Source organism: Buteo buteo, chromosome 3, assembly GCF_964188355.1.
Source record: "Buteo buteo chromosome 3, bButBut1.hap1.1, whole genome shotgun sequence".
In the NCBI taxonomy this organism is placed as follows: Eukaryota; Metazoa; Chordata; class Aves; order Accipitriformes; family Accipitridae; genus Buteo; species Buteo buteo.
This window is the reverse complement of record NC_134173.1, coordinates 10,620,185-10,763,137: the sequence shown is the minus strand read 5'-3', so window position 1 is coordinate 10,763,137 and position 142,953 is coordinate 10,620,185. Positions and strand designations below refer to the sequence as shown.

At 43.7% G+C, this 142,953-nt stretch overlaps 3 protein-coding genes across 5 annotated transcripts; all 3 read left to right on the top strand.

Annotated features, from left to right (window-relative positions):
• The first annotated feature begins 25,261 nt into the window (after positions 1-25,261).
• Positions 25,262-93,015, top strand: PARD6G (par-6 family cell polarity regulator gamma). Its single transcript, XM_075022844.1, has 3 exons — positions 25,262-25,627; positions 38,982-39,204; positions 90,773-93,015. The coding sequence occupies exons 1-3, from the start codon at positions 25,556-25,558 to the stop codon at positions 91,630-91,632; spliced, it is 1,155 nt and encodes a 384-aa protein (XP_074878945.1). The 5' UTR covers positions 25,262-25,555; the 3' UTR covers positions 91,633-93,015.
• A 1,301-nt stretch (positions 93,016-94,316) lies between these two features.
• Positions 94,317-102,182, top strand: BLOC1S4 (biogenesis of lysosomal organelles complex 1 subunit 4). Its single transcript, XM_075022839.1, has 5 exons — positions 94,317-94,591; positions 94,983-95,054; positions 96,068-96,169; positions 96,943-97,077; positions 100,439-102,182. Exons 1-5 carry the CDS (start codon positions 94,373-94,375, stop codon positions 100,535-100,537), a joined length of 627 nt encoding a protein of 208 aa, XP_074878940.1. The 5' UTR covers positions 94,317-94,372; the 3' UTR covers positions 100,538-102,182.
• On the top strand, positions 100,540-140,727 carry GLIPR2 (GLI pathogenesis related 2). 3 transcript variants are annotated; one of them, XM_075022840.1, is made up of 6 exons: positions 100,540-100,692; positions 102,435-102,552; positions 125,796-125,904; positions 129,329-129,432; positions 138,014-138,091; positions 139,160-140,727. In XM_075022840.1, the coding sequence occupies exons 2-6, from the start codon at positions 102,498-102,500 to the stop codon at positions 139,318-139,320; spliced, it is 507 nt and encodes a 168-aa protein (XP_074878941.1). In that variant the 5' UTR covers positions 100,540-100,692; positions 102,435-102,497; the 3' UTR covers positions 139,321-140,727. The 3 variants fall into 3 exon arrangements, with proteins under 3 accessions (XP_074878941.1, XP_074878944.1, XP_074878943.1); XM_075022843.1 differs by lacking the exon at positions 100,540-100,692 and adding an exon at positions 112,259-112,400; XM_075022842.1 differs by lacking the exon at positions 100,540-100,692 and adding an exon at positions 112,028-112,400 and having other exon boundaries at positions 102,490-102,552.
• The last annotated feature ends 2,226 nt before the right edge of the window (positions 140,728-142,953 follow it).

The following is a 142,953-nucleotide window of genomic DNA, read 5'->3' as shown; positions in this document are numbered from 1 at the left end:
CAGTACTGTATGTAACCAAACCTCAGCAGCAGTAGAGGTATTTCAGAGGGGACAGACTAATTTTCTTATTCATGAGGCTGGATTCACTGCCTTTCACACTGGAGCTGCCCAAGGATCAGTAGAGCCAGAATCCGGCCTTGATCCATGGCGCGCACTTCAGCAACAGACCAGAGGAGAAGAGAGGATTTCAGGCATACGAAGTAATCAGTGCTCCACGTTATTCATGGTAATTACCCACGTGCATGCTTTTAGCCCAAGGTAATTTGAGTTAACCCTCAATGAGAGACGGTTAGCTGATCGACTCAAATCACTTGAAATTTGTCTTGAGCTTAGAGCATGCACAGGGACACTCATTATGGACAAGCATGATCCGTGGTCAGCTCTTAACATGTCTTGGCCTGCACTTCCCCACACCACCCCGTGGCTCAAATTCTGCTCTCAGTTACACGTGCCTATAAAAACAGACACATCATGGACTGAGATCAGAGGACAGTGGTTCATGTCCCAGTTTATGTCATGGCCACCAGGAACTGACCCAGTGAGACAGCAAGAATATCAGCCAGCGCTTTCAAATTTGGAGTCCTCGGTGCAGGCCCTGGGATCTATATTTAGCACCTTTTGACAAATGAAGGGACATTGTCTGTCCAGCACCTCTCAAGAGAAAGCAACTTACTTAGGTTTTTAAATATTCTAGGCATTCGAGTCAAAGAGGACAGCTGTTACTCTCTCCTCAGAGGTTGCCTATCAACAGTATGTCAAGCAAAGTCTTTCCTGGAATGAGCCTGTTGCTTTGCATTAGAGTTTGCCTTAAGCCTGTGCAGTTTGTTCACCGATGCCAGAAAGGTTGTTCCCAGAACAAAAACAAACATAAAAGTCCCCAAATCCTCACGGGGAACAATAACGCTCAGAATCTATTTCCTAAAAAAATATTACAAAGGCACGCAGTAGAAAATGCAACCTAGTCCAGAGATGGTCACCACCAGACACTTTACAGCGGACACAAGACACCAAGAATAAGCAAAGGAAGGGGCCCCGGGCCAGAGACGCTCAACCTGCTCATGCCACAGGCATAAGCAACCTCTGAATTAACATGGCTGCTGCCTTCTTGGCTAAGGCTCACTTTCACTGTCATGTTGGTGTGGCTCACTGGATGCTCCCTCAGAGCAGAGGTGATGCAAAGCCCAGATGTCCTCCTCAGCCAGCCTCCAGGTAGTTCTGGGTTATCCCCCCCAGTGATGCCTTCTTGGGGTTAGTGGCCTTGAGAAATACTGATCAAGTCAATTATACTCACTAAAGAGAAGGACAAGGCTGAAAGGAGAAAGTTTTAAAGGTGTGTGAGAGGTTTCTATAAACAGCAAGCTAATCTACAGGGGGCAGCTGCTCTGCACTCCCATTTAATTGTTTCTGAATAGACATGTTCCTCAGCAAAGTGTGATATCGATTCTCTTGAAGTTGCCCTTGGTACCTGCTCCCTTGCTTGCCACACACACCACCACCATTAGTCTTCTCTCATACACCTACAGCTTATCCATCATCTTTGACCTGCTACGCTCTCCCTTCACATCCTCAGAAGCTGACAGTGTCTAAATCATGCAGACTTTCTGCACAGCTTCTTACTCAGCTCGTACACATATCCAAATATTCAGCTTTCTCTAATCTCCTAGACAGCTGAAAGCTCTTCTCCAGGCTCATATTACTTTCTTTGCATCCCTACCATGGCTCCCACTTCTCAACAGCATCAAATACATGCATTTTCAAAGCCCTTTCATAAGTGAATTAAGGATCTGGTCTCCTTTTCTGGATATAGATAGTGATGGGCACAGCCGCTGAGAGAACTGTGGGTGTCCACCACTTGTAAATCAAAAACATAAAAGAGTAAAATGATAGTTACTAGCTGTACTAAAACGTACTAAAGCCAGCACTCGTCCTCATCACATAGCTCCACAAGGAGGTCCAGATATAACCACAGGGAGACTCTTCTGAGCAGCACAAGCTGCATATCTTCCCTCCCTCTTGTCTTTCCCCAAAGAGTGTAACTCATAAAAGAAGGAAAACGAGTGCAAGAAGGATGTCAGGATCTACCACAGCAGTTGCTAGTGCCCACTTGGTGGATCTCAGACCTGTGTCTCAAGAGCCATGCATTTGGCTTGAAACAACACGGACACACCACCACCAGCACAGCTGGAGGGATGAATGTTGTGCCGTCGCTGCATTACGAGATTCGTGCTATAGTGAAGCATCAGCCTGTGCTCCTGCAGAAGCCTAAAGTTAAGTGGGGAGAAGGGTTCCCCATGCGTCAGCTCCAGCTTCCCCTTTGTTATTCACAATTTGTTAGATGGGGCAGGTAGTTTACTGTAGAGCTCTGCTTTTCAAATCCGTTTAGTTACTGGAGGTGATGGTTACATTATTATGCCAGGTGCAGAGGGGTAAATAGGAGTACTTGGCTTTTTATCCACAAATAAACATTCTTCTGGCACATGTATTTGAAGTAGCCATCCCAGCATTCCAGTTTCCTTATGCTTAATTCTAGTATTATTCCTGTGGGTTGGTTTAGGACCACTGAAGAGAGAAGGTTCCTAATTTAGCAATTACTGTAACCTTTTCAGCAACAGAAATGAGGTGTGATCATTCATACATGCGTGCTTTTGAGGAACACAGGAAGACAAAAAAAATAAAGCATGTCATGGCATGGCATGGCACGAATAGAATAGAATAGAACAGAATAGAATAGAATAGAACAGAATAGAATAGAATAGAATAGAATAGAATAGAATAGAATAGAATAGAATAGAATAGAATAGAATAGAATAGAAGCGAAGCGAAGCGAAGCGAAGCAAAGCTCAGGTTTGAGACACCGAAGATTTTTCCACAATGGCCCACCTTTATCCACTATAAATGCAATCTTCCAGATGCATGCCCTGAGTCTGATACGCGTAAAACATAAATCTAAACCATATGCTGTGAACTGTTGAGCCTGACAGTCTAAAATATCCAAGAAACCACAGGATAGAAATCTCATTATGGCCTGATGGCTGTTGTGCAAATGCTTTAAGTTCATATTTTATTCTTACCCTAACAATTGCGGACGTTGGATGGAGAGCAGAATGCTAATGTTTCATTCACTTGGCAGGAGACGGCTGTATACCCCAGACCGTTCAGCGCTTACATGTTTTGCTGCTTGATTTGTGGCTGGCTCTCTTCTCCCACTGCATTGGCGCAAACACCAGTGAAACCCAGCGTTTCCAGCCGGCTGAGAGGATGAGGCCGCAGCTTATTAAAAGAGCAGGCCTTGGAAGCGGGAAGCGATTAACGCCTTTGGGAGGGCGATAAAAGGAATAACGGTGGTGGGGACGTGGAGGCTTCCCGAGGTTGCAGCAGGGCTTTCCCCTCCGAGGCTGGGCTCCGGGCACCTCTGCCCTGGCTCAGCGATGCACCACCCATCAATACTGTAAATAAGAGAGATGTGAAATTGTGGGGGCTTTAGGGTGCTACCGCAAATTATTATTTATTTTCCTTTATTTTGTGGTCTCACTAGCACGCTGCCTGTCTCATTTTACAGTTAAGAAATGTGGACCTCCATCACATGGTGCTTGTCACCTAACTCCGGACAAGCTCTGACACCTCTGCTTGTTATTTCTAGATTAATAAAACAGAAGAAACAGCTGGTGTATATGGAGGAATTACACACATCTTGTGATTTCAGAAGAGCTACATCTTCATCTGGTCTTTATGGAGAAGTTTTGCTGCTTCGGGAGTCCTTGGACTCCAGCTGAGGCTCAGTGGATCCAGGTGATATCCAGTGCCTCCCTGCACTTCTGTGCTGGGCTCTCTGTCTGCTCAGTAAGTTTTTCCAAGTGCAGGAACTCAGAAATTGTAATTTATGCTTACTCATGAGAACAAGCAGTGCCTGCAAAAAGAGCACCTCCTCCTAAGAAACTTTCCACTTTACAGTGTGATCAGTCCTGCCCAATCCTTCCTTCCTGCACTGTCCTACCTGATTTGGAGTTGCCCTGGAAAGCTTGGTTTAAAAGCTTGCACTGTGCTTGGTGACGGACCACCCCAAGCCCTTCAACACATCAGTACAAGTGCAGCCATAGGGAAAGGATTAAGGCTCGTGCTTCAGGTGTGCAATAATGTTCTACTCAGCGCAGGCTGTAAGTTCCAACAAAGTCAAGGAGAGACGTGCTAAAAGTTAGTTAGATGCTTCCATATGTTACAGAGCAAAATGCCAGTCTTCACCATCATGTAACGAAATGCAGCAAGCGCTTCATGGACATAACTTGGGGATTGGTGAGAACATGGATAGAAAGTACTGCAGTAGGCAAAACAGGGTAACGTCAGTCTTAGAGAACAAATCCTAAGGAAGAGGGAGTAGAACACTAGGTTGGTTTTTAAATTGTTATTTACCAGATAGGCCGCATGTCTGAAATTAACAGCAACATTGGTCACAAAATCTCCTTAAATGCACTGGAGTGAACAGAAAAGAGGGTCTGGCACTGAAATGTCTGCCAGGCCAGATTTCACGTCTGACTAGGAAGGTTGATTTGGGATTTAAAAGGATAGTCCATACCAAAACAGGGTAGCCCAAATGCCATGTTAAAACATAGAATTATTTTTTCCTCCCTGTTCCCACTCTTGCAAAGAATTGGTAGGTGGGGTAAATGGTGTATGGCTCTTTCCTCCCTTGGATGCCTCTGCTGCTGGCCGGAGACAGCGCAGCACTCCTCGGAGCTGGTAAAGGCAGGAGGAATTCCTTTCGTAACATCTGCCTACGTGAGGGTCCTGGAATTTGCATCTTCCCCGAGCCTGCTTTAGCTCACCTCCCTGCCTTCTTGGCATTCCCCTCTTGTACAGCAGATAAGAGCACATTTCCAGAACCAGTTTTGCAATTACCCATCTTCTCAGCTTTCTTTCCTGACCTTTAAAGGGGATGCACCGAATAAATGCCTTTGTAAGAGAGCCGGGTTTTCTGCTGGGTCGCTATTTCAAAGGAGCTAATATGATCTTTTCATAAATACCATGTCAGGCCCATGTAACTTGCAACTTATTTATAACAGCCCTAATGCACACCGTGGAAGCCAGGGCTAGTGTTGCACAAGAACATTCATCTAAAGCATTTCAGAACTGCGAAGCAAGGTAGATGGCTAAATTTTTGAGCAAGCTGCTTAACAGTTGTTGAGTTTAGCTTTTACTTGAGTTTCATGAAACATTTAAAACTATTCATAGTTCAGAAGAAAATGATAAAAATATTGCAGCCTGTGAAATATTTGTTAAGCACCTGGTGTTGGCTTTCAAAACCTAAACTGGTCACCTAGGTACGAGGACAGAAAACTCTTCTGTGATATTGAGTGTATCATTTGTCCCTATTGACCAAATATTTAAAGCCTCCTTCAAAGCCTTTTGGGGTTCACACATTCCCACAGCGCTCACCTGAACTGGACGGAAAACAGCTTTAATGAAAAGCTTCCCCAGCTTTCCCATACTTTGCTGGCCATCATGATATCCTCAGGAGGAAAAAATGGCCCCTTTCCTTTCTTTGGTGTGTATCGGCTCCGCGCTTGTATCACCAAACCTGGGCAGTGGGAGGCCAAAAAAAGCCCCTTGTTTTACCGAGCAGCTCGGCATGGACCTGTGGTGCCCTCACCTAGGTGGCAGGCAACAAGGAGTATTTGTTGGGAAGCATGGCAGGGTCACAAGCATCATCACTTCGGTTAACCCCTCCATTTCCCAAATACAGCAGTATATGGGAGGATTTTGCCCAGTGTGGGAGAGCCATGAATTCAGAGCATCATGCCCTGTAGCTGGCTTCCCAGCTATACACATGTAGCATAAACAGTTAAATGTTCCTCCACTGGTGTATCTCCTTCTGGTGTGCAAATGTGTGGTAGATGGTGAACCTTGAGGAGGTGGTGGGTCCCTGTGCTTCAATGAAGTTGTGTTCAATGCTTTTGCTCACAGTTTCTGCAACAAAAACTTAGTGTGTAGCTCTAACAGATTAGGGCCAAACATTATATACTTGGTAGAAGCAAAGAAACCAGCTCAGCTTTTTTTTAGACCCACTGAGTGTCCCTTGGCATTTTTACGGGGCTGGATGCTTCTTAAAAATGTGGCCGTAAGACCTTTGGTGGAAGCAATAGAGATTCCTGCTATTTGTCCTTAAGATGCGAATATGATCAAGGTCCCTTCTGTCTGCTGTCATCCCACACAAAATCGATAGCACTTGCTACATCCTGAGACAAAGGCTGGCATACCAATACTAAATGCATGAGGAAAAAATAGTTAATGAGCAAACCGCATAGCACTTGCTTCTCTCTGTGCTTTATGGATAAATGCACACAGAGAGATCTTAGTCTAGAAAGCTCTGATATAGCATCCACCGCTGCTGAGGCTGAAAACACTTGCGTGCTCTTCATCTCACACGGCCTGACTTTGTTTATTGAGACACAGTAGGTGCTGGCACTTGATGCTTAGCTTTCACCTTTAAATCTGACTTTCATAACTAGTGGCCAGGCTCCCTCCATTATTTTGCTTTGATTTAAACATCAATTCTTCTTGGTGGTGGAAGTGTTTTAAAAGCAGCAACTCCTCCAAGAGGCTTCAGGGGGCTAGAGAGCCAGCTTGCTTGAGAGCAAGTATAATAAAATTGCAAATAACCTCTTTTTTCCTGCAATTTTCAGAAGGGCAGAATCAATCAGAACCACAAAAGGGATGTTATAGAGTCAGCAGAGATGAAGCCATTTAGAGTTTAGCCTTCACTGAGCTGTTCCTTCTTTTCTCTTGCAAGACAAAGTATTTTGTGGCTCTATATCCACCCTCCCACAAATAATCCAGAAAGTTGTATTATCTGCTGAGCCTGGGGGTAACTTCATTAGTGCTCACCACATCTTATTTGAATTACACATACAGTTGGGTGTTTAAATTACAGGAAGACTTTGTGTTTAAGGGTTTCCGCATCATGCTGAGGCTTGGGAAAAAAAGTCAGGTTTGACACATAATAGGGATTGATGTGCTACTTCAAATGCTGGTGTTACTGGAAAGGAAGGAACTTCCACAGGAAGAGCAAGGGAAATTATACAGGAATCAATAAAGGATGCTAAAAATAGTGTTTGACTTATCTTCTATGTGAGTCAAAATACCCCACTTAAGGGATGTACACGCTATGTCTTGGCTGGTATATTCAGACTGCTCTTACTGGTGTACAGGCTGTCAGGATTTCCTCATAAGTCAATGGAGAGAGGCAAGCGTCTCTAGAGGACAGTTCATCCCACCTACCTAAGGAATTGCCAGCAAAAAAAGAGAATGCTGTAGAGCCTGCCCTTTTCCTAATTGCCATGAGCTTCACATGCTTAAAGTCAAGCATGTGCTTAATTACTTTCCCAGAGAGAGCTTGGAGAGCTGAGCACCTGGCAGGACTGAACTGCTAGCTTGGAGGAAAAGAAAGAAATTAGCAAATATTCTGGACGAACCTGATGAACAAAATTGGGAAACGAGGAGAGCTTGCCTGCAAGGATGACTAAGTTGCAGGCTCGGAAGCGTAATATGTCCCAGGAGAGAGAATATGATTAGTCAGGTAATTTACAGGTAATATGCTTTCATCATTTTCTACTTAGGATTAATTTTCTAAGACATCAGGCGGGAGCTTGCTCAGAGGGGAGGAGAGAGGCAGTGGCAGGGGCCAGGGCTGGGGTGGTGTGGCCCTGGGGGCTGCCATGCCTTGCCATGCCATGCCATGCCATGCCATGCCATGCCATGCCATGCCGTGCGGGGCAGGGAGCAGAGCTGTGCTCCCTGAGCCCCACCGCCCCCAGCCTCGTGCTGGCTGTGATTTTGCTTAGAAAGAAGCTCTCTGAGCTGCCCCCCTCTTCCCATCCACGAGGCCCCTCTGTCCACACCAGCGCAGGGTGGTCACGCTCGTGACTTTTGTGATTAGGGAAAGGGGAACCAGCACAGCCACAGACATTTGCCCACATGTTGGAAAAGACCCGATCCTTTGGGATTTGAAGCAGGAGCTTCAGCTCAGAAGTTCACGGGGATTTTGGATGAGCAAAACACAAGTAAAACTGAGCAACACGAGTTTGGAGCATGTGGCAGGGAAAATGACGGACCTATGGCTAATTCTGGGGGGAAGGAAGGGTGTCACTCAGCTTTCTTCACATTTGGGATGTTCTTAACGTGTCTACGCTGCAGTTGCTGTTATATCTGACTTGTCTACTGATCAGATCTATTAATTAGATCTGGTTTAAGCCCATATTTACATGAGCACTCTTAAAGAACAAAAGATTATATGATTGCAAAATACATTAGTACCCAAGGTCCTTCTGCAGAATGTGAGAAAAGATGGTTTGGGCACAATTAAGAAGGAGATTTTTGTTTCTTAGGCACTGTTAAAGCCTATTACACAAACTCCTCAGGGCTTTCTATGCCCCTTAATGGGGATTGTGTGACTAGGTTGAGAGCAGTACAAGGCCCTAAATTTGGAGATTATAGCCTGTAACAAGTCACAGAAAGTTTTTAACATTGTCCCTGTTAATCAGCACCAGGCAAACATGTGCAAGAAATAACCCCCTCCCTGCATGCCCCCCATCTCCAACCTCCCCATCTTGCAAACAAAAAACTGCAAGAGCCAACAGATCTGTTCTGGCTTGTTTTATTTCACTTTGTGTTTATTAAAACGCTGTGTTTGCAGTTTGTATTTCTTGGCACACTGTTATTTCAACGACATTTAAACAAGAACAGCATAAGCAACAGGCAGACTGAAAGAGTAGCTTGTTTCATTCTGCATTTTGGAAGGATCCTATGTAGTCTTATAATCATCAGTTATGTTATCTGTGCTATTTATTTGCTTGTGATTTACTTACTTTGGAGGGTGAACACAAGCTCAGCTGTTTCCCTTTGTTTTCTACTCGTTTCCGCTTTCAGTTTCTCAAGTACCAGCACGACAAATAGGGCAACAACCAAGTTAATCTACCAGAAGCAAATGTTTACAACCCGAAAGAATTGTCTGCGTGGATGTTTTAACTCAACAGCAAAAAAAAAAAAAAAATAATCTTTATTAAAAACAGGGTTTGTAATGTGTAATTTCACTCCCTTCTCCACAAAGCCAGCACTTGGTATCCAAACTCCCTGCCATGGAGCGAGTACCACTTCGGTGGCTGGCCGTCCCCCGGCTGCTAGCTGCTCTCTTATTCATGTGAGTTTTTGACAGGGCAGCAAGAAAGATTGCCTGCAGCCCTTCATGGCTTGGTATCATCCAGAGCATCGCTGCAGGCATTTATTTTGGCTTGGTAAAGCCCCTTTTTAAAAACATTGCTGGTTCCCATATAGGTTGTTCGGGAGCACTCAAATCAAGCTCTGCCACCTTCTCCTCTGTACAAGCTATAGTTATGTCTGTGCAAGTAAATTCATTGTGCCCAGCCCCACTCCCTGGCACTAAGTGCCCCATGACCGTCTATTTAACCTCCCCTACCCACCAAAGAGTGTGCCTATACCCAAGCTGCCTTCTGGGAACGGTCCCTGGGCCAGGAGCTCTTTGGAAGCTGCTCTTTAGCAGGAGCTATGCTAACGATTTAACAATACTTTGTAATTGTTCAGCAATTTGAACAAAATTGTTTAACAACAGACCAAGCAAGTTCTGTCTCCTAGGAACGGTCCCTGGCACTGTTGGTGGTGGTGTGCCTAGGCTCGAAAGCCAATGTCCATGTGTGACTCCTTTTCCTGCTGCTTGCTGAAGCTCAGCTTGCAAGTCCCACCTCAAATCCCAGCCCCATGCTCTTTGCTCACAGAGTTGGATGTTTGTAGCGAGGCAGCACAAATGTAGTGTCATCCACAAACTGCAAAAACTTCCCCCCCCTTGCTCTGTCTTTCAATCAGTCAGCCCATCATGGCACTCTTACTTTGAACGTCCTTAATAAATGAGCCCTTTTCATGAAGCACCAAGCATACGAACCAAAGTTCAGTTGACTTCAATGGTACACAGCTACCATCACAGCTCTGTGGATGCTCTGCTTCTCTGGATACACGGGTGCCTTCATATGGTCAGGATTCAGGCTCCAGTTGGAAAATGTCAGTTTTAAGATAAGCAAATTCATCTACTGTGAGCTGTGCAAGGCAGCTCTAGCTCTGCCTATCTGCTGAAACCAAGCTGAGATGAGAAGGCAAAATGCTTCCTTTCCCATAGCCCAGCAATGATAACATTTTTCATATCAGGTTCTTTTAGGAAAAATACACTATGCCTGTGTATTTTATTTGGATGGGAAACAAGTTTTGCTGACTACTTCATCTCCATAATTTCTTCCCTCCCTTGTCAGCTTCTTTTTTTTCCATAAGCTCTGAGAAATGAGGATTTCTTCCCTCTTTGCCACTGGAAATAAACAGCCATTCCGCATGAGCTTGTGCTTCAGGAAGCAAAGCTGACTCTACTATTCCCCTACATGCTGAATATTGAATGTTGGGCCTCTTGGGTGTAAGGGTGCTTCCTCTGCCTTGTCAAGGGTGGAATCGATGGTGAAATGTCTGACAAAGGTCAGTGAAAATTTTAATCCTGTTATATATAAAACCTGGCAGAATTCCAGAGCAGGCTTCACTGCCTACAAAGAGCTCCCTCATCCTCACGGGGAGCCCTGCATGACTTTCCTGTTCTCCACTGGGAAATACAGGCTAGCCATCTTCTGTTAGGGAAGCTGGAGTGAGAGTTAATCCTTAGGTGGACCTAATGTAGGTTAGTGTAGAAGTGCTAAAATAAGGCAACACGTTAACTGCGGGAGAGCTCTGCCTTCCTCTTAAAAACAGAACTGGGAATGCTTTATACCAGATTGCCCAGATAGGTAGGGAAATGGGAATAACAGTCAGAAATTATTAGGACTTGGTGAAATGAACACAGGGCATTTGGACAGTAAGTAGTCTATGGCATGAAGGAAAGAAAACCTTGTATCAGGCAAAGGCAAGATGATGCATAAATGCAGATGGAGACGGGATGATGAAGTTTGGGGTAGTACGGTCTTAAAGGCCAGAGGAAAATCTTATCATGGCATGGGGCCTGATATCAAAGGCTTAGTCTGAAATCTGAATGCAATCTGAAATCTGAATTCTGAGGTGAATACTGTCCAGTCTGATGTCCTACTGCTGATGCTGAGGAAGACATGAAAGAGCTGAACAACAGGTTGCAGTCATGAATAAAATACCAGCACAGACGTGCTACTAATAACAGAAAAGCTCAGTCCTAAGCTGGCAGTCAGATGCCATTAATCCAACAGTTGCGAACACACATTGTCAGTGAAAAGTGGAAAAAAAAAAATTACTATGGCTTTTTTTTCTTGGAGGAAGCATACTCATATCACAAAGACACTGGGTTATCCCCAGCTGGGGAAAAAAGGAGGTGAATTGAAATTGCCCAGGCTGCCATGCAGAGAACGACTGTGGGGAATGCCAAGGTAAAAGCAAGGAGCTGCGCCGTGCTGTGTCACACCATGCCCAGTCGTGGCAGTCACTTCAGTGGACAGCAGAGGAGGCAGAATGTGGGGCATCTGAAAGGTGCAGTTGTCTAAAGCTATCCATTTCCATTGGCAACAAATTTTAGGTCCTTTATTCAAGGGTGGGATGATGCTGGATGAAACCTGAAGGCGTCAGACAGCAGCGTACTAAGCAGCTTCAGACAAATTCCTACAGGAAGAAATAAACAAATGAGAAGGACTCCTGGCCCAGATTTGATGTTCTTTCATTCATACAGGTTCCTTAGCAGCCAAAATTGTCCTGCAGGCAGTGCAGGCTCTTCTTCCTCACACTGCTTTTTTCAGCTTCTCTGACAGGAGATAATGACTTGCCAATTGTCTTAGGCTCATTAGCAGCATAATTTCACACGTTTTAACTTTACTACACTATGTCTGAGGCCCAAACCCTGGCTTTCCAGTCCCTATGAACTAACTCTTCCTGTTGTAAGAAAACCCTTGGCAGTGTATTAAAGGGAAAAGATACCTTTGGAGATTTTTTTCTCTTTTTTTATTCCAGGAACATTCTTCACTCATCCACCTTGAAGCTGATTTAAGCTGGGAGACCTGCTCCTGCAATCTGGCGTCTGGCTTAAAAACTAACAGGTCGTAAGGTACTGCTTATCTTCTCAGGAGTATTCAAATCATGCATGACAAGCTCAGTGACACAGGGTTCCCTATTCTTGTTTTATATTTATGCCTGCCATCTACTCCATCACTTAATCTATTTCCAAAACACCTACAACTGGTAGCACATTTTCCAAAAATAATTTAAAATAGCAGAACTAGACATTTCCCGCGAGAAACACCAGGAAGAAAAATGTAGGTTTTATCAGTATTAATTCTTAGCTGGCACTTCTTCCCAAGAATTATTGTTCCCCTAAGAAGTGGGTTTAAGGCAACTTTACAACATAACTTAAAACATGCTGCACATTACTCCAATCTCATACTTTTTATGAAAAGAGAAGACTAGCATCCAGCCAAAGCATACTTTGTACTTGTCTTGCTTATGGCTATTTTATAGACTGTAACCTTTCTAAGGAAGCACAATCCACCAAACCTAGCTGGAAAGGACTAGTGTTCCAAGCAGTTATTTGTAGTTGAAAACGAACAGTAAAAATTGAACCCTGATGTAGCTCTGCTGGTGCTGTGTCAATGAACTTCCAGCCCAGAGAACTTTGTCTCAGCCACGTTGCTTTCCCAGTTGCCTCAAATGATAGATGGTCCACTTCCACAGTTGTTGCAGTGTAAGTAGAAGAACAACCATATGTGTAACGCCACTCAGCCTGTAGTTTCTGAAAAAGGTTAGGAATGAACACAAAAGGAACGAAACAAAAAAAAAAATCAAGGTCTAGGACCAGCATACAGTGCTGCTCCTCCTGGTGTGCTCTTCTGGCTTCTATCAGCACAGAGGTTTCTAGAGTCAAAGGATGTATCTGCAGCTCTGTGTTTATTAGCCCTGATAGTCTTTCTTGCATGACCCTAAAAGTGCTTTTGAACTAATTTAATCTTTCAGTCTTCACAGCATCCTACGGCATCCCACTGTTTAATGATGTGCTATGGGAGAGAAATACTTTCTCTTCTCTGCTTTAAACCTGCTATCTGATAACTCCATCTGAAGCTTCCTAATTGTTGTTTTATGATAAAGTGTTAATAATTACTCCTTATTCACCTTCTTCATTCACTTAATGATTTTATAACTTCTCCAGTTTCTCCTCTCAGTCCTCTTTTTTTCCAGACCGTGGAGTTTTAGTTCATCTTCTGTAGCAGAGAAGCTGGAGCACACCTCCAGCCAGCTTGTTGGCCCTTTCTGCACCTTTTCAAATTCTGCTCTGCCTTCTCTTTGAGAGATGGGACTAGAACCACCTACCAGGTATTCGAGAGAGATGCTCACTATGGGTTTATATAATGGCATTGCTGAAGCTTTGCCCTTCCCCTCCTAATAAACCCAGGAGTCGATTTGTCTTTTCAATTACTACTGAATCAATGTCCCAGGAGATTGTTGTTTTAGAAACTGGGTAGTAAATCTCTGCACAGTGATTATCCAAATGGCCTCACATAGTCGTATGCTTCACATACTTCATACTGCTTTGCATTAAAAAAAAAAAAAAGTCGCTGGAGCTGCTTTTCAGGTGCAAGCTTGCCAGCAGGAATTCGTAATAGAGACTATCTGCCGTATGCAGCCAACGCACCCAAAATGGGCTGTCGAGTGTCCAAGCCAGCTGTGTCGGGCACGACGGGCAGCCTGCCTTGGGTTCAGGTTGCCTGGCGTTTTCTGGCACGAGATCCTGCCTTCGCTTTCTTACGGCACCGCCAAAAGTGAGCAAGTTGAAATCTTCCCCGGGTGCCTACCCCAGGCTAGCTTAGTCTTGTTGGGAGTTGATTTCAGTTTGGGATTTTTGTGGTTTGGAGGGGGTTGTTTGGGATTATTTTGTATTGTTTCTATCAGGCAAAGCAGCTCCACCATTGCCAAGGAAAAGGCTAGGGAATGTACCTCTTATCCACGTTTGAAAGAAATAAATTGTGTGATCTTGGAAATCACTGTTAGGAGGATTTGAGAAAAAGATTGTCTTCACGCAGAAGATATTTGCGCAGCATTTTGTTGGGTAAGAAACTTCCAGCATCGCCACCAACATGCATCTAATTTTTTTCAAACCCTTAGCCTGTGAGGAGTCCTAGTTTGTACGACCTTCGGAGACCTGAATGGTTGAATTTGCAGAAAAACCCTCCCCAGGTTAGTCATGCTTAGCTCCTGCAGGTCACGCTGGGCCTGGACACCCAAAAGGGGGTAGGTAGGAGGCTCGTCACTCCTCTGAACAGCAGGAACCCCAGGCTTGGTGGGAGAGAGCTCCAGGCTGCACCAGGAGGAGCAAGCGTCAGGCTGAGGAGGAGGAATGCAGTGAAGCAAAGGAGGCAGAGGAACTTCAGGGAAGCAGCACGGGAAGAGCAGGAGAACCAGGATTCACCTTGATGCAAATCCCCGGCCTGATTTGGAGACGAAAGAGAGTAATGAGGGAAGTTGTTAGTTATAGGATCCTGTTTTATTTCTGTCCTCCAGCCTGACTCCAGTCCAGCGAGCTTCCAGCCCTTACCTAGAGTACCCGACTGTGGCTCCCTCCTGTCCGTGTGTGTCACCACCTCCAGCACCTCAAATGCCGACAAGCTGGATCCCTGCTCTGCAGGCAGGCATTTTCCTGACAAGTTACAAGTTTCCAACATGGAGCAGGACAAAACCAAATACCATCGCTCCCCCCCCGACAGACAAAAAAGCAACCAGGGCCCGTCAGCGTTTTGCTGACTCCTCCTGATCGCCCACTCCCCAGGGACTGCTTTCTCCTGGCACCCAGGAGGATAACGTCAGATCCCAGCCAGCCACAATGGCGCCAGTGCAAAGGGAACAAAAGCCAAGGCAGTTGTGGGAAAAAGGCCATTGTTCCAAAAAATTTAAATGATGTCACTCTACTCCTTCACGGCATCAATAAAACATCCTTTCCAATGGTAAGTGCCTCTCTCCGCAGTTGCCTCCAGTGAGGTAGAAGGCATGGAACGGATTAGTGTGCTTTTTAGAGGCTAGATGTTTGTCATAAAACACCATGTTTCGGCATAGATTCCCTTTCCCCCTGGACATGGAGCTGAGCGGCACCCGGGTGTAGGGCAGCCATGACTTGAGCGTGCCCGTTCTCAGAGAACGAAGAGCCGCGCGAGCTCCTCGTTACTGCACTCCCGCTTACTACTCGTCGCCATTTGCGTTGTGACATCTGCTAGAAATCTTAATCACGGGTTGCGGCCCCGGCGGAGTAGGCCTGAACAGATGTAAGCGTTACGTTTCTAATTATCTTAACACCTTTCCGGCAGGGTGTCATAAACACAAGTTAATTAAGCCTCGTGCTAAGCCTGTGACGCAGAGATACAGCTATATTGTTCATTGTGATTTACCAATTAAGAAGCTGAGGGACCAGCTTATACAGGGTATTCGGTCCCAAAGCCCAAGCCCTCCCTTGGCCTCTCCCCCTTAGCCACTAGCTGCCATCCCACCTGCCAGAAGATCGACACATTTTGACCTGTTGCTGATCAAATTAACAGGCCACGTCCTGTGCCCCTGCAAAATCCTGAGAAAGGTTTCTTACGAAGATGAAAATCACGAGGAGTTTCAACGTTCGTTACTTCTCCCTACCTTGGTGCCCTGGAAGCGCCTCCGGGCCAGGCTGCCCCCTTTCAAAAACCCGAGGACCAGCCATGGTCCTCACCATGGAAGCACTCACGAAGGCACCCGTACCCATATGAGCCATTAGTCAGGCAAGGGTTGACTCTTAATCATCCGTGGGTTGCATCTCTCTGTCCTTGCCCAGCACGTGGCCCTCGTGACGCTTGCGGCTATGGATAAACCCAAGGAGCGAAAGTCAGACCCGTCTCCTTTGCACCCTACAGGCCACCCACGCTGAACTGCCTGCATCGTGGTAGATCCCAGCCAGCATGAAAATCCAGGCAATGGAGGACACCTGTAATGCCTACGCCTTGTGAGAAACACCCTGGGAGATCAGGATGGTGATGCCCTCCAGTGAGGCATCCCAGAGCTATGTGTATGGGAGGGCGACAGGATCCTGCCCTCCCTCCAACCCTTCACAGGAAAGGAGAAAACATCATCAGCGCCTGTCTTGGAAGACATCTCCTTTCCACCCTCCTGCCACTACCCATGAGCTGGGTCCTTTCAGAGCCACACAAATATTCCCCGGCTCCTCTAGCCACAGCGAAGGGGATGGAAACAGGGAGGCTGGGGCAAACCGGGCTTGGTGGGCTTCGTTCCTTGCCCTCAGGCAAAGCAGGCGCACCGGCAAGGCTGACTTCCCAGCCGAACAATGATTTTTTTCCATGGGCAAACATCCCTGAAATTGCATTTTATTTTTTCAGATCAGTTTCTGAAAGGAAAAGCACAAGCAGAGCTTTCAGGGGAATCTCAAACAGTCAGATAGTGAGATCATTAAAAGTACTTTAAGGTGACTCAAAGCAGACACTTAGAAATTGAGATATGCAGAATTAAGCAACCATAGAACCCTCACCTAGAGTTTCCAGCAGTCCTTCATTGTACTTGCTAAGCAAAACTTGCTGATGTTCATGGTGATGATAAAAATCCCAGGCACCAGCCCTCAGTTGGAGGAATCTCATAAATTAAATCCTCTCTCTTTTATTTCATAATCTTTTTATTGCAGAATCACTCTGGTAAACTGGCCTAAACCTAGAGTGTTGCATTCAAGCACCCCTTGTTCAAAACTCTTCAAGCTGTCAGGGGAAAAAATAAGGAAGTCTATTTCAGCCCAATTTTAATCCATCAGTTTTGAGGTTAATGTTTTTATTATTTATTCATGCATTGCGGATTTAGAGGAATTGGCAAAACTGATCTCAGAGAAGGCTTAATTTAGGAGTGATTGCTGTAGCACTATACTACTCTGAAGTGGCCTTACCAGTCCAAACAGTATTTAAGAAAATACACCTTGACAAACGTGCAAACTATTATGAAGCCCTTTTTACTGGTGTCTTATATTTTGAAGAAAACCTGATCACTGAAAACTGAGGCTCCTTTGTTGAAGTGCTTATGCTGGTGAGCTACAGGCAGAACCGTACTTAGTGGGAATGCTGTCGAACAGATGGGATCCCTGTTTTGCACATGATTCTGGAATGCAATAAAATTGTTTGGTTCTGGGAAACAGTTTTGCCTCCCATGACACTATCAAAATGGCCAAAAGGCCTAACTCTGAAATCCATACTCCCACGAGTAATCCTCATTCATGCTTCAGGAAGACGCAAATTATGAAGGAAAAAAAAAAAGTACAGGAATATCACCCTTGCATAGAAGTATTCTCATTTCCTGATCCTAAGAGGGTGCAAAAGGGAACTTGCTTTGGGAGGAAACAGATATAAAGAACCTGCGTATGTTGCTAGCAGCAGAAACACAGAAAGGAAAATATGTAAATGCACCACAACCAAAAACCTGTGATGACTTCAGCAAACTGGCTTGGAGAAGCAGTGTCAGGAATATTCTGAGAGTTTTCTCTTTTCAGCACCTTGAGCCAGCAATCCTGAGCGCTCCCCATCCCTTCACACCTCCTGGAGGATGTCGGTGCGGGATGAAGGTTAGACCAGAGATTACAAAACCAGCCCCTTCAGCAGCAGAGGTCGGGAGAAGTCACTTGGCTGAAACGCTTAAGGCCAGATTCTTGGCTGGTATAAATCATCGTGGCCCCAAAAAAAGTCACACTGAGGCTCTGCCGCTTTACACCCACTGAACATCTGGCCCTCAGCCTGTGGGAAGAGGATATAATGTGCCTCATGCTTCATGCATTTCTAAACAGCTGCTTTGAAGGACTCCTTCAAGCCTTACACGAGACTGTTTGCCCTCGCTGAAAGCTCTGGAAAGGAGTGATTGTGCGCAAACCATTTAAAATTTCAGTGTTTGCTGGGTAAAAAGGCATGCCGAAAGACATCTCTAATGTAGTAAGCCGCTTCTTGGCAAATCTCTCTGCAAATCAGATGGGCGAGGAAGAGATTATGTCCAGTCCCAGACAATTAAGAGCTTCACAGTGCCTTTCCGTACAGGCGTTTGCTTCAGTAGTTCTGACAGGATCAGGTGATTTCAGCCTGGTACAGCTATGTGCAGGGGTTTGGCAAACATCGAGTGGATTTTGCTATGGGAATATATACGACCTTTCCCTCTAACCTTTTTTATTATTATTATTATTATTATTAATCAGGAACTACGTCTTTGAATCTATCTTTTTCTTAACACTGCCACTGGCCTAGCAGGTTTGCCAAAAAAATCTTGCAAAGAGCAGACTTAAAAAGTCACCTGACTTTTTTTTTTTTTTTACTAAGAAGCTTTCAGCTGCAGTGTGTTACATCTTTTAGGGATTCAAGTTAGTAAGTGAACAGTCAAGATTTGTGTGTTGTATGACGCACATCACTAGGACAGTTTCTTATTATTTTCCCGTATTAGCAGGTGAGACCACTAACCACCACTTCTGAGGGGGCTTGACTTAATAGCTAGACCTAGTACCTTACAAATTGCTTACAGCTGAAATTCAGGAATATTGGGGCCATTTATTTAAAGTGACCTTTAGTCACCTCCCAAACGGCAGTTCTCAATAAATTACATTTTCATTAAGATTCTGGTTGCCCCTTCCAGTTAATTGCATCCGTGCCAGGCTAAAAACCTCTATGTGTTTTTGATGAGAGACTCTGTTAGTCTGGGCAAAAGTCATATTCCCCTGCCTTGTTACCAAACCCCACGCTTCAGCTGCCAGGACTAACAAAGATGGTAGATGGCATTCATATGAGTTAAATGGTTACCCAAAAGAGATTAAACCCAGTTTGTGATTGAGAAGAATTGCAGAGGGGTACCACAGGCAAGGTTTCTCTGTTCACTAAGCAAGTTGGATAAGCAGTTAGACCATAAGCAGAAGGAAGGCATGATTACATCTTCATGATAGCAGCTGTCTTGTATAGACATTAACTTTGAAAATTAACAGTATTACTTTTCTTTCTTATTTTTTTATTAAGGAAGATCTCGTCAGCTTAACTCCATTAGAAAATTTGGTAACTACTGCAGTGTCATAGTTTGTGTTTTGATAGCCCTCTCAGTTTCACACAGAAAAAGGTGCTTGGGAAGATAAAGATGATGCCAACTGCATAAATTATTTGATAGCACTGGACTAATTAGAAGTTGTATCCTGCATTTGCCAACTTACAATTATGCTTCAATTTACTGTAGAAATAGGACCAACAATAAAGGGACAAAGTGAAGCACACTTTTCTCTTGGGGAAAGAGAACCAGGCAGATGCTCCCACACCCCAGGCCTGTGATCAGCAGCGCTGCCTTTAAATCAATTATATTTTAAAAGTATTTGCAGTTGTCATTCTAACATTGTAAGTAGCTGCTATCTGCTCAGCAGCTTTCATCTAGAGACTTAAAGAGCTTTCTAAAAATTAACTTGGTGTTTCTTGAACAGCCATCAAATGTCCCAAACCCATACCACCAACCAGTAAAACCATCTTTGCTAGAACCTCTGGTTTCTCCCTTTTTCTTCTCCCTACTTCTTTTTTAATTAACCTCTGTTACACTTACTATCAAGCCATAAAAGCATGCAGTGGACATGGAAACCTTGCTGTGCTCCGTAAGGTGTATGAGGTACCTTGTGTAAAGTTTGTGTTGATTCCAGTGCTCCATGGCAAGAAATCACATTGTAAACAACATTTTTACCTCACGTGGAAGTAGAATGACCTACTTCTGGACAACTGGTGGAGGATGAGATCTATTTTTCTGCTGAAATGAATGATATCCGGGAAATGTTAATGCTTTTTCATGTTTTCCTCCTCAGTTAAGACTGGAAAACCAAGAATCAAAGCAATTGAAAGGGAGAAAAAAAAGTCATGAAATTCAGCAAATACATGTGCAGAACAAATACAATTTGAATATTTCTCTATTTTGTGGGCAATGTCTTACTCTGGCAATTCATATAGCCAGAGCATATTTTGGGGGCAGAATAAGGAGCACAATCCTCTCCTCCCTCCTCCCCCCCCCCCAAACTCACTTCTGCAAATCAAACTCACCTTTGCCATCCTTGTAAAGCACTGTTGGTTTTAACCCCAGTTTAGGTGTAATTTGGAAAGAGGACAATCGGTCTGATAACCTACCCTACTCCCTATCTGGTGATGCTCAGAGTTTGGCTGCTGGGACTGTAGTATCCCATCAGCTTTGGTTCCCGAATTGTTTGCATGCCGATACATGCCAATATGTAACCAGTTATAGAATATCCACCAGTTAAGCCAAAGATGCAAATTTTTGTTGAGAAAACAAGAGCGCGTTGATCCGATCCACCGAAGCCAGGGCACCTGCGTGCAGACAGACCCCCGGCACGTCGGCAGCACTCACGCTGCTCCCTTCCCGACGTTGTTTCAAAACAGAGGAAAATCGAGCTCTATACTACAGTGCTCCTGGCATCCTCTCATGGCCAAGTTCCACCCCTTAATGCTTCACCTGGCCTTTTTGAGGATGCACGCCTGTTCGGAGGGGGAAGGTGAGCGTAGCTTTTCCCCCTGGATTTGGGCAGAGCTGCCACGTGCATCATCCTGAGACCTCTCGGGGCACGGCCAGCCACCAAGCAGTGACGGCAAAGCCCAGTGGTGGGGTGGGGAGTAGAATTCTGGAGAAACAAAAAAGGGAAAGCATGTCGGTAGTGGGGAGCAGTTCTCTGGAGAAATCCTGGGAGCTGCAATAGCCAAACGCCCATCTCCGTTCTTGCTTGTGAGCTCTGCAGTGCAGCTCAGCTGGTGCTGCTCCCTCAGCTACAGCTCTGGCCTCTCTTCTTGGAGTACTTTCTAGTAAAGTCATGCAAGAGGTTTCCACGATGCTTCATCATGCTGGTAGAAAAGAAGCATCGGGTTTCCCCACCCCTCGAGAACAAACACAAGTCTCTCTTTACTCTTTTTCCTATTGAATGCACATACATCTCTTGAGGGCCTGAAGGCGAAAGCTCTTAAAAGGAAAGGAAAAGAAGACGTTTCACCACCACGAGGGATGGGACAATGGAAAACCACTGAAGCGGCTGGTCTCCTGTGCTGGAGCATCCATTACTGCCGTGACTGGTGGCATTATTCTTCCTGCTCCCCTCTAGGTAGGCTCCTGCACTGGGGCAATTGATGTTCCCTGGTATTGTCCTCTGCGCTTGATGAAGTAGAAACGGTCCTTGCTGTGGCAGGAACACTGCTCGCTACAAGCAAAACAATAGTTGTCATCCCCCCTCTTCTCTCCCTCGCGCTATGTTTCATTTTGGTTTACATTTAAAGAAACCAAAACCAGCCTGACATTGCAGCAGCTCCCCCAAGCCCTTAGGACCTGCTATTTGTAACTCTTGCAAATTCAACATGGGGAGGGGGAGAGAAAAATTAATCCTTGGAGGTGAGTCTGGGGTATTTTTTCACCTCTCAGAGCATGTAGACGACTTGTTAATACTAATGAGGCATGCTGCTAGTCGGAGGGAAGCCCCTTGCATGCTAAAAACAAGCAGGAGTGCAAGTCACACACACGTTGCAGCACCTTTCATTGGTCGGGTAAATAAAAAGCTTTGAAAACAGGAATGTCTGAATATTTTTTAAATGGTCTGTTAGGATCCCCGGGCTGTGGCATCCCTGCCTGGTTTAGGGTGAGAAACGAGGGTATTTGGTGCAGTGCTGCATGCAAGAAGGGGCAAGAGCAAACGTGCCCCCACGCTCCAGATGCATTTAGGGACGAGGCTGCAAGGAAGGGCTGAGAGACGGGCACCCAGGAAGAAATGGTGATTTAAAAGCTCTGCAGGTCAGAAACAGGGTAAACTAACTACGGATTACTAAACCAGATGAAGATTTATAGAAATTGTCAAAGGAATGCGGTGCCCTTGGCAAGCGACGAGAAAAAAGAACCCTGAAAGGTGCCTGAGCAAAAGCAGTTAAATTAAAACCATCTTTGCGACTGGGTTTGAGGAGGAAAACAGCTGGTAGGGGCTGCAGCGCCCAGTGCAACCGGGGGCCTCGGCAGCCTGGGAGAACACACGGTGTTTTGGTTCCTGCTGGTATGTGGAGCTGAAGTTACTGCTCATTACAGCACAGCGCGGGCATGGGAAGGGGAGGCAAGAGAAGAAGGAGTTTTCTCAAGCTGTCTTAATCATGCCTCAGCTCTGCTCTGGGGGAAAGGGATTAAACCTGGAAGTAATTTGGAAATGGAAAAAAAAAAAAGTGTATCTTAGCAAATTTACAAAAATGGACTGAACTGGATTTCAGTGAAGCTTCATTGAGAAGCATTCACTTTTAATAAATTCTTGTATGATATGAATAAATAATTATATTATTGTATTTTTCTGCTAATTAAAGTATACAGCCAGTTTTTCATACTGTGACCCTCTACCCATGCATGCGCCTATTTTAGCCTAATCAATGAGCTATCCAGAAACTGATCATTCCCCGGATCAAAGTGGGTAAAAATTGTTTATATTAATTTACAAAAGAATGGATATTTAACTAACATTGGATTTCTTTTAAGTAAAACACTTGTATTTTAAAAGATTGTTCACCATTACATTTGAAATTATGGCAACATATATTAAAACCTGAACAAAAATGATTGAAATTAAAATATCATTTTCAGGTTCACCAATGGAATTTTTTAGAGGCAGACAGGTCAACTGAGAAAAAGCAGCAGAAACCAGATTTTGTTGAAGTAGTTTGAAAAGAATCTTTGCTAGCAATAGCCTCTTTGGAGGTATAAAGAGCATATTTCCTCATATTAGTGTTTTCACCTTGTTTACTGTGATAAGAGCTTAATGCAAGGTCAAAAAAGTGGCGAGGCAGTGATCTAGCACTTGTAAATCCTTGTAGGATAGCAGAAATAGAAACAACATTAGCTCCACTCCCCAAATACAGTAATTTCTGTCCTTAATACACCTGTTAGCTTCAAAGACAGGGTAGATGAGAAGAAGAGGTTTGCGTATTCATGTGGTGGTGGAAATATGAACAGGATCTTCAAGGGCTGCCGCTGACAGGGAAGGGAGAGTAGAAGTCCCCTTAGCCCTGCTGGTAAATCAACCCCTGCCTTACGCTTTGAAAAATGTATCTTTATGAATGCAGCATGGCTTACCAGCTTTTATCTCACCCAGAAATATACATCTGTTTTGTTCATTTTCATTGAATTCCCATTCTGGTTACACACAGCTTTGTAGGCATTATTAGTTTGAGGAGTCTTTATTAATATAAAAGAGATGGTAATGAAGCATATACACTCCCTGAAGGAAGCATAAAATAAAAAAAAAAAGACAAATTAATTTAATCTGTACTTCTCAAATGAATATCACAAATACAAGAAGTACCAAATTTAAAGTTAAGACTGAAATTAAATTGCTTATTGATTGCCAACTCTTGAGAACTTACTTTTTCTTAGACGAAAATACACAAACTAAAAATTTGAAACAAAAATGAATACAGATCTTTTCTTCTCTGTGGTTGCGATTCTGAATTGAACCACACCACCGCATGCCTGAAATGTGTAGGAGCAGTCCCGGGGCTCTTTCCTGACCCAGGAGGTAATGCAAACAGCAGGGTCCCTTTCCGAGGGTCAGCTGGAGGACAGGTGGGCTGGAAGAACATCCCACCTGAAGTCCCCGCTAATGCTCCCAGCGATGCGAGTTACTACCAGTATTTGCCCCGTTGGAGGTTACATGGCTAGACCGGTCCTTCAGCTACCGATTAACTTCACTCCAGTGAACTGGCCTTGTTGCTCCAGATGTTGAACCACTAAACCATACGGATCCAGCTGTTGGATTTCGAAGTCCATCTTTAAATGGAAACATCCCAAAAGGGATGCTCAGCCCCTGAGCACCCCGGGGATGCTGTATCTCCACAGCTCGGCCTTAGCCATCACAGCAGGAAAGCGAAGCTGCTGCATGGCTCACGCTAAGATAAAAAGAGGGAAAGATCAAGTTCATACAAACATTTCCTTCCTCAGCTCTCTAGACTTTATTTTTCCAGTTTAACTTACAGCAAGTCTTCCAAATACAGTGCAAGCCCAGAACACGTGGCAAATGTTCATTTCAGATCCATTTTCCAATAAGCTGGAGCTGGTTTGTAGCTGGGGCATATGCTTTGATCCTCCCACTCGGAGTCACATGAAAAGTCAACTCAGTTCTTTGTTTTTGTCCCTAAATTCTCGGGTATTCCCCGTCGCTGCCATTGACACCTGCCCAGCGGGCCTGGAGAAGGGGAGGTGGGTGCTTTGTCACGTCTGCTGGGACTTCACGCTCCTTCCTCAGATGGGGCAGACGATCCTAGGAGATGTCGAGCAGCAGGAAACTGGTTGCACGGGTCTGTGCCTTGTCCTCAGCTTCTTTACATCACGACTGATGTTTTGGGCAGGACCGTGTAGGAAAACATACCACTGGCAAAGGCTCTCAGTGACTAAAAGAAATTGACTGAAGGGACAAGGTCTGCTAGAATTATAAAGGTCCTTGGCAGAAGATGGAAGGAATTAAGTGCCTTCGAGATCCCCAAATTAATAACCTACCTAATTAATGAGGGCTGCTAGCAGAGGGAGGCAGCCCACTGATTTATTTCAAGGAGGGAGTGGTGCAAACTCTCCTCCCCAACCTGATGATCCGTGGGCTCAAATGACTGACTTGCAGCACTTTCCAGATCCCAACACCCTTATGAATAATCAGCGCTGTCTGGGCAGTTCGTGGGGGTCTCCGTGGCGCACAACGGGCACCTCCCAGCACCCCCGCTCTTGGGGGCACCCGGCTCCTCACGGTCCGGCGACCACTTTGGGCGAACTTTCTGCTTCGTGAGTGATTTCGGCAGCGGGACCGCTCGCCGCCCGTGAAACCGGGCAGGTGCACCGGGGCCTAACACCGCCCGGGAACAAAACCATTTTATTCGGGACCCGCACCCCTGCCGGCCTTTCGGGGCGATGGTTGAAAGCGGTGCCCCGGCAGCCCCTCCAGCTATCGCCCGTCCTCGGGGGGGGGGCGCGCACGGCAGGCCGATCCCTGCCTGCCCGCATTCGGTTTAAGCGCACCGGGGAGGCGGGGAGGGGTGGGGGCAATTCCCGCTGTAATATCTACGGCACGGCGTGTCCCCCGCCTCCGCGAACACGCGTGGGGCCGGAGCCCCTCGGCGGCCGAAGCCCCTCGGCGGCCGAGGGGCGGGGCGCCGCCGGGGGTGGGTGGGTGGGGTGTGGGGGAGTGGGCGTGGCCGTGGGCGTGGCCTGCCGGCCTAGGCGCCCGCCCGCGGGCTCGCGGCGGTCGGGAGCCGGGAGCGGCGCGGCCGGGCGGGAGCGGCGCGTTCCCATTGGCAGCGCCGGGACAAAAAGTGGCCGTGAGCGGGGGAGCGCGAGGCTGGGGCGCCGCGTGCCGCCGGGCCGCGCGGCGGGGCGGATCGGCTCAGCTCGGCTCGGCTCGGCTCGGCGGGGGCGTCCCGAGGGCGCGCGGCCCGCGGCGGGCGGGAGGCGGCGGCGGCGGCGGGGGGGAGAGAAGAGAAGAGAAGGCAGCGGGGCCGGGAAGATGAACCGGAGTTTCAACAAATCTCAGACTCTGCGGTATCTGGAGTGCAGCGCGGTGGAAGTGAAGAGTAAGGTGAGGAGAGGGCGGCGCGGCCTCGACCGGCGGGCGGGCGGGTGCGCCCCTGCCCGCCCCGCTCCCGGTGGTTCTCCCGAAAATGAATGGACCCCCCCCCTTCCCCACACACACACACACCTCCACCGCCTCCCCGCCCGGTCCGCAGCCCGGAGCAGCGGTGACGGGGCTGGCGGCAGTTGGCGGAGAAGCGGGTTCGCCGCTCCGGGCGCAGTTCCCGCCCTCGCCCCCCCCCCCCCCCCCGGCGAGCCGACCCTGCCCGGTGTGAGGCGGCGGCGGCGGCGGCGGCGGGGCGGGCGGGCGCCGGGGGCCCCGCGCCTGCCGCTCCCGCTCGATCTTTTGTTTCGCCGCGGGGACTTCGGCGCTAACTTTGTGGGGCAGCTCGGAAAGCGCCCGTCGCCTCGCCCGCCGGGAAAGGCTGGGGCTCGCACCGGGGGCGCCGGTGGGGGAGCGCGGAGGCGGTGCCGGCCCCGGGGTGCTCCTGCCCACCCACCCCACAGCCGCACGGGTGGGTGGCGTCCCCCGGTACGGTTTGGCCAGAGGACGGGGAGGGAGAAGGGCCGGGTCCCGTCCCCCCCCCCCCGCCCCCCCCAGCCCCGCACCGGTGCTGGCAGCGCCGAAATCTTCCCGTAGATGCGAATCGGAGAAGCCGGAGCGAGGCCTGCGGGGAGCTTCACCCTCCTGCGGCGGCTCGACCAGGTGTTGTTACCTGGGGGGGGCCGGCACCCGCCGTAAGGCAGCCAGCTCTTTATGGTCGGGGAAGGAATTGGGATGTGCGGGGCTGTCATGGGCAGAAACGGCTCTCTGCCGGAGCTCCGCTTCTCAAAACGATGGCACCGGTTGCCTGCGTCTGTGGTCGGTCTTGCTGGGCTCTCTTTGAGAGGCTCTGGTTGCTGGTGGTTGAACCAGCATATCAGAATCTTGCCTGCCACCTCAGTCTGCAAAAACGAGCAGCCTTTAAGCAAAACCGAGAAATCTCCCTGGAAGCCTGTGTTGTATACGCTTGTAACAGAAACGGTCTAGGCAATGCATAAGTTGGAAAGCGCACAGGGTAACTTTAGCACGTCCTGGAATTGTGCACAGCCCCGATCACCTGCTGAGATGGTACTGGAGGCGATGTCTTTGGGACTTTGTGCTCCGTGCTCCCCGCTTTTTGTCCCTTGCTGCTGTTAATATTTGCATTCAGATCAAACAGCCTTGAGCAACACATAGACCTGATGATGGTGGGATGGCTTCAGTGGGAGAACTACCTTATGTCTGAGGGACTCTCCAACCGTTTCTAAACGTGGCACCTAAAATGTAGGTTGAGGCCCTTATTTCCTAACCTCCTGTTGCCACTTGAAGGGGCTCAGCTGGCCTGGAAAGTTCCATCCTGCTTCCATTGCTGGAAAGTTTGTACTAGTTCTAAGATATGACCCACCCACAACATTCATTGTGGCCCCCAAATGCTGAGTTATATCCCATGCACTATATGAGCTTCAAACTAAAATCTTGACCACAGATAAGAATTTTTTTTAAGTTCATCCTCTCTCTTCTACCTTAATATTGCCATAGCTTGAGTTTGTTCTGTTAACAATTAAAAAGCAACCTTATAATGAACACCTCGTAGCCTTCGTTACAGCTGCAGGAATCCTCTAAGTGAATCCTACATAGCTGTATGGACACAGAGATTTAGGGAGACTGTAACTGTACAAATGACTGCAGATTTCTGGAGAGAAGGAAAATATGCTTGTGTGGGTGGGAGGGGTTTACGGGAGGTCTTCTGTAGCTCAGGATTGCCACTGCTGATGGCCCAGAAGTTACTTTAGAGAACTGTACTGCATTGGAAGGAAATTTAAAATAGAGGCTAAATTCAAAATATCCTGCTGAGGGCCTACACCCACTGATGAGCCATTAATGTGCAGCGTGGGTCAGTGGAGGCTGTGCTGTTGAATTTTCTGGTGCTGGTGGGGTTATGCTCTTAGCATGGCTTGTGTGCAATAACATCTACACTGTTTATGTAGCAGGCTGTTGCAGGTTGTTGGCAAACAGGTTGGTACTGACATTGCTTGCAAGGTGATTTTCATTTGTCTGTAAAGCTCGTAGGTTCCCTCTCACAGAGTTACTCTTCAATGGTTGGATGTAGATCCAGAGAAAAGCTCTGGCCAGTTGTACCAGGCAAGGTACTGTATATATACAGTATATATACCTCTTGTTAAAACATGGTAATCTTGTAGGGTTGGTTATGATGCTGTCTTGTCCCTGTGGATCACTGGGTTGTCCTCCTGCGATCACCTAGAAATATGAGTTGTTTGGTTTTTTTTTTTGATTGGGTGGACTTTCTAAGGCTGGGGAAACAAAAAGATTCAATAGTGCTGCTTTTGGTAGCCGTATGTAGGCAGCCTTTTAAACATTTAGTTGCCTGTGTTTTGTAAGTAAGAGGCCTGTCCAGACTTGCCTGAGAACTCGAAAGTTGAGTCTGAGAACTCATGATTTCGCAGCTATCGCCTGAGAGCGCAGGCTGCCAGGTGAGCGGAGGTGGGTGCAGCTCAGCCTCTGCGCCGGGGCATGCTGCTGGCCAGGGATCAAGGGATTCTCAGGTGGCTTTTCAAAGGCTGGGGAAGTGGCGGGCCGTGGGCAGGTGGAATCCCTTTTAGCAGAGGAGCCGGGTGTGAGAGAGCGCTGCTTTTACACAACGGCATGAAATAGCTTTTCTCCTTCTCTGAAGATCAGGTTGGACGTGGAAGAGCTCTGGAAAAAAATAGCTGTGGGGAAGTTGGATGGGCGATAGTCTGCAAACGTTGGGGTTTTGTTATCCCTGCCTCTGTTATGATAACCAGGTGGTTCCTTCCTTAAGGATAAACCACCATCCAGCTGGTGTGTTGCATTAGTCACGATTCAGAAATGGCTCCTGTGAAAACTGACCAAGATTTTCCTGGGTTTCCTGAGTTTCTTCCCTTTTCTCTAAAAGAAAGTTCTTGAAAGTTGTTTGTGCCCTTGATGATTGGAAGGGGAGAGTTTGTCAGATTCTTAGTACCATACAGGGTAAGACACTTCTCTGGCAGTCCCCAAGTATCCTTAAAAATTGAAGATTCCTGATGTGTGTCAGAGGATTACTTAAAAAAAAAAAAGTGGGGGTGGGGTGGGGGGAGAAGGAGGGAGGGAGCATCTTGGTGGCTGAAGTCAATCCAGTTTTTCAACATCCATTTTATGCTGAAGGGCCAAAAACGGTAGGTGGTATTCCTTTCCTTGTCCAGTAGACGTGTGAGCTTTGTGGATGATCGGATTTCAGCTGGTGTAAACCAGCCTGCACCTTCCCTGGACCTAGCCTGACCCATCACCCCCGCTGGGAACGTGACCCAGAAGCATGCTTCAGCTCCCAACGCTCGTGTGCGTGGATATTTTAATGCCTAGTGAATACCCGGTGGGAACATTTGCACTGATATGTTCTTGGCTACGTTGTCTTTGCAGAAGGATGAGCTTTGTGGTGCTGCGTAATACCTTTTGGCCTACGTCGGATCGGTTTTCCTGTGGGTGACTGTAAGGTGCTGCAGAAGCCTCTCGAATCACTGTGTTGCAGCAAATACTGAAGGGGAAAACAGAGCATCAGCCATCTGTGCGCACACCTCTGTTTTCAGACATGGCAGTGATGGGAATTGCTGTAGTCTTCTGCTTTAAGAAGTCTTCTTCCTTTGGACTCAGCGCTTCCTCCCTTCCTCAGTCTCCTCCCCTGAGAGCTGGCCTTATAATCAAAACACTTAAAAGCTTATTGCTAGATAGGAAAGCGGAAGGATAAAGAGAAACCTGCTTAGAAATTGGCACATGTTGTAGGAAAATATTAATTGAATTGTAATTACACCTTATCCCTCTTCTCCTGTCTTTCATGACAGAATACATTAGAAGCTCAGTTCTTACCTAGGTGTTGTCTGTGTAGTTCAGGATTAACGTTTCAGCCCTTTTAGACAGGATCTGAAAACACATTATCTTGCTGGCGTAAAACAACTGTGTATTCTCATGTGTCTAGTACTCACTGGCTCCTTTCCCTTGTCGGGTGACAAGTGAAGTATCTGTTCCCTCTGAATAAATTGCCTCTAATCTCTGAAAAAGGTTTCCAGATGACCCTTTCTCTCTCTCTTCTCCGTTATACCAAGAGCTCCAGCGCATGCGATGTGTGGGGCTTTTTTTTGTTTGTTTTGTTAAGAATCCTGCCTGTGGCCATGAGGTCCCAAACCTATTTTTCATTTTCTCTCCTTAGCTTTAAAGAGAGGTTGCAGGCCTCTTTCCCCATGAGAGTAGTCTACAGAAGAACAAATACATTTAAAATAGGAATTCCTACATTAATGGTGAGAATTCTCTTTAATTATAGCTCCATGTAGCCGGTCTCTCTTCCTGCTCTGAGTGAAAAGAGATTTTTTTTTTTTTTCTTGAATTGTATATACAGCTTTTCAAATAGGAGGGTAGCTATCAGCGCAAGTGTCTATTTCTTTTCCAGTCAGTTGGATATTCTGGAATAGTAGAGGTATAATATTGCCTCGGGCCTTTAAATGGTAGCCCTTTGAATTGTTTGTGAAAGTGTGGGGGTTTTGCATTTTGAAACTGACAATTTTATGGTTTTGGCTTAAAAGCAGCAGAAAAGTCTTTCTCTTACTATTACTATATTTCCTGCAAGCTGTATGTACGAGTAAGAATTCCTTTTAGTGTTTTCAAAAGTGGGTAAAAGCACTCGTTCCCTGAAAAATAGTCCTTTGGAAAAAAACCTTTTTGTTGCTGAACAATAGGAACTTTTGATGATGGCTGAGGATTATAAAAGCACAGCTACCTGACTCAAGTGCTGACTGTGACATTTCTGCCTTATTAATAGTGTCACGTTTTCTTGCATTACAAACTGATTTACAAATTAACAGTAATGTGACTAACACACTACTACTATAAACAAACCCATTAAGATAAATATATCCAGTTAACTATAACCATATTTTTTTTCCTCTTCTACCATCCTGTTTTGAGTTTGTTCCAGTAAATGTTGGTATTCAGATGGATGTCGCAAATGGATTTTAAAATAAATTTTCAATCATATTTTGATGTATTCAGAGTATAGACATGATACTGTTCTGGACCTTGAAGACTGAGAACGTGTTTGGGATCAGCTGTGCTCTTATGAAGCCTCTAGCAGATAAAATTATGTGTTTTGGTCTTGGGCAAGCGTAGAAGTCAGTGCTTCAGCAAGCCTGCCCAACTGCTAGATTGATGTAACATCCAAACAGCTTGTGGGTGGTTTGTCCTGCTCATGTGTCATCTCCTCTTCTTAGGAGGAGTGTACCTGTGCTTGTTACATTAAGATAGCTGTTTTAAACCTTTCATATCCTCCTCTCCTCACCCCCCGCAAAAAAAAGTTGCTGATACTGCTCAGACACCTTAGCAGTATTGCATGTCCACATGACCGTATAGCTATTACAGTATATATACACACATTGTGTATTTGAAATGTATAAAATATAACATCAAGCAGTGTTGTAACTGTAGCAATAGAGCAAACTTGCTTTTATCAGTCCCCTGTAAAGAGATTTTAAAGGTCTGGTTCTTCTCTGGTGTTAACTGAGAGAGGTCTACAAATTGTGTTTTCCAGCCTTTTGTACTTTGATTTCACTCTCACCCTGAAGCCTTACAGGCCTTCTGAAGTTTTAAGAAATGTTTTCCATCTGTAGCGTATTTCAAAATTGATCAAAAAAGCATCCCTCTTTTTAAACCTACAGAATGTTAAAACAGTCTTTAAGTCTGCTTTAAGTTTTTAAGCAGTACTTCAGATTTTTCCAAGTTAAGGTCATACTTGTCATACCTAGAATAAAATAAGTGCAGTGAAAAGCCCTGTAACCAGCTGATTTAACTTCTGGTTTTGAGCTTCAAAACATATTTGATTATATGCAAACCAAATGTGGCACGGACTCAGAAAACCGCAATGCTTCCCCCTCTCAAATGAAGACAGTATGGCACAGTAATAGCAACTTGAGATGGTCTGGATTGTTGCAAAATGTGTCAAGAGAAAGAGACTGTAAATGTTAATCTCTTAAGAAATCTTGTCTCCTTTCCCTCCCAGTTTGCTGACCTTCTGACAGCAGGTATTGTATTTATTCTGATGTGCTAAATAGCATATACTAAACTCCCAGTTCCTCTGTTACTAGAAATCTTTGTTTTTCATAGTAGGATGACTTTCTGAAGTGGCCATACATAGTAAACTTAGGTCTGTCTTTAAATGGTTAGGTGACTTGAGAGAAAGGGACCACGGTTTAAGAAGTTACCGTGCAGCAGCTGAGCCACAACAGCTGGTCCTGTGCGCGCTTGCTGCCCCTCACAGATCCAAACTTTTCAGCTGCAAAGGTGTTGCATAGACAAGTCATTTTGTGATAGTTCTGTTCACGTGACAGCTGCAATAAGCACCAGCACAGTGTAACTATTTTCTTTGACCTATGCTTTGGCACTATGTGAGCAGTAGTACCTGTAGGAGATGCAGGGAAGGCTGGGACACGTGCTTTGAGCTACCTGGCTTCACAGAGCATGGGATGGAGGAGGATATGCTCTGGTGTTAGGGTTATAGTCTCAGGTCCTGCATAACAAGAAAAAGTGAAAATCTGGTTACTGAAAGATAGTAGTTCCTCTGACAACGTTCCTGAGGTTAGTAATCTGTTACAGGCTTGGGTGCTAGCTGTGCTAACCGGGTGGTTATCAATGTCCCTGTGATGCATTGACCAGAAGGCTAGGGCTGCTACCTTGTATTTCAGCATCTCCTGTACTCTCCTATTCTTGATCCTGCCTCCAGGTTCTCACCTTTGCTTTTAATTGTAATAATTTTTAGCCTAGTAACTTGGGAATTTCTGATCTGCTTAAAACTTCGTCTAGCCAGTCCGTCTTATGTGAGTAGTCTTCTGAATTTTAGTCTCGCCACACTGAAAGAGTCCTAAAGGACACACTGAACAGTGGACCTTTAATTTGTCAAGGTGCTCTTTAAAGTTGAAAAGTTGTTTACAGCCAAGTCGGAAAGGAATGTCTCCCATGTGAGGTTAAAATACCTGTGGAGGCTCTGTCTGGCAGGCTGCAGGGCTAGCCACCTCCAAGGAGTTCTTTAGGGGTGCAATTAATAGTGCTTTCCTTAGTAGTCCCTTATCATTCCCTTTGTAAGAGACTTTGCGTGCACTTAATCTAAGCTTTTAGTAACCAAGAAACGCTCTTCCAAGGATTGATTGCTTGCCCCTAATTACCTTTACAACGCAGGCCAGAAGTTAAAGATGAACTGTATCTTTGGAGACATTCCCTCCCTCTAAGTGAAGGCAAAGTCTCCCAGTACAGAGGTAGTCCGTGCCCATTGGAAATTCCTGAAGTTAATTGAGACAGAAATGTCTGGGGCAGGGTGTGGTGCACCAGCCCCAGGGCCACCCGGCCTGGGGCCATCCCTCCTGCTCCTGCCCTGCACAGCGGTTCCCAGTCCCCCATCAGGTCTGGCTAGGTGTGTGCATCAAATTACTTCTCTGTAGCTGTTGTTGGCCCTGAGATCATGGGGAAACCTGTGACGAGAACTAACAGGGTCTTAAATAAGTTTGCAACAAGCCAGAGCCCTTACCGGTTACAGGTGTTTTGTAACCATGCAGATGTCTCTCTTAGTAAATGTTCAGAAAGTGGTTTGCTCTTGCTAGATACCTGCACTAATGCAGGGCTGCCTTTCTGCAGAAAGCGAGGCTCATGGGTTTGTTTCTCTGCTCTTGGCAGGGTTGACTAGACCTCCTGATTCAGTGGTCCTTTGTCCCTTTGGGTGGCAGGGTGCCAAATGTTCCTTTCCCCCTTGTGCTGATGGTGACATGCCATTGATGTATGCATCCTGTGCTGTATTTGTGCTAAAGCTGTGTGGTGAGATGGTGTGTGCGGTGCTCTGTGTTCTCTTGAAAATACAGGACCGGCTTGGTCTACATCCTTTGCAAACAGACTTTGGTTTTGTTCCCAGAGATTTAGCGGACGGGAAGAAAAAAGGAAGAGATTTGCTTTTGGAAAGGTAGACCAACCACTTAAGGTGAAGATTTATTTTGAAGGCTTTGCTGCGTACGACTGTTTCTTGAAGGAGAACAGCTCTGTGGGTTTAAATATCAAGAGGTGAGGCAGTGAGGAAGGCTGGCACTGTGTGCTGCTTGGAGGCAGTACTGACTGAGAGGGATGGTAGGGAGAAAGCAGCTACACGAGTGACCTGATAGGAGAGGAGCTGCTGGAGCAGGGGTGGCAAAGAAAGGGATGATGAGTTCAGAAGAACTGTCTGGGAAAATAGCTTCTGTGGGTAGCTGTTTTCACAAACTGCCACCAACTAATAGTTGGGTGGTGGTGAGGCAAAATAGTGTTTAGGAAGGCTAGGGAAAAGTACAGAGCAGCGGTCGAGGCTAAATCCAGCTGTGCAGATGAGTAGCTGAATGGTGTCCATGGATTTAAGATACTGGGCAGAAAAGATCTGGGTAATTAACATGTAGATATATGCAACTGCCTGGATGAAGGGTGGTACTGGGGTTACAGGTGCTGGGGAAGACTGTGTAATGGTCTTGTGCCCAATAATCATGAAAGAAGGTAGGTGAAGCAGGGAAAGGGGTAAGCTTAGCTTTAAGTTGCCCTTGAGCTGGCAGCTGAGCATCTGTGAAGAGATCAGTAAGAGATTATCAGTAAGAGATTGCATGGGATGTGCGTCTCATGAACCAAAGTTGATCTGAGAGTGATGGGGACAGAGGAAGAAACTGAATTTGTCTTCTGAGTAGATGCAGAAGAGAGAAGTGTTGTCACGATCTGAATATCACAGACTGCTGGAGAGGGTTGGAGGGGTTGCAAAGGCTGTTCTTCAAATGAAAAGCAGAGACGTGAAGCATTGTGTCCAACAAGCATGAAAAAGAAGGAGAACCACTGGGTTTCTTTGGGGAGAGAAACTAATCTAAGAATTGAGGATAGCAAAGCATGGCTGTATTTTTGGGGGGGAGTGAAAGGGGCGAATACAAGGGAGAAGGGTAGGAGTATGGCACGATGCCAAACAGGAAAAAAGTTTTGGGGAGAAGTTCGTGAAATTGTTTTTGTGATGGGGTTCCTGTGGAGTGCAAATAGAAGAGAGGTTGTGTTGCTCTTGTGACTGTCTGTTGGAAAAAAATAGCAAGAGGTGAGGAGGGGACTCAGCAGAACATGAAATCTCACATTTCCCACCAGCTTGATCATTGGGATGGAGCAGAGCTGCTTTGGGGCAAGTGGTTGAAAGGGAGAAGAGAGAACTTGTTGCAGAGAATATCTGCTTGGTTGGTGACTAGCGACAACTGCTATGAGACTGGGAGCAGAGCCAAGAGAGTGCTGGGTGAGCTGGGAAAGACGTCGCTGGGGGAGAAAGAGGGAGCAGAGAAACACCGACATGAACGTGACAGTGGACCTGTGAAGTCCCAGATGAGGTCAGCCAGCACAAAACCATCTACATTCAGTCTTCCCTCCTCCTCTTTCTTGCCCTCTGTTCCTTCTCGCTGATAAAGCAGCCCTGATCAGGTCTTCCCCATTTTGGAATTCTCGCAGGTAAGCAGAAAATACAGTCTATGCAAGGATGAGGGTGTTTGTTTTTCTTTCTGTTCCTGATTTTTGCTTCATGGGAGAAGTAGATGGCTAACGTAATTCATCTTTATTGCTAAATGTTGCTCTTTGATGTTTTCTTATTACAATAGCTTGAAGTCAGAGCCAGCAATAAACTAGAGGGATGGCACCTCATAAACATAGGGCTTCATTTTTGACCCTGTAAATTTTTTGAAACTTAAAATTTAAAGAGAAAAAAGTTGGTCTCTTTTGCTTGCAAGTAACTCTTCAATTTCATTTCACAAAATAACAGCCCTCCAAGTAAACAAACCTCAAAACCCTGCTCCCTCCTCTCCTCTGACCTCTTGTCCCCCCTGGCCAGGGAAAAAAAAAAAAGTGGTTGGTTGCTCTTGGTCAGCCTGTGTAAGTTTTGGTCAGCTAGCTGTGACTTTCTTCTTCTTTAACACAGCTTTTATCAGAACACTGCTGTTTGGGGTTTTTTTTCTGATTTTTCTTGGTGTCTGTTTTTGCTCAGGGCTCCTGCCTGATGTATAGTATTTTTTTGGGTGCTTTTTGTCATCTAGCTGCAGACAGCAACTATGGTGGCTGGCTGACACTTCAGAGGATCTTGGGATGGAGCTTATTCTTTGTGAAACAAAACATACAGTTCTTTCTAGGATTTTTTTCAGTCATAATTAGCTCTGTCAGACTAAATTCTTTTAAGTTCCCTTGGACCCTCCTGTCCTCTGCTTTCTGCAATAGTAGATGCAGCATTTGTGTTAGATAAATAGGTCAGAATCATTTACTTCATTATGGAAAACTAATCTGCTTGTTAAAACTGTTAGTTTATCAAACAGTGTAATACAGTATTGTTCTGGCAGAGACTCTGCTGGCAGACACCAGTCCTCATGTCTCTTTCTGTGGAGGGCTGTACTAAAGATGGATTTTGTGTGTAGTTTAGAAAAGCAGATAGTAATCTTGGCTATCTATGCAAAGCCCTCAGAATTTGTAGTTTCTGGAAGATACGTGGTGCATGTTATCTTGAAATCCTGGCTGAATACAATGCAGAGCACCCAGTCTCCAAGCTGTGCAGTACTGCAAAACCTATTATTACTGTGGTACTCTCTATCAGCCTCATTAGGGATGATGAATGAATGGTCACTGCTGAAGCATTTTTTTTTTCCCCTCTTCTGAAAAGACCTGCTGACAGTGGTTGCTGCCTGTGTATATGCACACGGTGAATTAATCAGCTAACCCACCACTACAGTGATACTAACCTTTAAAGAAAAAAACCATCATCCTCACTATCTGCTTAAATCTTTTTTGAAGAGACTCTTCCCTCCTCTTCCTCCACTCTGCAGAATCACCTTCTAGCTCCCTTGCCTTAAAGGGCTGCGTCATGCAAAAAGCACAGGTGAAATCGCTTGCATTTGTTTATCGTTGTCCTGTTCCGAGGCGAAGGATATTGTCTCTTGGGCTTTCCCGAGGCTGAACGCGTGAACGAGTTAATTTGACTCTACAGCAGCGTTTGCATCAGACCTCAGCGCCCTGAGTCCGCAATTGCATCCCTGTGGGTGGACTGTTACCCGCACGTCACCCTCCACCGATACAATCGTGCCTGGCTAGCGTGCCCATGGGGCTTAGGCTGGGACGCCTGGCCTTTTCACCAGCTGCCCTCCTCTCGTGCGGCAGCTTAAGCCGAACTTTGGGTCGTACCGATGCGTCAATAACCATCCTCGCTGCTTTCCCGTGTCGCTTTCCTGCCGAGCGCGAAGCCCCAGCACGGGGCAGGGGTCCGGCTGGTGGTGTGGGATGGGTGTTGTGCTGGCTGGGCTGAGACTGCACGGCATCCGCTTCCTTGCAAGTACCGTGCACGCTAATGGTCCTCAACAAGTTGTCTGTCCGGTAAAGAAGTGGTTACTGGGATTGGCATCCCAATACCCCCGCCCGGTGCTTTTTTGGCTAAAGGAATCCTGTGTTCCTCTTCAGGTGCGCGGAGCAGGAGGTGCAACGCTAAACAAAGCCTACAAAGATCTTGTTCCTGTCCCTTAAGTTTACCATGTAGATGTTAAACTTGTCACTTGAAGATGGTTGCTTCTTGTTTGAATCTAGGAAAAAGAAAACTTTAAGATACTTTTCAAATAAAAAGACTTAGGCTTTTTTTTTCAGTTTGAAATGTGCCAGCAGAAGTAAGTTGCCACTTGGATTTTTCTGGAAGGGAGCAGGGTGTGGAGGACAAAGGAAGGCTGGTTTTGCTCCATTGGAACCAGTTGTGGTTTGTTCGGCTTTTGTGCATTTGGATGGGCACTCGGAATTGAAATCCAAACTGGAACTAGCAGTTAATATTACAAACAAGCGGCATAATTTGACTAAACAAGCTTTCAGATGATCCCAACTAGGCTTTGATGCTGAAGAGTGGGATTTTCATAACTGCGGAAGTAATTTGAGAACATGCTTGCACCCAAAGCCAGTTGGGTTGTTTCTTTTTTACTTTTTTTTTCCTTGAGGATGATTATGGTGATGATTCATACTTTTGTTAGTCTCAGCAAAAGAGTGGCTTGCATGTATAGTTGATTTAGCATCTGAGAACCTCTAAGCAAGTCATTCTCCATTTTGAGGAAGAATTGATCTACAGAAAATTCTCCTTTTTTTTTTTTTCTTCTTTGCTTCTTAGTGTTTTTGTCTTTTGGTTTCTTGCTCTGGTATTGACTGACTTTGCAAATGAGAACCTCCATGAGATCCTAGTCACGGCCTTCCTTGTTCTTGGATTTGTGGATGTGGTTCCATGCTTTCAGGAGTGAGTTAGCATGGTTTTAGAGGTTCAGTTGATGAACAGTCAGTAGTTTACTAGTACTATACAATCTGAGTTATGAAATTAAATGTACCAGAAAGATGATTTAAGCTACTTAGTTTAACTAGATGTCTGTTTTCATTCCCTTCATTTCCTTGATTAGAGAATCTAATTTTTTTCCTCCTGTTCATAATAGCTTGTTTGGTTTCTAATGTCAGAACTAAGGTCCATTGAAATCTTTTCCTCAATCACTTCCTGACTTATTTAAAATAACTTCATGGATTTAAGACATTTTCAATTGTTTTGTGCCAAATCACCCCCCCCCGCCCCTTTTTTGTTGTTTTTTAAACAACCACTTACTCCTCTGTAAAGCTTCGAAAATAAAAACCAGTGGAGTGACAGAAAAATTAAACCATGAAAACTAGCTTAGAATAAGAACTTTCCTCCTCCTGAATGGCTTACCAGGAAATTCAAGGGACATGTAGAGTGAGTGTATTTCCTAATAACTAGCTGTGTGCTCGCATACCACACTTCTATAAAAGTCTTGTGGTTGGGATCCCAGTGGTATTGATGGGAAGCGTGCAAAGAATTTATATAAGGTGGTTTAAATAGCTGAGTAACTTCTTCTGAAAGCAGTAGAGTGAACACTTCTGCTTTGGAGAAGAATGGTTCTGTGGATGCCTGAGATGATGATAATGTATGATGGAGCTTCAAAGTTAAATCCTACAAATGCAATTATCCTATAGAGGACTTAATGAAAACTTAATATTTAAAAAAATAAACTTTCTTTTAACGTGCCACACTTGAGCATATCTATTGTCAAGCAGGGTGGTGTCTTGCTAGCCATGGTTATGTTCTAATGTGAGGACCTAAAAGGCCATTTGTAGACTTGAAAGCACCAATATGTGACTGTATTCATCATAAAAGAGCGAGGTGATGTACACCATGTTCAAATACCAAGCTAGAGCATTGGGTTGTGGTGACGTTTGACAGCAGATGCTCTCTGTTTGTTTTCTCTTGCAGTTTGGGGCAGAGTTCAGAAGGTTCTCCCTGGATCGCTACAAGCCAGGAAAGTTTGAAGACTTCTACAAACTGATTCTTCACATTCATCACATAGCCAACCTGGAAGTGATGATCGGATATGCTGATGTGCATGGAGACCTTCTCCCTATTAATAACGATGACAACTTCTTCAAGGCTGTTTCAAGTGCTCATCCACTGCTCAGGGTTTTTATACAAAGACAAGGTAAGATGCGGTTTCATTTCAGTGCCTTGAAATGTGCTGGGGCAAGGTGACGAGTGGATTTGTGGCCCCCATTTAAAGGCTGAAATGATGTAAGAGGGACCTAGGAGCCCTCTTACTCTTCCTCTCAGGCCCTTCATTACAGTTTGCAGGAATGGCATGAGTTCAGGGCAGGTAGAGGGACTGCATTGCTGCCTGTAAGGTGTTTGAAGGATAATGTGCTGAGAATCACCATGAGCCCCTTTTCCAAGGGGAGCATATCTTGGGCTGCTGGTACTGTGTCATCACTTGAGCACGCCAACTGTACCACTCTGCTTCTTTGAGGAAGCTGTGAGGAGGGAGGGGATCCTAGTACTACTACTTTACATTTAAAAATCTTATCTATCCATCTTGATAGTCAGTGTCATACCCAAATGATTCATGCCTGTATAGTGTATGAATGCACACAGATATGTAGCTACTAAAAAAAAAATAATTCTGTCACAAATGAGGTCTTGCTTGATTATGTTGACCTGGCAGACAGACAAATGATGATTGTCCCCTCTGTCCTTACGCTAAGGAGTGTTGAATCTTCCCATTTTGAATCATCAAGCAAACCTTGGGCAGAATTGCCCAAATGTCAAGATGACATCAGATTTAAGTGTTTGTGTGTTGTTCTTGTCACTCTTTTATTGCAGATATCTGAAACTTCTCCTTAAAGACCATGTTTGGCAGTTGCTTCAGATGAGGATTGGTTTTTATAACAAGGTGTCTTCCCCACAGAGCTCCTTAAATCCCAGGGGGACCTAACACTGTGTTAACACTACCTCCACAGTTTTTTCAGTCATGTAGTGATTTATAGCACAGGGCTTTTGGAATTAAAATCTTGTCAGTAGCAGAGTCAGAAATGAAGACTTGATCTGAGACTTCGAGCAGTCATGTAGCTTTTTTGGCCTGGACTCCCTGCTGTGTGGGCGTTTGTACTGATAAGGATTTAGCAGAAGGCTCCAGTCTGCTCATTGGTATGAACTGGTATATAGCATGTGGTTTGATTCGGTGTTGTCAGACATCCAGGACTGTGTGGCCCTGCCCATTCAGAGCATGTTGTTTGCCACCTTCTTTTAGATGGGAATAAGTGCTCAAGGAGGCAATGGAGGAGAGGGCCTAGAGCAGTTTGGTCTGTTTGTGTGTCTGTCAGATGAGTGGAAATGTCTGTGGGAGAGGACTTGTGTTGCTAGCTCTCCCTTCTTGTGCAGAAAATGCGAAGGTGGATGACAAGCCCTATTAAGTCTCCTTCCTGCAATGCATGTTAGGGCTTGTGAATGTTCATGGTGGGTCAGATCATGAGAAATCACTTGCATGACTTTGTCATGCCTGCATCAGTTCGAGTTTATTCATGTCTCTGGATCAATCCTGTTCAAAATGCAGCTGTCCTTGCTCTGCCTGGGCAGACTGCTGAACCCACCGAGTATCCCTAACTCTGCATTGGGAGGGGGGTTGCCACCGAAATGCTGGTTGCAGAAGTAGGCAAATGAGAGAAAACTGTTGACTACATGTGGAAAAAATGCTCACTCCTCTTCTCCGGTGGGAGAAGTGTGCTAGTTGGGGAGGTTTATAACTTGTAACCTTAATGGAAAAGTGCAGTATTTCCTTTTTTAAAAAGCTTTTCTTTTACCTGTTGCTCAGTGGAAAGAATCACGCTGACAAGTAAGGAAGCTCATACAGGAGGGAAGACAGGCCCATGCCTCCTCATGTGTGGCAAAGCCTGGAAGCTTTCCCAACACACATTCTTCCATGCTCCCTCTATAAAGCTGAAGGGAACAGTAAATTCTGGCTCGTCCCTTTGATTAATGGCACCTTTAATAAAGGACTCCTGAGGTTAACATTTGAGATTCATACTTGTGGATGCTCCAAAACAATCATGTCCATTTCCTTTTCTGAGAAAAAGCCTTTAGAAATTGTTCCCTTCAACAATAACAGGAGTTACTGAAATCTTGTTTGTCTCTTCTTCCTTTGCTCACCCGCTGTTTTCCCTGTCTTCAGACTGGGGTGATGGAGCAGTGCTGGTCCTTCTGTTGGAGACGTGCACTAAAGAACAAGGTGACTAGCACCAAGAAATCATTGTGCCATCCAGGAGAACGTGGTGTGCCTGCAGTGCTTCAGCTCACACCCTAAACTCTGACTTCAGAGGCAGGAAATTAAGCTGACAGGGATGCTAGTAAAGTATGAGGGCAGTCCTCCTCTGTGACTTTGAAGAAGACTGCAGAGTATGGGCTCTCTAGCCTGTTGGATCAGGGATCACTGCTCTTCAGTGGGAGAAGTCCTGGGAGGTGGCTGCCAAAGGTTGTTCTCGCAGTGTTGTAGAGTAGGGAGGGTTTGAGAGAACTGGGTTGGAAGTATGCAGGCATGGAAGGACTTAATAGTTGAAGTTCAGGTCTTTTTCTAGCAGAGCAAACTGTTTATCAACTGCATGATTAGTCATCTTGTCTGTTTTCCCAGTTTATAGCTGGGTTATCCTTTCTCTTGTCAAGTGAATTATACAGTCATGTTAAAACAGCTTAACTCTTTGTTCCCACAGTGGCAAAATAGGTAACTTACTCTTTGCACAATAATCAAGCAACAATTTGCTATTTTGATTTTTGTTTGTCTAGTTGTTTTTCATTTGAGCTTAGTCTTGCACTTTTTCAATTCAAAAGCACTTCCCTCACTTGTCCCCAGAGGCAAGCCATGTGCACGCTGCTTGGACTCTTACATGCCAGGTTGATGTCCAGGTATGGGATGGCTGGTTTACTGTTTTACTCCACTTCCTCCTTTTTGTTCAAGTCTCCTGAGCCCCAAATTTTTCAGGATCAGAGTAGCTGTTCCCTCCGCAGGCAGGGGATGTCAGGGCTTATTAGCCAGCCTTTTTACTAAGGACCTGAATTGCCATTCCCAGTGTGCTTGCAACAATCACTGTTCATAGTTTTGTGGGTCTTGAAGGCTCTGGGACGTTTGCAGGTTATATTTGAGTAAACTCAGCTATGGCAAGTTTTTATAGCTCATAGCGATCTATCTGCTGAAAGTACAAGGTTCTCTTTTCTTCTGTTTTTTTTCTTCCTCCAGTAGCAAATTATGGTGCAGGCAAAAATCCTAATTGAGAACCAGGCCATAAAAAGAAAAGGCAGTTTTCCTTTGACTTGCTTTCCCAGGCTGCAAGCATGGGTCACGTCCTGTGTTGTAAACTGATGTGACTCTTTTGACTTCATTAGCACAGTAGTGTTTTATATCAGCTGATACTTTGAGCCCAACAATTTATTCACTTGGCTGTAACTGATATTGGACGTATCCAGAACTCTTTATGGGAGGTGCCTGCCGCTGGGAAAGGGACGGATGTCCCAAAGGCCTTAGAACAATGCAAGGAATTATGGATGTGTTTGACTTGCTCCATAATAACTGAACTCTTGTACTCTAGCCAAGACCTGCATGAAGGAAGAGCTTATCCAATGATGCAGTTGGTCATCATTTTTTCAAGACTTTGTTCTGTGTCTGATTTAAACGACAGCACTTGAGACAGTCTCTTTAATACTGCAAAAATATTTGAGTGTGAGCTATGAGTTCAAGCAGAAACAAAGAACAGGAAAACTGAAAGGAGTTAGTATTGCATACTGTGAATGCATTACGTTTTTCCTTGTATGATTAAATGGAATGATATTATTATCAAATCTTGCTTTAATGCCTGTCTCCCAGAGGCAGAGTATGTGTCAAACTAGGCTGTGCTCGAGACTCTTAAATAGAATGGAGTAAACAGCAGAATTATAATGACTGCTTTACTGTAAACCTGCTGAAATGACTCCTTGAACTTTGCGAGTGGGATATAAGGATGTAAGTGGACGTCTACCAGGTAACAGAGATTTCAATATTTCTCCTCTTTTGCTTGGATTACCTACTATGCTGTGTTTAACCTAGGAAGTCCAGAAACTCAGGGCAGTGTTGCAAAATGAACATGCTGATCACACTGTAAGTACCCTGTGCAGCACTTTTTTTTCCAAGGAAAAGAGGTAGATCAGGACCAAGATGCTGAAGTACAGCAAGCATACTGAATGGAGTGATATTTGGCTCTAATTCTAACTGAGCACACCACTGTAAATTCAGACTAATGATTCTGATTCTGGGAGAATTGGTGGAGGCTGCTGCTGACCAGACCCTCAGTTCCTACGGCTCTTCAGGGTTTATAGAGTTTGCATGGGCAGTAACAGAAAATCTGCTGTAGCTCAAGTAGCAAAGGAGATGAGAGAGGTGGTGAGCAGCCTGTCAGGCCTCATCTTGATCTGAGGTCAAATGAACGCTTCTTCTGAGAAGCCTTTTTATTTTGTCCCCATCGCAACTGGAGGTGTGTCCTGATGGTGATTTGAGGTTTTGGACCTCTGCTTGCTTGGCCTGAGTTTCAGCAAGTGGCTTTGTTCCTATACATCTGTAGTGTTGCTGAAAACATATCCCTCAGCAGAAGAATTCTCAAGGAAAACTTGAAGGAGTTAGGGTTTAGAGAAATAACAAACTTACTTAAATATTCAGGCAGTCTTGACAAGACATAGAGTGTCAGTAGAGACTGTGATGGTGCATGTGGCTATTGTTTGAGTACAGCTGCTGTTGCTGTGAATCAGCAGGTATATTACTATTGCTCTTCCATATTGCAACTTCCATAAAAATAACAGTGAATTAATGAATGTGGGGGCACTTTGTCAATCCTAAAGCAGATTCTAGATCAAATTCACAATCTTTCCATCAATAAAATTAATTTTAAAGCTTTCTAAAGGTTTAAGTGGTAAGCATCCTACAAGTAGGAGATGGATGAAGTGATGGAGTGTCAGATGCTGGATCTGTATTTTGGTGTATCTTTGTCAAATATCACACTTCTTGCAGGAACATAAAAGGCAAAAAAACCTGAAGAAGCTGAACAGCATTCTAACAGCAAATAACCCTAAAACACTCTCTACAGCTGACTGGAGCAGGGCTTTACATAATAATTTAGTAAATGCCACAAATGAGCTGAGGTGGCCTGAAGTTGGAGAAGGCTGATGTCTTCTGACATGTGTATTGTCTTGCATTTTGCAGTCTGGAAAACTGATAGTGTGTAAAAAGCCATTAAGTACCATCTTCAGAAACTTGCTGTAAGTGTCTTTCCTTTTGTAGTTATATTTTAAAGGTCCATTAGTGTAACAGTAAACCAGTACCGAACACCAGTCGTTGCTTTTCTCCTTGAGTGGTTAGAGTTGCTCTCTACCATCAGTTCTCACTTAAAGCTTGATCCAAAATCAGCAGGGGAAAAATGTGCTTTTACCTGGTTGGGTTTTGGATTTGACTTGTTTTAATTTACGTTAAAGTAAAGATTGGAAGATGCTGGCTTTCTTCAACTGCATGCAGTGACTAACGTATTTAAACTGCTGTGCCATGGAACATATTTCTGTATGTTCAGAAGCAGTTCATAACTCTGCAATTTGTTATTTACCTGGCAAAGTTCTGATCTGCTTGAAGTACCAACATCTGCACTTAGCTTTCTTGTATTATAAAATCAGAGCAATCACATTCAGTTTTAAAATAAAAATGTGCTAATGGGAATCATGCCCAGGTCTGACTGAAAAACTGATGGTGGGTTGTTTTATTGTCTTTCATACTCTAAGCAGATAATCCCCAGGAATGGTGGTTGGCTGTCTAACCACATATGTTAAACACAAAAACTGGCTTTGAGGCAGCAACTGGAACGAAACCTATTTCCAGCTACCTAAAACATTTAACTCTCTGCTTGGCCGTCTAGAGTGGGTACAGTTGGAAAAGTTTGAGTTGAAGTCTTTCACGTCATCTTCTTGGTTCTTAAGTGATCTTCCTGTTTTACAGCACATTGACTTCACCTTCTCAAAATGTTGTATTTCTGAATAAGAACAATGTGATTTTACTGCTCTTGTTAAAGGCATCTGATATATTAAATAATAAAGCAGGTTGCAGCATGCGTTGAGGGAAAATACTGAACTGCTGCTGGTCTTGCTCTTGGTTGAGCTGTGCAGATTTTCACGGTAGTCTTACGTGAGTCTGAGGGAATGAAATAAGGTTAAGGGTGCAGAGAAGGTGACTTGAGGTCCTCAGTTTATCTGCTCCTGTATAAGAGGAGGCAGGGAGCAGGGAGAAGAAACTCTTCTGACACTCGGTGTAGCTCTTTGGCACGCTGGAGGATGCGTGTTGGTCAGACTGTCCCAGGGCTGCTACCCTGTCTCCTCTGCCCTGGCACGGGTGTGACCCAGTGGCTAAGCTCTCTGAGCCAGCTCTTTAGCAGAAAACCAGTTGTTTGAGTGAGGAGCTAGCATGGGGTGGGCAGGACCACAGAAGATTTAAAGCACCTTAACAGTGCCATGAAGCCTCTGCTTCCTGGGAGGAAGAACTTGTGTGCTTGTAGCCTTTGGAAATGTGCAACACCTCTGTATTTGGGAAGGAGGGAAAGCATCTTGTCTTAGCTTTGACAAGATTAGAGGTTGGTGGTGGATTTCGTGCTAGTATAATAGGAATTGCTGCTAGGCTTAAATTAAATCCTTTCATGACTTTTCTGAGAAACATCTCTGGTTTTGAGCTGGAAGGGTCTTTGAATACTTGACAAGCTAAGTAATCTTTGTCCCACTCAAGTCCTTTGATATCTGAAGATAAGTAAAATGCAGCTGTTTGTTCCAGTGAAGTCTGGCAACAAATTACTGTAACTTCTTGGCTCCGCCTTTCATGTGCAAATGATGAGACTGGGTAATCATTATCTTTCAACTACTTTATTAAGCATCTTTAAAAACATTATGTTTTATCTGGCTTGTCAGACACAAACACAAAACAGCCTTGGATTTTGTTGCTGGTGTGATTACTGATACCTGGTGGCTGAGCAGAGCCAGCATGAGGCTGCTTCTCTCCTTCTCCTTGAAAACTCCATTTTTAGAATATGAGGATATTTTATCTTCATCACCAGTCACCAGCTGTTCTGGTTGCAATGAAAGTAAGCCAAAATTTTCAGTGAAAGGAGGGGAAAGCGTGTGGAAATAGCATAGCCTACAGATAGGCTTTGTAGAGTCGGTTGATAACTGATAGTGGGAACTGTTGCAGAAATATGTGCTGCATAAATATTAGTAGTTGCAGTGTACAGTAAACATGGAACAGAAGCCTGGCAAAAATACTGCTGCTGTTCTGTCACTGGCAGCAAATGTTTGTTGCATTTCTGTTAAAGCTACATGGAATTTGGTTTCAGTTTCACAGTTTAATAACTTAGTAATAAATACACATAACCAAATATATTAATAATAAAAATAGACTTTCACAGTTGATGCTTCTCAAAAATTGCATCAATCTGGTAGCAGCACCACACCTTCTTCTGAATTTAGACTGAAGAAACTTTTTTACAGTGGGAACTCATGCAGCCTTTAACAGGAACCTCTACTCAACTCCATGCTTAGCTTTAGCTGGTAACCCACATAAGAACAAGCAAATAAACACTCTTCTCTGTCCCTCCAAACTCCTGTTTGTTGTCTTACAGTTGCAGATTGCTGCTCTGACAGTACTTAAAGCAAAATAGAAGAACCCCTCAATTATGTCTACTCAAAGACACTCTAAAGTGAAACTGTTTTCTTCCTTGGTCTGACCCTTTTTATTTAAGATTGTGAAGCTGCTCTAACAGGTGGCTTGACTGTATAAAAACAGTGGAGAGGAAGACCTGTCAAATGATCCACCTCTGTTAAAGGTCCCTGTGAGGGGAATTTTCCACTATTTATCTTTCCTTACCTTAGTAGTCAAAACAAGAGATTCTGTTTCCTGCTCATGGCTCAGGTTTTTTCCTGTTGTGCCTAGTTGTCATTTCCCTTCTGTAAGTGATGGAAACAAGTACAATGTGCAGATAATAATGAAATGCACTTGACAGTCTCTTCTTTGACACCGGATTTTACCTGAAGAGACCTCACAAATTTAAAGTAGCTTTCAGGTAGTGAGGAAGAGTACAATGCAAATACAAACATTAACTCAAAAGTCAGGCTTTCAGGAATAGGCTTTCTGCTAAATTTCTGAAGTACGCTAAACTTCTTAAGTGCACTAAAGGGCTTATGATAACTTAATTGGTACACTCTTGCACTGAAAGCAAGCATGCAGTGAGGGATGTTTCTGATAGGTGTTTGTAGCAGGCATTGAAAAATTAACTCAAAACATTTTTTTTAAAGTGACTGAAAGCTCCTCTTTTGTCTTCAGACTGCCTGTGTTGTTGGGATTGCACACTCCGAATTTAAATGTGAGTGTCAGCGTTAATACTGTGTAAGGACTCTGGATATTTTTCAACTTCAAGAGAGAAAGCGGTTTGGGGGAGGTTGAAAGAACTCTTTCTTGAACCTGCCCCTGATGATGATCTACTCGAATCTTATTTTTTCCTCCGTGCTATGTTTAGAGTAGCAAAGAATCCTGTGGGAATATTAAGGAAACTATTAACCTAGAAAACTTCACTGTTGTTCTTGCTCTTCAGTCCCCTGCCGTATGCTGACATTAAGTAACCTCTAAAAACTTCCTTATGAACAGCTTCTACACCACTCGTCCTTCCCCCCCCTCAATTTTCTTGTTCAGCTTCTTCCTCCCATTTATTGCTTTTTCTTCTTTCAGCTCTCAGCTTTCTAGTCCTTGTCTTAGCTTTTTAATTGCTCTCCAAGGCTGTCGCTCACCAGGCAGGAGAGCGTGTGTTGGGTAAAAGCGTGCAGGTGCTGGTGCCTGTTTTACTCCAAGTGCTAGCAGAAGGCTTGGAGAACACTGGCATCAGTGGGGTGGAGCGGCAGTGGCAGAGCAGGTATGGAAATAGCAATTAGTGAGGAAAAACTACCTGTTACCATGGGTCTTAGACCAAGTCGTTTCCTTCTCTGATTATCCCTTTGCATTAGAAATAGTAGAGGAGATGAATTTTAAAAAAAATAAACATTGTGAAATTCTGAAGGAGAACTTTTATTTAATTTGAATTTGTGTATGAATAAGAAATTGTCATGCCTGGTGTCCATGGAAGTTGGAGAGCTGCAATCCAGCAGACTTGGTGGAAAGCACTCTCTTTGCACAGCGAGGGCACTGCAAGGCTACCCAGCCACTGGTAGCAGCGAGTTCCGAGACGGCGTTTCTGCCTCTTCAGCCACAGTAGGTGAACACTACTGTTTCCTTTAAAGCTGAGGTACTAGCTGAGGATTTGAAAAGGCCTAAAGCTGTTTTCCTCATCCCTGAATGCCACTGAGGTGTGATAAGAGAAGATCTGCCAGTTACAACCTCAGGTTGGACAGCGATGGCAACTGGTTTGTCCGCTTTATTAGCCTGCTTTATTGCTGCTTCGTTTTCATTCTGCCAAGCAATTTGGTAGTTTTAGTAATTTTGTTTACAAAATAATGTAATCTTTACATTTTCTCTTTTGTGTACTTACTAAGGTCTAGTTTTAAATGCAGCTGGCATGAGTAAAGGGAAGGAAAAAACACATTGTGTTAACCTGAAAACCATGAAGTTTCAGAGAGAATTCCCCCCAAACTGCAAGAATCTGAATGAATGAATGCTTTGTAATAAAGCCCATAAATCAGTCCAGGGGTAGTGTCTTTGTGGCTAGCAACAAGAAAAAATGAGTTCCCTAAGCTTGCATTCCTTGAAGCTGCATAATTCTACCATGCCTTATCCTTTGTAGAGGGGGAAAAATAAAAGTATAGCACACTTGGAGTACAGTATGCAACGAGACATTTTAAAATTTTTGTTTTAGACCAATTCTTAGCTGAGACAGAGAGTATCAATAGCAGGAGGAGTGACAATATCTGCTGTGCCTGCATTACTCCTCAGTCACTTAAAAGTGCACTGGGCACTTGTGCAACGTACTTGTTGCTTTTAAAACTTCTACCTGAGTAGTATTAGAGAGAGGTGAGGGTAGCATACAGGGAGCAACTTAACATTGAAGCATCAAGCCCTGGTACAGGATCTCTCCTTAAGCCTGAATTGTCTTTAAAGCTACAGCTGACCTCTTCATGGTGGGTTTTATCTGTAGCTTTCACAGAATGCGAGATCCTTGTTTCCAGTGTTAAACTGAACTTGGGTCCTACAGTGCTATGGTTGCAAAGTCGCTTCTTCATCCGTTAGGTTCTTTCATGGGGGAGTTACTTTTCCATATGGGTTACCACATGATGTCTCCATTTATCAGCTTCTTGTACCTGAAAGGTTGTATCCGAAGGGTTTCCCCTGGACAGACAATAATTGAGTCCAAACAGTTCTGCTGCTCATTTGCTAGTGAGCTTAACATTTGCAAGGGTGACTGAAAATGCTAATTCTGGTCATGATTTTCACTAGATCTGGCTAACACCTCTTCTTGTGTAAATAAGCCAAGCCCAGAGGCACATCACATTCTTTTTTGTTTTAGTTGATTTCAGTAATTGTGTGGCTGGTGCCTTTCTGACCTCTTCAAGGTATCTGTGCTTGCACTGGGCCGTGACTAGGATAACGATGAAAAACAGGAAACTTTTTTGTTTAACTTCAGTCTTCTGCTCAGGTCTCTTGCCTTTTGCTTGTGGATGCAAAGGTGCTGGTGAGAGTATTGCGGAATTTCCCCTTCCCTGTTTTTTGGCTGACCTCAGAGACCGTGTGACAGCATTACCTGGCAGCTCTTGTCACAGTGTAGAGTTTGGTGCATTAACATTTCTTGCATTGAAAGAGAGGAATTGAATACCTGTCTGTAGGCTGCCCTGAGGGTCCCAGCCTGACCCTAGAAGAACACTGGCCTGTGCTGTATTTCACTTTAAGCGGGATTTAATTTCTCTTTCCTTGCTCTGTTCGGCTACCATACCATAGCACACCTCCCCCTGCCACAACGCACAGTTTCCCAGTCACCTTACAGGGGGCGTACAGTGGAATGAAGAAGTATGGTACCTGTGGGTTGTCATCCAGCTTGTGTTAGAGGTGGTTCGTTGCTGTACACCGATTTCTGCTGGACAAGCACTGCATGGAACTCTGGGGTAAGGGGACGTATTTAAGCTCATCTCAGACACTCCATGTCATCCAGAGGGGATGGACAGGAGAGGGGGAGCTCTGGGAGAAGCTGCGAACTGGATATCCATTGTGATTTAACATGTGCTGCTGTGGGCAAAGTGGCTTGGCAGTACCTCAAAACCCATCTTCCCTCCCTGAAACATTCCCAGAAGCAGCTGGCCGCAGGAGCCAGCTGATGGGTTGCAGATCACAGGAAACAGCTTGCCACAACAAACTTGGCTTCCTCTGCTCAGATGACCCTCAGCAAGGGTACGTGTCATCTGCATCAGCTCTGGGAAAGTGCATAGTGGTGGCAAACAAGAGGAAGGGTGTTGTTGGAGATATGCACAAAGCCCTGTCTTACAGTGGGCTTTACCAGTGTGGAACCCCAGACCATGTGGAGAGCATCTCTGTAACTAACTTGTCCTGCCTCTGGATGCCTGGACAAAGGCTAGACAACAGCAGTATTTCCCTCAGTGTTTTTCCTTTTTTTCAGCACTGTACCTCAGCTGGTCCCAGTTCAGTTGGTAAGTGGTGGCTATGTCCCACACCCTTCCTCTCACCAGTTGCATCCTGAGTTCCCAGAGCCATATTGCATCACGAGGAAGAACTGGAGCTGCACAGTGTGGTGCGGGTGCCTTTCTACCCTGACGGGTGTCATGCAGCGTGTGGGTAGTATGCTCTTGAGTCTTGATGGTCTGGTTTATGGGTGTGTTGTGCTTAACTTGGAAAATCGGAGTCACCAGCTCCATTTGTTGTCAGAAATGTTATTGCCTCTGTCTCAGAGTGGTTCCATGTGGATGTCCCAGGAGAGCTGAAAGAGAGAAGTGTGAAGAAGATACTTCTGTATGTGCATCAGCAGCAGCCATGAGAGGAAATTGTTTCCCTGCTAGTATAAACCTGGTGAGCTAGGTTGATTGCTAGCGCTTGCTGAATGGTACACTTCCATGGTGACTCTCTTGCCACTGGCATGGACAGAGCAATTCCAGCAAACCACGTCTCCCTACCTTAAAGACCTCCTGGCACTACAAGGCATGTCAGTGTCGGCAATATGTATTGCTGGATAGCTGCTTGCACATAGAAATAACAAGAAGTTGCATCCCTGCTGAGGAGGGATCACTGTGGAGGGAATGCTGCTAGATGTATTTTTGGGGTTGTGCTGAGGTCTGAAGGTTTGTAAAGGCAGCTTGCTACAGTCCCGTGTCTGTAAGGTGCACAAAGGCTTTGGCATAGCCTCGCACCCCTCTTCCATGATGGGGCTGTGTCAGCTCACGTGAACCGGTCTGGCTTACAGAGCAGAGCATGTTCACGCTGTGTGCCATGCAGTTGTGGGGTCTGTTACTCAGGTTTGGTTCCTGCTGTCTTGCTGAGACATGGTTCCTGGCTGTTAGTGTTTGTACTGTTTCAAGGAAAACATAAGATTTGCTTGTTTTTAGCTTTCCTGCAGCCTAAAATAAATCAGGAGTGCTTGTTATTCGATGCAGTGAATGAATCCCTCTCCTCTTGAATGTGGTGGTTGGCTACAGTGCATGCAGTTGGGCTTTGCGAGATGATCCAATGCATGAATACCAGAAGCGATGTCTTTGGTGCAGAGCACTCAGGCAGAGTTCAGGATCGAAGGGGAAGCCTTGTCCCTGTGCAGATGCAGTCTGGGTCTCTTTGGGCTCACGTTGCACATAACTTGCAGCTGTGCACTTGGCTGCTTTGTTAGCTTGCAGGAGGGGGTCTACTGGTTTTGAGATTGCAGTCTTCAGATCACTGAGGTTTCTTCCAGCATCTACCTACCCACAAACAGTAGGTTTTAGTACAATTCAAAAAGCAGAGGAAGAGAGAATGCCCAGAAAGTTATAAATTTCTATGGGAAAGATGGGGAAAGAACTGCAAAAAATGGCAAAATCTCACTGGTTTTGAAAAGGAACCCAGTAAGGACTTCGGTTACTCAGTCTGCAAAACCTCGCTTCCTAGATCTTTTGCCTCAAGACTTTTTTTATGTAGTTAAAACTTAAATCATTTTTAAAACAAATCATCAGCTTAACTATTTCTTTCTAGCACTTAGTGTTTGCAACCAGCTGGCTTGAAGATGCATGAGCAGAAACAGTAGCTGTTCTGCACACCAGTTTGAGAGGCCTAAGGAGCTGGTATCTCACTATTTGGCTAGAATGGCTTTTGGAGACACCTTACCAGGGAGAACATCACAAGGAGGCTGGATGTTGAATTCAGGTAGTAAAGTACAGAATATGGTTCAAGCTTTTTATATGTGTCAATGGCACTGAGAACATTGGCACTTGGAAGAAACAGAGTGGTTGCATGTAATATTTGTCTATACTTGATACGTTTATCTAAATCTCAACATCAGTTCTTGGCAGCTTGGATGTCAGTAAAATAAAACAAGTTCTGCTGTAAGGTGTGGAAGAAGAGAGCTACTGAAATACAGCCCCTGAATTTGCTTCAATTGTAGTGTTTCTATGGGGAGCTTTTCTTTTCACTGTTCAGAATGGTGTTTCTTTTGAAAACCGTTCAAAAGGGTGGGAGGCTGATGATTACCAAGCTGCTAGTTCACACAAGTGGTGTGTCTGCCAGGGTGGTGGCACAGTCACTGCCACTAACTACTCCTGAATAATGTAATCATTTCCATGATAAAACGTGAGCTTTTGCAACTTCCAGAATTCTCCTTTCCCAACAGCCAAAGGTGGTTAAGCTTTCATTTTTTCTTTTTTTTTTTTCTTTTGTGATGGGCAAGTCATATGCCTAACTTTTTACCATCCCACTAAGAGCTGTGTGAACAGCTTTTGCACTGGCCTAATAAGCTTTTCTTGATTGGAAAAAAAAAAATCATCAAGTGTTTTTAATTGGATCCCATGCCACTTAGATATTTTTAAGGATAAAATGAGGAAAAAAACCTGAAGAGTTCGGATGTGTTGTCTAGTGCACCTTCAACTGGGAATCTACATCAGCTGGGAAACAGTTGCCAGCTAATGGCTTTAAAATAGTTATGATGACTAATCTGCTCAGAACACATGTATACATTTCTGAGTGGTTTACTTTGATTAAAAAAACCTGTCAAATGCACAGTTCCACCATTTTTTTTAGAAGTTGTTTCCTGTCTGTCATTTTCTCTCTCTGTCTCTCCATGTACCAGCATGGTACAGCTGCTACACTCTGCTGCTTATTATTTCTACTCTGATTCCTAGCCCTGCCAAGGGGGCAACGACCAGTAACAGTCTGAATAGGCAACAGCCAAAAACCTTTGGAGGAGGATGAGATTCAAAGCCTAAGCTGCCAGGTTCAGTTCAAACCCTACAAAGACCCCAAGGAGCAGAATTGTTCCTCCAAATTGGTTTAGAAGATTCTGAGTCCTCGTACGTGAAGGCGGTTGTGTCTGACAGCTCAGAGGATCTGACATGACCATTGCAAGACAAAAATCCTCATGTCTGTGGTAGGTCACTTGCCCAATGGATGTGTAAATTGGGAGCTGGTAAATATCTTCCCTTCAGACATAGTGTGCTTGTCTGTTTTCAGAGCAAAAGAAGGTGTTTAAAAGGAAGTCTGTGAGCATGGCCATCTTCCTTGTGGTTATCTCTGTGTGCATCCCTCTGGAAATGCTAAATACGGTACCTTGTGCCTAAAGTTCAAGCACAAATTTATAGGAAGGGGGTTTATTTGGGGTGTTTTGAAACTGTGTGGCTTACAACCATTTTTTTATTGAGATATATTTACAAGAAGTCTAGGGCATATATTACTCCCTGCTGCTCTCTGTGTCGCAAAAACTGGAGAGAAATGTCACCTTGTGTAGCCATTCTGTAACTTTTTCAGCCAGGCCCTCTTTGAGATGAAGAATTTTGATTTTACATTATCTTCATTTATTTAACACCCCCGCCCCCCAACCTAACAAAACTAACAGCTTTTTTTGTACATTCACTAGCTTCTGCAACTGCTGGGAGGTGTTATATGTCCAGCTTTATTCTCTCAGCAGAAGTTGGGTAAACAACTCCTGTGCTAGCGTGACACATTTAAAACAGCCAAAGAAAAGCTGCTTCAGAGCATATCACTTCTGTAGGTTGAAAGAGGAGCTATGTTCTGGGTGTGTTGTCTCGTGCACCTCTATTATCTTTGTGAGGCAGGTGAGATACCGGCTCCTTAAATAACAACTCTGGTCTTAAGCAAGCATTTCATAACGAAGTTACTTGACTCATCAGCTGCTGGGAATGGCAGCCCAGGTCCATTTTGCTTGTGGAGAAAGGGCTCCCTGGGAGAGGCTTTGTGAAGGCTTAGCACAATGCTCTGTCTGCAACTGTATTAGTCTGTATTTTCTCTTGTGGTCGGGATGCAGCGTGGTGGTAAATTGGTTAAGCTTGGGGAATGAGGTCCTCTCCTGGGCTGCTCTGTGCAGCTTTGTGGTCCTTTAGCAGAAAAAGGAGAAAGAGACCTTATTTTGGAGTGTTGCCACCGTGTCTGCTGAATCATGACCATGAAAACTGCTGAAGGGGGTCTGTGCTAAATAACAAGTGTCGTATGCCAATGGTTATTTTTGGTGGTTTCAATTACAATCCTCCTTTCTCCAAGAACCGCACTGGTGTTTGTGCAAATGGATGCCAAATCGCAACAGCAAAGCCACTGAGTACCTAAGCCAAATCCAAAGAAGAGTGGACACGTTTGCTGCAATGTGCCTGCTCTTTGCAGCTGTTCCAGCCCATGACCCTCAGCCTCTTCCTTGTATAAACATGGATGGAAGCAGTCAGGGACATTTTTATTTAGGAGCAATATCAGGAGGCTTAACTGGGAAGAGGCAGCACAGAGGATGGAGCAGTGGTTAGGCTTTTCAGGCTTTGTCTCAGTGGGAAAGTATGAATGCATTTAATACTGTATTTGCACTCTTGGCTGGCTGGGACCCAGCCCTGACCACAGCGCCTGCTGATGCTGCAGGGATTGCTTTGGCTTTTAGCACATGGATGAAGGGAAAGCACTTTTGGGAGCTTATTACTAGGTTGAGAAGAGCAACCTTCTTTACCTCCTTTCACTTTTCTCTTTTTTTCTTATTCTTTAGCAAGACTCACTGTTTAGACATCTTGTGAATGAATGGCGGAAAGTCTTTGACTTCTGTTTTGAGGGGAAGCCAGGAGTGACTAACATTCCTTAATCTGATTTTATTGCACATTCTTGTCTTGGATATGTTTTCTCTTTTTTCCCCAACCAGAAGAAGAAAACAATCCCTGATGCAAGTGGCTTCTAAGCTCTGTCTTCCTGTAGCTCCACATGTAGTGCTCTGTGTCCGTTTGGGAACTGTCTTTGTGTATTGTTTTTTTTTTCATGCAAAAGATCTGTCTGCAAACTGTGACTTGAATAAAAGCAGGAGGGAGTTCAGATGCTGAGAGTCCCTGGTGTCAGCTGAGGCAGGCAGCAGATAATCCCTGCTCTGTTCTGTACATTCATTAGCATTCTAGAAATACCTGACCTGTCTGTTTCCTGATTAGGAGATCTCTAGTCAAATGCTCATTTTCTCACAGGAAACAAAGTATTCAGAACTTCTCTGGAAAAATTTAGGAATGCCTTTCCGGGTACATAACTGTGGCTTTTTTTCATTTGCACGTGTTGCTGGCCCCTGTTTGTTAGGGACCTCTCTGCATCCTGGTAAAGCTTTTGGCAGGGAAACAAAGCACACTAGCTCCCTCCCTGCACCCCCATTAATTCCAATTTCTTCTTCTTCCTTTAATTGGCAGATGTGGGAGATGGGCTTGACAGGAGCTGAGAGAGTTGAAAATGGTTTGAAGAGGAGGGTAGTTTAAAGAAATGTGATCAAAGCCAGCTATTATCACTGAAATATGAGTGTTGCTATTGATGCTTGTTTATAGCTTGTTAAGTCTTATGTGTCTGTACAGTTTCATTTTATAGGCAGATGGCTTTTAAGTAAAATAACGACTTCTCAGTATGCACTGCTAAAGTGAACCACTGCTTCCTTCCTTTCCCCTGCCCCCCCAAAGTAAAGTTTAAAGTCTACAGCTACCAGGAGTACTCCATTCTACCAAAGACAAAATGTATCCTGTTTGTTTAATAAATAATCAGCTGGCTTTGATTTTTGGCTTAATTTAGTCCAAGTGCTTGGGGGTGGATAGATGGGAATGCAGTGTTGGGGGTGGAGACTTTCAAGGAAAAACTCAAGGAGTAGAAAATTAAAATAGCAGAGGATATATCCTTCATCCAGGCTGGGGAGGCAGCACTGCAGTGCATGGTGCTGCTCATAGCTTCAAAGAATGAAACAGTGATTCCCGAGAAAGTATGTTATAGTAACATACTCCTAGTTAGGTAAACTTCAGCTGCTTTATTTAGCTCTGGCAATGCTGGGTGTTTTTGTTTGCAAAGCCCTTGCTTCTAGAGCCTGTGGTTGACTTCTGAGGCGCTTCTGCAAGTCATCTAGTTTTCCTAGTTACCAAGGAAAAAAACTTCCACCTGAAAACACAAGCAGAACAAGTATCTAAGGGCCTAGTTGCACAGACAGTGGTACAGACAGTTGCATTTTGGCTGCTTCTGTGCTCTTGGCTGGACATGAACTGGTTTTGCTCCAGAAGCCACATAGCTGGGTTAGCGTGGTGCCAAGCTCGGATTCCTGTGCCTGGTGTCCAGAGCGGGCTGGGAGAGCAGCTCTGCCGTGGACGGGAGAGCAGTGCCCTCGGCCTTGGTGCTCCAGGGGTAAACTAACAGAACTACGTGTGTGTGTGTGTGTGTATGTGTGTGTGTATATATATATATCCCCCGTGCTATGCCCTCTTTTTTGGGTGAGGAAGTGGAAGAGGGGAATTACAATGTATGGCCAGCACCAGGTATTCACTATACTATAAAGAGGTATTTGCTCTACTACACGACAGTTATTCTAGCATATGTGGTGCGAACAGTTCTTTACCAGTGTTAATACAAGTATCTATGCACCAAAAAGGGTCTCTGTGTGACGGTGAACAAATGCATGCCCTCCAGGGTCAGATTTTTCTTTAAAACTTCATATGGGCTCTATCACGGAGCATTACAGGAAGGAAGAAAATTGGTGGTTTCCAGAGGCTAACCTCAGACCTTCGATGATGACTCACAGCCATGGGGACTAAAAGGAAAGGTGGCCTCATTGAAAACTGAGTGGCTCTGTGAGGAGTGGGACTGAAGGAGGCTGCTGTTTGAGGGCAGAGAGGCAAACCCTGCTGAAAGCACAGGGGTCTGGCTTTGTTATGCTGTTTTCCTAGCTTGATTTCAATCCCCCTTTGCATGCACCGAGTTACCCTGGTCATTGCTTCCTAAACCAGCTGGGGAGAATGATGCAGGCAATTGCTGTCAGCCTTGAGAGCATCAGTGACTGGGGTGCTGGAGGGAGGAAATGAAATGCCAGTGTGTTGAGGTAAAACTCCTTCTGAAGAGGAGAACTTATTTACTGAAGTTTTTCCACTTATACCCAGTTTTCTGCAGTCCAGCAGTTCTTTGCTTGGCGATGTCTTTCATATTGCTATTGCACTGAGGCTCATACGGCTTTGAATTATAGTATGCATGCTAACAAGAATTTATTGTTTTTTGCCCTTGAAATGAACAAAAACACTCCCACTCAGTATCTTCAGTCTGGAGAAAAGCACACTGTTCCCCTTGTGTCTTCCTTTCCCCTTTCCCAAGCACTCTTTCGTGCTGTGAGGAGTTGCTGCAGATCTGCTGTGTAGTTTGTGCAGCCTGTTCCCCCTGCTGCCAGAAATGTAACCTGTGCCTGTTTTCATGCTGGCAAAGGTGGATCTTTGGAAAACTGAGGAGGACATGCATGTGGGAGAGGAAAAAGTATATGGTCCTGTATTAAGCTGAGACAGCAACTGAAAGTGTTGGGAGTGTTTTGACTATTGCTTGAAGCTCTTAGAGGCATATAAAGGGGGGGGAGGAGGAATTTACATTCTCTGCCAAAGCTTCCCACAAGTTACAATCTCTTTTTAAAAGGGAGTTTATTATATAGGGCCAAATTGTCCTTTCAGACTCTGCAGCCTAGCAAAGGATCCAGCTTTTCTTGTCCTATGGCCCTGCACAGCAATGTCCCAGAAGCCTGGGGCAAGCTGCTAGTAATGCCCATTTTTGGGGGGAGGTTCCTCAGGTGGGAAGCTCTTGAGTTAGCAGAGTGGCTGCTGCCACCGCCTCTCCTGCTCCACCAGTAAGTGGTCTCAGCTGGACCCTCTGTGCCAGCATCCTTGCCATGGCTGCTGCTTCCCAGCTCCCTCCCTGCTCCAGCAGCAGCCCAGCACCTAGCTCGTGTGATGGATGTCTCTGTGCAGCATCTTTCTCCTCCCATACCACTCTCAGGCTTGAGCCACTTTGTAAGCAATGCTGCAAGTGGGGCAGGCCACTTCAAAAGTAGCTGTAAAAGCTGCTCTTCAAGTCAATAGTTTAATCCAGCGTTGTCAATGGCAGAGAACACCACAGAGAAACATGGAGGGATGCATTCATCAATAAAACTAGCATACTGGCTTCTGAGAGGCAATTTGGCGCAGGGGGAGCGTCTATTTAATGTGCTGTGTCCTGTTTTCGCTGCTAACCCTTCATCTCGGGAAAGAAGGGTCCAGAGGTGAGCAGCGAGAAGGCAAAGAGGCTTAGGAAGCTTTTCCTTCTGTTTTTACCCAAATTAAGCAGATGAATTGAAGGAGGAGAAAATACCACTGGTGTGGGTAAAGGCATTGGAAGATAGGTATGCCTGCCTTTTATGTTTTGATTTGGATCAGGAGGGCACTTCTGAAGTAAACCTCTTGATTTCCCCCCCTCCCTGCCCTATGTGCTGGCTGGCATTGCAGAGCAGCATCAGGGTGTGCAAGGTGGGTTCCTCTTACCTAAAACAAAACCAGAGGCTGCATTCCCAAAGCCCACCCAGCTCACCTCATGTGCTGGGTGTTTGGTCTGTGGCAGAAGACCTGGTGTGAAGTAAAAGCCATGTAAGCCTTTAATCTACGTGTTGGGACCTTCTATATCATTGTTTTATAGATTGCTTCAAGTGGGCCAAACTACTTGGTCATGCAGAGCTAGCTCTAGTGTGGTGGTAAGGACAGACTGCCCAGATGGAAGGCTAGAAATGGTCAATCTCAGCCTTCTGTGGCTGCAGACCCCCATGTGCCAGTGGAGATGTGGCAGACTTTTACACTCCCTTTCAGTGGGTTTGGTTTTTTCTGTTTGTGTTGGTTTTTTTTCATAGCTACCTTTCACACAGTTACTGAAAGTTGCCAGGAGCCCTTTTTTCATCTCGATGCTCTCCATTCCTAAGAGATAATTGATTTTTGCCTTACTGTAGAGAACTGCACTAATGGTCTCTTGAAGTGCTTTCTCAGCCCCTGCGTATCAAACTTCTGTACAAGTCATACAGGGTAGGAGTTTTCTTTGGCTGCTGTGTGCTTCCGCAGAACTATTTAGAAATGCATATGTACCTTTCACCACAAGTGTATGCTTTTGTTGCAGTCTTAGAGTATTTTGCCTGGATTTAAATGGTTACGAAGGTAAGAGAAAATCAAGCATAAAGTGGGGGAAGAAGAGGCATGCTTTTCACTAGCACAGGATAAGAAAAGGTAGCATGAGAAAGGTTGGACTCACTAGAAGTGACGTACTAGCTTTCCTCGTGGGCACTGCTTATTGGAATTGGTGCTGTATGTCCTGTGTGTGCTAGAATTTGCCTGCCAGCCAGTGTCTGGTTGATCAAATTTCTTACCTGTGTGTGAGCAGGTAGTGCAAATAACAAGTCAGTTTCTCCTTTGTCTCCTCAATCCAACTGGTAGTTTTTGTTCCAAAAGACCATAGTTCAGATATACGCTAGAGATCCCATGGTGCAGTCTGCTGTAATCTTGGAGATGGATCTCCTCACCCTTTGCCCTCTATGTGTCTGGATGACTTCGTTTTCAAATGCGCTTCATCTAAAGAGGCATGTTATTCCGACCCTCTGAAGGCCAAGCCTACTACTTGCCTCATGTAATGAACAACTGGCAGATCGGAAAATGCAAGTAAACTTGTGCAATGCTGTTGTCCTTGGATTCTGATCTCACTGCTGCAATTCCCAACGCCATCTGTGTAACTGCTTGCGTACTGTTAAAACTGAAACCCCAAAGCTGCAAGTAGGTTTTTTAGGAGAATGGAGGAAAGAAGAGCATATTGCTTCCTCTTTCCTCTCCCCCCCAACCCCCAACATTTGAAATTGCTTAAGATGGGAGAGGAGGGAGCATTATTGATTGATGTGCAGAGTCAAGAAATAAAAACTAATATGAATTAAGGATGCTGTGTCCTAAATGGCACATGCCTCACATAAACTCATCATGCTGTATGTTTGTCTTTGGCCAGCTTGGGAAGCAATTCTGACCATTAACCAGCCATTAATTGCTCTATGTCTGTGTGGTTGGGATGCATTCCTGACACAGAAGACAGCGATGCATTAAAGGCTCACGAGTCCTCTTGTTTTGAAGCTCCAAGGCAGACATGTGTCAGTGTTCCTTAAACCCTCGGGTGTTGGTGGCATGATGTATTTGCACAACTCAGTGTCTCAGTCTTTTGCAGGGCTCTCCATTACTGAATTTGTAGCTTGCACTCTTTGTCTTGCCTCTTCTTGGGGAGCTTGCTGCTTGCAGTGGTTGTTGGCCATGCTCTGCTCTTTTCAGGTACACCAGATGTTTGCTGTGAAGTAGCTGAGTGTGAGAAAAGCCTCCATCTTTGGTGGCTAGACTGGTTTTTGCACTAATGATGACTTCATCTTTTGACTATGCAATGTGTCTGAGTCTAGGTCTGCTGGAGACACACCTGAGTAACTTCACTTGTGGAGATTATTAAAGAAAAATGCTCCCCCTCTAGTTACAATAAAACTTCTGCCATCCATTTCCTGAGTCTCAGCATAAAGGTAGTCTCTGAGTGAACTATTATGTTACTTTTTTTTTTCCTAATTTCTTTCTTGTTCGACCAGCACTCAGTGCCAACACTGCTGGATCAAGTTAAGTTCAGAAGACCTAGTTTTGCTGCCTTTATTTGAGGGAAGGAAATAGTATGCTACTCTGTCCTAGAAAAGGAAATCCTTTCTGGATTGAGGCATAAAAACTTGATTCCATTTAAACATGGCATGTTATAGCAGGAAAGGGCTGGAGTGCCTTGAACCTGCTTGGGTTTAGACTTTTTGTTGTTCAGCCCAGTTTCTGTTAATTCCTTAAAATGTTCTCTGCTGGAGTTCACTTATATTGGAAGCTGCTGTTCACCTCCTTGATCTTCATATCGAAGTCGGCGATTTTAAGGGGTAAGGAATTCACAGCAGACCCTTGACTGCTTAGTCTCTTCTACTTAGTAAGCAGAAGAGACCTCAACAACATACTATCTCTGGGTTTAGGATTAATTCAATATGAAATTAAGGTTGCTTTGCATTACAGCTTTGTGGCCACCTGCACTGGGTTCTACCTAATTTATAGTGTATGGTTCTACCCCCACTTTTAAAGAAGCATTTCCTTGCTGTCGCATCCATCTCAGTGCCTGTGGGATCTGGCATCAGACATTGATTGTGTCCATTTATGGGGATAGAAAGGAAAGGTGTGGAGCTCATCCTGCTTAACGGCATCTCTTTTTCTGCTCCTGAGCCAGATGCTTTTGCATGTGGCCTTGGGTGCAAAATCGTGTTTCAGCAGGTTGAATGGAAGGATTAGTAAGAGCTAGCTGTTGGCAGGAAGGCATCTTACTGTCAGTGTCATGGCGTGAAATCGATTGGATAAGTACAGTTCTTGTGTCTTACCGGGGAACCTTTTTTTTAACCACGTTAATCACTGTGGGAAATCTGGAAGCAAATACTTTAACTTTTTTTTTTTCCCCCCTAAATGGACACTAAAATCCTGGGGATTCTTGTTTTTTTCTTTTTTAATGACTGCTGTACAGGATAAATAAGGACCCTGCCTTTAAAAATGCAGTGGGCTTCTGTCCTGGTGTGTCTTGACTGGGGCTGCCCAAAATTTCCTCATTCAAACTCTGAAATAAAATTGCAATCTTGCTGCATAAAAATCAAGCACCTCATGGACAGTAAGATTTTCAGGAATCTGAGATGTCCCCAGGGAACTGCTTATGGTTAGAAAATTCATCCTCCTTGTTCACTCACTTAGTATACGCCAGTTTTCACTGCAAGTGTTGTGGGGTGACTGCTGGGACATGTGAGGAGTTCTGCATTTCTCATGCCTGATAAAATCGTACAGTAACATGTTGCAGAATTCTTGACCTTAGCTAGCAGGCAACATGACTACAATTCATTTGGTACTGGCAAGTTTTCTCAAGATAAAAGGTTAAAGGGCTTTAAGATGGCTCTTCAGATGCCATTTCAGTAGAGTTGGCAATGGTTGTTTGTCGTGGTGTTTTTAGACTATAAATCTGGCAGCATGCTTTCCAGGGTAACTTGTTCTTAGTCTGTGTATGCTCTGTAAGGCAAATATTTTTATGTTCTCCATAGGAGTAAAATGAGCTCAAATAGGCTGAATACTAAGCTATGACTATGGTAGAGGCAGTGACTAAGGTGGAAAAGGAACGGGTCATTAACGTGTGGGCTCTCTTTAAATGAGTGTATTGTTTTTCAGAGTTCTTCCATTGTGCACATTGGGGTGTTTATCTTGGTTTGCAGTCATCAGTGATTTTCTCCTTAGATAAGTGACCAGTAACTGAGCTGTCGGGCAAATGATTTCATGCCTGCACAGCCTGGGCTGGGCACCTAAAAGAGAACCAAAACCAAAAACCCAGGGCTGCGTATTTATTGTGTGGCTGCTGCATTTCATAACTGCTGTAAAACAATCACAGTGGGGCTTTTCCTTTCCAAAATGTCAAGACAATGGAAACATTTCTTCTGAAGAAAGAACAAATGGAGGAGGAAGGCTCTAATTGCCCTTTAAAAACAAAATCCCTATCTTGCTGTGCTGCTTCTGGTCTAAAATTAAAATGTTAGATTAATCTTTGAAGCAATGCAAGAATCTCCAAGTGGTTTTCCTCTCTCCACCCAGCACGTGCCTGGGTTTCCCACTTGCTTTAGGAGCAAACCTCTCTTAGGGATGAGCTGAATTTTGTTTGTTGTTGCCAGAAGCAATGAGATGGATTCAAAATTGGGGAGGCAAGGGGAGCAGCACAGTGATCTCCCTTCTCCTCCTCCAAAACAAATAAGGGTTGGATTTTTATTAAAACCACGACTAAGTTTTGTTTCGTAAATGAAAACACACGCTTTATTGACTTTTTAAATCAGGTCTAGCCCTTCCAGTCATGTTCTGTTATTAAGTGTGCCCTACTCCCAGTCTCCCTGAAATCACTTGCAAGTGGAGTTTAATAAAGAGTATGTTTTTATAGTAAAGAGGGAGGAGATCAGGCTCTAGTCGCTCTGCTAATGAGACTTTTCGAGGAAATCTATCCCCAGTGTTCATCTCTGTTCAGTTACTTCTACGATGGCTCACCTTCCCCTGTGCCTTGGCAGAAGGGCAGCTGCTTTGCCAGCAGGCAGGGGATGAGATGCTGAAGCTGTTCCCATGTTTGTGTTGCTGATTTTGGCAATACTGCTCCTTCCACTCCAGACAGCCCTCTGCCCTCCTTCAGCAGCTGCCTCTGCTGAACAAGGAAAGCAGCTTTCGCCTGTCCTGCTATGTATAAGAAGGGGAGAATTCACTGGCTTCACTGAAAATGCCTTTGCTGTCTGGTGGAGTCCAAAACGAATGGTTTCCTATCCTTGCTGTAGGACTTGGTTAAATCTTGTATATGCCTTTGAAAAGCTGTTGACTGGAACCTCGCTCGCTTGTAGGTCTGAGTTAGAGCAGCAGGTGTTAACCACTGGGTTCCCTCTGATGCTAATGCCACTTTGGTTTGCTGGTTTTGGCTGCTGTTTCTGCTTGCCAGCATTACGTAGGTCTCCTCAGCACACTGAGCCAAGCTGTGACTTCCACAGATGTGTAGGTGGCCATGCAGTGGGTTTCTCAAGCTGCTTTAATTTCTTCACAAATGTGTCTGTGCTGGCAAGATGCAAGCTGACTGTTGGAGTGGTCTCATGGGACCACAACTCTACGGGAGAGCTGACTTCTTGTCCCCTCAATCCTGTGAAGTAAGGGGCTTTCTGCTGACTAGAAAGGCTGTAATTGCTGGAGTCTGGAGGAGGCCAGTGGTGGATGTTGCAAAATGTCTTCTCCACACTACCTGTCGCAGAAGAAACATTGGGTTCTGCTGATATGAAGCCGTGACTTGTTTTTTTTGTTTGTTTGTTTTTTGTCTTATGCCTGGAGTCTCAGCAGACCATCCTTGCTGGGGATCCACAGGAGAGCGAGTAGCTTGAGGTGTCTCACTACCTTATGAAAACATGTCGGTTGTGTGAGCTCTACTCTTTTCAGCAGGTGGTGCTTATACAATGAATAGCTTTACCTGGGGTGTGGGAGGGCAGACTGGGTGAGGGGTGGTAGTGCTGATTTGACATACTTGAAAATGCTCGAGCAATTTGTTGGAGTCTTTCATGATCAGGTCTAGTCTGCCAAGGAATATCAGGGGAGCCGAGGGGAAAGAAACAGATGCCAAAGCCTGGATTTCCCCCCCCCCCCCCCCCAAGAAAAGGGCAATATAAGCAAATGCAATGAACAAAAGACTTAATTATCTGCTCTTAACTCCTGTGAAAGTGAAGGGTGAAGTTTCAAATATAGCCAGAAAAAATGAATGTTTTCTCAATAAGTTTCTGGTAAAAATCAGAGAACTGTACATTATTTTTTAACTTGCCATTGCCCTCCACTCACATTTTCAAGCCCCAACTTGTCAAAAGAAACATGCCCATTCTTATTCTGTTCCTATAAACTTCTGACTTTGTCATTCGTGAAATAATGGAACAGCAGCTCTGAAATGCATCTTCTTGCAGTCCAGGCCCTTGCAGGCAGATACCCTGAAGTCATCCAGAGACTGAAAGATAGAAACTGGGAGCTCGTTAGGTGGCAGAGGCCTGGCTGTACCTGTCCAAAGGTGACTGCTCCTGGTGAGAGAATCATGTAAAGAGGAGTTCTGCAGATGTCAACATGAGAAGCACTGACAGGTGAGGCTGTGGAAGGGGAAGGAGATGAAGAAGCTGAAGACTTGTTTTAGCATGAGAATAAATGCCTATGAACTGACCAGAAGTACACATGTGCTATAGCTCAGGTGGTCTCTAATCAATGGAGCATCAATGCTTTCACTGAGCGTCCCGGGATGCAAAGTTGGAAGAAGGTATCTAACTGGCTTCAGGAGACCTTCCTATGATATTGGGTGTGGTAGTAGGGGATTGGACACATGTACTCAGTGAAATTCCTTCTGAACCTCAAATCTTACAAATACATTACTCTGCCCTTCTAGTGCTGCTGCTTGAGTTGAGGAGGAGCTGTGTGAGAGAGGCTTGCGCTGCCTCTGGATGAGCTGTGCTTGTCTGGAGAGTTCTTGGAGAAATATATATATGCAAACAGGAATGAACTATAACAAGCACTAAATCAGTTTAGCACCTTGTCTGCTTTTTTCACTTCCTGCAGCGCTGAATACTGACGTACAGCTATAGCTACATCTTTACAGACATGTTCTATGCCATAGTGTTGGAGTTATAACACATGGGAAATCCTGCTTTGGTGAGGATAGAGCAGTTTTGCCAGAAATAAGAGCTGGAGTAATCGCAGGGTAATGTGGCCAGGCTTGGGCAGACAATCACTGCAGGGGGTGGGTCAGTCTGGTGGTGCTGACTCAGGAAAGGCTTGTTGGAGATCTTAAGTCATGACCATATTTATCATGTGACAAAGCTTTATACACTGAGTGACTTTTATAGTGAATGCTTTCAGCCCCTGGCTACAAGGACAGTGGGAGAGGAGTGAAATGGCTGATTAATGCTAAGCAACCAGCTGTTAATGAAGTATATTCTCAGTTTTTCAAATTATGCAGAAGAATTTTTAAGTGGGTTGAATCCAGTATCCAGACTTGAATGGGCATGTTCTGAGGCTAAGTGTTGGGTACAGTTGTACTGGAATACCTTATAGCAAAGGTAGGGTGGAAGATCTTTTGTCTTAATTACCTAAACAAGCTTAGGCTGGAATGTTTTCGCAAGGCGGTGTCGTTTTTTGCAGGATTAAGTCTGTAACTTAGTGTTAGCTGGCTTGCTTTTTCCCCTAGGAAGTAAGTTGACCACCTCTTCTGGATTGCTAGAGTTGTGGACAAAGCAGATCCAAACGTGCATAGTAAACTAACTAATGGTGGTAGTTCAGCATCTAATTCTCATTCTCCTGTTCCACAGAATGGCTCTGGGAATTACTCTCTTTTGACTGAGTTGCATGACTTGCAAGTCAACTGAAGACTCAGTGCATCCTTCCTTCAGCAGCTGCTTGTTTCATAGGTTGTAGCTTAGCAGTCACCACTCCTGAAGTAGAAAGGATGCTTTGGGAAAGTCTGTAAGTGGGAATATGAAGGGAGTCAGCATGTGGTGCTGGTTATTCAAAGGAATGGAAGATAAAAGAATAATTCCAGGCAGTGTATGGCATATGGGCATTGTGTATGTCTCGGCTTTTCCCAACCATAGTGTTTGCACTTCTTCCTATGCTGTCCCCTCTGCCCATATCTGCTCTCCTCTTTCTGTCTGTTGAGAGCCTGTTAGAGTCATCCTTTGATTCCTGTCTTTTAAATCAATTTCTTCAGGAGTTCAGTAAAGCGCACACACACACACAGTGATTGATAAGCCTTTAGTTGCAGAACTGCTTTTACTACCGCTGCACCCAAGAGACTGCAGTGTGGTTTGGGGCCAGCCCTGTTCTTGTTCAGACATCTCTTAACATGTCTGTCAGGTGTGCTTTCTTTCTTCTCCCTCCCTCCTGTTTTTCTTGATAGCTGTGTGAGATCATCTTTTACCAACACCCCCACCACCCTTATCCCTCCTCCCAACACCTAACATTACTGTGCAGACTTAGAGATTTTTCTCTGTTGTCTCGTCTTTGCAGGGAGCAAGAATTTTCTGCTGGGTGCAGTGCAGCTGCTAGCCCAACCTCTTGCCTCCTCTGCCTTCCGTGCTGTTTTTATGGTCTGCTGTAGAAGTGGAGCAGTACAACTCAGTGGCTTAAGTGGCTGAGAGGAGCAGCATGGGGAATAGGCATGAAATGGCTTTAGGGTAGGATCAAAGTTTATTTTGCGTAATGTGTTGCTGGGTTGGAGATGCCATGTCTTTTCCTGGTTTTAAGCAATGCTCCTGTCTTTCAGCAGCACCAAAGTGGGATGGTGTACCTCCTGGCCACTTGTAAGTTGTGCTTAATCTTCATAGAGAAGTCACCCAGACATGATGTGATAGATCTATCCCTGTAGGACTTACAAAGTGTTATTCCTTGAACAACTCTGCAGACTTTGGGCCATGCAATCCACCTGTCTGCATGTTGCCAGGAGTAAATCTTCATTGTGGGGACTGCTGCCTAGCTGATGCTGGGGATTGTTCAGAGAGGACATCTCAGCACTTGCTTCTGCAAAGGGTAGAAAGGGTAAAACACTGTAAGGTTGCAAGGGGTGGTTGGTGCCAAATTCTGAACAATTGAGGTGGGTGCCACCTTTGAAGGCTTCCAGATTGGCCAGAAGCAGCAGCATTGTGGTGCCCTGACTTACTTTGCTGAAAGATGAGAAGAAGAAAGGTGTCTTGAGCAGGAAGCGTTTTTGGGCCATCCTTGTTATCTCACACAACCCATCTTCATGGAGTGGGGAAGCCTGAAATAACTGCTATGTGGAAGTAATTGTCTCTACTGTTCAGGAAGCTGATGACTCCTGAGAGGTAGAAGAGATTGTGAAGTCCAGTGAGCTTCATGACGTTGTGGAGTTCCACCACATAATGTCTAACAAGTAGAATTTCATGATCAATCCAAGTGCTGTATTTCAAACCTGGCTTAGTGAAAGGCCTGCAACTCCCCTGATGCATGCTGAGAGACAAAGCAGGAAGAAAATCACAAAAGATTAGGCCCAGACCTTGAAGACTTGACCAAAAACAAAAGCCAGGATCCACTGTCTTGATAGAAAATAGCTAAATCTCTGAAAGATAGGTAATACTTTTTTCTGTAACTTGACAGCACATCACACTGCGATGTTTAAACTGAAGCTCATGAGGCAGATCCAGCTGCAGCTCGACTGGCTTCAGTGGAGTGATGATGGTATATGACAGCTGATGATGTGGCCCTGTAAATCTAGTCACAGCAGATGGATGCCTTACAAACTAGAGTTCTTAATGTATCATTTGAAGATAAAAGCTGAAGCTTTCTTTCTAGGGGAGAAAATAAAAGCTTTTGGTGTCAGGTTGGAATAGGGTTCTCTGCCTGAATATTGTCTTCAGTGGAAAGAGAGGAGGGTACAAATAAATTAGCAATTTATGTCTAGATGGTGTGAATTCTGAACTTTTTCTTCATCTACTTCCTGGAATCTGCATTAAGGAAAGCATATCTCAGACTGAAGTGAGATGACTGAGGAAATGTAGCTCTATTTACAGAGGTCCTCTCAGTCTTTAACAATGGTTTCTGTTCCTTCCATCTCCCAAATAATGAATTTCAGCTTTCCTCAGTGCTGCCCACAGTGCTCTTTCAACCTCATAATCTGAAGCCTGACCTTCTTGTGTTCTTATCTTCTTCCCCTGTGGCCAGCCTTCTAGGACTATACAGGCTTTGACTCTTCTAAATACTCTTAGTGCTTCTTTTTGTTAGTCAGTGCTCCTTGTAATGTAGTCATCAGCTCAGCACTACTTCTTCCCCCCCCCCCTTTTTTTTCCTCCCTCCTCTTTTCCTGCTCATTTTGATTCTTCCTCTTTTCCCCCTTTGTACTGCTTTAAAATATCTCTGTGACTGAGTGTCCATGACAGCCTTTGGCTCTCTGTGTGTACACTGGACTACTGCCTTGTATGCCTCTGCTGTGAAATCCAGATTCTTTGAGTAGATGTCTATAAGCTTGACAGTCTGAAGAACAAGCTGTTCTTGCTTCTGTTTTTCTGGAAGATTTTCTTTTACTTAACTAGCCATGGTTGTAGTGAGGTCAGCAGATGCTCAGATGCTTTCTGCTCCCTCCACAGTAGCACTTAACACTGCTTTCATCTGCTGGCACATCACCATGGCTCTGCTGGTCTCTGTCAGTGACGCTGGCCAGAACATAAGCATTGCTTTAAGCTCCTCTCAGAACCTTCTAGGACAAACAACACTGTCTTTTATCTGATCTTATTCCAGATCTCACTTGATGGCAGATGCAAACCTTTCCTTACTTTAGAAGATACCACTTCAAAATTTGACCAGATTGTGAAAGTGAGCTGTGGCACTGTCCCCTCTCCAGGTCCTTCTGCTCATACTGAAGTAACTTGCTGTCAGTTCTCTGCAGATTGGACTGGGAGAGTCATTTAGAGCAGAATCTGGGTTATAGCCCTGTATTTGGGGACTTGGGAGTTACATCCATAAGTGGTAAATCCACAGGCTGGCTTCCCTTTAACGGTAGAAGGCTATGAGCAGCCATACAGACAGCAGCCACCCTTTTGGAACAAGTTGCTGGCCAGTAATGGTAGGAGCAGTGCTTGTCATGCAGTCAGCAATCTTACTTTAAAGGCCTTTTTCTACGCAGATATATTCACACAGAGTTTACCGCTCCTCTGATGTTAGCCACATGGCCTAGCTTCAGGGAGTACTCTGCAGAGCTTTTCATTATCTGTCCCCCAGCGTGTGTGTGTACACGTACGTTTCTGTTCCCAGGAGGAGCTTGATGAGGGCAGAGGTTCTTCACTATCCTTCTGATCTGGAGCTCCTCAAGGACTGGTAGAGAAGTTTCAAAGATATATTCTGAAGCCAGGACAGATGGGCAGCCAATTACTAGCTCACTATCATTGGGATTTTTGTTAATGATCCTTCAAGTGTTATTCCTTAAGTCCCTTACCTCCAAAGCAAAAGTAATGACTTTATTTCTTCCCTGCTTTCCTCAGTAGCTCCTTTAGAGGTGGTGTCTGTATAGTCAGGTGATAATATCCGTAAGATTGCTGGTTACTGTAAAGGCATACAGAAATGGTTGATGCAGAGCTATCGTACGTATTTGACTTTATTTAACAGGCCTCTCTTGACTTGAAAAGAAACCTTTCCAAAGCAAAGTCTGCAAAATCAGACTTGGAGCAGGCTGGGCTTGGGCTTTTGAGCTAAGACAACATAGGAGAGAAATATTTACCTCTAAGGACCAATGTTTTCAACCTGCCCTATAACTTGTTGGTCCTGAAAAGGTAGCCTTCTGCTATAAACTTGCACATAAACTGCATGAAATAATCCTGTACTCCTGGAATATTTATGAGATTTTTTTTTTTAATTTTTTTTTTTTTTGGTCATCCCAGGAACTTCTCAGGAAGGGAGCAGGAGAACAATGAAGTGGGGACTTGATAATTATGGTAGTGATTTTTGAGAGAGGGCTGGCTGAATTGACATGGCCTGGAAACTTCTTGTTTAGCTAGAACTGAAAAAAAGAACCAGTTAATACATTTGATATCCCACAGTCAAGAAAAGGTTAAGGTGAAAATAATTTTTTTAATATTGGTCTGTGGAACTGCTGGCAGCATTACTGCTATTTCATTAACCTGATGAATCCCAATCTAGACTCCCACAGGGAGAGGCTAAAAGCCATAGTCAGTGACCTGCAGGGACCAGCAGTGACTTCCTCCTAATTGCTCAGAGGCTGTCAAGGAGTAAGCACTTTTATCTGGCCACAACAAAACACTGTCCTAACTGGAGAAAGATACAGCAGTGGGTTTGGCTTGCTGTAGCAATCCTGAGATGAAGCTAGGGTCGTGCTGTGGTGCAGCCTATGGCAGCCTGAGAAGATAGAATTAGCCACAAAAGGTAGATGGAAATGTGGACAAGAAGTCTGCCCAAATTCAAGCTTGGGTACAGCAGGTGTGTAAAGTTTTCAGTCTGAGACCTGAACTTGTAGCGTGAGGCTTGGAGATGCATGCTGGAATTGCTCATGGATAGAATCTGTCCTTCCAGCAAAACTATCAACAGGCTGGATGTGGTCCTCATAACTCATGTGTCTGTTTTTAGACCTTCTTCAGAACTGAACAGTGCTGCCTTTCAAGTTTTGTTTTCCATACTGCTTTTCTACCCTTGGTGGTGGATACGGAGCAAAGTATTTACACTGAAAGTCTCTGCGGCTAGTGTGGAATGTAAAGCTGAGGTGGGCCTTTCCTCCTCTTAGGTTGCCTCTTCGCAAGCAGAATCACCAATAAAGTTCAGTTGAGGCAAAGTTGCTTTTTGAATTAAATCCAGGTTGTCTTTAGGACTGTTCTGTCTAGATCTGGAAACTATGAAATGTTCAGTGCAGTGTGGCTGTCTTCCAGACAGCAGTGAGCCAAAGCAAATGAAAAGGTGTGACTGAAAATTGTGAAATGCATGTTCATATGTATGAACATGAAAATATGTATATTTCATATATATATGAAAAATATTGCATTCTTTTTACAGGAAAATTTTTCAGATTGTTTACAAACAAGTGCTTTCCTTGCAAGCATTCTCTCTTCCACAAGCTTGAACAATCTCTGTGTTGTGTTAGAATTTGAAGACGCTATGTACCAAAAAATGTGGATGCAGTCCCTGCCCCGAAGATATCTGTCGACAGAGACTAGGCAGAAAGGGTTGCTGCATGAGCAGAGTGAATCAGGCCAATAGCTGGCAAGTTATTTGCTTCTCCAGGTGGTTCACCTATCAATGGACCTGGTTTTTATTGGTGTGTTGTTTTTTTTTTTTTTTTCTTCTCAACCTTTTTGTGTGGTGTGGAGCCAGCTGCTGAAGTGCTGCTTGTATTAATACAATCAGCAGTAATCAAAAGGAGTTTGCTTATCAGCCCGGAGCATCCTGGACAGCCTAGTCGCTTGTCAGGATGAAAGAGCAGAGGGTGCTTAGTTAGCAAAGATCAGGTATGTCCATGGGAAGCTGGCAGCATTGGAGGGTTCAAACTGGGCCTGTTGGGTGGGTTTGGCAGAGGTGTGGTATCAGTACAAATTAGCCATCAGTGAATAACCAGAATTGAAATCTGTTCTGTGTGTATTACAGCTCTTTAATGAGCCAATTACTGTTCTGAGGGTCTCACTGCCCTTGCTCATGAGAGGTGTGATAACAGTCTGAGCAAGAGTGTTCATCTTTCCCAACACTGGGTAGGAATCTGGCTTTTGTTTGGGTGTAGGAGTGCTTGTGAGAAGACCCACAGTGTGTCTAATTCCCCTCTCCTCATTCTGCAGTCATTAATTAGCTGAGAGTGGGACAGAGCTGTGGTCAGCCCTGGCTGGAGCATGTGGCAGCCACTCGTGCAATGCTGCGGGATGTTAGGTATGTTCTCACGGTGGCGGTCCCAGCTTTGCCAACATTATTTGACTCTCGGACTTGAAAACTGTAGTGACTCTGCCTACATTTGTATATGGTCAGGTTTGAGTTGCAAGTCTGAGGTACCTCTTAGTGAGCCAACATCCAGCTAACAGCTCATGATTCACCTGGAAGGACAGGGGACCTGTAAGAGTAATATAGCATGTCTAAAACTAGAACATCACAAAATCAAGTGTCCTAAAATAAAATGACAGCTCATAGCTTTGGTAAGCTGAAGTCTCTGCATTCCTGGCAGCTCAGTATCAGAATCTGTATAGCAGTTTGAGCCCTGACAGTGACATTGGGGAGTGCAATGGTGTGACATAGCATACACGTTTCTGCACAGGTGTCCTCTGAGAGGACAGGACCACGTCTCTCCTCTGGTATCACTTCCTACCCTGAACAAGCATTAAGCAATGTTTTCCTGCATGTCCCATTCCTCTCACATTAGTTGCTGCTCACCTTCTGCAGTGATTCTTCATCAACAAACTTTAGGTTGGTCTTCTAGATAAACATATGGGTTAATGACACACAGATTAGTGTAGTATTTCATGTGTTAGCTTTTAATTGGAAGTCCCCTCCCAAGTAAGTTTTCGAGTCGAACCGTAAACAGGAATTCCTCCTTTTTCTGCACCCCACTGACAGCATGACTTCCTCTGATGGAAGTTGATTAAAGGATGAGATCCGGCATATTTTTTACATTAGAGGTGCTGACAGGTTATAACACAGTTTGTAAATTTTAAAGCTAGAATCTCTTGGCTGTGTTGCTGGCAGAGAGTGACAGTGGATGGGACAGAGCAACAGCTTTCATGCTCCATTAGACATGTGAAGAGGGGAAAATAAAAATGTTGGAGGAGGGAAGAAGCCTTGATACAGTCTTCTTTCTTCTTTTTTTTAAGTGGCCTTCCCTCTGTAGCAATTGAGAGAAATTATCACTATTGATCTTGTGTAAATTCATAGAAACAAAAGAACTTCTCCCTCATTCTGAATCATTGTGCTCCACAGTGCAAGAAGTCTAAACTTTTCTTACCGTACTTGTCTGCCTTACCTTGCCCCTAGACTGTGAGGCTTGATGCAGAAGTTGTATTTGGAAGTGGTTTGTCAGGTGGTGGTGGCTGCTGCTGAGCTGGTGAAAACTGGCAGTAGGCAGCAGAGCTGGCAAAGCCCCCTGCAAGAGGAATTGTGGTTCAAAGTTTCAGCCCGTTTCAGTGGCAGCTTACTCATCTAAAGAGAACTTGCTGTGCAAACGTTCTGCCTACACCAAGTTCTCAAACTTTACAAGTTACTCCTATTGTAAATGCTTTAGCAAGATGGTCACTTATATCCATTTATCTCCATTCTAATGCGAGTGATTTCTTAAAATGGGTACTGTGAGAACGCTATTGTACAAGGGCAGGCTTTTTTTGAAGAGTCTGCAAATAATTGCTGTTGGTGATATGAGTGTGCTGACAGCTGTAATATCTGCATGAGCAACTAATACAATCTGCAGTAACTGCAAATGCCAGTTAGGGACACTTTCTGTGTGCTGCCCTATGCACTGATACCTCAAAAATGGAAATCTTAAAGCAAATTTCAGAAAGCTGTTTCTTCACGAGAAGAAATGAACACCGGTCTTGTAATGATGCCCTGTGTTTGCAGAGACACAGTTTCTGTCTGCTTAGAAGATAAAGACGTTTAAAGTGCCCTCCTGAGCGGACAGCAGAGACCTAGTATTTTATTAAAAGAAAATAAGGTTCTTACAAGGCTTTTATCTTGTGTTTTTGGGGTTGCGGTGTTAAAAATGTACGCCACCTTTGTTTCTGCCTGTTAACCATTGGCAGCTGATAGAGCATTGACTGTACACAGTGAAGGAGATAAAACCTGAGGATTGAAGCATCTTAGTCGAACTGTTGTACCTTTTTTTAATGCTTACTTAAGGTATCTAAAAATTCCAGAGAAGAGGGGAGAGTCTGTGCTCACAGTTACTTTCTTCCATTTGAGGCCTTAAGGAAAGCATCCTAGAGACTTGCAATAATACACACAAATAAAAAGGCTAGAAAGAAAGGATGTTTATGTAGTCTGTTGTGAGTTTTAAAACTTCTTAGGATGGGGAGAAGGTGACAAGGCATTTCTCCTGCTTTCTGAATCAATGTAGTAACTTTCTGAATCAATGTAGTAGAAGGGGATTGCATCCTCATTTTTTGCAAATCACTTTAAAAATGTGCAGTTGTTGCATGTGATCCTTGCTGATACAAGTGTCCAGCTTTTACCATTTATAAAGTGTTTCTGGTAATGAAAGCAGTTGGCATGCTCTGGAAATAATAAATCCTCTGAGGATAACAGATCTGTTAGAAGTAGACAGAGGAAAACCAGCTTAAGGACCTTGCTCAATTAATACACTGTCTCTCGAGTGACTGCTTGGTGGTATTCTCATGGCTTCTTAGCTTTTGGTCTGGCATTCGTCCTAACTCTGCCATGCCGTAAGCCTGGCTCTGTGCTGGTCCCCTCACTGCTTCAAAAGTGAATTTGATGCATCTCCGTTAGTGCTTCTTGAAAGTAAACTTTTAGCTGAAAATGTAAGCCACATAAGGAGTTTATTTGGAGTGAAGTGAGGAAGACTTCCTCAAGTGCACTGCCATGTGCCTTCAGCATTGCTCATCAGGCAGGTAGCAAAGGTGTAAATTGCTAGAGGTTATGTGGTACACAGATGTGTTGAGAGCCCTTAATTCCTCAGTTTATTCTTAGCTTTAGCTAGTGAATAGTTGTACATCTTGTACAGTATAAAGCATGTCATTTGACACGTAAGCAGTCATCTTAATTATTCAGTGTCTCATTTATTGATACCTCCCTCAAAACTTAGTTTGACCAGTACAGAATGAGTTTGGGTGGTTTTATTCTTCAGGTTTGTTTTGTTTGGGGTTTTTTTCCCTTCTAACTAGCTTGCTCGTATGTAGCAAATTCTTGACTAACCTTCCTCAGGCTGTCAGAGTCGCTCAGGCTGGCAGCTCCACACCCTGTTCCTGTCTTTGCTGAGCTGCTCTGGTTACTGTCCCCATGGGTGCCCTGTGCCACCACGCCTGGATCCCGTTTGTGAAGGCTTTCTTTGGCTGGCTCTTCTCCATGTTTCTCCTGCTGCCCAGGGAGAGGGCAAGGTGGCAGCTGGTCTGGCATCACGCCGAATGCATCTTCAGCGTCTGAAACTCCCACTCTGCTGAACACCTTGCAGAGATCAGGCAAGGGCAATACAGGTATTCAAAAGAACACACTTGGTGTGATCCTAATAGTTAGTATTTTTCTTCAGCGATTGGGATTAACTTTTAAAGATCTCTAATTTTCAGGCATATTACGTTGAAAATTACTTCTGAATTGAAAGTTTTAATGACTTGTGAATTGGCAATTCGCTGTTAGCCATACTTAACTGGAAGTACAGAGACACAAACTTGTTTAAGCTGGTAAACATAGCTGCTGCCTCACCAATTGGTGACATTATTTCCTTCTGGATATTCCCTGTTGGCTTGCAAATCACTGCCAAGGTATATAGAGTGACTCACTTCTTGTAGCGCTTCCAAGATGGAAATTCTTAAGTCTAAGCTTGGAGGTGACAACAGTAATATTTTTTACTTACTTGTTAGGTTAGGGGTTGGGGTGAACCCAAAGGTGACACGTCCATATCCAGTAACTTGCCAGCTAGCAACTGCCTTTTGTTTATCAAGTGGATTTTTGTGGGGCTGGCTCTCTGGGAAATTTGCTCAGATGGTCCTGTAGTTTTAGGGAGGATTTTAGGTTGCGCTTCTGCAGAAAGCTCCCATTGTGAAGGAGCTCGGGCTGACTCTGCATAATGTGACGAGTCTCCTACACAGCATCCTCCCACAGCCTGTCAAACCGACAGCGCAATGCTGGCTCTGTGCGTAGCAGCAGTGAGAGCGCTGGGAGCTATTGACTAACATGAATATAAAGCTAGGAATCTCCTCCTCGCTTCCTGTGGGCCGTGTAACACAAGAGCAAGACTTTTTAATTAACACAACAATCTGAAGCGAGCAAAAGAGCAGAGCTCAGCTAAAACAGTTTCCCCAGCTGTTTGGGCAAGCAGGTGATGTGAAATCTGGCATGTTAACTTTACATTGGCCTTTGACTGATCTGACACAAGAGGCATAAAACCAAACAGGATGGTGGTGCTTTCCCAGGAGAAATATGTGTTACAAATGAGATTCTCCCTTCCATTGACTGGCTTTTTGGTATCTATCAAGTCTAGCTAGTCTTGAATGCCTCGCCACTCTTTCAGTACGCTTCAGGTACTCTTAGGATCAAGATTTTCCAGATTTCTTTCTTTCCCAGACAAGGAGTTGATTCATAGCCACAGCCTTTTTCTTTTTCCCCATTTTCTTTCTTAAACTTTCCGTACTGTATCTGTGTATTAGAAGTTGGAGACTAAGGGTTTGAGGTGTTTCCTTTCAACTAACCTATCGTGTGACTTGCCATGGCCATAGGCCTGACTGGTGTGAAGTGAACTGATACAAAGGCAAGATGAGCTATCTTGTGTAGAGTTTTAGCACGGTGATCTGGATATTAAATTGCATCCACCCTGGAGGAAAAACTGGAGCTGAGCAGATAAATACAATCTGGATGGGTAAAGGGAAAAGAAGCCTGGAAAAAAATTTCCCACCTTTCCCCCCCCCCCCAGGTTTGCAGCTCCCTGGATTACTGTGGTGGTAGCTGCTAAGCCAAGGGCAGGTGTTGTTAACTTCGAAACCTGTTTAACCTGTCTCCTTGATGCTCTATCTGTCCCTCAGCATGGAAGGAAGCACTTGGATCTTTTCAGTTTCTTCAGGAGGTGCCCTGTGTCGATGCTGTGCCTCCGAGTACTGAACACAAAGGTTCTGCACTTCCGTTCTTGGCCACCTTTAAACGGCTCTGTCGGGCTTAACATAAGCACAAAGCAAATTGCTTTTTTAACCCTGAGAGTGAGTTGTTGGTTCTTAACATTGATCTCTATGCTGCAGCCGCAAAACTTTGTGGAGTTGATAGACTTCAAATACGCTGTTTCCTTAGTTAGTGTGTTAATGACTACATGTTAAAATACAGCACAACTCAGTGCTGATTGTTTGTAACCCCCCCCTTAAGAACATCTTAGCAAGAAGACACATTGATCACATCAACCTGTGAGCCAGTGTTTTTGTTTTATATAAGTATTTGTCTTCACTTTTCATGTCCTTGGAACAGTTTTTTCTGAAGATAGAATGCATCATCAAATAAAAATTCTTGTTTTGGTCACCATTTGGCTGCTGTTGTGGGAATTTAGTATGGATTTAGTAATACTGCCTGATCTTATTATTAAAGATCTTGCCAATTCCTGATGCTGTCTAGCAATTTAAGAGAGTGAGGTGAGGAAAGACATGGAAGAGGAACACTGGGCTTTTGTCTAAAGAAAGCAGAAGTGGGTTGGTTTTTTGTGGTTTTTTTTTTAATTCATTCTTGTTTCATATGGAGGGGGTGAAGACATGAAGACATATGGGGGCTGCTCACAGTAGTACCCCAGGAGGGACTGAAAGTGGAGAAAGGTCTCGCAGCTAGAGGCGAGAAATAAGCAGTGAGCTGATGTTACTGGTAGCAGTTCACTGTCTCTGGGCTGGGACGCAGCTTGTATTGAAGCTTGTCCGAGTCAGCTTAGCAAGCGCTTGCCTTTTGTATTGGAGGATGCTTCTGTTTGAAAGCATTCTTGGAAACAAGCTATGCAGTGTAATGAAAATAAGTCCTAACCTACTGCATCTGTTCTTTCCTGCCTTTGAACCATGCAAATCCCTCCTCCTTCCTTTAAAGCTGCTGGGCTTTGCGTAACCTCTGATGTATTCTCCAGGTTTTTAGCTTAACCATTCTAATGGGAGCTTAGTCCCTCATGAACAGTAAATTTTTATTTTTAGCACTTCAGCATCCACAGATGAAAAGTGCTTTATGTAATTGGCCCTCTTGTGTGGGATGCTTTTCTTTCAGGTGACTTTTCTGGAACCTTACGATGGTAGTAAATAGCCAGTGCACACTAAGGAGTTGCATGGCTGTAGTCTGGCCACAACTTAAATTTTTTCAGGCACAGGAAAAGCCATGTCCCGGCATAGTCCATGCACTTCACTCAGAGCAGGGATCAGGCTGTGAATACTGTATGTTCTTTCGGGTATATGTCTGCCCCTGCACCCCCACAATGTCACTTAACAAGCAAATGTGTGTAATGACTCAGTGTTATCTTCTGTGTAACAAGAAAACTGAGATCATGAGGGAATTCCCAGTGGCAGGAATACCGGGCATACCCAAGCGTGGCACTGGGAACCTCCGCTCTCTTCATAGTGGCAGGAGATTGCTATTAGTGGGGACGAGAGCTGAACTTGAGCCGTGTCTGCGTTTAGCACCTCTGAGCAGCTGTGCCAGTCAAACTGTGACCAGCAGTGCCATCAGAGACTTGCTCCTACTACTGTCAGAGCTATGCTTTAATTCAAAAAAACTTGTCTGGGTAGAAGCTGGAGTTCTGTACTGCAGTGTTTGGTATAACTTTGCTGGTGAAATACATGGGCTAACTTGTCCTCCCCAGGGGGCATATAGATGCTCGCAGCTGCCAACACTGATGTGCATTAAGGAGACAAAATGCTTACATGAGCCCTGAATTAGATTTAGTATATAAAGAAAAAAATTTCTTACATTTGAGCCAGTAAATGTCAGCTTCGCTTGCCGTGTGTCATGTTTTGTTCTTGGTATCATGGAACCTGATCTAATTCTTTCATTTCTGAATAATCACTTCCTGTCTGCCACTCCCTTGTTTGTATCATGTGCTCATAGGAAGAAACACTTTTTTAAAGGAAAAAGTACACCAGCCACTAGCTTACCACACTCATATAATGATGGGGTATCTCAAAAATTGTTTAAAGAAAGAAGCCAGGTTTTTAAAGTGGTCTAAACATTGGCAGTGTATTTTGAGGTGTTTTGTCTTGTTTTTTCAATCTTGCAGATAAGTACTTGATATCCTAGGAAAAGAGAAGCTTCACAGTCCAGTTAGTGGTCATCTGAGGGCTGGACCCCTCAAGTACACGGGTTGTGCTAATGTCCACAGCTCTTGGAGAGTCCCCTCAGGTGCAAAGTTTACCCAGGCTGCAGCCTTTAATTACTTTGTGTACACAATTGGGCATGGAGCCCTAGCCAGTCATGAAGAAAGGAATACAGCATTATAAAAATAATGTTGGGGAAATCACTTGGCCAATAACTCTATACGGGTGATCCTTCTGCCAGAATTGCCATGGTCCTTTAAGCTGCTTTTAGGTAAAACATGCAGTTTTTACTGCCAGAGGAGGGATGGGAGTTAAATGACTCTTGCTTTCTGGTGATGGCCAGGGAAGGATATTGCTAGCCTAACATTAAAAGTAACTGATGTATTTTGTTCTCAGCTGGAGAAGCCATGGTAGTTGTATATTAGGCAAGGCTTTGTTTCTGTTTTTTGAGGAAGAGGGGTAGGGGCCTTGCTCTGACCCTCTTGCTTCATGCTGTTACGGCTGCTGAGGAAACAAGGTGGTAACATGTTTCTGTGGCCCAGGTAAGTGCTGCCATCACAGCAGAGGTTATGGGTACCACGTGGTAATGTGCCGTACAAGGGGGTGAAGACTGCAGGGATTATGATCAACTTCACGTTGAGAACTTGTGAGATACAATTTAAATCTTTAAATATCCACTGTTGTTGCTGCAAAAAAGGTGTATTGCAGAGCTTCTCCCTCCACTGAGATGACCAGCATGTGCTTGGCTCTGTAGGGGGATGTGCATGGGGCAAATCCCAGATAGGCAGCCCTCCTCGGACTGACTTTTTTCAGCCCTTCCTTAGCTTGGGGGCACAGGCTGGGGGTACACCAGTAGCAGGGTTCAGCCAGGGGCAGCTGTGCATTAGGGATGGGGTCGGCATTTTGTTCCCCAAGTGGGGAGTTCTTCCCAGCCACTCTCGGTGGGCTAGGTCAGCTCTGCGCTGCCTGGCACAGGGCTGGGGCTCTGCAGCAGCGATTGAGTACTCAGGAAAAGTAGCATTTGCTTGTGCCCTTGTGTTATATCAGGAAAAATCTTTATTTTACACTCTGCAGGCAGCTTTTACTACTTTGCAATCTGTCATCAGGAAAGGGCTTCCTGGCCTGCTTTGTTTATATCTAGAAGAAGCAATGATTTCCATTTGTGAAGTGGGCAGCCTTGTCCTCTGAAGGAGCAAGGGTGCCGGAGGGGCAACTTGGGGAAGTCAAGCATTACAGACGCAATTTGAATTGTGGTAGTTAGATTGGGATCTTGACCTTGCTTCTCCTCCACATCAGAAAACAGACCATGAAATAGATTTATATAAAACGTGCTTGCAACTCTTCTGCTTTGTACCAGCGGCGCTTTGAGGTTGCTCCTCCTTTCTCCCAGTGGGCCCTCGTTTTTGCTTCACTTCTTGGTGCTCCTTTTCCACCCTGTCATTCCCACGTCGGAAGCATGGTGTTGCGCCGACCATACTCCCTTGGTGCGGAGGATGACTGGCTCCGACTCGCTCCTGCCAGGGCTGGGTGCTGCTCCTTCTCCTCCCGCCTGCGGGCTTGCTTCTGCCCGCCCTGACCTGCTCCTTCCAGCCTGGGGAGCAGGGGACACGAAAACGTGCCTGCGCTGGGGGCAGTGCCGCCTGTTCCTGTCCCACCAGGATGCGGGAGATAAACCGGGTGGGATTCCCACAGCTTCCCCCGTCCCACCAAGCCAGGAGGGTGTCACGGCGCATCCGGGAGGCTGCAGGTGGAGGCGAGAGCTTGCCAGGGCCGTAAGGCTCCAGGGCATCGGGGGCAGCGGCTGCGTGGGGCTGCTGAGAAGAGGGTGCAGCTGCGCGGAGCCCTGCGCAGGGCTGGCCCGGGAGAGGTGTTTATCGTGTGACTAATCTGACTCCAGCCAGCAAAGTTTGGGAGGCTCCCAGAGGTCGCGACTTGAAAGACAAGTGTTGTAATTAATTTCTCATGCCACGCTTGTTTTGAAATCTTTTTAATTCCGTGATAAGAGGCAGAATCTGGACTTTGTTTACAATCTGCCGGCTTGGAGGCAGGAACCAGAAAAGTGCTTTGTAAAGCACTGTAAATGTTTTTCTCTCCCTTCCCCCCATTGCAGGATGTATGTGGTATTATCACACCACAACAGTGAAGCTATAAAAACATGATTGCGTCCTTTTTTTTTGAAGAGAGAAAATACATCCTAGAAGAATTTTGACTGCGTAAAACCACATCTTTCTTTGAGAAGATGTGGTAGCAACTTTTTAGAACAATCCAGGGTAAAGACCACTATTTATTTCTTTGAGACTTAAATCTTCATTAAATATTAATTTCTCCACAGTTTAGGGATTTCTTTTCTAGTTATTTTTACTGGGAACTTAGAAGTATAAACGAAAAGGCGCTTCCTAGCTTGCCTGTCTGAACTAGCTTGGGATGAATAAGGTGTTACTCAGCAAAAGAATGCATGAGAAAGAATTACTTCAGAACAGAAAACAGTCTGTCTCCGTAGTACCCTTGTATTTCTCAGATTTAATGTTTGCAACAATTCAATGTCCCCGTTGCCACCTTTGAATAAGCTACTAGTGCTCCCAGCTCTGGGATATCTTTTCCTTTCAAACAGAAAAACCACTTGCATGCTACAGAAATGTGATTAGCAGTTACCTGAACACAGGATAATAGACAATTCTTGATCGCCATCGGTTTTGCTTTTAGCTGGGAAGGGAGGATCACTTTGGGTTGGAGAGGAGGAGAGCACCTGGCAGAGAAGGTGAGGGTACTTGGCAGAAAGCAGCAGGAGGGAGTATGAAATACCAGGTTAGATTCAGTTTCCCTTGGGCGAGCTGCAAGCTGTGTTGGCTGGATAATACAGGTCCTGCCTTCCTGGTGTGGCTCACCTCTGCTAGCTGTTAAGCAGAGCCCTGAAATGGCCTTCGATGCTGATGAAGTTACTTCTGAAAGGAGGAAAAGGCTGTGTTTTAATATCAGGGTCTGTAGGATGATGGTTCTGATCAGGTTCAGTACTGCAGCTCTTTAAAACCTTTTCCTTTGACCTATGGCTATGTAAATACTCTAGTACAAATACACTACCTTTATTTTGTACTGCCTCATGTGCTGCCTTTCCAAGCTTCATTTGCAGCTTCTTCTGAGACTACTATGAGACAAAAACTTTTGTTTCCTGTCAGAGGTATAAAATTTATTTTTTGAGCGAATATGATTCTGAGGTGAATTTTTTTGGTTTTTTTTCATTACTTGCATTGTTTTTCCAAATATTGCAGCTGTAAAAAAGAGAATGGTATTCTCCTGAATTTCCTCTTTGGTTCAATGTGTCAGCGCTGTTTACCTTTCTTACCTTCCACATTTTAGACTTGTGCAAAAAGTAACTATTTTTCTACTAGCAGTTGGGAAACAGTTATATTCAATACTTGCAGAATACTCGATTAAATCCAGGGCTTTTTTGTGTCATTAACAAGATTTTTATTGTATCTGCAGTGCATAGTAAGAGTTATTATAGTTTAGTCTCTCATTTCACTTTGTTTTGCTTTGTGTAACATGTACACATTTTCTTTTGGAAAGAAGATACTCTCTTTGTGCCTGTATGGGGAGCAAATGGTGCTCCCCTCAATTGCCTGATCTTCTGAGTGCATATGAGAGTGTGTTTGTTGCAGGTCAAAAATTGAGTGGGTGAAATAAAATAATTAAAGGGTTGCTTTTTAATAACTTTAAACATTGAAGTTTATAATGATGACTTGCTGAAGAGATTGCATGTAATTATAGGTTGGAGAGTGGTGGTTTTGGGGGGTGATTTATTTTCCTTCCCCCCTTGCCCCCAGCATCTTTGAATAGGATTGATAGCCCTCCCATTTTGATACCATCAGCTGAGTGAATACAATTTTTGATGGCTGCTGGGAGCTGTTGGGTGCATGGTGTTAGGCTTTGTCAGGCTCTGACCTGCAGGAGAGCTGCGTACGGGTGATGCTATGACTCTCTGCATGTATCACCGACCCATTACTGGGTGTCTGCTCAGTGCTGACTGGCCTGGGAAACCGTCTCACCAATAAAGCCTCCATAGCAGCACCTGCGACCTTGGGATGAACATAATAATGATTGGTGGCTGAGATGTGCAAGAGAAACACGACTTCCCCTAACTTCCCACTGACCCCCTGCAGGAAGAGGGAAATATTAACTAATACTTTAAAAAAATAAAAACAACAGTGAAGCCAAAGCTCAAACCGCACAATTTTCTAATGCTGCAATAACATAACCTTGGCATAATGTGGTTTGTGGAAGGAAACAAGGGGAAAGGGCTGTTTCTGTCATGTTTTAGAGTAGAAGAGGAGTCATATATGAAACTTAGAGGAAGAAGACACTGACAATCCTAGTAAACACCATCCACAACATCACCTGTAAAATTTGAAGTCCCATAGCTGGCTTTTGGGCTAGTTTGGGGAGCTGGGTTTGGATGTTTCTGAGGGCAAGGACAACTTTAGGAGGTACAGGCCTCGGTGCTTGCTTACATTTGGTAGCACCCTTCTCCTCTGAAAACCTCCCTTGTTTCATGGGGCAAACCTGCAGGTCGAACAAGAACTCCTGTTCCTTTGGAGCAGTACAGCAAATCAAAAGTAAAGAGCCTTCTGCTGAGAAGGGAAGAGATTCAGCAAGGGAACAGTGGCCTCTGATGACAGGCAGTGAGAAGTGCACAGGCCACACCAGCAATGAAGGCTAAATTCCCAAAGGGTCGTCTCCATCCCCAAGGCAAGCGGCCTAAAAAAGTTTCTTATGCATGTCCGGCACCATAAAGAGAGCCTGAGCCTGATGCAATTATACTTTTGCTTGCTGTAACACGCTACACCAAGGAACAAAATAATGTTCACTTTCTTCAAAAAGGCTAGGATGTTTTAAATTTATAAACATGTTGGGAGTAGAGACACACATTGGTGTTTCTCAGATTTTAGTTCTAACCTACTAATGAACACTTCCAAAGTAGGAATGCAAATTTATCTTTTTAATACTGAACCACTATAGAAGGAACGTTGCCTTTTGCAAAACTGCAATTTACTACGTTTAGTAGGGGCTAGACTGGAGTAGGATGGTGTTCTCAAATCATCTTTCTAGTGCAGTTAGTTGGTGAAATTTCTTTTCAAAAATATGTCATTGAGTTCACAGTTTACAAACAAGATTTTAGCAAGCTTTCGTTTAGAAACTAAAGGATTGAGATTAAGGATATCAAGGATAATGTGCTTTCTTGTTAATTTGAATTTGTCCCTTTTGATCTTGTTTGTGCTTCAAAAGCCCTGTTGAATGTCATAGATAAACTGTAACGTTTAAGTAGTCTTCTAAACGTTGATGAGATTGTGTCCAGTTCCTTGTGATACAGTGATATGAAGGGGGAGAGAGGAGTGAGAGTGTGTGTGGCTGTGCACGTGTGGGATATATTACTTGACTTTTGATGGAATAGCAGCTACAACTACTTTACCTACTATGTATTTTTCAGATTGGTTCACCCAGAGGTTGCTGGCAGCAGCAATAGCTGGATTTTTTTAATATTCCTGTAACACACTGAATGCAATGTTAGCATTCAGATAACCTTATTTTTCCCCCCATTAAATACTCCTTGATGAGTGATATTGGCACTGGACCTCCCCCCAAGCCATAGTTCACTTCATATCTGTTTCCTTTTTAAATCCCTTTGCATGTGGTCAGTCTTACAGGTCACAAACGAGAGACTGCCAGCTTATTTGTTGTCTGATTGCTTTCACAAATGCTTCTGGTTTTGATCTTTCTGAGAAAATAGACACTGAATGCAACTTGTGTCAAACACAGACAGTGTTTTGTAGCTGGGACACAGAAAGGTAGAAGGGTTAAACATGACACGTTCCCTTGAAATGGTTTTGTGACTGCTGCTAATTTGAATGCTCAGTAATAGAGATTTGTTGGATGGAGGGGTTACCCTTCACTATTAATGACTCATTGGCCTCCTTCCCAAGCTGCCTGAAGTGCTGCTCTCCCTAGTGGAAGTAATTTGGTCTTTGAAGTACTTTCCAGACCTGTCAACTAATGTTCCACAGTTCCCAGAGGAAATAATAAGCCATGAGTGCATGTACACTGAAAACGTAGAGTCTGAAATGAACTGTTCCTATAGGAGCCTGGCAGTCTGCTTCTCTGTGGAATTCAGCTTGTTTATACAATCTTATCTGGCTAAGCTTTGGTATTTCATCTGGCAGGCAGTTCCTATGAAAAGCAGCTGTCCAAGCAGTGGGAGTGGTGCTCCTGGTGGTTTTTTCAGAAGGTCTGTAATTTCTTGTTTCATGTAAATTAAAGAAATACAATACTCTTTTGGCTACAACCAGATGCTTTAAGCAGTTTTCTTTCCCTTATAAATAGCCCTTTAAGTATGCTTTGCTGCTATGTACTGTATGACTTAATGATAGGATTCATGATGCCCACCAGGAAGGTATAATGTCCTCTGTAAAGTCACAGGTTAACTACAGGATTGTTAGAAGAGTACCTTGAAGATGTTGCCATCTATAACTTTCCAGATATGTTTAAAAAAAAAATATTCTGATAGTAAAACATCCATGCTTGGAAGTGAAAACCTACTTTAATGGGTTTTACTGTTGCTGGATAAGTGGAGGTAGGAAAAAAAAACAAAACCAAAAAACAAGCAAACAAAAAAAGGCAAACTCACCACCACCACTGTTGTCAAGAAAGTGAGCACAGGTATATCTGTGTGTGAAGAGATCTGTAGCATATATCTTCTCTAACAGGAAGGTCCTCATGGGTAAGTAGGTAGTGACAACTCTATTAAAAAAAAAAAGCACATATTAACAGAAAGGAGGCAGCCAAAATACTTAAGGTTTTATGTAACTCATTGCCAGATAACAAAATGTTTCTTAAAATGTACCAAAACCTGAAGCTTTTTGGGAAAACAGTTGCAATAATATTCAGTGCCTACAGAAGAGTTTGGGGTATTTTTTTGCATAGCTTTGGGTTGCAGTTTCAGGTAGGAGAGAACTGGAAAGCTGAGGAGTCCTTCTCCAACTGTGGTAAATGTTCTTCACCTCTTTTTACAGGAACAGTATTTTCAGTAGGAAGCAAATTATGGGCACAAGTAAAATTCAGGTCCAAGCCTTCCAAAGTTTAGTGGTCATCCAGGATTAGCAGTCCAGTTCATAGTATGTCTTTGTCTGAAAGCACTATCTCTTGTACATGAAAATGCTGCATGTAATCTGCCCCATTCTAAGAAATGGGGGTCATATTCAGCACCTAAAAGACTAATTCTCCCTCTGTTACCTGCATGTAACATTTCACTCCAGCCTCATTCAAGACATAGGAAAACATGACACCCTGTAAAATACGAGGCTTTAAGCACTGTTGAGATGTGCCACTTGATGGCACTTCTCCTGCCAGTATGCATGCAGATTTCTGTAAACTTTTTGCTCTGCAAAAGGAGAATTTGATATTGCAACAAATGAAACAGGAAAAATGAGCTCTGTCTGGTTCCATATGGTATATACTGGTCTTCACTGAGACCTGGCATCAAGCACAGTCTGTTTCATTAGCTGAAGTGGCATTCCTGCTTGAAATCCTATATGGTGAGAAACTCAAAACCTAACAAGAAGTTGCTGACCTTCATTAAAAGTGTGTCATTGTAAATTATGCAATGATACAGTTTTCATTTCAGTCCGACACATGCGCCTGAGCAGTTTATTACTGAAAATAGGTAATACACCACTGTGTGACCACCCTGTAGTTGATAAAAGTGAGTGATGTTGGCTGACTTCTCCCAGTTCCCTCATGAGGAAGGAAATTTTTTTTCCATTGTGCTAGGGATTGATGACTTTCTGCTGCCACAGCACCAGCTGATGTTAAACTTCAGGAGAAACTTTGCTTTATTCCTGCAGCAAGAGTAGTGGCTCTGACTAGCATCAGGGGGTAGCTGTTTTGTTCTGTTTTTATTTATTTATTTACTTATTCATTCATTCTAAGGTGATGTTCCAAGCGAGTGTAACTGCTAGTGAGCAGGTCATCTTGAATACAAGTAATGTAATAATCCCTGTATTGTCAAGGAACGTGTATTCTGTACTTGAACTTTTTCTAGAAAATAGAGTTAATTGGTATTTTTTTTTCATAAAAGATCTCCAAATTAGCTCTCATTTCTCCAACCTATAATATGTTTTAACAGTTTAACCTGTTAAAATTGGGACTTCATCTTTCTACTACATCATCCTTTTTAGGGTCAGAGTTGGAAACTAATGCCTGGCACTTTTAAAAACAAAAAATCCATTTATCAACAGGACATAGACTTCATTTTTTTAATGTGCTCCAGCCCTGAAATACAAAATCCAAGAATGGTCAGTGGTCCAACACTGAAAGTGGTCTGTATCAGTTGTAATGTAATCCATGCTTCTGCCTGGTTCATGTTTGGAGGAAAAAGATAGCATTTTTGTGGTAAGCTGGGCTTTTTGTTATTAAAGGAGGTGGTTGTTTTGAAGCTGCTCAGAGGTTAGGAATGCTGGCAATCATCTGGGGAGGCAGATTAGTGAGCTGTACACAGGTGAGGAGGTCACAGGCACAAAACAACCACTTCTTTTGTGCCATTGCTCTGGTGGTGGTTCAGCCAAAGGAAGCTGCTTCAGAAATGACCTATGTGTGTCAGGAGGACCATCATACTTCTGTGACATTACTACTTTATCATCACAAACTTGCGTGTTGTGAAGAGTTAACTCTCTGGGCTGTTAATTTAAGGGGAAGAAAACAGGGTTGTCAGATCTTCCCAGGTGAATTATTTGGTAAAGCTTTTGCAAGTCTGCCTTAAAGTAATTCAGTGTTAATATACTAACGTAGAGAGAAAGGGAGAGAGAGAACAGTTACCTGGCTGCTTTCAGGGAAGAGATGGGTAACTAGGGCATGTGTTTCATTTTACCTGCAGTGCAATGAACTGCACTCACCAACCTAATTTTCTGAGTATTTAAGGGATCCAGCTTTTGCTTTGAGTTTGGTTTGCCACTACTGCAAGAGACAGTCTTCAACGTATAAACCCATGTGTAACTTTAATTGCCATCTTAAGCCGAAATTTTGGGATAAAGGTTGTCTTGGGCTTTAAGGTACAGTGCCACTATTCTACAGTGGTATTTTTCAAGTGAGGAAGAATTTTGATTCTAAACCTGAATCCCCAAGTTGTTTTTATAGGACTGTCACAGAAATTTATCAGTGTATTGTGAGGGTGAGCAGGGCGCAGCATTTGAGACTGTGGTGATGAAAGACATCTCTTGTGGGGCCCATACTTTACAGGGAAAAAATATGTGTCGCCAACCTTCAAAATCATCCATCAAAACTTAAAGACTAGGTGAATGTAGATGGTGATCCTGTTGATGAAAGAAAAAGGATAATAGCTGGCTTTGGCTGCCACAGGTGGCTTGTGCATTCAAAAGAGTAGACACTGCACTGACTCTGTTCACCAGGCGGACTTGAGAAGGTGCCATCTCCACACAGTCACTGTCTTGGCTGTGAATACGCTTCCAGGAACCAGCTGGGAGCGTCTCGTGTTTGGGTGATTTTAAGGACTTCCAGTCTTGTGCCTCACCAGTCTAAATAACACAGTAGGGCCTGTGCGGTTGGTACAGCTCTGAAGGGCCTGGGAGGAGTGAGAAGAGGCAAGCGTGAAGTTAAACACGACAAACTTGTCCAAGGAGTATCTTTATTTCACAGAAGCTTTTCCTTCAGGATGACTTTCTAGGTGCCTTGTGATGCCCTCAGTGTTAGCATATCCGGTGGAAATAAGTCATAGAAGAACGCAGAAATAGTCTTTCTGAAGTCTTCAAATGTTTTTTTTTTTTCCAGCCCAAAGGACTGTGTAGGATCATAGAATAATTTAGGCTGGAAGGGACCTCTGAAGGCCAGCTAAACCAACACCCTGCTCCAAGCAGGCTCAGTTAGATCAGTTTGCTGCTTAGCACTTTTTTGTAGTGTCTTTGAGTTGTCTAACTTAATGTCATTTAATTGAAGCTTGTCAATAATATACCTTGAAAGCTGACTTGAAAATGAGACCTTGCAAGAAATAAAAGATGTAATTATAAGTTTGTTTTTACTAATACTTTTTTTGTCAACCTTTATCAGGTAGAGGTATTGTCTTACTTTCTCAAACATTACTATGCAAGGTTAATTTGTTGGAGAGAAGATTTTCTTAGTGGCAGTTCTGTAATTGTACTTTTGTGTTTTACTGATCATCTTCAATGGCAGAATAAACTGAAAGTCTGTTTATCTGAAAAGTGTTAGCATGCTTAAACTCCTGGTGAAAAAATTTTCCAGCTAGTGCGTGCTTCATGTTTAAAATATGCACAGTATTTTTAATGTGAAATGCAGTGACTCATTTTGTACACTAACTAAACTTCATGACTAAGTATTTGTTATGCAAAGCACATGAGCTTCTTATATGGAATAACTTGTCCTATTACTTGACTGATTTAAAGTTGATCACTTTGCACATGCCCTTGAGATACAACTACAGAGAAAGTGAAATGCTTAAATAATTCCTTAAAGAGCAGACCCTAGAAAGGCTGCTTTTCTGTGGATCTTCTTCTCAAGGGCAAGAGTGCATGTGTGAGTCTGTGTCTGTTCTGTGATCCTTTTTTAGCACTTCTTATTGCTGTCAAATTCAGCTGAAATGAAGTAAAATGTTCCAAAGAGAGAAGTGCTGTACTGAGAGATGCATAGTAACATAAATCTCTTACTAAAAAAGGCTAGGCTAAAAACATATATCCAACTACTCTCTCATGCCCTGCTTTCATGTTTGTACCTAAGGTCTGCTATCAGTTAAGGCTGTGTATTGGATATTAAAATACTCCCCGATTCAGCCTTTTAGGTTAGGAATGTGTATACACTCCTTGCCCACTCAAGATGTATGTGTAAAATTACAATCCAGCTCTGCAAATACAGTCTCACATCTAAGATGGTGTATCAGGCCTGCAGCTACAAGTAATTGCACAGCTGACAACAGGAGTTGAGAATCGGAAGTCTTTTTCCCTCAAAATATGGAAGAAATACGGGTAGTCATTGAAAAGAACTCGTTCATTCTGAATGATGTGCTGATGGACATAAAAAGAAACAAAGGTTAGAGTAAGTGGAAGAATTCATTTGATTTTTTTTTTCCATACTATGAGGAGTGTGGCTTCACTGAACCAGATTTAAGAGGAAAATGCCCTATAGATGGAATTATTCTGTTTCGTTGATACATTGGTACTGTTTCTCTTTCAGATGAAGTGGACTACAGTAATTTTGGGACCAACACACTATCAAGGAAGAAGAAGGCCCTGGTGACACTCCGCAATGACAACCTCCGCCGGCGTCCTCACATTAACATTAGCATGCCTCATGATTTTAGACCAGTGTCTTCCATAATCGATGTGGACATTCTTCCTGAAACACACAGGAGGGTGAGGCTGTATCGACATGGGTGTGAGAAACCCTTAGGATTTTACATTCGCGACGGCACCAGCGTAAGGGTTACTCCTCATGGACTCGAAAAAGTACCCGGTATCTTCATCTCTCGTATGGTTCCTGGAGGCTTAGCAGAAAGCACAGGCTTGCTGGCTGTGAATGATGAAGTCCTGGAAGTTAATGGCATTGAAGTAGCAGGAAAGACTCTTGACCAAGTCACAGACATGATGATTGCCAACAGCCATAATCTTATTATCACGGTGAAACCAGCAAACCAGAGGAACAATATTATTCGAAGCAGTAGGATGTCTGGTAGCTCTGGCCAGTCTACAGACAGCACTGCGAGTCACCATAGCTTGCCTACATCCCACGTGCTGCAGAACTTCCACCCTGATGAAATGGAGAGTGATGAAGAGGCTGACATTGTCATCGAGGGTGGTCTGGAGCCACAGCACATTCCTAAACTGCACAGCCTTACTTCCAGTAGCCTCTCTCGAATCAATGGCAGCAGCCTTAGCCACAGACTTCAAAGGGACCTGGTGCTCAACAACAACTCTGGCCGAGAAAGCAACGGCAACATCCACAAATTACTCAGTTCCTTAAAAACTGATCCCCGACACAGTCTGGTTATCCCTAGAGGAGGTATCGAGGAGGATGGAACAGTCATTACACTTTAGTAGCAATTCCTGCAACTCTCCTTTCAGTCTTAAGTGCCAATTGGGACAATTGACTCTTGCAACATGTTATGCACAAAACGGAGAGCTGATATCTTCATAGACCTCACGGGTGCAGAAAATTGTTGCTTTCTAGGAAATGTGACATCTGGAGTTAGACATAAAACTGTCATGCACTGCAAAATTTGTCAGGAGAAAGCCAGAGTGTAAAACCTGGTTTATGTCCCAGCCCTAAAGTGAGAAAACAAATTTGTTTTAGTTGGTATAAATCTAAGTAGTCTTGTAGGCTACCAATGGCAGTGCTACATACTTGGGTTTGAATGCATGGGTGGATGTATTTATACATGCATGTATATGAATTAGATTTTAATAGTAACAGATATGTCTATTTGAAGTGGAATCTGGTTTTCTTCTAATACCAGTTTAAAGAGAGTGCTTCTTAATAGCCATCCGATCTTCTACTGTTACATACAGACCTTCCACTAACTTGTTTACACCATATTTGCAACCTTATGTCTAATCCAGACAAGCTCTATAAAAGTAGCAGTTTCCTACTCTGGTAACAACGTTAGGGAGATGCTGCAAATGCATTTTCCAAATGAAACTCTCATATATATATATAGATGTTTTTAAAAGCCTAAGGAGTCGATGTTGGTGTTATTGCTGTGAGATCACCACCACCTGCTGGTCAGAGGCAGGCCTGTCTGCAGCATAGGCGTGTGCTGCGTGGGGAAAGAAAAACATGACAATAAGGGCTTAAAACTAGGTTCAGCACCATTATGTGTAAATGTATTCCTTTTCGATATTTATTAGATAATACCTCTTTTTTCCCATCATCTCTGTTTTTTCAGTATCATGGTTCATGTGAATTTTAGGGATGCAAGCGGGAAGGCAACAAAAGTGGAGGAGTGTCCTAGGACTGTCCCTTTCACCTCAGAGCTGACACGAGTCCTTGCTGTACCTTTGGGGCAACCTAAATCCACAAGGTCTTTCCTTACAAAAGGTCAGCTGATTGCTGTACAGAGGAGGGATGCTGACTGACTGCCAAACCTAACTTAGAATAGTTCTGTTATTTTGGGACTCTTCTAGTAATAAAGCTTAATGTCTACACAGGATTTCTAGAAACTTAAAATATACTGGATGTTTGCGATGGTCAGACATCTTTACTGGATGCTGGCTAGTGGGTAACCAGTGACTGTTGAGTCGATAACTGTCTGCTTCTGAAAATGCCATGAATTTATGAAAGTGGTCTAAAGTATTTTGTTATATCTTGATCAGTGTAAGGAACAAAAATTATAAATGTTTTACAATGTATTTTTCTACTTTTAGCTTGTGTCATTTTCTTTTTAACTTTGTAGTACATTAAAGCTTTTTTATATGGTGGAATAGACATTTCTTAAATATTGTATGGATATGAAAATTCAGAAGTCTTGGTTTGAAAAAAATTACATTCCATTCTGGAATCTGTAATGGCTGGACAAAGGATGTGCGGACTAATTCATTGTCGCCAATTTAGAATACCTGTGGAACAACCAGTCTTCTGCTCATTGTTAAATAAGTTTGGGACATTGAACTTAGTTTGTTTCTTTTAGATTTGCTTTAAAAGTTTATTTTAAAATTCTTTCACTTACTCTAATTAAACCTATTCTAGGTATCACAGCAGTTATAGAGCTGTACTTGTTTTTCCCAGCACAGTAAGAATGGAACATTGATCCTGTTCATCTTAAAACTGTGTTTGTACTTTACCAAAGGTTTTCATTTTTTAAAAAAATCTGATTATTGGTGCAGTAAAAAAAAAAAAAGGAATAGCTGGATATGCTTCAGTCAATCAGACCATCTCACCAGGAAAATCTTGTTACACCTTCAGTAAGACTACTTTTATGAATAAGTGGATTTGCCTGGCTGAAGTTACTCATTTTACCTTATTTAACTGATGAAAATGTGACCTGTCTGCAATAAAATGTGCACTGTCTTACTTCTATGCTCTATCCTTTCCCTGTCTTCAAGCACAGCTTGCTGGGGGACCCTCTCCCCTCCCTGTGGAAACAAGATACCCGATTTTGATGACTCTTCAAATACATAACCATTTTAATAATGCTTTTCTCAGTCTGATTCCCCCACTTGCTGTTAGCGAGACCAACTTTCATCCTGTCGTGCTTTTTCCCAGTACTGCTTCTGCTGGCTGGTGCTGCCCCCCTGATTCCTGTGGGCATCGAGCAGTTTGCTACGCTCCTCATGGCACGGCTTCCTTCAGACCTCGTCCCTTTGAGGCCCTGGGGTAGTCTTTTTAAGGCGAACTCCTTTCCCAGTTCAGCCGTTTACCGCCGGCACCACCCCCCCCCCCCCCCCCCCCCCCCCCCCGTGTGGAAACGCGGCCGAGCCGTTGGGGTTTCACGCATCCGGATCAGACTGTTGTTGAACGGGCCTTTAAAAACGCGGGTGGCGGAGGGAACGCGGGCACCGTAGCCGCCTTCAGAGGACAAATCCTCCGCCGGCCTTCCCGTGGAAGGAGCCGCGTTTCTCCCCCCTCAGCCCTCCCGCCTCACGGCGGCACCGGGGCCGGGGCCGCTCCTGTGGCGACGGCGACTGCGCATGCGCCGCCTCCCCTCAAGGGCGGCGGGCGGTGGGGCCCCGCCCCGCTCACGTGAGGGGCCCCGCCCCGCTCACGTGAGCGGCCCCGCCGCCTGACGCGCTGAGGGGAAGGTGCGCGAGGGGCGGGGGGAGCGGGGCAGGCTGTGGTACCATGGCGGCCGCCGCCGGAGCGGGCCGAGGGGCCGGGACCGACGCCGACTTGGCGGACGCCTGCCCCGGCGCGGACAGCGGGAACGTCTCCCAGAGCCACAGCAGCGCTTCCGGCCTCGGGGAACCGGAGGATGAGGACGCTTCGGAGGCGTCGCTCAGCGCCACCGCCGCCGCCTACTCCGCCTACCTGCTCGCCGACCGCAGCCTCTTCAGCGAGCAGGTGAGGGGGGCTGCGGGCCCTCGGCCGAGCGGCCGGTCTCCGTCCCGTCCCGTCCCTGCGGCCGGGCCTGCCGAGCTCCCCAGGGAGCGGGAGAGAACGGTGGGCCCTTCCCAGCTGCCCGGCGGACGGAGCGAGGTGTCGCCGGCCGTGCCGGCTTCGGGCCGTCCCGCTGCGCCGGTTACACGGCCTGGGGAGGGGGGGAGTTTCGTGCCGGAGGAGGTGCTGCCGGTGTGTCGAGTCCTTGAGTTTAACGTGGCCGGGAGATGGGAAAGCTGCGGGATTTCTGCGAAGCTGGCGTTAGCCTGGCTGAGGTCTGCTCGGAGGGTTTGTTTGGGAGGGTCTGCGGGTTTCTCGTGTTTTCACGTGCCCTTAAAGGATTTCTGTTTTGCAGATAGAAAGCCTAGACAAGAGTCTAGAAGATTTGCTGACCAGAGTGGATGAATTTGTGGGAATGCTGGACATGGTGTGTATAACCTGCACGTAGCTGTGGTTTTGAAGTCAGAATACAGTCTAGTGCGTGCTTGTGTTTTTAAATGAGGCGGAGATAGGAAGCAGCCTTTGGTCTAGGCAGGTTCCAGTATGAAAACACGTTTGATAATTAGATAAATCATGGTCAAAACTACCAAACTTTCACGTCGGAGCAAAACATGCCTATATAGCTATTTAACTGCATAGTTACATAATTGTATTTATACATTTGTCTGTATACATACGTGGAATCCCATTTTGACTGGTGCAATGACAGCTGTTCAAAAGAAGAGTGTGGTATTCTGTCGCTTCTTCAAAATACGTAAAGACGTCCTCCGTGGTTTCTGTAATCAAAGTATCTAATCGGATTTGCCAAACCTCCAAAGCTAGATTTGTCTTTAGGGGACCCTTTCTTACCCTTTCATCAGAAAGGCAGCTTTGTTTTCACTTTCACATGGCAGGGAGATGGGGGAACTGAATGGAAAGTTTCTATAAGCCGACTGGTATACAGTCTGTTTTTTAAAGCATAGCACATGTGGTTCTCCTGCACTACTCTAAGGGGAACTTTACTATATTTCTTTTTTTTTTTTTAATACCAATAAAACAAGATTTTGAGGCCTGACTTTTTCAGCAAAGTTGGGGAAACATAGAGGTAGTAAAATTGAAGTAAAAATTTTAGTTTACTATGTTTGATTCTTTAGTATGTCTTGGGAAATGTACCGTCTCTTAGTTCTGATAAGGCTGTAGCAGCCTATTTTTAATATAACCATAAAGGTAAATATTTGCCTATGCAAAATAAATTTTCTTCAAAGGCACTTACTAAACTGTACAAAGAAGCTAGCTTATTAGTTTTAATCTAGTATTTTTATTCTAATATTAATCTGATAATTTTAAACTATGACTTTTAATCTGTTAACTGGAGCAAGTTCTAGTTTCCAGAGTGAAATCTACTAAATGTTTTCTTTTATTCATTGATTATTTTTTTTATTATTTTTTGAATCATCTTAGATTCGAAGTGATTCCTCTCAAGTTGTCAATGAAAGCATACCTCAGATTTACACAAAAGCTACAGAAATGAGACAGATATACAGGAAGATTGACAAACTAGAGGTATGTATTTGATATCTTCTAGATGTATTCCATTTTTTAGCAGGGGGGAAGAATCAATGATATGCTATAATTGTGTGTGTGTATGCATGCATGCACGTGGAGTGCGCTCAGATCCGTTTTGCTCTCCATGTCCAATCTGGGTTCAATATTTCAGGGTTAATAAAGAGAGCACAATTTATTAAGAATTTCTGGAAACTGTGGGCATTGTAAAACAAAATGCCTTTTTCTAAAGAAATGCCTTTGTTGTTGTTGTTTCTTTCCTGCTTGAAGCAAGGCAGACATCTTTTTTCAGAAAGCAGTAGTACCACTTCTTCCTTTTTGGGTTTAGTTTGGGGTTTTTGGGTTTTTTTGATTTTTTTTTTTTAATAATGTCTTTCAAAGTTATTGTCTTGGGAGCTATTCAGAGACTAGTAGAATGAGACACCTGTTGATCCCTGGAAAAGCTTCAAATCTGTGATTCAGATCCTTGGTCCCACTTTTAGGAGAAAGGCAGATAGAAGTCTAGATTCTAAGAAGTCTAAATTAGTTATTTGAAAGGCAAGTAGGAAAAGGAGAACTGATTGTTTTATTAGATTTAAGCTGTTCTTGCAGCCTCTTAAGTATTTCAAGTAATTTTTAGGAATAAAATGGACTTGTAGGTGGAAGGGAAATAGAGCATGGAGTTTTTGACTCCTCATTTAAGCAATGGAACTTTCCCCACTGTTGTGCAATACATAATCCTGTTTTAATTTGTAAGTGAAAAAGTTGGATTTCTTTTGGTTTTTTCACACTAGGCTTTTGTGAAGATGATTGGAAATAGCGTAGCTGGACTGGAAGAACGCGTCATAAAGGCAGAAACAGACCTTGGAGCTTTTCCAAGCACATTCAAGAAAATCTTGCACACAATCAGCATGCCATCCTTCCTTAATGTAAGTAAACTTTTGTTACCGTATGACCAGCTTAGTTGCTCTGCTTACCAGAGTAGATGATTAAAATAATAGTTTGTTACACATATATCTGAATTCCACTGTAAAGCTTTTATGTACTTTATTAGGATTTTTGCAAAGTTCTTAGACTTAATACAAAAAATCCCAAACTTAAAAATCACAAATTCTTACAAGGATTTGTGTAACTTTCCAAAACAAGGCTGAATACATGAAGAAGGGAACATGAAGGGCATAAACAAGCATATAATGCACAAGTCTTTATACTGAAGTACCCCGATCTCTGATAGTATGTGAAGCAAGTAGTAGGAGCCTGTACAGACAACACTGTTAAAGGCTCATACTGCATTGATAATATCACTGCAGAAATGTTACCAAAAAAGGAAATGAAAGCTATGCAGCACAATATTTTTAAAATAAAGTTCTATTTATACTCAATCCTCACAGTTCAGTAATCATGTAAGTACCTTGTTACACTTTCTAAGGATGGGGTTTTCTCTGTCCTTCCTTGTTACTACATGTGGACTGTTTCTCTGCAGAAGACTTGAAGTGCTCTCTCTGGTATGTTTCAAAGAGATGCCTTAACCTAACCTTAAACTGGCACTATGCCCTAGTTTTAAAATAACCTTTCTGGTTTAAAAAAAAAAAAGAAAAAAAGTCTTCTGAACACCTGATGCTTCTTGGCATCACCTGCCAGTACACCATTTATAAATACTCCTCCTTGCATCTTGTCAGCTCCCAGATTCTTTTCTGTGTCTTTTCCTATATTCATCCTGTACTAACTCAGGATTCTGTGTTGTAATACTGGTGAGAGTGCTGAAATAAACTAAGTTTGCAGGGGAGGAGGAGAAGATGGTTGTGGGGTTTTGAGGAACTGGTGTTCCTACATATTGCAAGCCTGTGTGGCTTGTTAAGACGGTTCAGGAAAGCTATTCTTCACTGCTATTTTCTGCGCAATCTTTAAGTTAATTAACTTCTCATTCCTTCAGTTTCTTTGGTGTTTAAGTTTAGAGTGATGTCATTTTTTTCTTTAAAAAAAATAACACAAAGCTGCTATTTATGAGCCAATTAAAAAAAGAAACAACGGCAGCAGTTGCCTTGAATAATATTCAACAGTATTTTCCATTTTGTTGCTAAAAACAGTTGTTAACCATGGAATTATAATCTTCAATTAGAAAGTTTGAAAGTTCTAAGCAAGTGCTTTTTTAGTGTTGCATGGGAACACTTTGTCAGCTTAGCAGTTTTTCCACAATTAATAAGGTGAAAAGTGTCTTCGAAAGTGTCAGCAAGCTGAACTTGTCATGCCCAGTGGTTTCTTGGTTTGAGTATGGATAGCATTAAAATCAACACTTAGAACTTCCTGCCATTAATTGATTAACTAAAAGGCAGGTCACTGTTCTGCAGTGGTACTGAGTATTGCATGGTAAAGTATCTGTTTTCACTAGTAAATAAAAGCATGTCTCAATGAAAACGCCTATAGAGATTTCTCCTCATGCCTAACACTTAACTAGCTCGCTCAATATACAAACGCTTTGGAAAAGAAGGCTGTACTGGTGTCATGATTTTCATTGTAGCTGTAGTTCACATTTTCCTGCTACAATTTTAACCTAGTCAAGTCCCCTGACTCTCTTCCCATTTAAATGTAGCTGTTTCTTTACACAAAGGATATATTTTGTATTTCTCAAGCTGTGTATTTGTAATCTCACTTTCAGATTTTGCCCCAAGTTCTTCCCTTGTGAATACCAGGCAGTGTAAAGTACAGTACTGTAAGACCTCTAATATCACTAAGGATGTAGACTCTCTCAAAAGGTAAAAATGTCTGCTAAGCAGCTGCAAAAATAACTAATCATAAATGTGTACTTAGGCAACTGTGGGTACTGTGCCTACCCAGGAAATTTCTTCACTGGATTGAAATTACCCTTTTCTTGCGCATATGCAAATATAGCACCTCTTAAATTGGTGTCATGAGTTGCAAAATGCTTGTGACCTTGATTTCCCTTGCTTGCAAGGTGTTTTCTCATAGGGCAGTACAGGATAGGAAATAAATTTTAAAGGCAGAACTTTGATTTCAAAGATTGTTTTTACATTTGGCAAAATTTCTGATACATTGATAATATCCACTATTTATAGATCCGATCTTTGTTTATATTTTTTTATTTCCTTACAACTTGAATGGCAAAACAAACTTACTTCAGAGAAATTAATGGTCCTGTAAAGGTAAAGACAAATGTAATTTAAAAGACATAAATCAGCAATTTTTTATATAATGGTAGAATATGTACTTATTTCATACGGAGAGCAAGTATACAGCTCAACTGAATATTGGAAAAATTCCACTTAGCTCTTTTGTAGGTATGCTTAATTATATCCTCGTTTTGGTGCTGTAAAAGCATTCCAAACTCCAAGTATATTAATGATATTTAGTATGCTTTGAACTTTATTATCAGTGAAGACTAATTTTCTCATCCCAGACAGGCAAAAAAGTGCCTGAAGAACTCTGCACACAAACTGATTAAGAGCTCTGCAAAATGGTTCATCAAAATCTTTTCATGAGTCCAAAAGAATTTTTAATGAATGAAGTCTTGATTTCAAGCCTTCTATTTAAGACCATATGTTGAAAACATGCACTGGGTCTGGTTGCAGTGCAGTGTTATTTATGTGCAGGAAGGCTGACACGATAGTCGGTAGTGGTCCTTGCTGTTGTCTCTTTGAATGGGCCGTTTGGTATAACAAAACAATGTACAGGTAATATTTAAAAGAAACGTGCACTTTTCCTGAAAAACAGTGTAACAGCTCTTTTCCAGTCCGCTACTGTATTATTTCTGATGGTATGTCATAGTACATATATTCTAATATGTACTTGATAAAGAAGCTCAGCGGGAGCAGCAACCTTCTTGGAAGAAACATTTGCTAGGTGTGTTTCCATATGAAGACTTTTTTAACTAAGTAAATGAGCACACAGGCTAGGGTTAACTCCAAGGAAGCAGCTGAGGAGAACTCAAAGGCCGGAGCAGGAAGGGTAAAGGTATATGGCTTTGGAAGGATGAAGGTTACAATGATTATACCATAAGCTGGAAAAGATTGCCCATTTGGCTTCTGCAAAGCTGGCATATCGTACACCCTCCGGGACTGAGTCTGTTCAGGTGAAAGAATGGCAAAAGTCAAAGGCTGCTTTTCTTCACTAACATTAAGAATATGCCAGACCTATCTGACCTATGATTAAAAATTCACCTGACTAAGGAGATATGCCTTTAAAACTTTTCTTGTTTTGCATTTTAGGTCTGTAGGCTTTGTTTTAAAACTTACTTTTCTAAGAAGGCAAAAAATAAACTTATCTAATTTGCAGAAACCATCGTCTTCACGACAACAACAGACCCTCTATGAACCTCCAGTCCTCTTCAAGACTGAAGACTATTTTCCGTGTCTTAACGAAGCACCTTATTGATGATTTTTGCTTTGGGATTGATATGAATCAGCCAGAGTAGAGACTGCCAAGTGAACAAAAGAAATGCTAACCTCAAAAGAGCTGCATTTCTGAGCATTGTTGATGGCATATTGCCGTTCTGATTCTCATTGTCTTCCTTCAGGCAGTATTTTCAGGTAATCTTTGTTTGTGTACATTATTTCAAAAGTCTTCCTAAAACACAGTATAAATTTTCAGATTATATTTGGGAAAGAACTTAAGAATCCTTCTGTATTAAAATTTTTTTTTTTTAAGTAGGGACATAATAGGAAACATTCTTTTATATATAAATCTTTTAACACATAAATATCTGTGCTGTTACAAGTGTAAATACCTATACCACAAGGGTGTCTTTTTGGTTGTGGATTTTTTTTTTTCCTTCCTTCTAATGTACTGATTGAGGTGAAAAGAAAAACTATGCATAAAACCATCTACTTCAAGTTTTGGAACCTGGTCCCTGCAGTTTGGACAGAGCAATGTGCCGTGTTGGGATGTACAACTTGCAAGGGGAGAACTTGAAAGATCGGCGAGGAGTCAAGGACATGGCTTGATGCACGTGATCTAGTCCCAGTTCACAAAGCCAACATCCTGCCCCCACTGATGATCATCAGGTCACAGTGACCTCAGCTGCTAATTATTGCAGCATTGTATTGTTCAATGTGTAACCAGGTGGGCTTGATGTATATATAACCTGCTGTCAAAAAGGAAAAGTATCCAAGTTGAGGCAGGGACGTCCCTGGACTGAGTCTCTATCAGGTGCCTGACCACACTGCCCAGTTTTCCCTTGCAACCCTCCATGTGGTTACCGGGGCTTCCTGCGCTGATTGCAGTGTGAGTATATTATCAATAAACTAATAGCTCTCTAACCCCTGTTGTGGTCTTGCATTTCTCCTGACAGTATCGAACTGCACCACTGTTTCTGAGAACCTTTTTGCATACAGCCTTGTATAATACCTAGTGGGTGTTAATCATAAATTGTTGTATTCTTCTGAACAACAATTTTACCACTGCTGTTTTACTGCCAATATAGCTCACTACAAATACCTGAAATTCAAATTTCAGAGGAATAAGGTATGCCTTAGGGAAACAACATGTCTGCTGATTTTGTGTTGCAAGCACAGAAAAAGGTACGCAGTTGTAGAGCAAGGATTAGATATATATTAATAGATAAAGCTTTGAAAACCACATGGCTTTGTCTCCCAACAGCAGCAGGGACCAGGTTCTAAACAGTATCTGAAGCAACAGTTAGTAAAAATTAAAGATTGTGAAGTCAAAATTGGTAGGCTCCAAAAGCAGTTCTATGACATGAAGCAAAGATTTTAGTTATCCTAGCAAAGATAATGCTAAAAGTTTTTATATTCTTGTAGTTAGGTACATTTTAGGCAAGTGTCTAGTTGAAACTAATGCTGTGGCTTACTAAACCATACCTGTTTACTGTAAGATGTGTATGTATATATATATATATAGATATATAGATACACACACAACAAAAGCTTCCTTCACAAGATATGCAAGATGGACTGAATGTTAGAGGTCCACATTTTTTGTAGCAAAAATCAATGTGATCTGTCTTACCTAAGTAATTGGTTATGTGATAAACCATGCCTGAAGTAGGCACATAAAGATTGATATTTGTATTTAATTATTTTTGGACCTACACATCTTGTTCCACTCTTGAGCAATGATACTGCAGGTGCTATAAAGCCTAAAGAAATTGTAGAAGGATGCACGTTACTGATGTGAAAAGAAACAGATTTGCTGATTTATCTGACCAAATAATAATTTGTTTAAAGATGCACTGGATTACATTGACATTATCAAAACCCATAGTAGTTCATTACTTCAGTAGCAAGCTTACTTTGGATTCTGTCCTGCACAGGAACTGTTTCCAAATACTAACATCTTGAGCTCTAGAGTGATCCTGAGTGAAACACCTTCCAGAATGAGAAAGATAGCTTGCGTCTACATCTGTGAAGAGAACTTTACGTTTGAAAATGGTAAATATTTTAAGGTTCCCATACAAAAAAAACCCAGTGATGACACTTTCAAACTTCTTCAGTTTTTGTAGAAAAAAATTCTAGTCTTGGGCCAGCTACCAAGGAAACCCCATATGCCCAGACAGAAGCCCTACCCTGAAAAGACAAAATCCCTGTCAGATTTAGCTATGGTCAAAAAGGGCCATAATGAGGGTTGGTGATCTCTCTAGCCACTGCAGCTAAATCCATCAGGAATGAGGAGTCTTCAGCTGTTGGGATTCACAACCTTGTAGGGGCTAGGTTACTGTGGCAGGCTGTGCTGCAACAGCAGAGTAGAGGCTTTGTCCATTCCACTGCTTTTGTTGATTCTGCTTTAAACCGATGGGTGGTAGTACAGCCTAAAGGTGGTAGTACAGACTCCAGCTCCAGCTGATCTTAGAGATTTAGGGAATTTTCTTTACCTTTTTGCTTGAGGTTATCTACTCACAAACTTAATGCTGGTAATTTTTATGATTTTGTAAAACGGTATAAGTAGTATTCAAATTATGTGTGATGATCAATGTCTTAAAAGTGCTAAGTAACAAGCAAAGAAGAAAAAAGGCAAACGAAAGGTACTGCTCATGGGCAGTGCTGAATAATGCTGGTGAGACAGAATGCAGTCACGTGTAGATATGTAGTTTGAAAAAGAAAAATTGAAATATTGCCTTTAGAATTATATCAGACAAAAGGATAAGATAGGAAAACCAAAGTATCCTGTCTAAAATCCACATGAAAGACTCAAAACATTTAATTTTTGTCAACTTTAATATTGGCTGTACATTATTTGATGTACTATTAGTTTAAGTAATAGAAAAAAGACTTTAAAATTATATAAATAGTCATAAATATGATGTTTTGTCACGTGCTATCTGTACAGAATCTTGAATAGTTTTTTTTAAAAAAAAGGTATATTGAAAATACAGGTATGTAAATGAGCTGACAGAGCTAAGAAAGTGAACTGAATGTTAGCAAGGATTCCATTAGAAGGTTCTGAGTGAAAAGACAAAGGGACAGAATTGATGGGGAAAAAAACGCCAAACACTTGCTAAGCATCCGAAGACAAGTTTCCGATTTGATTTATCATCTCCCACTGTTCAGAAACTGTAGTTTTCTTGAGAATAGCTTGATGCCTACATTATTTAAAAATAAATTGCCATCTGTTTCTTACAGGTGACACTGTCAGGATTTTTTTTATGAGCAAGTGGTCTAGAAAACAACCTTTAAAAAAGAAAAAGCAATAGCTGAAATTCCCACAATCCTAGGACTTTAAAACTGAGAGCTGGCACTAAGTATGATAGGAGCATCTGAAATGTTTCTCTGAACATCAATCAATGTAAAAGGTTTGCAGAGAGCTGCAAACTGCCAGAAAAGCTGGTTCAGGTTGGTTCATACAAAAAACAGAAAAAAAGGAATGGTAAGAGTCTCATGCAGGAATGGAAGAGGTGGAAAATAGCATAGCCAGGAGATAAGCCAGGGCAAATGCTAGGGTGTAAACTTGTGGTGACAGAGCTTTCAGCAGCATGAGCAGATAAGGGCAAGATCCCTGAACTGGGAGGTATGAAAGAAGATCTACAACAGACATGACATACACGTGCAATTTTATTATTTCTTCACAGTTTAGGAGCTTTTTAATTTTTTTGCCTCAGGGTGCACTACTCCCAAAAACACAGTTTTAGCAGGGGCTTTAACTGTACTAGAAGAACTGTGAAAGGACGGTCTGGACCAGGTCACCGTTACTGCCTCTTTCATGAAAGCAGTAGGACTTGCAGGTAGAATTAGCCAGACCATTAGTCTGCTCTGGCTAAAAATCAGTCCAGCTCCATCATTGATGTCCTGGCACAGGGGTGAGGGGTGACACCCCGCTACTCCCAGCCGTCCCCCTGAGAAGGCAAGCAAAGCTGTCTGCTGGTGGGACTCACTTTCCCTGGCAGTATCACTGGGGAGGTGTGCAGCCCGGGAGATGCCTGCTATGGAATTAGCATCTGTTTTCCTTGTCCTTCTTTGATTAGCCCTTCCTTCTACAGAGGTGGCTTTGCAATTTGATTGGAAGCATAGAGGGAAAGAAGAACAAAAAAACTAAGCGTTGGGAGTAGCCTCGTCTTCACTGCAGAGGTGTCTGTGTGCTGTGTGTCCTGCTCAGATGCCTACTTCCAGCAACGTTTTAGCAACTCCAATACCAACTGCTAGTGATAAGCAGTGCCCTTGTTCTTGGTGTTAGTGGTTGCTGGGATTTTTTTTGAAAGTGTGCCTGTTGCATCTAAAATCCAGTGTATTGGAAGACTGCTAAGGGAAAAAGTATTTATTGAGGGGAAAAATACTAAACAATATAATTGAACAAAAATCGTGTTTTCTTTCTGGATTTATTAGCTTGACTTTTCCTGGATTTAATTGTGTTTCTGTAGTCAAAGGAAGGAAAACACAAAGCAGTAATGCCAGAGAAATCTTGCCTAAGGAAAATCAACTATGATGTTGTTAGCTAACAAGGTAGATGAACAGTGCCATTGCAAATTCATTGCATGTACCAGTGAGATAAGCCAAGACTCTGCCAGGTGAGTTGGATGAAATTATAAGGACACAGAATCAACAATAGAAAGAGATGAGCAAAACCAAGGCTAGATGATACTCCAGTGTCCATCTCAGTTAGCATTCCGGCACTCATTAGTTTGCACTATGGAACTGTCTCTGGGTGTGAAATGGATTATTTTTGGATTGAATGTAGCCAGAGATATGCTACAGCTGCTGTTGGGTATTCATTCCATGCTGCTGGCCTTGAGCTAGTCTTAGGTCAAGATGAAACTCAGTGAAATGTTTAGCTTTAACATCAGGTTTCTCCATACAAATCTGCCTCCACTGTGCTGAACTACTTGCTAGGACAGGCGTAGCCCCGGGGTGGTAAACAGCACTCTTTAGGAGTACAAAGTCTGAACCAAAGCTGTGTGATGAATGCAGATGTGATGGTGCTGGAGTTTATATTTGAGGACTTGAATAGGTCACTAATATGGAAATGAAAATCATGCAGGGGAATTGTGAAGAGAAGAGCCTGATATAAAGATCAGGTTGGAAAGCCGCTGGAGAGGAGATGATGGAGGAGTGACGTGGAGGAACAGATATAGACCTTCTAACTGAATTCAGACATAATAAGGAAGTGTACAGGAGATGGAAGCAGGGGCAGGTGACCCAGCAGGACAATGGAGCTGCTGTTTGGTCTTGCAGGGACAGGGTTAGGAAAGCCAAGGCCAACCTGGTCTTGAATCTGGTGAGGGATGTGAAGGGCAGCAGGAAAGGCTTCTACAAGTGCATAAACAGCACAAGGAAGACCAGGGAAAACGTGGCCCACTGCTGAATGCAGCAGGGGCCTGGTGATGCAGGACACAGAAAAGGCCGAAGTAGGTGATGCCTTCTGTGCCTCAGTCTTTACTGGGCAGTCTTTACTGGGCTTGCCAGTACAAGAAACATACAGACGTACTGGAGTGAGTCCAGTGGAGGGTCACAAAGACAATTGAGGAACTAGAACATCTCCTGTGAGGAGAGGCTGAGAGACCTGGGACTGTTCCGCCTGGAGAATAGAAGGCTGGGGGGGGGATCTCATCAGCATGTATAAATACCTGAAGGGAGGGAGTGAAAGAGAGGGAGACAGACACTTCTCAGTAGTGCCTGCTGGTAGGACAAGAGGCAATGTGCACAAAAATAAAAACTCCTTGCCAAAGCACCTTCTCTGTTGCATCCCACATCCATTTTTTTTAACATTGTTCCCACAAGCTTCTTTTAATGTACTCTCATTCCTGTATTGGAGGACACAGTCAACAGTCTTGCTCATCATCTTGTAGTAATGTCTGTAATTTCCTTTTCCATGATCTCTTCCCGTGGCTGAAGAATCACAGAATCATAGAATGGTTTGGGCTGGAAGGGACCTTAAAGATCATCTAGTTCCAACACCCCTGCCAGGGGCAGCGATACTTTCCTCTAGATTGGGTTGCTCAAAGCCCTGTTCTCTGTATGAAGCTTCCATGCCCTTGTTGCCTTTCTATGATCTTTTTCCACTTCTGCTGTATCCTTTTTAAGATCAGGAAACCAGGACTAGCCATGCAATTCAAGGCACAAGCAAATCAGAGGTTTAAACAGTACCACAATCTGCCACCACCTTTGTTTCTTCTCTAGTTACTCCCAATATCGGATGTGCTTTCTTGTCTTCTTCTGATCATTTAAACTGGTGTTTTCAGGACCTATCATAATTGTGTGATCTCATTCATGAGTAACTGCTCAAATTTACTTTCTGACTCATAAAGTGGTTCATATACAAGGATATTTTAATGTAATGGCTAAAAATGTGGCTGTTAAGCAGGAGGTGCTTCCAGTTAGTAGGATGAGGTTTTGCTAAAACAAAGGTTACTGCGTATGTGGATCTGATATAAAAAGTAGTAGATTGTGGGGATATGCACAAGGTGGCAAAACCACAGATGCTGTGAAGTCAGTATGTTTATGTATGGATATACCACTACTGGAGGTCAGCAGCTGGCCTAGTCATCTGAGTCCTTTGTGTATTTGTGCTCACCTGGGCTGTCATTGGACTTTTCTTACCATAGCCACGGAGCAGTGGTCCTGGAAAAATGGCATTTAACCTCAGCCTGAGGTACTGTGCTGAAGCAGAGAGCCCATAAAGTGTCCTAACACCATCCGCCAGGTACTGTTCAGCCCACTGCAGCCTTGGAGGAGAGAGGTCACACTTGGTAGCACTGACAGAAACTCTCTTCCTTTTGAATGCCCTCAAATCCTTTTTTGTGCCAGAAGTCCTTCCAGAGTACCCTCTCTTCCCCCTCTTTATCTTAGCTCCTCTGTACCCCGAGGCTGAGCTTGCCCCTGCCTCTCACAGAGCTATAGGGGCTTCATGTCCTTCTCCCTGGCAGGGTGCAGGGGAGGCACTCTGAGCATCTACAGAGGTGGGAAGTGACACTTCTTATGGAGGCTTCTGCTTGGAGCTAGTTGAGAGCAACCATGCTGAGGGTTTTCCTCTGGTTCTTTTCTGAAGCTACAAGCCCAGTAGTATGGCCCACGTTGAGGAACACCCTGAGGCTGAAGTGGGCATTTCACTGCCCGGCTCTGGTGAGATTTGTGTATTTGTGCTCTCAGACGTTTAGATGGCCGAGCACTGAGCCTGAAGAATGTCAGCTGGGGAGGGTGCTGGGCCTCTGGAGAGAAAGGCGGTGCTTGTGCCACACTCTCCTTTGGACAACAGTATTCTTGCATTTTGTCCCCCAAACCTTTGCTTTGAATCCAGCCCTTAAGACTGTTGGTGATTAATCATGCTCTGCTTTTATCTTTCAGTGTGTAGGAAGAAGTTAAAGTCAATGACTACTCTGCAGTGACAGTCTCCTGTTTTCAGTGTGAGGGCTTTGTGGATGTGGCCAGCTGATAGCAGCACAGTGCTGAGAAAAGAGGAATAGCCTTGCTTTTGTACTCTCGCTCTTTTCAGATCAGTTCTTTTCATTTTCTTCAGCATTTGAGAGTTATGGTCAAACTAGAAAGCAGAGATTAATATCTCCTCTTGCAAGAAAACTAACATCTGCAACTGTGTTGAAGTTGAATTTTTGTGACCTGCTGTGCAGCCTGGATTACTTTACAGGCGAAATGGCAATACCAGATTGGGTCCCACAAGCAAAGCCTGGCAAAACTGGAACAGGAAGAACATTCTCAAATATTCTACCATCATTTTTGCCCTGTTTTCCTTTTACCTCAATATGCAGCTTTTTAGTTGATTGATAGTCTGGTGCCTAATTTTATGGTTCTTGTCACCATATGTGATGTTATTCATGTGTGATGTATTTAAATTCATATGAATACTGTTGGTCCTTGGGGTCACTTGTTAAAAGTCTCTGGGGAGAACAGATTTGTTACATTTAGTATTGCTCACAAAGTTTTTGTATGCGTGGTTTGACTTGTGGAGAAACTTAGTGTTGTGTTTAAAACAAAGCTGGGAAGCATACAGACCTCCTTGGCAGGGCTTATGTATGACAGCGTTATCATATGTCTGTCCCAGTCTGTGTGGGTGCCTAATTGTACCTGATTCATACCACCTGATGGAATGAATTAACCATTCAAAACATTAATGATGACAGGCATTTGCATCAACTGGACCCATCAGAGCATGCACACGTGAAAAGGTTCATCTCAGGCCTTCTTAAATGCGTCTGAACCTGGCTGCAAGCAGTTGGGAATCTGCACAGGCAGCAGCTGGCCAGATGTTACTTCATCACTTGCACTGCTGCTGGAAAAGAAATCTGCAGGCTGAAATCCGTGATGCTGCTGGGGCCTTCACAACAGACACCCAGGTGGTGCAGAGTCCCGCTGAGGTGGGTTCTCTTGCCAGATGGAGATGGGTGCTCAGCTGCGTGGAGGCAGACCTCTGGGAAGACAACGGGTGACCTGGGGTCTGCCTGGGGTTTCTTGCTCTATCAGAAAGATGTCTGTTTAGTCCTGAGTTTCTACAGATTTAGCCATATATGGCTGGCTGGTGGAAGGTACTGGAGGAATAGAGGAGGCTGTCCGCACATGGCCGTGAAGACTAAGCTGTGTGAGACAACAGGCAGCAGCACAATCCCAGCTAGGCCTGGAAATTCACACTGCCAGTTCCATCACACTGGCCTTGCTGGGTCCACGTGCCCTGAGGCAATCTGTGGGGCACCACAGGAGTGCCTGTGGCTACCCAGGGTTGATCACAATGTGAACAGCAGGTCGCACAGGGCAGGCTGGGGACAGCAAAGAGAAATCGCTGGTGGAAAGAGGTGCAGGAAGCTTCCAGAAGAGACAGGAAAGCAACGGAGGGGAAGGATGTGGGTTTACATATGGTGGCACCAGAGGAGGTTATGAGACTGCGAGCATTAGGGTCAGTCACATCGAGGGAAAGAGAAGCGGTTGATGCAGATGGGTAAAATGGATTTTCTTTGTTGGGAGAAAAAGGAAGAGAGGGTAGAAGATGTTTTGTCATATGAATGCCACGTACTCAGTTTGACACCAAAATTTTAGCCACAGATTTTCAGGATGCAGATGAAAGCTCTGCTGCAGATGAATTATCTCTAACTCCCTGATTGTAATGATTCAAGCACTTCCTTTCAAATTGCATTTTTCCTTCTTATGTACTCTATAACCTATTTCCAGAAAGAATATTTATTATGCCAGTCTTTACTAGTTAAGTGTTATTTTTTCCAGCCAGCTGTTTTTGTTCTGTTTTCCTTTGAGCAGAAAAATGGAACAATTAAAAATGAGTCAATCCACATTGCACTTTTTTTGCATCTTTTCCAGAAATGTTTAGTAGGTGTTGCTATAGGAGGCAGAATGCTGGACTCAGATCTGATTGTGTCAGGGCATTTCTGTTTCTGTAAGATGTTTCCAATGCCCACTGTTGGATAATACCAGTGTCATCTCTGTGTAAAGGAATCATGCAGTAATTAAACAAGCGTGCATTTGGAGGTGCTCTGATACATCATAAAGCAAATGGGAAATCCCGTTTGTTTCCACTCAGGTTCCGGTATGTTTGATACTACCTGAAACTGGTAAAAGGATATTAGTGATTTACAGTATGCAATTTTCCCTAGCAGTGGCTTTTATTTAATTGCTTTCATTATTTTCAAAGACTCGATTACGTTCTTAATTGCTAGCGTACATACTTCCTCCAAATTTCCATCTGATAAGATCAGCAATATTTGTTAGGGTAGAAACTTCAGCAGGTAATGTTAACATGCTAAAAAAGCCCATCTCCCCCCTTCCTCTTTGTTTTTGTGTATCTCAGCTTACACTGCTTTCCAGTCTCTGATGAGTCATTGCATTTACTTTGCACTGATACTTTACACATTTCATGCCTGAGCAGTGAGTTTGATTTCCTTGTTTTCTGATCAGAAGAAGCACCATGTTTTTCCTGTAGGTTAACACTAGATTTTTGCCAGATGAGAGAAACCCTCTTTTCCAAGTTATGATTGCACAGGATGTTGTGAAAATGGCATGCAGGTGTCTCTGGTCACTTCTGAAGATCTTGATGCTGTTTTCTTAGTAGCAGTCCAGTTCCCGAGGGGATGTTGCTTTATAGTGCAGCTGAATTTTATAAAGATCTAAAACATAAACAGCATAAAATATAACATTAAACTATAAGGATATAAATGAACATTTCAAATACCAGACACTCCCAACTACGCAAATTTAAATTCCCTTCAACTCCTTGTCACAGCCATAGGGTGGCACAGGGTATTGCTGAGCACTGATGTATGTCCTCGGAGTAGTGCAACCCAGTATTTCAAGTTTAGCAGAGCATTTTTGGAGGCTAGGGTTCACAGACCGGTCCATGGTTTGTTCACTCCTGTAAGCAAATAAAACAGCGGCTTTCGCCTCCAGATAAAGGGCTCTGATAGTACCGTCTCCAGCTCTCCACCCTGCTCCTCAGCCAACTACTGCCACTCAGGGCAGAGGGAGTGGGAAGAGATTTCCTCCTGCATCTTCTCTGACCTCTTCTTGCTGCTCTGCTGCCTGCCTTGGTACCGGCGAAGGGAAGCGTCAGGCAGCTGTGAAGATGAGTGGGATCTCGCACCCTGCAGTTTCCTTTTCTGGGTGGTGATCAGTTGCCCCCATACCTCTTCTTAGTGATCCCATCAGCTATTAGATAGTGACACCCCCTCGGCCTCTGTTTTCAGCCTTGCTAGTGAAACAGCCTCAGGAGGAGCAGTGGATTGGTGAAGGGATGTTGGCTTTCCCCACCTGCTGCTGCTACTTGTTTAAAAAGGGGGAAAAAAAAAACCCTACATCTTTTTATTTCTGAGTTTTCTTTTCTTTTCTTGTCTTGGAGCTCAGCCTCCAGAGGTAGATAAAGGATAATTAAAACCCGCTGAGCCAGCAGACTTGGCACAAAACCAAATAGAATCTCAAAATTTTGAAAAGCGTTGTAAAAAAATGGGAAGCAGTAACCTCAGATGATTTTTTGTGATGATGAAAAGATGAAAGTTGGAAACACGTAACTGAATTAACATTTGGAGAGATGCAGCACTTCTGAAGTTAAATCAAAGTATTGTGTTTGCTGTAGTTGAAGTAGTTAATATTTGCCAGATTAGTTTGAGGTGTTTTGATCTAGTGAGAAGACAACAGTGGCACAGTGTGCTTGCACAGATAAAATGAGGCATACGTATATCCAACTGTTTTTACAGAAACACACCATCAGCACAGTTCCTCTGTAACCTGCAAAATCTTATGCTGCATTTTACTAATACCTTCTACAGATTATGTTGTAACAGTGCAGAAAGTGATTTATTTTAGACATAAAATATAGTTATACTTTGAACTGCCTTATCACTTGCCTGTTTCAACTTTATGTACAGTAACTAGGTAAAAATTTAACAAGTATTAAGCTGTATGAATTAACCTCATGGGCTATGCCCACTGTGGCAGCAGAATTATTTGTCAGCAGAATTTATTTTCACAGCCTACTCTTATCAGAAGACAGCCGCGATTACTAAGCTAAATTGGTATGTAAAACCATATGGTGTTTTGGAGCTGCTTGGTTACTGTGGAGGATAAATAGCTCCTGACCCTAAACAGGATCTTTTCAAGAAAAAAAAGCGGTGTCCCTATGCCTTATAAGGCATGGGCAGGCTTACTCCAGTGCTGAAGAAGGGGCGGTAACGGGTTCATGCTGCTGAGTTTTCTCCGGCAGCGGTCGCAGGCGACTGAAGAAGTTGAGCTGAAATTGCAAACGCTTCGTTCCCTGGCACTTAGCGGCAGAAATCAGTGAAGAGAGAAGGCAGCGGGTGAAATTAAAAAAAAAAAACCAAACCACTTGATCATGGGAAAATCAGGTGAGCAAATGCTTTTGTGCAGTTGGCTGTGTATTCTTACAATGTCCGTGCCTGGTTTTGTGCTCGCAAAGCATTGCTAAAGAGTTAGTGGCTTCCCACGGAGAAAGCTGCTTTCATTTGTGCATGGTACAGCCTGGGAGGAGCTTTCTCTGACACAGGGTCAGATTAAAAATACAAGAAAAATGCCCCCCCCCCCCCAACCTGCACAATGCAGAGATGGTTGTATTTTATATACGGCTTACATTTTGTAAGTTATAGTAGCTTTGCTTTGCTGTTTAAAATGATCTTGTGTCTAGCTGTCTGACAAAACTTACCTGCGGCAGGATGCTTTGAGGGGGGGGAAGCTTTTAATCACCCTTCCTGTCAGAAAGGATTTAGATTTAAGATTTGGTTACTGTTTAACTGAGAATAGCCTTGCTGGGCTCCGAAGTCTCTTCCCAGCGGTGCACATACTCGTGAAGCCTCTCCCTGCTGCTGGCTGCGTTGTTGGTCCTTTCCCCACCACCGCCAGCTGTCTGCGTGCCCTGCTTTGACGGTCTCGGCTGGGGGAGACTCCTCGGGAGCTGCCGAGGAGCCAGAGATCTTAAGAAGAGAGAGCTCGTGCTCGGGGCTTTCTCTGTCTCTGTCCTGTTCAGAGTCATGAGCGAAAATCTGTGCCGATCTTCTGAAACGGCTGCGAAACGGGATGGTTTATTTTTGCTCTTGTGGTTAGGACGTTATTTCTGTGACAAATCAGAGCCTGTCGGCATATTGTCTGTCTGTCCTGTGTGTAAACAGCCTGTATGGGACACGCTCAGCAAAACCTAGTACTTGATTGACTCAAAACCATCGGCCTCTTCCAGAGGAACTTGAGGAAAATCTTTGTGCGGGTAACACGTTCATGGGCCTCAGCATGGGTGTGTTGAGTTTTTTTCTTTTTTTTAAAGGTCAGCATCCTAGATGAGATCACAGCTGTCTGCAAATGTGGCTGTAAAAGGCTTACTGGTATGACACCCAGTCCAGGCGAAACACCATATAGCTGCCTGTGGGTGGTTTTGGCTCCGTGTCCTGGAAGCTGCATATGTTTTCAAGTGGATTGGGATTTAGTGAATAACCTTACAACAATTTAAATAACTGTAATTGCTGAGAAGTATCAAGTTCAGCACTTCCTTGCTAATAGTATAAAAAGTACAAATACCAGATAAGTCTAGTGGCTGTACGTTACATTAGCAAAGCATGTTGGGCAAAAGCAGTAGAGAGATTCCACTGTGCCCCTCGCAATCCCAAAATAATTAGAATCTCCTTTTGTTTTAATATATGCAAATTGCTAATACAGTCATAAGGCAATTGCCGCCTTTGTTATTTCCTGCACATTTATTACTGCACATTAGTTGGTTGTTCCACACTTAGCAGCAACGACAGACCAGAAACTCCTTTTGCAAGGCTTGGGTAATGTTTGCACCTCTAAGTAGTTACACAAATAGAGCTTGAGATCTAAGTACATGTTAAAAATATTTTGTCACTTGTGTCATGCTTTTCAAATCAATGGTAAACTGGGTCCAGGTTACTGTCTTTGAGCCATGTGTGGTATTTTTAGATTAATTATAAAACTGAGATCCTGTCCTGACAATTGGTTTATTGACTAAATCCCATCTGCCCTTTCCAGTGCATTGAAGTCTTCAAATTCCTGTCTGAGATCATTCAGTGTGGTTTGCCTTTGAATGGGCGAGAGCAGCTACTTTACAGAGTACTGCTTCCTCTGTGTTTTGGGTAAAATACCCCGTGTTCCTGCTCTACTACTCTTGAGGGCATGATGCGGGCAGGTTTCTCTATACTAGGATGTATGGAAAGGTAACAGTTTGGGAGCTGTCTGACCTTGAAACCTCGCTCCTCTCCTGGGTCTGAAGGATTAAGGCAGAGATTACCTGAAGGCATAAATTTAGGGACGCTCTAATTCATGTAAAGTGGGGCCACTGTTTTAGAATAAATGTCTTGAAAGCAGTTTCTTCAACTTTTTATCTTTGGTAAATCTATCTTGAAGTCTAAGTATCCCCAGGCAAAGAAATCCTGCTGTTGAAAATCTCAGTTCTTTGATAAAAACTCCCTAATAATGTGTTGTTACTAGCTGTTGGATTATATTTGAAGCAATGTTCTTTTCAAGTATCAGAGCTAGAGACTTAGCACTGGTTTTGCTTGACTGAATAGAGCTGAGTGTTGGAAGAGACTGGTACATCTGACTCAGCTTTCTTCCTTGGAAGCTGCAGGCTGCTAAAACCAAATTCATACTGAAACTCCCTCATCAGGTTTATAAAAACGCCTCCCATGGCCGTAACTCCTGCAAATACTTAAGCCAAACACGGGGACCCTCTCTGCCCTCCCCACGGTCTTCCCTTTTGGGACAGCGTTTGGATTAGCGTGCGGCGCAGGCTCCCCTCCCCGCGGATCCCGGAGAGCCCGAAACCAAAAGACTAAAGTATTTTCTGCAGGAAATGAGGTGATGGTGAGCTGGCTGCTCTTTGTTGCCCTGTTGCCAAGACTGCCGTGTCCGCTGGGCTCTGACCCCCCTGCAGCTGTGTGCGGTGGGAGGCTGGGGTCCTGCCGGCAGCCCTCGTCCCAAAAGGGATGGCCGCGCCAGCAGCTGCGGACGATGCTCGGGGGAAAGCAGCTGGCCGCCAGCTCCACTCCTCCGCTCTGGAGCGCGGGGATTTCTGCTGCGTGGTGGGAGTCTCCGAAAAGGCTGGGATGGTGGCAGAAAACAGGCTGCTAAAAGTCTCATTTCTTCCGCTTCCCCTCTGGCCCCGGCTTGGGGGGGGGAAGGGAGCTCGCCCCGCTCACTCCCTAAAAACCAGGCGGAGGTGAAGAGCAGGGGAATCGCTCTGCTGCTTCTGGCTGGTGGGTGCAGATGCTATCAGACGGAGACAAGGATGGGCTCAGTAAACACTGGCTATCTTTTTACAGTGTTTGGTTTTCTTTCCTTTTCTTTTTTTCCCCCTTCTGCAAATGTGGGTGGGACTCCAGAGAAAGGGCTGGGAGTGCTGCTTGTCGAGCCAGCACGAAAACAAGGGCCGAGAAAGGGTTTCGACAAAAAGAAAAGAGGCACAAACCAAACTCGGTGCAGTTTTCCACGCTGGTTTTAATCTTCCTCAGAAGCACGTGCTGGTTTTTAACTCTTAAGATGCACCTTCGGAGCACTGTAAAAAGGACTGTTGTGTTTTCTGCGGAGCGAGCTACACCTTCAGCTGATCTGAAGTGCGAACTTGTACTTGAGCATCTCGGTGGGAGGCAGCCGTAACAGGTTGTAACGAAAGTACAAGCATGCTAGAGAAGTGACCTGTTTGCTTTCTGAGAAATGCGATACTCGCAAGCTGCCAAAATGACAAGGCGTTTCACGCTGGCTGGTTTTACAGGACCGGTGAGGATAGAGGAAATGAATTAGTCTGAACTGCTAGCAAATGAGCATTCGCGTTTGGTAACAGCGGGGCGTTTTTAGAACTTGTCGTCAATGCAAGTTACACCAGAACTGAACTGGAGGTGTGGTGGGAAAGGGGCCTTTCAAAAAATCAAGTTAATTCAATTAAAACCCCCAGACTTTACCAGTTTTTGTGTGTAGAAGACATTGATTACTTGGTTCAAGTTCAATAAATGGCAAATAGAGAAAAGTGTGCCAGGAGGGCATCGGGCTTTGGCAAACAGTATTCTGGGCCCAATTTTTACCTGTCTGCCAAACCATCAGGGTTTCGGTGGGGGAAGGGAGGAGACCGCAGCAGCCATCCCGTGCAACAGCGGTTACTGCTGTTAACTGTTAGATCAGTGGCCTTCGCTCCTCATAGTCAAGACAGAAAAATACCAAAACAAGTCTGAAGGCCTCGCAAAGAATAAGATGGAATGCGATGGTCTGCAGTAACTGAGATACCCACCAAGGTTTCCCGTGCCACAGAGTTGCACATCAAAAAACATCAGCTCTCCTTTCTGAACCCTCCAAGAAATCTTTCTCAAAAAAAAAATAAATAAAAAATTAAGCATGAAGAAAGCTTTTATTACCGGAAACATTCAAACCCTTAGTTTTCTATCAGAGCAGCTGGTAGTGTCTATCTGGCCTGGATTTGAACTTGCCTCGGTTGCTGCTTTATGTGCAGGCACAAAAAACACAAGCAAATGAGTCTCTTGATTTTAACCGCTTTGTTGTTTATTACATATCTCAACAGGCCAGAAGGCTGTTTCAGATCACTGTTTTGGGAGAGGCCGTGTTGTTCTCCGAAAGATTAGCTGGAGCATATCTATGTTATGTTTTCACGGGCGGATGTGCGCAAGTTCTGCTCAGACTTTGAAGGTCTGAACAGCGGCTCTGCCAGAGCGGGGCCGGGTGGCCCTGCGAGAGGGGGGGACACGAGGCCAGGAGGGTGGCCGACCCCTCTGCTTCAGAACTGACCCCTCCGCGGGCAGGTACGAGGAGATGGGAGCAGCCTGGGGTGTTGTGGAGGAAGACAATATGGGCCTGTTTAAGGCCACCACAAACGTTATTTAATGTCATTTAAAGTTGACCGAACTGAGTTACCAGAGGGAATCGCAGCTTTGAACAGAAATCGTGTGGGCTTTGCCTGGTCTCAGCTTTAAGCGTGATCGTTGCAGAGCTGCATGAAATGGTAAGTTGACCGTCCTCCTGAAGCTTTGCCATGCCGCCATTGTAGGAGCGGTGTTTGGGAGCCATTTTCTGACATAGCTTGAGGGCTGTCCCTGCATATACACCTGTGTGTCACAAAGCTGAAATGGGGTTGCATGTGTTGCTGAAGTCTCCATGCCCTGTTGTAAATATAAGTATGGGGGACAGGGGGGCTGTTTTCCATGAGACAGGTCTGGTGACAGTTTGTGATAGGCAGATGTTAAGAAATTATTGAATACATGCTTACTTACACCCTACGTGTTTGTTTGTCACACTTGTAAATTCTGTGGGCCAGTGGCACAAGTTGGGCACTTAATAAATGATCCTCAGGGAGTGACTTGGGATGAATTGTGGTAGGGTATAACCTGTTCTTGAATTTTCCCTCACGAAGACCCATTACTAAAACAGACCTCTCAGTTTAGAATCACAGAAGGGTTGAGGTGGGAAGGGACCTCCAGAGGTCATCTGGTCCAACCCCCCTACTAAAGCAGGGCCACCTAGAGCTGGTTGCCCAGGACCATGTCCAGACGGCTTTTGATTATCTCCAAGGATGGAGACTCCACAACCTCTCTGGGCAACTTGTGTCAGTGCTCAGTCACCCTCAGCGGGAAAAAGTGTTTCCTGATGTTCAGACTTTGATAGCTCCTATAGTTTCTACAGCTCTACTGTATGAGGACTTATGACCATGAGGAGTATATTCCCCTGAACTACCCCCATGGCAGGTCACAGGAGGGGATGTCCATGACACAATGTTGTAGGTGTGGCACTGGCTTTCTGGAGAGATGCAAAGGTCTTCCCTTTGGAACTGCAGTCCCTGGCTGTAGGCATGCGTGTACATTCCTTGCATATACTGCAGTCTCTTTTTTTCTTTGGCTCTCAAGCGCTGAGCCAGTGCGTAAGCAACAGGAGCTGCAGAAGGAACATTGAAATCAAGAGGTTCAAAGATTCTGGGGTTTAGGTGGAATTTTACCTTTTTAGGGGGTGATGTGAGGGCAATATGCCTATTTGATCCTTTAACTACATTCTATTCAGACTAGATGTAAGGAAGAAATTTTTTATAATGAGGGTGGTGAGGCACTGGAACAGGTTGCCCAGAGAAGTGGTAGATGCCCCATCCCTGGAAACATTCAAGGCCAGGTTGGATGGGGCTCTGAGCAACCTGATCTGGTTGAAGATGTCCCTGCTTATTGCAGGGGGGTTGGACTGGATGACCTTTAAAGGTCCCCTCCAACCCAAACTATTCTATGATTCTACGAAATACAAAGACGATGTTTTTCAAGATTTTGAGTTATGAGTACTGGGATTTAGCCTGTTGAGCAGGGGGATGAGAATGAGATGATCTAATTGATAGTAAATATGGGTAAAGAAAGCTTCCTGTGTCTCCCTGCCTGGTCTGGGCTACTGGATAGGTGAGTTTACACATCAGTGATCAGAAGAAATGTGCATGGCCATATTTCCATGCCTCAGGGAGGTGCATAAATAAACATACTTTGAGCATTGCCCCAGCTAGCTTGGATGTCCTTGGCAGAAAAGCAAGGTGGGAGGGTATTGGAGCTAATGAGGTGAAAGCTAGTTCAGATAAGGCTACCCCAAGCAATTGTAGAACATAAACAGTAGAGGTATGAAATGGTGGAGCATATCCCAGGAGACATGGGATAGTTACTCTACCCTTATTCAGTTCTTCTTCTTGACAAAATTCTTCACTTTTTGCAAAGATTTTGGTTGCCACCAGGCAGCTAACAGTGCTATGTAAAATGGACTTGGCACTGGATACCAACAAGGTTCTCCCTATTGCTGCCCATCCACAGAGCACAAGAATATGCAGCATCCAAAATATGAATAAGTGACCCACAAAAACTGCTGAAGTTTGACATGCAAATGACTTACAAAAGGCTTAGAAGAGTTGTTACTTGCTGAAGAGTACAGTATCATACTGCTGTCATGCAAACATTGTTATAAGGTGGAATCACAGCCTAATAGCTGAAGCTCAGATTTGGTAGTAGGGAAATTCTGATTTCTGGTGTTACTGATTAGTGAATACAGTTGCACTTTATTTTCTTCATAAATTACTGTAATTAGAAACTCTAAGCAGATACAATGTTGGGGAGGGGGAAGAGAAGAAATGGAGAAGATTGTTTCCCTTTCTTCTCCTGCATAATGTGACCACGCAGGTCACTTGTGGCTTTGTATTTTGAAGTGTATGTACCCTAGGAATTGTGTGGCAATTAGATTTAAGAATACAAGGCCTTACTAATGATAGGGTCACCTTAACCTTTTTAAAAGGATTAGCAGCTAACACATTAACTGCCTACCAGGGTTGTCTGTGTCGGTGTGTGGCATGATTACAATATTTAGCCATCTCCCATGGCAGAATAGTAATAAAATTAATACTTTTGATTGTCTTCCATGCAAACCCAACACTGCCTTCTCTCGATATGATGAGCAGTCAGTTCCAACCTTATGCAGGATGGCCAGTCCATGGTAGTGACTACTTGTTGACAGCCTTGTTGGTCTGATTGTTTGGAGGAGAGAGGGGCTGCAAACAGAAGACTTCTCCCCCCACCCTTGTCTCCAATGAAAGTGAGAACTTGCTTCTGTCAGTGCTCAAGACTGCTGATTTGCTGATTAGTGTTGCTTTTTTTTAAAATGCTTATATCACAGAAGACTCTGCTGCCTCTCAGAGCTGTGCAGTTCCCAGTTTACCAGGTGTTCCTTTTTAATCAGGGCAGTCAATTGCCTAACAGTTTATAAAAGGCCTTAAGTGAGGAAGTCATCAACACTGTCTATTATAGCAAGAATAGGCTTTGCAATCAAATAGTGAGATGACTAATGTCATCGAAACATTATTACACCGGCAGCTTCATATTCTCAGGCAATAAGCCTCAAATTGGGTATGGGGGGAAATAGTGTGTTATGTCATATGGCACAGGTAATGCAAGGTTATTAAGTTGCCGGTTTGCGGTAGAGGAAACCCAGATAATAAAATGAGTGGGGACTTTGCCCATCAGATTCAATTAACTCAGATATCTTACTGTTGTCCTGAAGCTCACCCCAGCTATAAGCAGCTATGTAAGAAAAGTTCAGGCAAAACTGAATGCTGAAAGACATCAGAGAATCTCCTCCCTGAAGAGGGATCTCCTGAGCTGAAGGGAAAGCTATTTTGAGCAGCCTGATAAACACAAGAATGTTCCAGGAAACTACTCCCATTCAAACTCATGTCTAATTATAACCCCCAGTTCCTTTAATTCCCCAAAGCAATACTTTCTCTTCTAAGTTTTAGTAGGGTCATAGGATAATTCAGGTTGGAAGGGAAATAGCGTACCAACAATTATGAAGTGTCCCGTAAAAATGCGTATTGTATGGGATGGAGATGTTGCCCCTTTATTTAATTCTTGGTTCAAAGGTGTAAAAGAAGACAAAGAAACCCCACCCAGGATATAACACTTTCTGAATATAGTATCATTTTATCTTTCCTTCCATCCAGGATGTATACATGGTTTCATTTCTTCTGTATGTTTCGAAGCAATCAGCCAGTTTTGTTAGAGAACAGGGGAGTTTAGCACTGAAGGAGGTCAGTTTTTATGGCTGGAAGTGATTCACGAATTGGAGGGTCAGATCCATGCTCCTAAATGACATATTTAGGAATAGCATTAATGGCCAGTCTTTGAAGACGTTACTGTCCCAAATGGGGAGCAAGAAAGTGCAGTCAAATACATGGAGAAAGAAACATGGAATATTCACTCCCTGTGGCACTGCAGAGGCCAGCCAGTATAAGACCATCCTGGAGTGTTTGTGACTTCAAGCCAAAGTGCTGAGTCAAAATGCAGTAGAGGCATAACTGTCGTCTTAACATTTCTCCTATCAGTTAAATATATATCACTTGTCCCTTGAAGGAACATTGTTCTCAGAGTATGAAAGATTCAGCAAGGGCTAGTTTCCAGGGAATTACATTTCAAGTGAGGATAAAGATTATTAATGAAGATTATTAATAATAAATATGTCAGGTCTCCTCTTAGAAAGGCCTAGATGAAAATGTGGTCATTAGAAGCTGGGATGTGTTTTACTCAAGAATTTTGTTTGTTTCCAGTCTGTTAATATCCTTTGAGAAGTTTGTTGAAATAGAGGTATCTTCAGTTATCTGGGACAGTAACAAAGGACTTCCTGATATAATTACTTTACAGTTCCCTAAAGCCTCCAGTGAATTTTTTCACAAACCTGTTGGGCATATTAAAAGTTGTATTTGCTGCATTTTTATTCCACACCCCATTTCTGCTATTAGTGTAGAGCAATTCTGCAGTGTCAAGGGACACTGAAGGGATTTCAGTATTAAAGCAGGGCTATACTCAGTGTTTAAATGGTTACCCTTTTATGTGTTTCTGTCCAATTTACATTTGTGTCCTCTCCATGTAGTCTGGCGCTTGGATTCCTCCTGCCTGGGTTCTGGGCAGGAAAGAGTGTGGAAGTAACGTGCAGTGTCCTGGGTAACATGAGTCACGTTACCAAGGCTGTTGGTGTCAGGTTTTCACATTTACCTCTTTCCAAAAACGTGGGTCCTTTGAAGTATATTTTGCAGCTTTCTTCAGACACATTGCTCTAGCTGTTATACGAGCACATTTCTAATTATTTATTTTGTGGCAGAATTGAAAGGTGGTATCATTATCTCTGTTTACCTGTAATGCACACATTGGGTGAAGAGTTGAGGCCTATGTCATGGTTCAAAGAGGGATTGAGACAGACATAATGGTACACTTCTGTGTAGGATACTACATGGGGTCCATTTCATAGAATCATAGAATGGTTTGGGTTGGAAGGGACCTCTAAAGGTGATCCAGTCCAACCCCCCTGCAATAAGCAGGGACATCTTCCACTAGATCAGGTTGCTCAGAACCCCGTCCAACCTGACCCTGAACGTTTCCAGGGATGGGGCATCTACAACCTCTCTGGGCAACCCGTTCCAGTGTTTTACCACCCTCATCGTAAAAAATTTCTTCCTTGTGTCTAGTCTGAATCTACCTTCTTTTAGTTTAAAACCATTACCCCTTGTCCTATCACTACAGGCCCTACTAAAAAATCTGTCTCCATCTTTCTTATAAGCTCCCTTTAAGTACTGGCAGGCTGCTATAAGGTCTCCCCAGATCCTGCTCTTCTCCAGGCTAAACAACCCCAACTCTCTCTCATTGATTACATTATATGTTAATTATCTGAAGGCTAAATCAAAAAACTTAGTATGTATGGAAAGTACAAAATTACCATTGAAGTTTAATCCATTAAAAATAGGACAGAGAGCACTGAGAAGGCAATGATACTTCTAGAAATTGATACTGGGCTCTTTCTTGAATCACTGGGGTGGATACTTAGCAATAAAAAAGTATGCCTTTTTTTGCTAGTTAAGTGTATGCCTGGTATAATGTTGTGCATCTTGAGTGCTGACATAAGGGCTACCCCCAGCATTTCTGTTGTGTAGGTATTGGGTAGAGAGGTTTTATGTTTGTATTTTGTGGAATATTTTATTGTTAATCTTTCCTCACATCATCTTGCAGCTCTTCAAGACCAGCGGAGTAGGTCCAGTTGACAGCTGCAAAGGTGATGCAGAACAGCTAGTATTGTGGAAGACATGTTCAGATAACTTGTTTCTGTTTTGATGTCCAAACTAAGGGAAAAACAGAGCAGGAGAAGACAGGGTTCACAAAAAAGGCAGGAAGGGTTCAGGCATGAAGAGCTCTTCATATGAGAAAGACTGAGTAGATTGGCACTGTTTAGAGACCGTAAGAGACTGGAGACGTAGAATACTCAGAAAAACTAATCTGATGGGCAAAGGCAATCTAGATGTCTCTGCTTACTTTTCCGTGGTCACACAAAGTTGATCAATGAAACTGAAAGTCCAAAAACATAATAACTGTAAGGTGTGCTCTGTACCACATCATAGCCTGGAAGTTCGTTGTCACGTGCTGTCATTATCTTAGCCAATGTTCCAGAAGAATCCAAAATAGAGGTAAATAATTGAATAATGAGAAGCAAGCAACTGTATCTAATACCTTTAGTTGTTTTACTTATTAAGCTGTGTAATGATTCATGACCAAACCTAACTTCCTGGCAGTAGGAAATGATTTTTTCTAGCAGCTTACATGAAGGGAAAAAAGTACGTCTCCAAAGCTGTTTGGGAAGCTGTTCCCATTTGGGTGGGAGCCCAAAAACTCCCGTTAACTCTCACTTTTAATGTCTGGCTTCTCAGTGTATGGAACATTGGTAAAATGGAAAAACTTAACATGTCTTCCAAAACAAATCTGAAATACATTTGGCAGTTGGGTGTCCGTCTCCACACATCAGCATGCACGGGAGAAGCTGTGCATAGGGAGGCGGTTGGCCCATGAGCTTGAGTCACGATAGAGAAGTGTTTCTATAGCAGCCACCTTTGAGGGAAGGGGAGGATGGAGGTTGTCTAGGGACAGCGTAGCAGTGCCTGCCATGGCTAGAAGGAACTGTTTTGTCCATGACTTGTTGGTCTTTCTAAGTCAAAATGTTAGTACAGAGCTCGATTATGCAATACTTCAGTTAATGGATAGACTGACAGTTAACAAAGCCTGTATTGCAGTTGACTTCATTTTTTTTTCAGAATTTCAATTTGTCATTGTCATTGAGAGCAAATAATTTGAATAGAAACTTTCACACTTGCAGGTCGGATTGTTTATCTACTATTTAATGCTGAGTGGATGAGATAGTAAGTCTAGGTGGTAACAGCCACAAGGTTTAAGGTGGTCTTTTGCAGAAAAATGCAGCCTGGAGTGTGTGATGCAACTTCCAGAGCTGTGTATTTCAACTTCTCTGATTTGCAGGCTGTCTTAAAATTTCCCTGCTGGAAGCATGGACCCCTGCATCAGCAAAGTTAAGTGAACTGGCCATAGGCTTGGTTTCCTGAGTAACCTGTGATGGATGCCTTCGAAATAGGCCATGACCCCACATGATGCAGCAGATGAGAGGTTTAGAGCTCTGACCTGATAGAATCAGTCAGCTGTGAGCAGTGGTAATAAGAGTGATGGGACAGGTTTGTAAGCAAAAGGGTGTGTGGGTGCTTAACCACCAGAGTGGAGGTGCCTGTTTTGTTTGATGATATGCAACTTGTGACACCCAGACAAAATTGAAGGAAAACCTACGAGGAGGAAGGTGGCGCACAGATCTCATCTTACTCAACAGGGTTCCTGTTGCTGGTTTATGCCAACAATTTTATACCAAAAAAATCAAGCCTGAAAGCATGTTGATGGAGAATATATTAAATACATGTCCACAATGACACTTTGGTCTGGAAAAGGTCAACCCAACTTTAGACTTCAAAAGGTTTGAGGTACTGCATGAAACAGTAATGGCTTTCTATGCGCTTTGGATATTGAGATTATCTTAGGCTGCTGTTGGGGAAACTGGAGAGAACTCTGAGAACAGCTTAAAGCATGAATATGCGTTGGGTAATCACCTTAGGAAAAAGTTATGAGAGCAGTATGTGCAAACTGACAGCTCTGCTATGGGGAAAATGCATCACAGCATGCTAATAATAGTGTACATGCTAATAAAGGAGAGAATGATTGATTATAGTTGTTAGGATTGAGTAGTGAGAGGAAGTTGAGAAATCTAAGGTTAGTAGCAGGAAACACTTTCTAGTCATGAGGTCTATCTGAGCTTCAGAAGTGTCTCACAAGGAAAAGTATGGTAGTCATGCTAGTTAGGATATTCAGAAATGAAGCTGATGAATCATTAATAAATGTAGGAACCTGTGTCATGGTAGAAGTGGAGTAAATATTCAAAGATGTCTTGGCCTGTTCAGAAGCTTCAGCAAGACAGAGAAAGTGAAAACTGTCTCTATTTTAAAGATGCTATCCATACCTCTCTAACTGTCCCAATACCCTGTTTCAGGTTCCAGATTTCTCTTAAAGCAGCAAATTCCACAGGGTGACCAATGACAGAGAAATTTTTTTTTCTCTGAATCTTGGGGCAAAGTCATAAAAGGAGGTAACATGAAATTGCTATCAAAGTGAACTGCGCTGTGACTTGTTGCTTGTCCTCTGTCTTGCACTGCTGAAAGTCCCAAGTTTACCATGGCACAAACACGAGCTCTTTTAAAGCTTCGCAGTAACTTTGGAATTCAGATATTTACTGAATACACTCTAGCATGGGGGGCGGGAATCATCCCCGGCAGTCGTTTCTTTCCTTACCACTTGCTGTTTGTGAACAATTATTTTTCTTGAGCCAAATAAAGGTGCATTTTGACATCTCTATGAATTTGTACTATATAATGAATAAAAAGAATGGTGCATGTTTCAAAGTACTTTCATAGGTGGTGTCTTGACTAATACAGAAAATTCTTGCATACAGTGACAATAATTTGCATTTTTAGTGTACGTCCTCAAAGGGCCTATTTGTCGCTTACTCTGAGACTTGGCAATGTTGATGCAGTGCACTGAAATCTTAAAATGAAAGTCAGTCAAACTAACCTTAAATCACCTTGCTATTGAGGAAAGGAGTACGGTTCACATTTTTCTTCAACCTTTAGTGAGTCTGTACCATCCCAATGGGAGTGTCTCTTAGAGTTAGTTCCTGGATGGAAGTCATTAATGGTTCGTTTTGTCCTACTCCCAGGTAATGAGGGTGGTATTCTTCTGTTCTTCAGTCCAGCCTGCATCAACGTCTTAGCTACAGGGTATGCTTTTTCTGTCTTCGCTAATGTCTGTATTTGACAGACCTTTCCAATTTTTTTGATGTGATTTCAGCTTCCAAACAATTCGCTGAAGAAGTCTTGAAAGCACACAATGACTACAGGAAGAAACATGGAGTCCCCCCATTAAAACTCTGCAAGAAGCTAAACAGAGGAGCCCAACAGTGAGTTCAGTCCTTTCTTTTCTCTAATGAGATTCGTGACATTTTTATCTGTTAGGTTTGACCATGCATACTGCAAAAATATTTGCCCTTTGATGTGCTGATACTCAATGAAGATTTACTGGGTGGAAAGTGAGGGACTCTTTCTGTTTCCTTACCCAACTCTTGTCATGCCTTCTTTCTCCATCACATAGCACCAGCTGGTCACATGGATACTTCTGTGGTCACAACTGTATAAATCTTTCTTGCACCCTTTTCCAGACATGGGCTGCATCTGTCTACCCTGGTATGTCTCCTCTGCAGAGGGCAGTTGCCTAAAACATGCATCACCACCACCGGGGTCAGATGATGGATTGTCATCTGCAGGAGAATATCCACAGCTGCTGAAATAGTGAGAAAAGAACTTTTTCATGGTAGGAAGTGATGACTGGTCTAAGATCAATGGAATCAGAAGGAAGTAATCTCAGATCAAATTGTCTATCTCCCTGCCCCAAAAGCACAATCAGTGTATGTTGTTCTCTCGTCTGTCAGGGGGGACACATCTTACCTCTTCTGCAGTGCTGAAGGCCGCACAACTTCTTGTTAGTCTAACGTACAATGGATCCATCTTCCTGCTGTCTCACTTAAGTCCTCCTTACTGAAATTTGAGTCCAATATTGCTTGTTCTCTTTGCTGTACACATGACAACCAGATTACTTCCTTTCCCTTTACAGCAACCTTTTTCAAAGTAGATTTGAAAATCTTCAATTTTTTCAGGATGATCCTCACAGTACAAAGCAGATACCTGCAGGAGCAAATAAATGCTGATTAAACTATTCAGAAAATAAACGTCTTTCCATAATAGCTAAATAGTGGCCGGTTTGATCCCTGCAAACATGAGATCTCATCTCCCGTTAGGCTTTCTACCATAACCATGCAGCCTTCTCCACGCCAGCTGGCTGGGAGCCAGAGAGGCTTTGGCCTTTCCAGAACCTGATTTACTGTGCCAGCACGGTGCTGCACCGTCACACAGATACACCAGCTCCCACACTCCTAGACCAGGTGTTGTGCTGTACAATGCACCGTGTATGTGGCATGTGGACATGCACTCTGGCAGCAAGCAAAATCTGATTCTGTCTTTATTTTTTCACATTTCTTTTTTTTCTTGAGACAGCATGATAACTGGATACAGTATTTCTAAGAGATGGAATGCCAGTGACTCATCCACATACCTTTGTAATCATCTGGGGTTTTCCTTCTGTTCTTCAAAGTGTTGTTTTCATTTCTGTTTTACATGCTGCCTCACAACGAGGAAGAAATTTCGTTGACTTGTCAATAACACTTGTTGTGTCTCCAAAGTGCTACAGTTGGTTTGAACAAGTCAACTTGTATAAATAGTTCAGATTATTCTGTCAAATATGCATTGCTCCACATTTATCTCCAAGCGTGCTATTGCCCGTGCTGAGTATTTTTAGGCCCTTCTGGAATTCCTCACAGTCCTCTCTGGTCTCAGCTGACTTTCCCCACTGTGGTGAATAACAATAGGAAACCTTTGGTTGCGGTCTGTAACTTAACTTGTAAGAATTAAGAAACACATGTTCAGAGTCTGGTGAGACTGGTTGATAGCAAGAACCAGAAATGGTTTGATCTGAATAGAAGACATGAAATGTAAGAGATCTCTTATTTGTCAAGTCAGATTTTACATAATCTTAAATTCAAAGAAGGACTTCACCTTTTCTTTAGGTATATCTGATATCTTTGTTGATATGTATCTGGTGTATCTCTGGGTACTTTTCCGTGCTTCTCTATCTGTGCTGAAAATGGTCTGTTTCCTACTATTTTCAGTTCCAGTAATTGTGACAGGTTAGATGAACTGACTATTGGATCCCTGCTTTAGCATGAGATGAGTCACCCTCAGCAGGTGTCTGTTTATCTCTGACTGTAATGAAGCATAGGGTGATGATCTCAGATGCAAATCTCATGCTTTCAACTGCCTGAGCTAGAGTGAATTAATCACCCTTTGTCTCAAATCCTTGGCAACTTTATCCGTGTGTAATGTGTACTTTGTTCCAGTCTTGCCTCTTGCTTGGGATGTGGGAATCCTTGAAGAGAAAAATTACAGGACTGTAGTGATATAGGGCATGCAGGATCATCTAGAGATCCTCTAGTTCAGGATCTAGCAGACTGACAACTGACAAGTTTTCATTATTTCTGAACTGATGGATGTAGCTAAACAATTTTTATTATTATTTTTGTGGGAGGATTAGGACAGAAGGAAATGAGAACCTAACGAATGAAGTACTAACTTGGGCCAAAATGTTCAGCTGGACAAATTTCCTGTCTCTGGCAGATGCCGGTAATTCATGATTAGGGCAGGAGTAGCAGGACAAAACAAATGTGGTGATCCTTCCCCCATTATCTTCTCCCGGATATTACAGATTTCTCCTGGAAATTATGGTTTCCCTAAGCAGTAGGTTTGTTGCTGTTGTTTAATAAGTCCTGAAGATTCCCCCCGACATAACACACACTGTAAATTTGTCTAACTCATTTGCAAACCCACTTGTGCTTGGGTGTCTGCGTCGTCTGTAGCAATGACTTCTGCTGCAGTGTGGGAAAAGTGCTGTGTTTTACTTAACTTTTAAATCTACGACCTGATGATTCTGTGTGTTGCCTCCTATTTCTTGTGCCATGAGAAATAACAAATGGTCTTTCCAATTTCACTGTCTCTGTACTGAAGCCTTTCCAATGTTGAATAAAGAGAATAATTGTTTTACACATGATGTTATTCTTAACCTTATCGTCATAAGACAATAAAATACATCCCACGCTCTCACACATGTCAACTTCTATAGAAACAATGCTGCTTATCCCTGTGTTGGTGTACACAGTTGTTGCCTCAGGTTCTCCATGTGGTCCCCTTCTCTTCCGTACCGTCATTGCTCTTGTTTTGCATTTGACTTTTTTCCATTTGTAAATGTAGGGTTTTTTACACTTGCTTTGACTGAATCCCCACTCAGGTCTTTTTTTCGTCTCACTGAGAACATTTAAGTTACTCCTGTGAGGTGCCTAGAAATGTCAGGAGGTGACACCTGTAGCAATCACTGCAGGTACTTCTCTTCCCACCAGCAGCTGCAGCTAAGGATGGCCAGTGGATTTCCAGGTGCTGGGCAGAACATGGTGGGGGGAGATCTGCCCTTTGATTTCTTCTGGGACCTTCTCATCAGTGACACAGATGCTCATGAAAGACAGGGAAAATGGCCTCCAGGCCTTCCCTTTGCCTAACTCCTAGGTCTGTGTAAGCTTAAAGCATCCCCGGCTTCAGGGCTTTGCAGCTGAGTAACTTGACTTAAATCATCATCTTCCAGCAAAATTCCTTGCTTGCATCTCCCCCTCCTCTCTGCTCACTGTGGCTGTGGTCCGTAACTTGGCATGTGGATTCCTTTGCTAGGTATGCAGAAGAACTGGCTACCACGAGGGTCCTCAAACACAGCTCCGAGTCTGCTAACGGAAAATGTGGAGAAAACCTAGCATGGGCATCCTATGACCAACCAGGTAAGCTTTCTTCTCTCGCTGCCTCACAGACACTGGATAAATGGCTTGTCTCATGTACTTTGGGCTCCGAGCATCTGGTTACAAGAGTAGTGGCATTTCCTTCGCTTTGAAAATGCATCCACCGCAGCCCAGCCCAGCCCAGGCTCCGTGGGGACGGGATGGTGGTTTGCGGTCACCTGTGTGTACTGGGAGCAAGGACCACCCGTAGGCACGGAGGGGGTCAGGGACCGCGGTGGTGTGCTACGTCCCTTCGGAGGTAAAACTTGGCTCCCTGTGTCCCTGCTGTGCTCCTCGTATGTCCATGGGAGGAGAGAAGGAAGCCGTCAATGCCCTGCACTTCACCTTTATCCTTAGTTTGTCCCAGCCAAAGAGAGGGCTGACCACAGGCCAGCTGTGGTGAGGAAGGTGGAAAAATGCCCATCGCGTGTTACACAGCAGTTCCTCTTTGGGGGGGCAAACACGGGGCAGGGCGGACCCCGAAGTGACAGAGGCTAGTGTGTTAGACATCTAGTCTCTTCTGCTCTGGCAGCAAACAGGCTTTGAGCCTTTTTCCGTGCCTTCACTTTAGAAGACAAAACCTCTCCGTATATTTTCTGATCATAAAAGTAACACGTAACTGGCGGCCTTCGGTTTGGATGCCCAAGGAGCTGAGTTTTGGCCAGGCTGAGAGCCTGCGGTGAGCCCTCCGCTGGAGCGATGTTCAGGGCTCATGCCTTAGCCTGCTGAGACAGCAGGTGGGATGTATTAAAAGTGACCACTTGCTTGCTTTATTCCCATCTACCCCTGGAATTTCCAGCACAGGGAGACAGCGGATCATTTCTGCAGGCTGGAGGCCATGCTTGAAGGACCTGGAAATTTCAGTTGAGTTTTAGACCCAGGGACACTGCTCGGTTCCTCTGCAAGTGCCAACTCTAGTCCCTAATGGGTACTTTTTCATGTTGAAAAAGAAGCCCGGGGTGGAAAAATACAATTTGATCTACTCATATTTGGCATTCTGTCCATCGCAAGAGTCTGAGGCAAGGGTTCAGAGCAGCATGGGAAAACACAGATGTATGGCAAAGTTTGCATAGTGGCTATGACTCACAGACTGAGCTTACTTCTCCCTTCTTGTTTGTGTTAATGGCCTATGCTCCTTCCCCTGAGGTTAAAGTCACAGAATTGCCATTTAGAGAGCTGGAAACAAAACAGATGAATCCTTCCATAAATTATATAATGCCTGTCTTTTTCTGGATCCCATTTGTTTTCTTCAGTGCGCTATTTCCATACATAACTTGCCAGTTTTCAGCAATTTTGTTGCTATTTTTTTATGCACAGGATTGAATGTCTTGCTGAGAAAATTAAGCTGCATCCTCTTTTGTTCTGTAAAACGCTTCGACATTTCCTATGCAGCAGGATCATTCAAAATACCAGAATGAGAAAACTAGCTCTTCAAAGAAAGTTATTCTCTCCTCTGGGCTTAGTCTTCATCTCTGTGGAGTTGGTTCATTCTTCCTTTTTTTCTCATATAGTTCCTTTGGATAGTTAATTTGTATCCTGCTCAATGAGGCTGAAATTTGTATTAAGGCATCCATTCAAGGGCTTAACAAAGGCAGGCAGTGTCTTCCGGTTTCTTTCCCAGATAAAGCAAAACTCAATAAACCTCCAGCATACTCTGTATTCTCTCTAAAAAAAAGTGATGCTATTGTTTATTTTGGCTTTTATTGAGTTCTGTAATAGTGCCAGAAGATCCATTTCTTGTTTCAGAGAAGATTTAAGCTTTCAACTACAAAAGCCTTCTAGTTTGACTCCTCTCCTGGTACAAGAATACCTTGAATTGTATTCAGGATTTGAGAGTTACATAGCCTAAAGCTGTCGCTGGAAATATGTTTATCCCTGTAATCCAAGAAATAGTTGACAGCTGTTTCCTCCCTCCAGTCCTGCAGGAACTGCTCCGTGGCAGACTTCTCTTTGTCTGTGTTCAAATAAGTGAGCTGTCATCTGCCACTAATGCGAGAGACCGCAGCCTGCCTTGGCAGCTGTAGTATGTCAGGCTTCTCGGGATGCCTCATCTCATTTCTCATGTGTCCGGAGGCTGAAGGCAAGCGCTGGATGACTGAATTCTGGTTGGGACGGCTGGTGTGGTCGTGAAAACGTGCCGTGTCGCCTGTGAAAACACTGCAGCTTGTCAACTCGAGAGAGTTCGTAAGGGAAATTCACTCTATGTTATCACCCAAATCTGTTATGGGGGGAACCTGGGTCTACCTACAGATGGGGACTAGTGGGCAGAGCGGCACAGCCACCCTCTGCCCCAGCCCCGGAGGAGCACGCTCTGCCTTGATGCCTCCCTTGCTGTCTAACACCAGGCTTATACAGTACTGGTAAATAAAATAAAGTCAAATAAAATAAGGACCTATATGAGGAACACTGGAAGTAGAGGATTACTTCCTAAAACCTTTAGTACGACTTCAACCTAGGTAGATATTTTATTTCTGAGGCAAATTTAAATCTACCTCTATCCTCTTTCCCCTCAGACTGGTGGAAGGAAGGTTGTGACAACAAAAGCTAGATAAACATTTGAGGAAAGTTCTGAGGTTTGGGGTACTTAGTTTTTAAGTAGGTCGTCATGGTGCTGCCCATCCTTACACAGAAATATGTCCTGTGTGTTTTTATTAGAATGTTTTTAGAAACTTACTCAGTGGGATTACTTGAAGATTTAAGGATTCTTTGGTATGAGGAGAAACAGTAAGGCTGGGTCCAGAGAAATTAAATGCTGAGGGAGCTGAATACAGTAGTAGGGCTGCCATAGCCTTGTGTTGCCAGTAGTGAGGCTGAGAATGTATTCCCAGGCTTGTGCACACATACACAGCATGTACATGTGTATATGTGCAGGTGGCCACACAGATCAGCACAAACAGATGCCATCAACATTAAAATGAACAGCAACAGTGACCTCATCCTGTTCCCCTTTTTGGCTGATTGCAATGAAGTATGTTACTGGAATATATATATAAAAATAAAATAATACAACATAATATATGCATATAAAAATATATATTTCCCAGTAATGGATTTTTTAAAATAGATAAAATTTGTATTTTTATAGCATTAAATTTTATATATATATATATCAGTAATGGAAATAAAATTCCAGTGTGGGTCCCTCCAGCAGCTGAGCTCAGACACTCAGTCCGCCCAGTAGCTGCCGCTGGATGCCAGTCTCCCCGGTTGCTGGCACCTGGACGTACCAACCCCTGAGGCTGCAGTCCCACTCCAGCCGCCACTACAGTGCGTCTTGCACACAGGCACACGCAGCTCCCTGGCCGTCAGCCAGGACCCCCCCTTGTCTCTGGGGTGGCCGTACACTTCTGTAGCGATTCCTCCCAGACCACTTCGCCTGCTCGCCAGCTGGCCCAGCTTGCGTTTTGCTAGTACTCGCACCCACACTGGTCCTCCAGTTGCCGGCACCGCAGACACCCAGGTCCCTGCAACCCTTGGTGGGATACCCGTTGTTGGCACTCACCCCCCACTCCCCCACATCCACAGGGAACAGAGCTCCTCACCCAGGAAAACAGTTAGAAATGAAATTTAATGAGGCAACAGGACAACTGATGAGAGGCAGAGCATGGCCAGGCAAGAGCACCCACACCTGTTTACATGCAGTGGCCCCTTATTCTCTCTCTGTCCTTCAGAGAGTTGTGTCAGCAGAAGAACTTTACACCAGGACTGTTAGTCCTGTGTATGGACTGACCTCACACGGTCAAGCCTCTGACGATACGAGGCAGCTTGAGGCACAGCCAGCGTGGCCACGTTACTAGCTCATAGCTTCGGTAAATAAAATCAAATCAGTATGTTGATTCGGGACCTGGGCTTGGGCAGAACTATACTTGGACACTAATTCAAGGATTGTTGCACAAAATTTTTATGCGATGTAGATGTGTTCAGAGAGTCGTGGTACTGATGAAACTCATTAGAGCAACATTCAGCCTCTTCTGTCTGAAATGAACACCTAGTAAGTCCAACCGAGCACGTCATCAGTCAGCTATCGCTAGGAGGAGGGTGGAGTCAAACTATGTTTCCAAAGAGAAAGTGTTGAAATTAAGACTGTGGTTTACAGCGATGCAAAAAGGAAGGGTGTGTTCAGAAAACCAGCAGTATGCTAATTGGGTCTGCAAGTGGAGCGACAGAAGGGAAGCTGCAGCGCTGACTGTAGGACGGATCTGCATGCTTTTTGATAGACGTAAACTTCTATCATTTCTGCTATAATAGGGAATGAGGGGTGGGAGCGAGATTTCTTTTCTGTGTTCTTTCCTTCTGATTGAAACGCATTTTGAACAGCAACCAACCCCTGTTTTGGGGGAGCTTTGGGGGGAGTGGGAGCTGTTTTCAATGAAACAATGAAATGCAAGGGAAACAGATGCTAGATATAACTGCATCACTTGTTCCGTAATAATTTGAAATGGAAATACTGTGGTCAGTTCTCTGGACCAGCAAGTCTGAGGATGCAAGTTGCTGCTAAAGCAGGTAGGCTCGGTGCTCTGCTGACCCCTCTGCTGTTCTCTCTCTGGAAGCCCGGGGGTCACTGGGCTCAAACCAGAGTTTTTCCTTAGTCCCCTGTGTATCAGCTGTCGCTTTCAACACTGGTTTGGCTTGTGTCCCACCACTGCATTGTTTACTGCTCCCCAAGGGGCAAAGAATCAGAAGAAAAGTATTTCAGAGGAAAGAGAGGGTGTTTAATCACTAGGTACCCACCTGTCTTCTCACGTGGTAATAACTTCCACGTAGGACCCCCTCACCTTCTGCAGCATATGACAGATACAATTCATTCCCTTCACTTCCAGGACACTTCTTTAACATGAGTTCAAGACAGAGTCTGTCAAAAGTTGCCTAGTCCTTCGGTCACCTTCTCTTTTGCCGAGAACAAGTTAGTCTTTAATTTCTCACAGCCTATGATGCAATGGCTCTTTTAATTCAAGGAGGAAGACAGCAATGCCATATAATGATAGCCTGATCCTGCACATGAAAAATGGAGCATAGCTATCAGCTTCTAAGCTTTCACTGCCTGACTGCAATAAGTTGCAAGCTTTCATCCACGAAGGCTGGGAATTAACAAGTCATAGATTGTGCTACCCAGCTATGCTCGTTGTCTCTCATGTACAGGACTGAGGTATTCTTACCCAATGACATTGCCATCTCCCTTGAATTAAACAGTTACCAGATTTTCACATGACGGTATTCTTTAAATTAAAAAAAAAAAAAAATTATTAAGAGATACTGTGTTTGTCAAAACTTCCACGTGTCCTGCAATATTTCCATTATGGAGATTTTAGGTTCTTGTCACATGGAGCTTAGTTACACTTAGAGCTACAGTAAGCAGAGTGGGGATGAGTTTCTCTTGAGCTACTCTTTATGCTGTATCACACTGATAGGTTAACAGAGGGAATGAAGTGCTGGTAGCAGTGGGAATGCAGTCCTACATCTGTAAAAATGCTACTTACATACTATAGTCACTTAAGCACTTGTACACATAAAATACATGTGCTTCATAAGGCCTGATATGTCTGCAGTCACATTTTGTACTTCTGTTCCACCCAGCTTACCACAAACGTATCTAAATCATTCATAGCTTTCAAGTCTGGGGTGGGACAGGATGATCTTCTTGTTTGGGTTTTTGGGTTTTTTTTTTACTATGTGCTTTTTCTTTTCCATCAGTATTGCATAAAGATGTCTCTTTATGCTTTTTTCAGTCTTCATTTTAGCCTTAGTGTGAGTAACAAATGAGCAGATATTTACTTGTGTTACAGACTTCAGCCCTAAAAGAGGTCTACAGGGTTTTTTGTTTGGCGCAGGGACAGGAGGAACCTACTGTTATTCCTGAAACATTTACTTTGGGAAGCAAGAGAGGGTTTTCTACTTTTTTATGTAGAAAAGGTAAATTGACTCTACTAAGAGAGCACTATTCCTAACAAGCAGTGTGGCATAGATAAGTTCATAGTATTTTCGGTTCACAAACCTCTCAAGAGATGGCATTTCATTCAATATTTTCTTTTCGATGACAGCTCTGACAGCCAGCTTGCCAGGCTAATGCCATCCTTTTAGCAGACTGCACTCATAAGAAACTGAAGTTTAAAGAAGTTAACGCAGTGTCTGACTTCTACAGCAGTGCAAGTTTAAGACTTTTTGCTGCAAAATAGCAAAACATGAGTCATTGCTGTTCTGCAGCCAACAGTCCACCAGGGACCCGCGTTCTTCATGGCGGTAGGCTTAACAGCATTGGCAGCTTGCTATGAAATCAACCGGCTTTGCGTTATACATCCTGGAACGCTAAGCAGAAATTTCATTATTGATGTAGCTCAGGGAAAAACCTGCCCCTTTCCCCCCTCCCAGTGTTTGACACAAGAATTTCCTAACAACCAGTAATGGAGAGAAGTAACATTTGACTTTTGAGTGCAGAGCATCTGCAAGTTCTGGTCTGAACTTCTGCCCTCTGTGCTGCCTGTTCCACAGGACCCACTGCAGATTATCAGAATCTGCTCCTTTCTGTCAGGTTCCCTAACTGTTCAACAGGAAACAAGGAAGGATTATTTCTTTGGCAAATATCAACCTTGGAGACCCACAGACATCTAGTGCTACATCACTGGCCATAGTCATAGTCGTTATACAGCTGTGGTCAGTAAAAGCCTTTGATGAGACGAGACAGTGCTGGACACAAGGGTTTCCACGCAGCAGCTGCTCCTAGGAATGTATATTTGAGGTGTCTGACTGGAGTACCCCGAGTTAGAGTGCCTCAAAGTGGACATTCACAATGGCTCCAGTGCTAAGTAAGAACCAGTGAAAATAAATGCACTCAGAAATTTGAAGTATTAAATGCTGATGAGAACACGGAAAAGTAGAGGATGTCAGAAGTGTCATTTTTCTTTGGGTTGCTTGGAGCTGCAAGGGGATGTCTTCATATACCTGCATCCACACGTGGGAGGCCTCCCTGTAGAAAAGGTCCCTGTGCCCTTTTGCTCAGAAAAATCTGGCAAGGCTCACTTCAGTCTTTTCAAACCTGTTCCAAGAGGGAGGAGCTGGTGAAAGCTGTATGTAGCAGCCTAATGACAGGAGCACTCATCCAGGATGAGGGAGATGTGTCTTCACTACCTTCCAGGCTGAAAGTTACAGAAGGTTCTGGGCAGAAAAAAATGTAAGCTCAACGTGTTAAATTGCTAGATGGTTTCTTTGAGGACATTTCTTTGAGGACTAAAGGGATTTCTGCCCCCATCTCGATCCAAATGCTGTGCCACACAGATAGATCTCTCTTGTCCAAAGGTTTTTCTAACTTCAACCTTTTAAAGTTTTAACAGCAGACGAGAATTGGTGGATGGTCCTGTTCCCTGATCTGTTGGTGGTAGTATAGCACTCTTCGTCAGCTCTGTCCTACCAGGCGAGCACCCTGCTGCAGAGATCTTCCCTGAACGGGACGAACTCTGCTTGGTTCTACAGCTGTTTTGTGGGTTGCCTGTCCAGGCTTTGAGCCAGGCTGTGCTGGCCATGGCCCCGTACTCCAGTGGAGAAACCGATCCACTGTGTTTGCGTCGAGCAGAACTCAAGTCATTGATGGCATTGATGGCATGAGATGCTTAACAAAAAGCATTGGACTAATCAGTAAGTTAGTAAATTAGTAAGTTAGTAAATTAGGAAGAGAGGCTGGAAAGCTGCCCGGCGGAAAAGTACCTGGGGGTGTTGGTCAACAGCCGGCTGACTATGAGCCGGCAGTGTGCCCAGGTGGGCAAGAAGGTCAACGGCATCCTGGCTTGTAAAAGAAATAGTGTGGCCAGCAGGAGCAGGGAGGTGATTGTTCCGCTGTACTCAGCCCTGGTGAGGCTGTACCTCGAGTCCTGTGTTCAGTTTTGGCCCCTCACTCCAAGACAGACATTGAGTTGCTGGAGTGTGTCCAGAGAAGAGCAACCAAGCTGGTGAGGGGCCTGGAGCACAAGTCTGATGAGGAGCGGCTGAGGGAACTGGGGTTGTTTAGTCTGGAGAAAAGGAGGCTGAGGGGAGGGAGACCTTATCACTCTCTACAACTGCCTGAAAGGAGGGTGTAGTGAGGTGGGTGCTGGTCTCTTCTCCCACGTAGCAAATGATAGGACAAGAGGAAATGGCCTCAAGTTGCACCAGGGGAGGTTAGATTGGATATTACAGAAAATTTCTTCACCGAAAGGGCTGTCAAGCATTGGAACAGGCTGCCCAGGGAAGTGGTTGAGTCACCATCCCTGGAGGTATTTAAAAGACGTGTAGACGTGGTGCTTAGGGACATGGTTTAGTGGTGGACTTGGCAGTGTTAAGCTAACGGTTGGACTTGATGATCTTAAAGGTCATTTCCAACCTAAATGATTCTATGATTCTATGATAACTGAGTAGCAATAGCTATTGCAAAACCAAAAAGATTTGGTAAGTAACATGTACTACATTTCAAAAACTCTTTTCAGTAAAAAGGCTGTTTCTCCATGTTTCTAGATGTTCTTGCCAGCTGTTAACACAAGATCTTGCTGGCCAGGCTGTAAGTGAGCTACACTTCCATGTTTATGTCATGATTCCACAGCAGATTTCTTTTGTCTTTCAGGAAAGGATGTGGCTGACAGATGGTACAGTGAAATAAAAAATTACAGCTTTCAAAACCCAGGGTTTTCTTCTGGGACAGGTAAGTTCAGACTGGGCACTGTCTCTTCAAAATGGCAGCTTTTATTTTAAGAAATTGGCTAGCCAACTTGTTTGATATTTTTCAAAAATCTACCTTTTTTCTTAGAAAAAAATTTAGGAGGGAAAAAAATTCAGAATTTCCCCCAAGTTTTATGTTAGAAACTGACAGAAGGGTAAAAGGAAACTGAGAAATTAGGAAGTAAGCAAAATCTGTGGGGTTTCTTTATACTGTATTTTTCCTCCAACTACAAAGTTTTTAGAAGGCAACTTATTTTTAAGGCAAATTAACTTGTAGAAAATACTAAACTGGAATCATATAGGTGTCTTACTAAGTGTACTATCCTGTTGTTTACATTGACATGTGACTTCTACCAAATTATATCACTCCAATCAATCACAGAGATCACTTCAGATATAATTTGCAGATCAGGAACAGGCCATTGACTGCATATTGGCAATCCGGTGTTGAATGAACCTAAGAACATTGTTCCTTGAATAATGCTCAAGCAGGAGATATGCCTGAGCTTGTTTCAGATGAAGAAAATCACGTTTTTCTCCCGTGAGATTTGTCTATGCATAGAGGGAACAACTGACAGAGCAGCACAGTGCAGGGGTGGCTATTACAACTAGGCAGAAAAAGCCACAAAACCAGTATTAGTTTGAACAGTTGCACATGCAGACACATGGGGGAGTATGAGATGGTTAAAGCAACTAAATAATAGTCACTGTCAGGACTGCTGTTCATACTGCAGGGAGTAAAGACCGTGATGTCTTTGTCAAATTTTATATCAGATACTTATCAAACTACTTCTTTCATGATTCTTCTACTAGGTATTCTTATTTGGATATAGGACATGGAAATGGGAATAGTAATGCAGTACCAGATCAGATCAGGCTGTTTCAAGACAAGATGCTACATGTAGGGTTGGTTTTTTTTTCATGTCCTTAGCTTGTTCTCCTGTTAAAGAAACAGTTTTGTATTGTTCTTTCTTTCCCCGCCCCTCACGTGTTAAAGGGAATGTTACAGATTTAGTACCTAGAATGAATGCATATGTTTCTCTTTCTTCAGGTCACTTCACAGCAATGGTTTGGAAGAACACAAAAAAGATGGGAGTCGGAAAAGCATCTGCTAGTGATGGCTCAACATTTGTGGTGGCTAGATATGATCCAGCTGGAAATGTAGTAAATCCAGGCTATTATGAAGAAAATGTCCTTCCTCCAAGAAAATAACTTTTTTTTTTTTTTAAGGTAGCCTTATTGCCTAATGACAGGTGAACCTGGATTTGGACTTAACAGTGTTTGAAATGAAGTACAATTCAATGAAATTTCCTGTTTGATACTGCTGTTCACTTCTCATTACAGAGGAGGCAATTACATATTGCTTGAGTCGATCTGCACATTAGGTCCCTGTTATTTCTGAGGGGGGCTTCAGTTTATTTGAGGACAAAGTATATGCAGCATTTCTGAAGGGTAAAATTTATAAGGTTTTTTTTTAATAGTTTGCATGAACTCTGTGTCAGCATGTGACTAAGCACATGTTGGATGTCTTTTTTTAAACATGCAAATTTATGGCTTTCTGTAAACTGAAAATACCAGCTTGTAATTATATCATGTACTCCCAATTTTCCAGTATTTTTTAATAACTGTAACTTCTTTGCTCTATCTATATCTCCTACTACTGGGGCCTTCTCTCTGCAGATGGAACATATGCAAAACTGCCCATATGAAAGGTACATGTGTAAAATGTAGTGGCATTCAGACCTATGTGTTTTTATTAAGAGGATCTCACGGAACACTAAAACGTTGCTGGCAAAATTGTATCTGTCAAGCAAGCCATAACTAACGCATGACCTGAAAGCTACTAAAATTGTTTAAATCCCAGCGTTACATTTTAGGTGCTAATATTTAAAATCTCTTTGAGATGAGTGTATTTCAAGTTCAAACCCCATCTTACAGTTTACAGTATGTACATTGTCTTACAATCAATTGTTTACTTCTGTTACAGGAAAGTAAGATACTACTTTTCCTCTTAGATATTTATGCACAAAAATTTTCTTTGATGGAGCACGTTGGATTTTTTTTCTCAATAACTTATTTTTTTTTCCTAAGGACTATCTTCTGCAGGTGTCATGCTATACAATGACATTCCCAAATAATCTCTTGTCTCTAATAATGTCACAATAGGAGGTATTCACATGGTCATAATTAAAAGATGTTTAGTCTTTGTTCATATTATTCAATAACAGTAAAAGTATTTCACATGCTGGATTGATGCCTTGAAAAAACTCAGATTGAGTTTCCTTAAAAACAAGCAAGCAAAATTTCTGAGGACACTTTTTTCTCTTACGAAATGTGGATTGGGCCATTTTGGCCAGGTATACTGTGATTCAATTTGGGGTTTTCTTTTCTTTGTAAATGGGTTTTTTTGACTTCTGCTGAGATTCTCTATGCCAGAATTTGGTTCATGAAGAGTGCCATTACGGAAATACTTCTTGTTTACACAGTTGTAATAAACTACACTGTTATGGCTTGATTATATGTCGCTGTGATGCTGTATGTTAAAATCTTTTTTCTGTAACCAAGAATTTAACACATATAATGGATATCTGAAAATTAAATATTTTTGATTATGAATTACTCAAGCTTTTGCTGTTAACCTGTGTCTTTGTTGAATAATCTTCAAATTTTATTTCTAGGATATTAACATATGACATTATTACCTTTGCAACATGGACCAAATAAAAGCAGCAAGTATTCTAGTCCAGGAAAGGAAGACGAGACCTTCTAAGAAGCGATAAATCACACAGCAGATCGTTCGTCACCCCTTTATACAAAGGTTGAGGTAACACTTGAAGCCGAAGCTGAAGAGGCGTACCTCTTTCTCCCTTAAACTCCTGCTTTGTATCTCATTTCATTTTTGCTGCTCCCTCTCTCGGTTGACGTGTTCTCAGTAAAGATACCCACTCGACTCCCACTCAGACATGTGTGTTTCAGTAACTGCAGTCTTGGGGCCTTCCTCTCTTCAACCCTCAGCTGACAAATGTTGCAGCTCCAAACAGGCTGATGTTTTATGGGCAGCACATTATCATCCCTGAGAATGAAAACAGGACTTTCTAAAAAAAATAGACTTGCTGCAACTGACGTAAAGGTAAAAGCTGATGTTAAATAAATTAATGGTATTAAAATATTCTGCTTTATCTTAATGACGTTGCTGCTATTGGCTCTATAATTCCTTGAATGGTTGGTGTAAAACCATATATATCCTAGCTGAGTGAGTCGTCAGAATTTTTCTCTGCTGCCACCTAGGTTTTATTTTAATGTCAGAGAGAACTGGGAAGGTAGGTAAAGAGAGGACAAAACAAAGCAAAGCTTGTCATTATCTTTATTTAAAATGGTAGTGGCGAGTGAACTTCCAAAGCTATTTAGACAGAGCATTTTGAGGAGGCATCAGAGGTAATCAGACATGGAAGAAGCACAAAGCCACTCAAATAGACTCAGTGCATGCTTCATGCACCCCACAGAGAGTCCGTGCAAGTAAACACGATTTTAACAGTTAGAAAAAACCCTGTCAATTTAGTTCTTCGTGACCCAAGATCACGATGTTGATACCTTCTGCAAATGAACTCTGGCTGCACAGTAAACCATGGTGTACGTAGGAGTCCAAATGCAAAGGGAAGGGCAACATTGCTGATGTGACTCACTCAACAGCCATATGGTTTTGGGGAAGTGTACACTGGAACCTGACTTACCAGCCATCTATATTAAAAGACTCTGTGTAGGTGTATTGCTCCACTCTCTGCCACGTCTTTGAGAGTTGTGGAGATGGGGAGGTGGCACAGAAAGGTTATCTCTTGTCATGTTAGAGCAGAACAAGGTGTTTACGAGCTTCCTCAGCCAGGGTTGTACACATAGAAGTCACATTTACCCTGGGAATAAAGAAAAGGCTGATCTGACAGCTCTGATACCAGAGAAAAACACCTGTCTTTAGAGGCCTGCAGATGGTTTCTAAGGTCTTTTTGCAGCAGCAGGAGGAGGAGGAATTCTAGCTGGTCTAAGGTTTCATTTCCAGTCTTCTGGGTTAAATAATAACAAAGCACTTAGGGAAGAACTGGGACTGGTCTTTAAAAAGTGCTAAAAAGGGAAGGGAAGCCTGCATTACGCATTTTAATTTGCCAACTTCCTTCCTTTATCCTCCCAGAAGGACAAACCCCAGGCAATTCCTCCTCCAGAAAGTGGAAGGTGACATTGAGAAGTGGTAGAAGTACTGTTAGAAGAACACAGATCAGACAGAAAGCCACATCATCACATGAACAATAATAAGCCCAAGGGTGAAAAGATGCCAGCACTCAGTGGAAGTTTTGCAAATTGTACTTGGAAGTGCCATGCTTTTGGGTAGCTTAGCCACCTTACTTGTCTCCAGCTTTAATTTTTCAGGAGGATTTGCCTCCAACAAAGTGGTTCACTTGATTGGCTGGACTGCAGAGAAGTCATGTTAGGCTGGTGGACTGCTTGACCTGCAGGCTTTTGCAGTGTCATATGTGCCCTAAGAATGTTTTTAGCTTTTGTGGGTATCTCTGATTTGGATAACCTACTTTTTCTCTGTCTAATTCAGTACTTAAAGACCCCTTTCCATGTGACTAGTGTTAACACTAATTTGAGCTGTCTTTTCAGCATCTGTTTTCTTAAGTTCCTACAAAGTCCAAGCAGCCGATTGCAAAAAAGCCAGGTATGACTTCAGCTGAGGTAGCAGCTTAAGAAAACAAAGCTTTTAAGAAACTAAGTGCTCCCTGGCATTTAGCTTGCCCCTGTGGTGATGGTTGTTTTGATCTATATTAGGAAGCCCAGAACACAGTGATGTGAACA

Coding starts and splice junctions, on each gene's coding strand:
- BLOC1S4 (XM_075022839.1), top strand. CDS start 94,373: ATGGCGGCCGCCGCCGGAGCGGGCCGAGGGGCCGGGACCGACGCCGAC. Junction 95,055..96,067: donor TTGTGGGAATGCTGGACATG/GTGTGTATAACC, acceptor GAATCATCTTAG/ATTCGAAGTGATTCCTCTCA. Junction 97,078..100,438: donor GCATGCCATCCTTCCTTAAT/GTAAGTAAACTT, acceptor TCTAATTTGCAG/AAACCATCGTCTTCACGACA.
- GLIPR2 (XM_075022840.1), top strand. CDS start 102,498: ATGAGAAAGATAGCTTGCGTCTACATCTGTGAAGAGAACTTTACGTTT. Junction 102,553..125,795: donor GAACTTTACGTTTGAAAATG/GTAAATATTTTA, acceptor ATGTGATTTCAG/CTTCCAAACAATTCGCTGAA. Junction 125,905..129,328: donor CTAAACAGAGGAGCCCAACA/GTGAGTTCAGTC, acceptor TTCCTTTGCTAG/GTATGCAGAAGAACTGGCTA.
- PARD6G (XM_075022844.1), top strand. CDS start 25,556: ATGAACCGGAGTTTCAACAAATCTCAGACTCTGCGGTATCTGGAGTGC. Junction 25,628..38,981: donor CGGTGGAAGTGAAGAGTAAG/GTGAGGAGAGGG, acceptor TTTCTCTTGCAG/TTTGGGGCAGAGTTCAGAAG. Junction 39,205..90,772: donor GGTTTTTATACAAAGACAAG/GTAAGATGCGGT, acceptor TTTCTCTTTCAG/ATGAAGTGGACTACAGTAAT.